Raw genomic sequence first — 139,851 nt, 5'->3', positions numbered from 1 at the left:
AAATAAATAAAAGCCTGGTTAAGCTAGGTGGTGGTGGCACATGCCTGTAATCCCAGTACTCAGGAGGCAGAAACAGGCAAATCTGTGAGATCAAGGCCAGCCTGGTCTACAAAGTGAGTTCCAGGACAGGCTTCAAAAAGCTACAAGAGAAACCCTGTTTCGAAAAATCAAAAGGAAAAAAAAAAAAAGCCTGGCTAATGGGGCTGGGGCTGGAGAGATGGCTCAGAGGTTAAGAGCACTGTCTGCAGCCGGGCGGTGGCGGCGCACACCTTTAATCCCAGCACTCGGGAGGCAGAGGCAGGCGGATCTCTGAGTTCAAGGCCAACCTGATCAACAAGAGCTAGTTCCAGGACAGGCTTTAGAAACTACAGGGAAACCCTGTCTCGGAAAAACCAAAAAAAAAAAAAAAAAAAAAAAAAAAAAAAAAAAAAAAAAAGAGCAGAGCACTGTCTGCTCTTCCAGAGGTCCTGAGTTCAATTCCCAGCAACCACATGGTGGCTCACAACCATCTGTAACGAGATCTGGTGACTTCTTCTGGCATGCAGGCATACACACAGGCAGAACACTGTATACATAATAAATAAATAAATAAATAAATAAATAAATCTTAAATAAAAAATCCTGGCTACAAGTTCGAGGCTTGCCAAGGCTACTTACTGAGAGGCTGTCCCAAACAACAGCAACTACCAAAGTTCCAAGAGGGCTAGTGTGAACTGATGTTCCCAGTAAAAAGCCACACCTATACTGACAATTCTACAGGGCTGGATTGGTTGATTGATTAGGTCTCCATGAGTGTGGAGAGTTAAAATGTTGAAGCTCCAGAGCCAAAATTATCTTGGACTTTTCTTTTTTTTTTTTTTTTTCAGTATAGGGTCTCACAGTGTAACACTGGCCACCTGGCTAGCTTGGAACTCACTGGCCTCGAACTCACAGATCTGCCTGCCTCTGCCTCCTGAGTGCTGGGATTAAAGATGTGTGCCACCACCACCTGGCTCCAAATTAGTTCTCAAACTCATAGACATCCATCTACCTCTGCCTCCCATGTGCTGAGATTAAAGATGTGTACCAACACATTAGTTTTTTATTCCCCTTTCCTTTTTTTTTTTTTTTCCTTCCCTTCGGTTTTTCAAGACAGGGGTTCTTTGTGTAACTGTGGCTGTCCTGGAACTCACTTTGTAGACCAGGCTGGCTTTGAACTCACAGAGATCTGCCTGCCTCTGCCTCCTGAGTGCTGAGATTAAAGGTGTGTGCCTAGTTTGCCTAGTCTTTTTTCTTTAGTGTGTGTGTGTGTGTGTGTGTGTGTGTGTGTGTGTGTGTGAGAGAGAGAGAGAGAGAGAGAGCCCCAGCAAGCATGTCTGTGTACCATGTGCTTGCCTGCTGCCCAAGGATACCAGAAGAGGGCGTTGGATCCACTAGAACTAGAATTACAGCCTGCTTTGCACCATCATGTGGGTGCTAAGAACTGAACCCAGGTCCTTTCCAAAAGTAACAGGTGCTTCAGGGTGGTAACTGGCCCTGAGCGTTAGGTAAGTCACATGAAAGTGCACAATGACACAGAACCACAGTGGAAGAAGCTGGCACACCCCAGGCCTTTTCCATATGCCCAGAAGCACCCAAAGGGCAAACATCTCTCCCTGATGTTTCTCAGAAGTCTTTCCTACATGGGGAAACACAGTTTGGCTTCTCTAAGTGACTCTGGCAGGATTAGGTGTCCCACTGGTGGGACAAAGAATTTGCCTGGGGTTGGAGAGATGGCTTGGTGGTTAAGAGCACTGATTGCTTCTCCAGAGGACCCAAGTTCAATTCCCAGCACCCACATAACAGCTCACAACTGTTTGTAAATCCAGTTCCAGGGACTCTGATACCTTCATACCAATGCACATAAAATAAAGTTAAATAAATTATATTTTAAAAAAAAAGAACTTGCATGAATAATGGCAGGGGAATAAATGACATCACCTTACCAACCAGTTGGCCCTCTTTTCATGGAAGGGACCAACTGGCAAGACAACACTTAGGGCTTCTTAGCTGCTCCAGGGACACCTGTGCAAGGGACAGACAGTACTTAGAGGTAGCTTTGAGACAGGTACAACATAGGGCAGATTGGCCCAACCAGAGTCCAGTTGCCATGGCCCACACTCCCCTACAGGAAACCTTCATTCCTGTGCCACACCCAGCAACCCTTACTTCTCAGACTCCAGTTACTTCTCTTCTGAGCCCATGTCTCTGGGACCCCAGTCTATCAAGTCTGTTACCATGACTAAACCCCAATAGGATTACAAGAGAAAACTGACGCAAAAGCCATATTTAATGATTCAGTGAAACATTGCTGTCTTTCCCTTTTTCTTTTTGAGACAAGGAGACAAGGTCTCACTGTATAGCCCAAGAGATTCAAATGCTTCTGTCCCCTAAATGCTGGGATTAAAGGTGTATGCCACCACTCCTGGCCAAAAAAAAAGTTGCTTGTTTTTGTTGTTAGACATAGGGTTTCTCTGTGTAGCCCTGGCTGTCCCAGAACTCACTCTGTAGACCAGGCTGGCCCTGAACTCCCAGAGATTCATCTGCCTCTGCCTCCTAAATGTTGTCATTAAAGACCTGTGCCGTCCCGCTAGATTTACTTTTTTTTTAGGATTTACTTATTTATTGATTTTATGAATCTGACACTTTTATGCCAGAAGATGGTATCAGATCCCACTATAGATGGTTGTGAGCCACCATGTGGTTGCTGGGAATTGAACTCAGGTTCTCTGGAAGAGCAGCCAGTGCTCTGAACCGGTGAGGCATCTCTCCAGCCCCCACTTTTTATTTTTTTTATTTTATTTTTTTTAATATTTATTTATTATGTATACAATATTCTGTCTGCGTGTATGCCCACTGGCCAGAAGAGGGCACCAGATCCCATTACAGATGGTTGTGAGCCACCATGTGGTTGCTGGGAATTGAACTCAGGACCTTTGGAAGAGCAGGCAATGCTCTTAACCTCTGAGCCATCTCTCCAGCCCCCCCCCCCACTTTTTATTTAATGTGAGTATTTTGTCTGAATGGCCTGTGGAAGTCAGACGAGGTCATCAGAACCTCTGGAACTGGAATTGAGGATGGAGGTGAGCCACTAAGTGCATAGCTGGAACCAAACCCATGTCCTCTGCAAAAGCAACAAGTATTCTCAGTCCATCAGATTCAGATTGCCAACTGCCCCTTCGGCCGACTTTGGGTGTGTATTTCTGTAAACTATCTCTTTTCATGATAGTCCTGTATTTGCCCCGTGAACTTCTCATAAGGGTTAAACTGCTTTGTTTTGATTTTATTTTTGAGACAGTGTTTCTCTATGTAACCCTGTCTGTCCTGGAACTCACTCTGTAGATCAGGCTGGCCTTGAACTCAGAGAACTACCTGCCTCTGTCTCCCACGTGCTGGGATTAAAGGCGTGTGTCACCATACAGGCTAGGGTACACTTGGATTTTAAAGTGTCAACACACTGCAGGTCGCCTGTGAACTGGAGCTTCAGAGCCAAAGCAAAGTAGAAACCCATAAACAATTCATCTCAGCATAGACACAGAGCAGATGTGGCCTGAAAATTACACCGTCCTGATGGAGTGGCCTTCTAACATCTGTAAACAGGCATGAAAGGGCAAACAAAACAAAGTGCTTTCAGCGTGAGTGCTACAGCTATCTCTGGACAGAGCCCCACCACTGATTTATTTATTTATTTTTTTAAGATCTTCAGTACTAATAGTTTTTGGAAGAAAAAGTTAGAGCGAAAGAACTCAAATCAATCTTGTCCCAGTATTTCCGTGCGCTGTGTCCTTTCTTCAACCGATGATAAACGACAGCAATTAGCGCCCTAGTAAAATGACGAATATAAACAGGATGCTTATGGGAAGAGAAAAAGGTTAGCAAACTGGCTCTTTATTACCTATTACTATTATTAAAGGGCTGGGAACTGAACCCAGGGCCTTGTGCATGCTCGTCAAGTGTTCTGCCACTGGGCTACAACACCAACTGCTGCTGCTGCTTTTTTTCCTTTTTTGAGACAGGGTCTCAAACTGTCCCTAAACTTGCTATGTAGCTGATGACTAAACTTCGGATCCTCCTGCCTCCACCTCCTGAGTGCTAGCATTGCAGGCAGTCTGGAAATGGGATAACAGACTGATGGCTGGATTACTTTCTCATCATTGAGTAGTGAATGGCTGGACCAAGACGACTTCATACTTAAACATCTGACAGGGTTGGGTCCTAGTCAGCAGTAGACCTGGGTTCACTTCCCAGCACACATACAAATTTTGACGCCTATTGCTAAAGTATCCTTTTAAATTGTACTTTCTAGTGTGGCAGCATACTCCCTTAGCCCCAGCATGGGGGAGGCTGAGGCAGATGAATTTTTTTCTTTTTTCTTTTTTATTTCTTTTTTGGTTTTTCGAGACAGGGTTTCTCTGTAGCTTTGGAGCCTGTCCTGGAACTAGCTCTTGTAGACCAGGCTGGCCTCGAACTCAGAGATCCGCCTGCTTCTGCCTCCTGAGTGCTGGGATTAAGGGTGTGCACCACCACTGCCCAGCTAAGTCCAGTCTTCATAGTGAGTCTCAAGCTAGCCAGGGAAACCAACAAATCATGGGGAGGGGATGACATGACCTGGGGTGGCTTAGCAGATAAAGACAATTGCCACCAAACCTGACAACCTGAATTTAATCCTAGGGACTGACATGCCAGGAGAAATGACCCAAGAATACCACCTTTTTGCTTTAAGATGTGTCTTTTAATATAGTTTTTTTTTTTTAATTTTTCCTTATTTTCCTGTTTTTCTTTCACACTGGGCTTGCACCCACAGCCTCTATCACTAAGCCTTTTGTCCAGCCCTAGACAGGTTTGTGCACAGCCCTGGGCTAGGCTGAAAGCGGTATTTAACCAGTTTGTAGCTTACACACACATCCTCCAGAGCACCGAGCTCAGGAACTCAAATGACAGTCAGGCATGGCGGCACACACCTTTGGAGGTGGAGGAGTTCAGTTATCCTTAGCTACCTAGAAGTTTCAGGCCATTGAGTTACTTGAGGCCCACTCTAAAGAGATAATAAACACATCTACTTATTTAAGGCAAGTGAGGTGGCTCACGAGAATCTGGGAAATGGAGAGGTTGAGGTAGGACTGCCTCAAGTTCAAGATTAGCCTGGAACTCTGTCTCCAAAACAGAAATTCTAAGTCAGACCATGGTGGCACACACCTTTAATCCCAGCACTCTGGAGGAAGAGGTAGGCAGATCTCTGTGAGTTCCAGGACAGCCAGAGCTACATAGTTGAGACCCTGTCTCAAAACAAACAAAACAAAAAAGAAAGGAAAATGGACAAAGAAGTAAACAGTTTTCTGGAGAAGGTGCTTAAGTGGTCATGCAAAGCAACTACCCATCTTAGAGAAATAGAGATCAAAGCACAGTGAGACGCCATGTCACGGTCACAGGAAAGCAAAGGAAGGAAACAAGTGTTGGCGAGGTGTGGGTGGGTACACAGCACGGTCGCATGTACCTGTGGGAATGTAAAACAGTGCAACAGCTGTTCTCCAGAAGGCCAAACAGTTCCCATGTGACTCAGCGGTTCCACTCTGAGGATAGAATAAGCAAAAGAAACCTTGTGTGCACATTAAAAATGTGCACACCAATGTTCTTGGCAACACTGTTTGGTCAGAGCTCCAAAACAGAAACACAGATGTCCACTGGATGATGAATAAACACAATGTGATCTGCACCAAGACGGAATATTACTCAGCCATAAAAAGGAACGAACTACACACGGGTACAACACGAAGACGCTGTGCTAAGTGAAAGAAGCCAGATTCCTCTAACATGAGGAATGGGGGGCGGGGGACGGACTTAGAAACATGCTAAGGGAAAGAAGCCAGACTCAAAGGCTGGATTATCCACTACAGGTCTCTAGTATATGAAATATCTAAAGCAATCTATGAAAACAGAGAATAGGTTAGGTTAGTCCAGAACCTGGGGACAGGAAGACTTTGGAGCAAAGGAGGAAGGTCACACGTCTTTTGGGTATGATAAAAAGGTTATGGCATTTAGATATAGGTTATGGTTGTGAAACTGTACATATATACTGACAACCATTAAACTGCCCATTATTTGAAAGGCTATGATGGGGCCTGGCACAGGGGAGGACACCTACAGGAGGATTTGGGGTTTAAGGCCCATGTGGGAGGCATAGTAAGTTACGGGCCACCCTGGGACTACACAGTGAGGCTGTCTCAAAAAAGACAAACCAAATCATAAATATACCCCCCCCCACTCCCAAATATACCACCCACACCCCTTTCCATAAAAGGTACAGTGTAAGCTTTATCTCAAAAATGTTTTAATTCAATGTCTAAGATAAGCAATGACGTTTATTACATATTAAGTACCAGCCTGAAATTGCCGAAAATTCAGATCGCCCAACACCCACCCCCCAAATTCTTGATCAAGAGCTTGTCCAGCAAAGACACAATCGCTCCTCACTTCATGATCCATTATGAACAGACACAAAGAACTGTGTACACCTTTGATGTGATGCCGCCCGGGCTCCACTCACTGCCCAGGTCCCGAGAGACTCTTGTTCATGAACTGTCTCTTCACAAAGCAAGTCCACCACTGTCAAAGGCACAAGACAGAACTCAGGGTCAGGGCACGATGCAACCTCAAAGGCAGGCCAGAATTCCAGTTAACTTATGACACACAACTGTATCTAAATTAGCTTGGCATCTTACATTAAATTCAAAGGTGACCACAGCAGAAAGGGTAAATGTGTTTACTTGCCCTCCATAGGCATGAGGCTTACATTCATCTATAGATAGAAAGGGGGGAGAGGTGTGTGAGCCACACACAGTAGTGTACCCATACATTGCAGAACTAGCGAGGCTGAGGTAGGGGGAGCTCAAGGTCACCCTTGGCTGTGTAGCCAGTTCTAGCCCAGCTTGTACTATTTTCCCAAACACCACCCTCCCCAGGGGCCCCTACCATGTACTGAATACACCAACTGCTCCTTGTGACTGTTCCCTACGCAAAGCAGCAGTCATCATTTACAGGGGATTCGGAATACTATGAGTGTGGGTAACCTGCGGTGTTCAAAGCCCACAAAGGATGCACAGAGGCTACATACGAACACTATGCCATTTTACATAATACCCACAGACTGTGGATCCAATGGCTACACACCCCATACACAAACCTTGTGCATGACTGGAATCTGTTCAGTAGTGAGTGTGGGGCAGAGAACCCTGCATTGCTGAGCCATCCAGGTCAGGCAGAAGTGAGTGTTCATGTGACAGAAAGCTTCGGTGGCGTAAAAGGCAACAGGGCAAAGGGCTAAGCTTCAATTAAACAGGCAGAGGGCTCACCTTGCTGGGTTTATCATTCTGAGGGTCAAAAACTTTCTCACAGAGCCGCAATCCAGTCTCCTGCCTCAGCTGCTGTAGGTACGCCCGCATCACTTCTGAAACAGGGAAATCTGCATGTGAGGAGATATGCTGGACGCACTGCCTGTCCCGCCAGACACTGACCTTACTTAGTAAGGTATCTGTATCCATTCGAACAGCTTAGAGAAAGAATGGTCCAGATCACTGTGTGTGTGTGTGTGTGTGTTTGTGTGTGTGTGTGGCGCGCGCGCGCGCGCGCACATGTGCAAGAGATGGTTCACTCCTTCCTTTGGTGTGGGTCCCAGGAATCGAACTAGACTGTCAGGGTTGGCAGTAAGCACCTTTACCAGCTGAGCCATCTTGCTGACTCCAAATGGTCTTATAACTACATCACTGTGGCCCAGCAGCCTCTGCACGTGGCTGGCTGGCCAGCTCTGCTGTGAAAGTAAGACGACACATGAGTGCCGAGTGCCAAGTGCCGCACTGCCAACCTGAGCACCAGTCACGGGGCTGGGGGGTGGAGAGTTCAGTGGAGAAGAAGCTTGCTGTGTGAATCTTCAGCACCCACGTAAAGGTGGGATGGGCATGATGGCTGGCCTGTACTCCCTCCCCTAGGAGCAGAGTCGGGGTTCCTCGAGGAAGTTGGCCAGCTACTCTAGCTGGATCAGGGAGCTCTAGGGTCAGCAAAAGAGCCTGCCTCAATATGCAATGTGGAGAATGACCAAGAAAGACCTGACATCAATCTCTGGCCTCCACGCACACACACACACAAGTGAACATGCCCACAAGTGTATTCACACCCACACCTTGCTCGCCTCCACACCATATACAAAAAGTGAACACCAATCAAGGCAGAGGGCCATGAGTTCAAGACCATCCTGGATTAGAGAGAGACCACATCCAAGAAACAATCAAAAAACCACATATCAACACCAAAAGTAAGACAAAGGGATGGTTGTGCGCGCGTGCACACACACACACACACACACACACACCCTCACAGGCACAGTCCTGTCTCACCATCCTCCTGTTTGTTCGCAGGTTTGGCATAAATGGCATTGAGGGGAAAGCCAGGCTCTCCAGGAATGGGGAAGTTTGTGATTCCGAGCGTGTACATTTCTTTCTCGCCTTGGCTCCTGGAATTGCACTAAAATTGAAGGACACATTTGATAAGAAAAAGAGTAATTCCCAAACTCCAGCTGCTTGGTGCTAGCAGCTTCCAGGAGTGTACCAGGTTTCGTGAGAGCCCTTCTGCAGCGAGTGAACCTGCAGTCCTCTTCAGAACACTGTCGAAGAAGTAAAACCAGAGAAACTAGAGAAACAGTGGAATACAAGAGCTAAAACACTAGAAACCAAACTTACCAGACAGGAACACATTTCTCTTCCTAAATGCATACATTAATATATTTTTTTAAGTTTTCTGAAACAATCTTACTACATAGCCCTATCCTAGAACGTGTTATATAGACCAGGCTGGCCTTGAACTCACAGAGATCCACCTGCCTCTACCTCCAGAGAGCTGGGATTAAAGGCATGCGCCACCACACTTGGCCCTAATAAGATCTTACTAGTTAAATTCTGAAGTAGTGATAAATTCGAACACATTTCAAAGTCAGCTCTTTCAAATATATGAGGACCGTGAGCCTCTAAGTGGGGGAGATGCTAACATGGCTGTGTCCTGCTGCCCACTCCACGCCTGATGCAAATGCTCAACTGTTCTCAGAGGATGAAAGAGACTACTGTCTCCTGACACCTCACCACCCTCCTGCATGTCAGTTCCCCTATGGGTTCAGAGACCGCAGCAGAGAGAGCTTTGGCTTCTCCTCGGGTCTTAGCAGACCCGGGTGGTTTTGAGGGCTAGCCTGTCTCTGTCTGCTGTCCTTCTGTGAAGAGTCAAGCCTTGTTACCTTTTGAAGTTTCTTTAGACACTCAGAGATGTAGAGTGTGATGTAAATCAAGGTTCTGTCTGCTTCATTCTGCGAGGGAAAAGAAAACAACATAAGAGCCACATGAGGTGGACACTTCAGGGCATGTCTGCCTTCATTATGCACTGCAACCCACAGGGTGCACAGACTCCCCAAACCCAGCTGTGTGGCTGCCCTGCTCCACAGCTCCTTCCTCATGCTGTATAAGGTGGAGAACAAACAGTTGTGGGTGATTATAAGAGTGTTTTTTTTTAAAAAAAAAAAAAAAAAAAAAAAGAGAGAGACAGGGTTTCTCTATGTGTACCTCTGGCTGTCCTGGAACTTGCTTTATAGACCAGGCTGGCCTTGAACTCACAGAGGTCTGCCTGCCTCTGCCTCCCAAGTGCTGGGATTACAGGTGTGTGCCACCACTGCCCAGCTAAGGTAGCTTATTTTTAAAAGCCATTCTTCCCTTGAGTGTCTCAGAACAGACACCTCCTTCCCTGGCAGTGGAGAAGTCATTTCACGTGACCAGTTCTGGGAGAGCCCTATAGAGCCCTGCAGGCCCGACATCTCATCCTACCAGCAGGAGAATCGAAAGACAGTGGCTAGTGACCACATGTGGCCTGCAGCCCAGGCCCAGTTTTATAGTCATAGTCAGAAAAAAAGGTTACACACGCCCCCTACGCTCTGCTTTGTGATGAGCCAGGGTCTCTGATTCTTGGACAATTCCTCAGCCTCTGGCTCCTCACAGGCGAACACTACATCCAGCTTGTCCCTATCATACCTCTCCCAAACACAGCACAGCAGCTCAGCGCTGGATGGTGTCCATATCCTGTTGGATCCTGATATCCCAGAGTCGAGCAAGCAGAGTTTGAAGTCACACAGTTTACAACACTGTCAAGAACATTCCTTGCCCTTCTTTGTGCCTGGCTCATGGCAGTAGCTCAGGAGATGTTTTGTACGTCTGTCCCCTTTACAGCCAGACACTGTATTCTCTCCTTGACCACCCTCCTCACAGGGAGAGAAGGGGAGAAGTGGCCCAAGGAAGGGCCAGGTCATTCATGGTTCCCTCCCCTCCATCCCAGCTGGGTCCACAACACAGCAGTGCAGTAAACCGCCCCTCTGAAATGTTTGGGACCAGAAGTCTTCCAGATGCTGGCATGGTCTGCATTTGGGAATATCTGCATAGATTTCACCAGTTAAACACCCTGGGTCTGAAACACTCCAAAATCCAGTTTGTAGCTTAGGATTCTGGAGCATTCGAGGCCTGTTTTTTTTTTTTTTTTTTTTTTTTTTTTAAGAGTAAGGAAGAAGGGCATTTGTTTTTATTTTTTTTGAAACAAAATTTCAGCCTGAAACTCATAACAGTCCTTTTGCCTCAGCTTCCTAATGCTGGTACGACAGCAATTTATTCTCAGTGTCCAACCTGCACACACACAAACAGTGACGGAAGGCAGAGGCAGGAGAACCAGCGTGGCCCATATAACATAGTAAAGCCCCATTTCAAAGAAAACAAGCAACATGTGAGACTTTGACTAGTTATCCATAAACACGGGCCTGGAATTTCCTGGATGCTTAATCAATACTAAGTAAATACCGATGCATCTAGACTGGGCTTGGCTAACTCTGTCAAGACTGGATAATAAATAAGCCTTCTAGGCTTTGTGGCTGATGCAGTCTTTGCTGTGGCTGGTAAGCCACTGTTCAGTATGAAAGCAGCCCATAGCCAATACATAAACAAATGAACATGGCTGTGTTCTAACAAAGTTTATTTGCAAAAAGAGGCAGTGGGTCATTTGGCCTGCCGAATAGTGAAGATTTTGAAGGGGAAAGAATAAAAGCTAACACAGCTGGGGTGAAAGTTCAGTGGTTAAGAGCAACTGCTTTCTCAGAGGGCCTAGGTTTGCTCCCAGAACCCACATGGCAGCTTACAGTCACAAGGGACTCAACTCCAGTTCCCTCTTCCGGCCCATACGGGCACTGCACATATGTGGTGTGTATGCGTGTGCACACACAAATAAATAAACTCTCTCTTTTGAGACAGGGTTTCTTTACAGAGTCCTGGCTGTCTTGGAACTCACTATATAGATCAGGCTGGCTTCTAATTCATATAGATCTACTTGCCTCCCAAGTGCTGGGTTAAAGATGTGTACAACCATGCCTAGCCTAAAATAAATAATCTCAAAAAGGAAAAGAAAAAGATAAAGAAAAATAAAAAAAGAAGGAAAAAAAAAACAACCCAACCCATAGCCTTTCCCATGCAGCCTCACTCTCGGGCTCTGGTCTCGCCATCACTCCATTTAACTCTCACAGCAGCCCTGACGTCAAAGCAGATTGATTGATGGGTGGATTTTTGGTTTTTCTGGGTTTTCGAGACAAGGTTTCTTTGTATAGCCCTGGCTGTCCTGGAACTCACTCTGTAGACCAGGCTGGCCTTGAACTCACACAGTCCTCCCGCCCTTGCCTCCCAAGTGCTGGGTTTAAAGGTGTGCACCACCAACACCCGGCTCAAGTAGACATTTATCCCCATCTAAAAACTAAGCATCCCCATCTCTGGAAGTTACCTTAATTTCATAGTTCTTGAAGAAGACATTGGCCTTGAAGTAATAGATGGCTTCATCCACAATATCTGTGTCTTTTGCTAGGCAGGAAACAAGAAGGAAGGCAGAGATATTACCAAAGGGAAACGGTCCACCCACAGCTGTAAGGAGAGGTCTCCAAGCGTAATTATCACAAGATCTGGAGTTGGATTAAGTAAAATGAGGCTGGGGCTAGCTGGAGAGATGATTCAGGCATTCAGCAGCACTGGCTGCTCTTGCAGAGGACCTGGGGGTTAGTTCTTGGGGATCTGGCGCCCTCTTCTGGCTCAAAGGTTACCTGGCAAAAACACTCATGTATAAAATAAAATCTTAAAATAGGGCTACTGAGATACAGTCTTTAATAGTATTTCTAGAAACCAATGTGGTTTATTTTTAGTTCTATCATCTCTGAAAAAAATCTATGTGCTCATTAGAAAAATAAATTCAATCAATTAAAAAAAAAGATTACCATCTTAATTCTTACTATCCAGAGCAAATTATCACTGCTACTTAGTAACCATTTAAGACCTCAATGCACTTACAAAACAAAACAAAACCCCCCCCCCAAAAAAAACAGAAAAACCTTCTATGTGTGTCTGTGTGTATGCCACATGAGTGCAGAGGCCCATAAAGGTCAGAAGAGGGCATCAGATCCCTTGGAGCTGGAGATACAGGTGGTTGTGCGGCCAGGGTGAGTGCTGGGCCCTCACCTCTGTCCTCACCACCGAGCCATCCCTCCAGCCCCACACTCTAACAGAGTGCCCTGAAAAGGGAAAAGCATCCAATATAATTTTATTTGGACCCGTATGCTGGAGTTTCAAGGGAAATACTCAAAATTATTTAGGAACATTGGGGTTCAGATAACCTTTCTTTTTATGGAAACTGTGGTTTAAATACAGCATGAGCTGTTCTAAGTGGCCACATTGAGGAAAGCCAGAAGCACTCTGTGACAAACAGAGCTCATTAAACAATTTCTCTGGCAATCTTTTCTTCTTTTTCATTTTGAAAGGACAGACTTTCTGGGTTTGATACGCAGCAGCTGGCTGCAGCAGGCCACAGACAGACACTTCCTGTCCTTGGCTGCCGTTTTCTCTGGTGGTGTAGGCAGAGCAGCCCTAAGGCTGCAGCCCTGGGCGACCCCATTACAGCCTAGCTAGTTCCTCTGCTGAAGGATCCAGTGGAATATTTTACTCTAGCTGTGTTCTCTGCACTCTGCTCTCAAGAAAAGGAAACTTCTCCTGAGCACCTGGGAGGAAACAGCAGGAGAGGGGACCTGGAGCAGAGCATGGTTCACAAAGACATCTAGAGGTATTTGCACAACAGAAAAGAATTTTTCTGCAGCTGATCTTGAACCCCGGGCCTCAGACATGCCTCACACAAGCTTTACCACGGGGCTGCCCCAGAATTCTTCTCATCAATGCTAAGATAACTCACAACACAGACAACTACTCCAACAGTTCTAGTCCTTTGGCAAAGGAAGAAGTCACCCCTCATTTGTTTATAGTTTCTTAGGCTCTCGTTCTTCCTCGAGGAGTCAAGGAAGATGCTTAGTGTTTTCTCCATTCTAGGTTGGCTGCGCCTTCTGGTGCAATGTGTTACCTGTAACCATACAACAAACAGCTCTTCCTTGCAAACTGGGCCAGCGTTCTTTTTCTTAGGGCTGTTAACATTTTAGTATTGATGTTCTCCTCATGTCTGCCTTTTCCCATCTGCTCCTTTTTCTCAGAACCAAGTAAAAACTGGGGTGACTTAAGTTTCAACCAGTGTTAATAACAATTCACTTAAGAGAAGGTCAAGGCGAATAATCTGGCAGAGGAAGGGCAAGGGAGCGAGGACACAGATGGGAACTGTAACTGTGGTCTTGAAAGCAGTGAATGGAAGCCAGGCCAGACACTGCAGGCTCTGGGGTGCTGTATCTGACAACAGAAACGACACTGTTGGCGGAACATCTCAGAACACGTCAGAAAGCTTCAGAGTTTGAAAGAGGCTTCTGGGACAGTAAACACAAGGCCTCAGAAATCAAATGGGGGATCTGGAGGGCAGTGGGGGGCAGAGTAGGCATTCCATCTTGATGACTACAAATACCAAACAGGTAATAAGGTGCATAGCCCCAAAATCTGGGAATCACACCAGACCAGACTGGGAAACAAAGCTGATATCAAATAACAAAAAATTAAAATACAGGCTGGAAGGTGGTGGCACACGCCTTTAATCCTAGCACTCAAAGGCAGAGTCAGGCAGATTTCTGTGAGTGTGAGGCCAGCCTGTCTACAGAGCTAGTTCCAGGATAGGCTCCAAAGCTACAGAGAAATCCTGTTTTGAAAAACAAAAAAAATCAAACAAAAAACCTGGCAACAAAGGTTGGAGAGACTGTAGGACAAAGGGACAATTATGCCCATTGTGGTAATCAGGTTGGAGGTTATTCAAAAAAATATCAACTATCTCAGTCCTGGTCATAAACCCAAAAGACTCAGATTCTGGTCACGTGGTGGTGCACGCCTTTAATCCCAGCACTAGGGAGACAGAGACAGGCGGATCTCTGTGAGTTCGAGGTCAGCCTCGTCTACAAGAGCAAGTTCCAGGACAGGCTTCAAAGGTGCGGAGAAACCCTGCCTGGAGGAGGGGGGAGACTCCTATCCTGCCAGACATATTTATACATCATGTTTATTGCTACTCTATTTATGATAGCAAGGACAAGGAACCTAGCTAGTGTCCAACAATAGATGAATAGGTAATGAAAATGTGGCGTATCACTCAACTGTAAAAATAAATGAAATCATAACATGTACAGGAAAGTAGATGGACTTGCAAAGTAAATATTAATCGAGGTGATCCAAACTCACAACAAAAAGAACACATGTTCTCCGCATACAGACCAGCCACATGCTCATATAAGCAGGTGTGGGTCTGTGCACAGTATGGCATCTACAAAGCAGACCGAGAAACAGTAACAGCAGAGGACAAGCAAGGACAGAATGGAGGTAAATGGGCAAGAGGACCTAAAGCTCTTTCTCCATTTTCAGCTCTGTCCACAGTAAAGCTCTACAGCTTCAGAATGGCTGCTCTAGCCGTTCACCGTTTCCTGAGATGGGCAGATTTGGAGACTGGACAAGCATCTCAGTGGCTTCTTTAAACCACCTTTTTTGGTTTGGGCTTAAAAGCAAAGTAAAATAAATTAAAAAGAAATATGAAAAAAGAAAGAAAACAAAACAAGCCACCACCACCAAAACCAAACAAGTTAGAAAAAATAAACACAACAAAAATACCCTAGAAGCAAAGAAATAAAAGCAAAAAACAAAACAAAACAAAACAAAAAGCCAAGAACAAAAGTATTCAGAAAAACATGAGCAAGACAGAATGAATAGTGTTTCAAAGCAGATGAAGAGTTGGGACTGAAGCCTGGGGCCCATGCCTGTTACCCCAACACTTGGGAAGCAGGCAAGAGGGCCACCAGAAGAGTCACCACTAACTCAGGCTGGCTTGGTTTGACTTCCAGGCCCACCAGATTTCCACCCTCTTCTGACATACCCCCCCCACACCAAAAAAGTCTAATACTAGGTTTGGTTTGGTGAAATATAAAGACCCTGGGCTGGAGAGATGGCTCAGAGGTTAAGAGCACTGGCTGCTCTTCCAGAGGTCCTGAGTTCAATTCCCAGCAACCACATGGTGGCTCAGAACCATCTGTAATGAGATCTGGTGCCCTCTTCTGGCATGCAAACATACATGGAAGGAATGTTGTATACATAATAAATAAATAAATCTTTTTAAAAAAAGAAATATAAAGACCCCAAGAATAATAAACTGACATGAGCTGTGGAGATGGCTCAGAAGGCGGAAGTGCTCATAGAGAAAGCTCAGCCATCTAAGTTGGGATCCCCAGGACTGACGTCACAACCTGAAGTGGTCACTGTCTTTTCACCTCCACTCGTATGCTGGCGCACACGCAGGCCCTCACACACAAACATGCACAGTCAAAAACAAATGACTGTTTTAAAAAGTACAAGAGAAGAAATAGCTTTAGTGGGGAAGGGTTAATTTTTCTCGTTTTTGGAGTTAGGGCTCCCTGTGTTTCTTAGGCTGGTCTTGAACTACCAGACTCAGCCTCCTGGGTACAGCTCTATGCCAACATAATGCTTTCTGTTGCTTGTCTTTTTCCAGCATGTGACGGAAGGAGGCTGGGGACCTGGCAACCAGTTAGTCGGACGTGACTGACTGTGGCCAGAATTAACACATTTCCTCTTTTTTTTTTTTTTTTTTTTTTTTTTGAGACAAGGTAGCCCAGGTTGGCCTAGAACTTGCTGAGGATGACCTTGAACTGCTGTTCTTCCTGCCTCCACCTAGTACCCTCCTACAGGCTAGGCTCACCCCCAGCCCACATTTCCTCTTACACATCCAGAAGGAGTCAGAGGTGATAACACAGATTCCTGTAATGCCTCAAGATGTAAATTGGGACACAGCAGAGTGAACATGACCTTGCTAAGCCCTTCCCTGCTAAGCTCTTCCCCCTCTCATGTCAGCAGACTGGCTGGACGCTTTGAACCCAAATGGAAAAGAACCCTGAGACTCACTCTCGCGGGGCGCAGGTCCTTTGAACTGACTTCTGAGGGGCAGCAGCGCCATGTTGCCGACAAGCTTGGTGTCAGGGTCCATGAGAGAAGAGTGATAAGCCTGCAGTGGCAAACAGGGAACAAAGACAAGAAGCATTATAGGACAAGGCCAGTCCTCCAAAGGAAAACATCCGCTTGAGACTAACGCCGGGAGAGGGGTGGCAGCAGCTAGGGACCAGCTCCTAACTCAAGATACCAACCAGCAGATGCTGAGACATTCTGTCAGTTGGTTGTTAAGCACACAAACTAAATCAGATGTGCAAAACAGAGGCAATGAGTACCTACTTCACCACTTTAAAACATTACATTTTACTACTGTCTGTGTTCCTTTTTTGTTTTTTCATTTTTGGGGTGGTGTTTCGAGACAGGGTTTCTCAGTGTAGCTTTGGAGCCTGTCCTGGAACTGGCTCTTGTAGACCAGGCTGACCTTGAACTCAGAGAGATCCACCTGCCTCTGCTTCCCAAGCGCTGGGATCAAGGGCATGCATCACCACTCCCCGGCTTTGTTTTAAGACAGTGTTTCTACTATGTAGCCCTGGTTGTCCTGGAACTCACAGCAATCTTTTTTTGTTGTTGTTCTTCTTGAGACAGTTTCTCTGTGCAGCCTGGCTGTACTGAACTCACTATGAAGACCAGGCTGGCCTGAAACTCAGAGCGATCCACCTGCCTCCACCTGCAGAGTGCTGGGCTTAAAGACACATGCCACACACTATATCTGGCTTTACTGCCTATGTTCTTTGTTCCTTTTTTCATTTTAGTCACATGCATTGATGTTTTTGCTTGCATTCATGTCTATGTGAGTGTCAGACCCCTGGAACTAGCATTACAGACAGGATGACCTGTCATGTGGGTTCTGGGACTCAAACCCGGGCCCAGTGGAAGATCAGTCAGTGCTCTTAACCACTGAGTCATCTCTCCAGCCCCTACTGTCTATATTCTGAACATTCTTTTATCCTACTAGTATTTTGTGTGTTTGTCCTCATGGATCTGGCTGTACATGTGTGTGGGTATACATGTGTTTGTGTGCAGAGGTCAGAAGTCAGTGTCAAGTACCTTCCTCAATCGCTTCCCCACTTTTATATTTGAGACAGGGGCTCTCACTGAGCCTGAAGCTCACCTACTGGATCGATGGCCAGCCAGCAAGCCCCAGAGATCCTCCTGTCTTTCCTTCCCAGCACTAGGTTGACGGGAATGCCACCACACCTGGCTATTTTTGTGGGGTGTAGGATTGAACTCGATACTCATGCTAGAGTGGCAAGCACTTCACCACTGAACCTTCTTCCCTGCACCAGCTCTTTCTGAGCTGCTTTTTGAGCAGCCCTTCCCTGGCCTGGGACTTCATAGGTAGACCAGGCTAACCTCAAACGTAGAGATCTGCCTGCCTCTGCCTCCTGGGATTATACCCTCAGGCTAGAAATGTGGTGTGGGAGCATTCCATAATAGAAACCATACAAAACAGGTTTCTCACCCTCCAGCTAGCCAGGACCCAAGTGCCTAGTTTTGTAATCTGCTACTCCCCATCTTTAAGTCTCCAATCAAGACTGCATGATTCTTCTTTGAGCCTGTTTCCCGACCCACTCCAACCCCAACAGGGTTTCATGTGGCCCAGGCTGGCTTCTCACTATGTGGGTGAGAATGATTTTGAATGTATCCTCCTGCCTCTACCTCTCCAGTGCTGAGAGATGACAGGACTAGATAACCACAGTACTGGCTTCAGGCATGCCAGGTAGGTACTCTACCAGCTAAACTCTACGTCTCTGGTGAGCAGGTGTGAGCTACAGGAGAGGGAACATCATGCTGATCAACAACTTTGTATGCTGGTTCCTAGTTTTGCTTTTTATGTCTGCTGTGAATAAAACCATTCATTCATCCATCAAATGACTGCTAAGCACCATTTTTGTGCAAGACAGGATGAATGACTGTAATTTTTTTAAGATTAAAGAATATTTTATTGGCCATGCAGTGGTGGCACAAGCCTTAATCCAAGCACTTGGGAGGCAGAGGCAGGTGGATCTCTGTGAGTTTGAGGCCAGCCTGCTCTACAGAGTGAGTTCCAGGACAGGATCCAAAGAAAAACACACAGAAATACTGTCTCGAAAAACCAAAACAAACAAAAAACCCAAAACTTATTAATTGTGTGTGGATGTCGTGTCTGTGTATGGGAATTTCTATTTGTATACAGTGCCCACAGAGTCTACAAATGGGTGTTGGGTTCCCTGGCGTTCGCGGTTGTGAGCTGCTGGATATGGATGCTGGGAACAAAGATTCCAGTGCTCTTAAGAGCAGTGTGAGAATGGGGCTTTTTCCCTACAGACGGTGACTAGCCCTTCAAGAGTCAACCTATCTCACCTAATAAAACTTTTATGCACATTTAAAACATTTTTAATTTATTTATGTATTTTATGTTTAAGTGGACGCCAGAAGAAGACACCAGATCCCATTATAGATGATTGTGAGCTACTATTTGGGTGTTGGGGATTGAACTCGGAACTTCTGGAAGAGGAGCCAGTGCTCTTAACTGCTGAGCCACCTCTCCAGCTCTTATGCAATCTTTTAATCTCCCTACCTGGTAACACTTGTTACCCAAAGGCACTGCTACACCGCTAGAACCCGACAGCCCGAGGGGCTGACCCTTTTCCCCCTCCCTTCATTTCCTTCATGAAGATTCTTTGAAAACTAGCCAGTCATGAAAGACACAGTCACTACCTGATTGAGAATAACCCTACATGAACTACCTATCCCATTGTGCTTGCTAGCTCAGTCTGGGTCCAGGTCATGCTATACCCCTTTTTGGAAAAAAGAAACTGCTTCATGAAGTTGCTTTTGCTTTATTCGTGTGTTTCTTTGTGAGACACTGAGTATATGTGTTTCCAACAGCAGCAAGCACTCTTAACTGTTGAGCTATTTCTCTAGGCCCTCATCTCAGATCAAATATATATATATATACACACACACACACACACACACACACACACACAGACATATGTGTGATGTTTCACACTAACAGAGAAAGCCGACATAAAATAACCACAGGTTAAGTCCAGAACTTTCTTTGTCCAACTAGAATGAGCACAGCGTAGCTTTCCTTTCTGGCTTAAAGTCTGGCTTTACTACTTGTAAGCAAACTGTGCAAGTCACTTAATTCCCTGAGCCCTAGTTCCTTCAGGAAAACCAAAACAGTAAGAACATGTCCTTCACAGTGATCCTGGGAATGAAGGGCTCATCTGGATAGTAGCTCTGGGTCTCCACATACATCTCAATGGTCAGCAACTGTGAGACTCACTAAGACTCCTAAACCTTACAAAACTAAACATGGTGATGCAGGCCTGTGATCCCAGCTACCTGGGAAGCTGAGGCAGGAGGTTCACAGGTCTAAGGCCAGCCTGGGCAACTTTAAGAGACCCTTTCTCAAAATAAAAGGCAAAACAGAGGTGGGGATATAGCTCAGTGGTAGAGGGTCTACGTAGCCTGTGATGAGGCTCTGGGTTCAATTCTCAGTGCTGCCAAACACCCACCCAAATACACACACACACACACACACGCCTACACACCCACCCACACACACACACACACACACACCCACACACACACACACAGCTGAAAGTTACACTGCTCTCCTTTCACCACCCGTCACCGGACAGTGTAGTGGTCCTTACTGTAGTGGTCTTACTTTTTGCACATATTCATGCATGCGCTCATGCACGTTTGTGTGTGTGAAGGACAGTCAATGCTGGGTTTCTTCCTCAATTACTTCTAGCATTTGTGTGTGTAGTGTTCATGTGTGCATGCAGGTGTATGAGTACACACATGGAGGCCAGAGGTCTCTTCTGCAACTGCTTTTCTCTTTATTTGTGAGACAAGGAGCCCCAGTGATCTCTATACTTTCCCAGCTCAGGAATTACAGGCAGGAGCCCCCTCCCCCGACTGCTAACTGGGTGCTAGGCAGCCAAACTCAGGTCCTTGTCCTTGTGCCCTAAACACCTAAACATTTAACCTTCTGAGCCACTTTCTCTCTCACTGAACCCAGAACTTGCTGATTTTTGGCTAGACTGGCTGGCAGGCTGATGAGAACAGAGGATCTGCCTGACTCTTGCCTCCCCAGGGCTGAAGGAATGAGCTGCCATCTCTTGCACAACAAGCACCTTCCAGAGCCTATTTTCCCCCCATATTTTGGAGACAGGTTTATAGCTATATAGCCCAAGCTGGCCTAGAACTCACAACATAGTCCACTTCAGCCTGAAATTTGCAATCCTCCTGCCTCTGTCTCCAGGTGCTGGGATGAGAGATAAGTACCACCATGGAGGCTAGTGTTGTCCTCCATCTATTTTCTTCATAGGACTTGTTAAGATCTGAAACTACCTCCTATTTACATTTACATGGTAACTGTCTACTCGTTAAAATGCGAGCTCAAGAGGGCCTTGGTCGCTGCTGTTACCAGTGCTGGCTTCATAGTGATAGTTCAGCATGTCCAATGTGGACTTCATTCAGTTATCCCTTTACTAATCTGCAAAACGGAACCCATGATGGAGACTGACATCAGATGTTAAGGACTACCAGACTATTGTCATTTTTTCCTCCCACCCGAAAGCACACGACAAAGAAAACTCCTGGAAACCAGTGCTGACTCGGTGGGGGTCTGGGAGTAGAAATGCAGCTACAACAGGGAGGACAAGGTAGGGATCCATCAGGGAAGTGAGCCTGACAGGTGATTAGCAGCAAGCCGACCAGAGGCGGAGGAGGAAGTGGAAGTGACAAGGGGTGGGGGTGGGGGCGGGGGAGAAAAAGGAGAAGCTGAACCCTAGATTTAAAAATCAATTAAAAACCGTCGCTCTTAACTTCGAGGCTCTCGGGTGGGATCTGGAAACACTGCAGGACTCGGGAGAAAACAGCGAGGAAAGAAAGGGTCCTGGGGCTGGAGGCAAAGAGCCGGGGCAGGAGAGGAGGGCGGCAGTTTCCTCTCTCCCCGGCCTTCTAGAGCGGGACTCCCGTCCCTCCTCAGGCCCCGGTCCCGCTCGGCTTCCCGACCTCGGGGCTCGAAGCCTTACCGGCATTTTGGCGGTGTCCGGATTCGATCCAAAGAAGCAGGACTCTGGTAACGCGGAACGTTTCCGGTCAGCGAGCCTGGGTGGAGTGGGCGGAAGTGAGCCGGAAGAGGCGGGCGAAGCGAAGAGATGCACTTCTGGCCTAGCTTCCGCCCCTGGTTGCTGCGGCTGCGCTAATAAGAAAGGACGCCAGAGGGTGCGCGAGCATCAGGCTCTGTGTGTGGCGCATGCGAAAAATCCCTTAGAGGTTAATAATCACCTCCCGCGTTTTCCTCATGCCCTGGCCTCAGTTCCTTGATTTACCCTTCTGTCTAGTTTTTTATTTTTACCACACAGCCCACGTGGGGAAGTCCAACTCATTTCTCACCTTTCACGATGGGGCATCTGGGGATCGAATTCAGGTCTTGGGGAACCCTTACATACTTGAGCCATCTCGACGACCCTTATTTTCCTAAGAGTCTTGGGTTTGGTTCCTGGCTGACCTCCACTGTATATATGCATATATGGATCTTGAATTCATGATCCGTCTGCCTCCACTTGTATACTTTTATTCTGGCATCACAGGTGTGATCCCCATCACTCCCTGGTTTGCTTTTGCTTAGTTTTAAGATGTCTACTTGTGGTGGTTTTTTTGTTTGTTTGGTTGGTTGGTTTGTGTTTTTTGGTCTTTCCAGATAGGATTTAAATGTGAAACAGCCCTGGCTGTCCTGGAACTCACTCTGTAACCAGGCTGGCCTCGAACTCAGAGATCCGCCTGCCTCTGCCTCCCAAGTGCTGGAATAAAAGGCGTGTGCCACCACTGCCCGACATACTTGTGGTATCTCTATTTTCCTTGTCACGTTGAGACAGTCAGGGACCACCACGGGGATAAAGGGCAGAAAACTCCTGGGCCTACACCTTGACCTGCCATTCACTAAATGTGTGTCCTGTATCATTCCCACGGGTATGGTGTATGTCTTCCATAGCAAGGATTAAGTGGCCATGAAAATCAATTGCATCATAAGGGTCAGAGTGATGCCACATGTCTGCAAAGATGAAGACAAACGCCATTGACATCAACCTCATATAATTTCTTTTTCAGAGTCTCACTGTGTAGCACTGGCTGTCCTGAAACTAGCTAGCTCTGTAGACCAAGCTGGTTTTGAACTCACAGAAATCTTCCTGCCTCTGTCTCCTGAGTGCTGGGATTAAAAGCATGCGCCACCAATGGCAGGCCCTAAATTACATTTCTATGAGGGCTTAATTAGCATAGCAGGAAGACTGGTCACCAATAACCAGAGAAGCCTTGGACCTTGTTGTGAGGACTTAAAAGAAATGATGTAAAATGCTCTGTAACGTAAAGTCTAACAGGACTTAATGAGGTTCAGCCTCACTGCCAGAGTTTGACCTTTGAGGGATACTAGAGCAAAACCTTCCAGCTGGCTGCTCCCCATGACCTTCATCACACCTGCTGCCAAAGGGTTCTGAAAAGCTGAACACAATTCAATGTGGCAGTAAAAGAAAAAATTATTTCGTTTGATTTAGGGTATGCACTATGCAAGGCATATTGTAGCACGATTAATAAAAACCCAGAGATAGATATTGGGGTTCAACCTGAAGGTCAGAAAAACAAAACAGCCAGCCACTGGCTCTTACCTCTACCTCAGTCCAAAATGGCGATCCTGCCTCCAGAAATCTCAGAATGAGACTGTGTGTGAGAGCTGTCTCCTTGAGTCTTCTTACATTTCTCTCTAGGGCTGGGATAAAGGCGTGCACCACTACCGCCCAGCCTCTACGGCTAACTAGTGTGGCTACTGGAATTAAAGGTTGTGTGTCACCGCTGTCTGGACTGTAAGGCTGATCAGTGCAGCTGTTTTACTTTACTTATTAAAATACAAGTGAAGAGGCTGGAGAGATGGCTCAGAGGTTAAGAGCACCACCTGCTCTTCCAAAGGTCCTGAGTTCAATTCCCAGCAACCACATGGTGGCTCACAACCATCTGTAATGAGGTCTGGTGCCCTCTTCTGGCCTGCAGTCATATACACAGACAGAATATTGTATACAGAATAAATAAATAAATATTTTAAAAAAATAAAAATAAAATACAAGTGAACTCGAACTCGGAAGGCAGAGGCAGGCGGATCATTGAGTTCGAGGTCAGCCTCATCTACAGAGCAAGTTCCAGGACAGCCAGGGCTACATAGAGAAACCCTATCTCAAAAAAACCAAAAAGGGAGGACCCGTTTCTTTCCAACACATACATTCATACATACATATTCAAAACACAGTTTTAATTTTTAATTATATAAATAATACATGTTTGATTTGGGAAAATAAGATTTATGTATACCTTTTCAGTTTTTTTATTTGGATGGAGATATATGGTTTTGTTACAATAATTGTATCTCTCCAGAAACAAATTAATCAAAACCCCTCAAAAAAAAATCCAACCGTAAAAATAAGGTTAGACTCTCTCTCTCTCTCTCTCTCACACACACACACACACACGAGATATCGATTGATTTATATTATATACAAGTCTTTGTGCATCAGTTGCTACTTTGATTTTGTTTTTAAATCCAAAATGATGCTGTCAGAATAGAATCTCTTAAAAGAGTAGTGGTTTCCCTGGGCAGTGATGGTGATGCATGCCTTTAGTCCCAGCACTTGGGAGGCAGAGGCAGGTGGATCTCTATGAGTTTGAAGCCAGCCTGGTCTACAAGAGCTAGTTCCAGGGCAGGTTCCAAAGCTACAGAGAAACCCTGTCTCAAAAAAAAAGAAAGGAAGGAAGGAAGGAAGGAAGGAAGGAAGGAAGGAAGGAAGGAAGGAAGGAAGGAAGAAAGAAAGAAAGAAAGGAAATGGTTTCAAAGCTCAAAGCACAATCCAGGGTCACTGTGGGGAGGGTCCAGTGTTGTTTACATTAAAACAAGCAGCGGCTTCCAGTCACCTCCTCCAGAATAGCATTCCTAGAGCCACAATCAGATGGTCACTGTGCAGTCAACCTCACTCGTTCTGCCGTTCCTGAAAATACTCATCAAACATGGAGGAAGACTCTTCTTCCTGTTCCTGACACAAAAAACAAACAGAACAGAAAATGAATACCTTCCTCTAGGACACACACACCTCAAGAGAGTTCACATCCCGAATCCCGAGATACCTTTGGCTCCTTAAACTCCAAGTCCTCCCCATACTGAATGGCAAAGTCGATGTGCTGGAGCACGATGTTCATGCTCTCCTCGTCTGACTGATCGTATGGCAGAAACCGAACCATGCTGTAATCATCGATCTAGGGTGTGAGAGTCACTTTCAGGGGTGCAGCATACAACTGCCATCTTGGATCTGTGGTGGTTTTTATTTTGTTTTTCAGAGGGTTTCTCTGTGTAGCTCTAGTTGTCCTGGAACTTGCTCTGTAGATCAGGCTGGCCTTGAACTCAGAGAAATAAATGCCTGCTTCTGTTCCCCAATTAAAGGTGTGCGCTACCACCTCCCAGCTCTAGATCTGTGTTTTATAATCATTTATACTTCTCATTAAAAACACAAGTGCTGGCTGGGTGGTGGTGGCCACTCCTTTAATCCCAGCACTTGGAAGGCAGCAACCTCAGTGAGTTCAAAGTCATACCCAGCAAATTCCAAGACAGCTAGGACTGTAACAGAGAAACACTGTCTCGACAAACAGAAACAAAGTGCTTTGGCAGCAGGGCTCAGCTCAGTGGGTAAGGGTGCTTGCTGCCAAGCTTGACAACCTGAGTTCATCCTTAGAATCCACGTGAGAAAAGGGGAGAATCAACTCCCAAAGCTTGTCTTCCTGGCATACATGCATGTATGCACACACAAATAAATAAATGTAAGAAACAAGTAAATAAGCAAATACACATATGCACTGAACTAGGAAAGGGAGAGCCAGAGACAGAGCAGCACCAGACAGGACTGACCTACAAGCCATAGGACCATTCAGTGATTAGTTAGCAGAGACAGAGCAGCACCAGACAGGACTGACCTACAAGCCATAGGACCATTCAGTGATTAGTCAGCAGCATCGTCTCACAAGGTCAGTCCATCAGAGCCAAGAGCTCTGTTTGGAGGAATTAGACGCAAGGCATGTTGGAATTATTGCCTTGTGAATAAAGTGGCTGTTTCTTGCTGTAGATTTCTCTGTAGCTTATCCCCATCTGTTAGAAATTTGGGATTTATCTCCCACAGTTCAACACTATTTGATCATTTACTGGGCACAATTTCCCCTATGCATTTGGGGTTTACTGATTACATCCCCTAGTTATGTGTGAAAACAGTTACAAAGCCAAGAAACCTGCTTCCCACTACCAGGTTTCTGTTCCTTTCTTCAGTGTAAATGAGATCTGCCTTCTTGCAATTTCTTTACTGATACATATCTGGTCAGTATTTAGGGTCCAGTTAAATGTATTCCATTTAAGACATTCCCAGATATCCAAGGACATAGAATTACTACATACCCAAAGCTGTTGATTCAGAGCTGCTCAGATAGAAAAAAAAATAAGCGTGCCCTGGTTTTACCTCACTTATCAATAAGAAAAGCAATGACCCAAAACTAATCTTGAAATAAAGGCAAGGGCCCTGCTTTCTGCGGGGAACAAAATTGAAGTGTGTTGCCCACACAGCTGGACACTAGCTGGCCCTGGACAGACACCTGAGGAGCCAGTAGAGAAGACCTAAAGAAGCCACCGCCAAAGCTTACCAAGCCACACACAGCTTTTGTCAGTTTCTTGAATTTTTGGCTTCTTAAATCACCTGTTGAATCGTCTAGCAGAGAGTACATGTCTGGATCTAGAAACCTATAAAGGTGAGAAGAGAGACAAGGAAGGGAGGACTACATGAGAGAAGAGACTGGCACCCTGGGACCTGTTTCGGTGGGCAAAAGGCTCATCCCACACAGAGAGCCCTGGGGACAGACTGCCCTGAACTCACTTCTCAATTTCCTTCTTGGCTTTCTTACTCAGCAGGTCCATCTTCGTCATGATGTTAACTTGTGGGATTTCTAGAGAAATCATGGCACTCAGAGCAGCCAGGATGCCAGAAATAAACTGCAGAAGAGCGAGCAGAAGCTATGAATTAGTGCCGACAAGGGCATACTGGAAGGATATTGGCACACGATGAAGGATACTAATCTTGCTTGCTAAAAAGGTGGTGGAGCCTTGGCCCCAAAGGAGTCAGGGAAGATGTGACTTCATCTACTTGACCAGAGGGGTGTGGCAGACCTTTAATCCCAGCTGAGCAGGAGAGCGAATTCTGGGCCAGTCTTTGCTACACAGAAAAACTGTATCCCAAATCTATCAAGGAATCAATCTACACCAATGACATTTCTTCTTTTAAATTTATTTTTTTTTAAATTTTATGCGTATTGGTATTTTGCCTGAAGGTGGTGTTAGGCCTCCTGAAATTGGAGTTACAGACAGCTATGAGCCACTATGTGGGTACTGGAATTGAACCCAGGTCCTCTGGAAGAGCAGTCAATGCTCTTAACTACTGAGCTATCTTTCCAACCCCTGACCACATTTCTTGACTTTGATCATGACATTAGCCTTTTTTACCCCCACAAACACCCCTCAGGACTACTGAGAAAGTCTATAACTCCTAAACTGGACAAAAGATTCTCAGAAAATTAAAAACAGATTTTTCTGTTTATTTTAATCTTTATATTTGAGATACTGTCTTACTATGTAGACAAGACTGGTCCTGAACTTGCAGCAACCCTCTAGCCTCAGCCTCCTGAATACTGGGATTGCAGGCATGAACCACATAACCACCTCAGCGTGTGTGTGTGTGTGTGTGTGTGTGTGTGTGTGTAATGTTCTTTCAAGACAAGATTTTCTTTTTTTTTAATATCATTTATTATGTATATAGTTTTCTGCCTGCATATATGCCTGCATGCCAGAAAAGGGCATCAGATCTTACTATGGATGGTTGTGAGCAACCATGTGGCTGCCCAGTCCTATCTTCCCCCCAGCTTAATATTTTAAAATACACTATCTAATACAGTGCCCATTTGCCTTAATTTTTATTTCATAAGCAGTTCTTTCAAATGCTATATATATATTTGAGACAGAGTTCTGGCTGGCCTGGAACTCAAGAGATCCTCCTGCCTCTGTCTCCTACGTGCTGGGATTAAAGTCATGCACCACCAAATCCAGTTCAAATTTATTTTCTAATTAAGTATATATTCACATAATAATCTGACCATTGGAGATACTAAATAAATGGAATAGCCTATGAAATGAACAGACTCACAAAGAATGGGCAGAGACTGACACTTGCTCTCTACCCAGAACTTAAAAGTCTACAAGAGATTCATCCTCAGACCTTGAAAGATTCCACCATAAACTGAGAATCAACAAGGAATACTCCGCACACTCGAAATTCCCACTGTTCAAGCTGCTGGACCAGCTGCTTCATCACAGGCAGATGTGTGTACAGCTCGATCTGACCTGCAGGGAGAGCACCAGAATGTAGTAACTGGTTATTGCAGCACGTGCTCACATGGGATGCTCCCAATTACTGCAGCTCATGGACATACGAGATGCTCCCAGTTACTACAGCACGTGCACACATGGGATGCTCCTGGTTACCGCAGTACATGTCCACACAGGATGCTGCAGAGATGGTGTAAAAGGGAAGGGGCGCACAGTGCTCTGATGCATGCCTACTGTGTGTGAAGCCCTTGGTTCAATCCCCGGTACTGAAGAGAGAAGGAAGTCAGATCCTACTGCGACATCCAGCTGTTTTTTTCTGTCTTGTCTGTGTGCTGGCGACTGAACTGCAGCCTCAAATAGGCTAGACAAGTACTCTGCAACCGCACGGTCCCCGCAGACTCTGCATTAAGTTTTGTTTTCTCTGCATCTTTTTCCCTGAAAGAGTTTTATTATTCTGATTTATGTATGTCTGCATGTCAGGTCTTTGAGGTGAATGTGGAGGCCAACAGGGTGTCAGAGTGGAAGAAATACAAGTTGTAAGCCACTCAACACAGGTGTTGGGAACCAAACACGGGTCCTCTGGTTGAGTAAATGCCCTTAACCTCTGAGCCCCTCTCCATGCCCTCCACTCAGCTGGTAAGGGGCCTTACAGACTCCCAGGATAACCATAAAACCTAAGGTATGGTCACCAAGAAAACATCAAGCAGAGTACTAATTTTAACACCTCACTTTTTGCCAGTGCTGGGATCAGGGATGTGAACCCGTGGCAGACTGCCTCCCTGACGTGAGCCAGCCTTGGTTAAACCTAGCACAGAAAGATAAAAATACAAGTACAAAGGGACATGTAGCTTGTGAATATTCACACCCGTAACGCACACACTTTTCTTTTTGTTGTTGTTGTTTTGGTTTTTTGAGGCAGGGTTTCTCTGTAGCTTTGGAGCCTGTCCTGGAACTAGCTCTTGTAGACCAGGCTGGCCTTGAACTCAGAGATCCGCCTGCCTCTGCCTCCCAAGTGCTGGGATTAAAGGCGTGCGCCACCACTGCCTGGCTTCACACACACTTTTCTGTGGGAGTCCATGTGTTTGATTAAAAGCAAGAAAAAGAAAGCAAGTGAAAGCCACAGGTGAGCAAGGTAAGTTCACACTGACCCTTGAAGCTGTGGCATTCCCTACCCCTCACCAGTTTCACCTCACAACACTTCTGCCCACTGTGCCCCAGCCACCCGACCTCCAATCTGCCTATTGCTTCTTGTCTTTAGCCTTCTGCCTGCACAGCTGTCTCAGTAGCCTCCTGAACACTTCTGCAGAACAGCCTGTGTTCCTTTTGTGAGTGCCTACCACAAATATTAACCATGGCGTGTCTTTATCTTGCTTGCTTGCCATGGGACCCTAAGCTCCATGGCACTGGCCCAGGCTCCCTCAGTGCAGTCCCGACGAGGACACACCATCACAGCTTCAGGACAGACAGCATATTCAAGTGGCTGACATACCTGGACAGTCAAAAAGGATATAATCATCTTCAACGTGTCCCAGACAGTTTTCCAGCCAGTCAAAGTTGTTGGCAAAGTACTCCATGCAGAATACCAATCCTCCATTGGGACCAAACCGCAGAGAATCATCCTCCATCACATCGTCCACCTCGATTAGTTCCCGGATGTCTAGAGAGTCAGGCAGGGACCAGAATGAGTATCCACTTGGAAAACTATCTTCTCTAGAAGTGACTAACAGGTATATAAGAACTCACGTGTGGGGCTGAGAAGACGCTCCGTGACTAAGAGTGCTTGGTGCACAAGCATGAGGACCTGAGTGTGAATCTTTAGCACCCGTGAAAAAAGCTGGGCATAGCCACATGTCTGTAACTCCAGTGCTGTGGGGCGGAGGAGGGAGAGCTGCCAGGGCTTGTCTCCAGGTTCAGCTGGAGACCCTACTCCTCAAAGGTGTAGGTGGAGAGCAAGACATCTGATTGAGCAAATAAATTACTGCACAGATGTTACACAGCAGAACACTATGCAGACAGAGAAAGGGGAGGGGAAGCTCTTTTTCGTGTGTTTAGGTTTTTTTTTTAAATTAATTTATTTATTTATTTTTATTTATTTATTATGTATACAATATTCTCTCTGCATGTATGCCTGAAGGCCAGAAGAGGGCACCAGACCTCATTACAGATGGTTGTGAGCCACCATGTGGTTGCTGGGGATTGAACTCAGGACCTTTGGAAGAGCAGGCAGCGCTCTTAACCTCTGAGCCATCTCTCCAGCCCCCGTGTGTTTAGGTTTTTGAGACTGGGTCTCACTATGTAGCTCTGGCTATCCTGGAACTCACTCTGTACACCAGACTGGCCTTGAACTCCCAGATTCACCTGTCTCTGCCTCCTGAGTGCTGGGATTAATGTTGTGCACCACCATGCCCTGCTTTAAGGGGAAGCTCTTTAGGCATTGCTATAACATATTCTCCCGGCTGTATCATTAAGTAAAATATTCAAGGCATAGAGCTTCCTGTAAAAAATGGGTGTGCTGGAAGAGAAAAGCTGATTGTGATGGTCCACAATAATCTTTGCTCTTGGGAGAGTGAGGTAAGAGGATCCATACAGTTAGGTCCTTTTTCAAGGCAAATAACAAAACAAAACACAGAAGTTCACTGCAAACACATTATATACTGTCCACTCAGGCTGGATTTTAGATGCACAGTTGCTTATGGAGAAACACATCAGAAACCAGTAACACTGGCTGCCCAAAAGATCAGATTTGATTGGTGGGCCATGATTTAGCTGATTTTTCTGCATACTTTCTCCTCTGTGTCCTTCAAATGTTGACCATTCAGCTATGTATTAACTATGTCAAGAAGGAAACTAAAATGAAGCCAAGTGCTATCTCTTAACTCCAGCGTGCATTCATCCTGAGTGGAAGGAGGGGAACTGTGTGACTTACCTACAGAAAGATATTAAATACCTCAGCATACAAACAGTTCTCACTCATTTTGAGATCAAAGTAAAACAGCCAGGAAGCTGGCCTCTCCTCTCAGTTTCCCTCCGGGGCTCTTGAGGCCCCAGGTCCTTCTGACTTAACTTTCACTTAGTGCAGCCTCAGTGCTTCCACTCACGGGATCCTGAAGCAAGTCTGTCTCTCTCCCCCCCTCTCTAGAGAGATGACAAGGTGGTTCCCACCCCCTCTTCAGCCTGTTCCTCCACCTACTAGAGTCCACACTGTCCTCATGACCACACCCTCAGCTCCTCAGCTCAAGCCTGTAACCCCAGCAATCCATAGGTAAAGGCAGGAAGTTCAGAAGGACAACATCATCCTTGACTATATAAGGAGTTTGAGGGCAGTTCCAGCTACATGAGACTCTATTTCAAAACTCAAGCAAAAACAAAACTTCTGTGGCATTGTCCACAGTGTGGCCCCTCAACTTCACTCTCCAGTCCACTCCCACCTGCCTGCAGCCCCACTGCTGACTCTCTCAGAGCTGCCGCTGTCACCATGTCTCCACATCTAACAGGTGTCACTGTGTTACCAACTGCTCAGACCTAACGTGAACCACACCTCTGTCTTGAGAACTTCCCTCTTGTCCTTTCAGAAGCTCCCCTGCACCTTCCTCACATCTCACTGAGGCCAACTCCTCTAATAGCCTCCAAAGAACATAGACCCTCAGGGCTCAGCTCACTTCCTCTTCTCTAAGAAACGCCTCCCAAGATGAGGTCACCCATCCTGGGGCTCAAGGTGCCCAGATTGCTGCTAGCCCAAATATTTGCATCTTTCATCTAAATGAGCAGTTTCTACTTGATTGAGGTTTATTATTGGTTTGTCATGTCCTCCCCCACCCAGGGTTTCTCTGTGTAATATCAGTTTTGATGTTCTGAAACTCTGTAGACCAGGTCTCCTTTTGAACTCAGAGACTGCCTGCCTTTGCCTCCTGAATGCTGAGATTAAAGGCATGCACCACCACCACCTGCCTAAAGTTACTGCTTTTTTTTGTTTTGTTTTGTCTGTTTGTTTTTTTCAAGACAGGGTTTCTCTATGTAACAGTCCTGGCTGTCCTGGAACTCACTTTGTAGACCAAGCTGGCCTAGAACTCACTAAGATCTACCTACTTCTGCCTCCCAAGTGCTAAAATTAAAGGCGTGTGCCACCACCGCCCAGCCCAGTTATTTATTTATTTATTAATAAATTTTTTTTGTTTGTTTTACTGAGCACTGAGGTTGCAAACATGCACCACCTCATTTAGTTTTATGAGGTGCTCAAACCCAAGGCTACATTACCCCAGGCAAGCATTCTACCACCAAGCCACACCCCCAGCCCTGAGCCTCACCTTTTCATTTAAGCCAGCATTGGTGCTCTTTGCTGCATACAAACCTTATTACCCTAGTCTTTTTTTTTTTTTTTTTTTTTTTGTTTTTCGAGACAGGGTTTCCCTGTAGTTTCTAGAGCCTGTCCTGGAACTGGTCTTGTAGACCAGGCTGGCCTCGAACTCAGAGATCCGCCTGCCTCTGCCTCCCAAGTGCTGGGATTAAAGGCGTGCACCACTAACGCCCGGCCTTTATTACCCTGGTCTTACCCTGGTCTTACCAGCATAAGTAACAAAGGGACAACAGGGAAAAGCAGGCGGGCAGGAGCCCACTCACCTTTTAAGTCTCACAGCAAAGAGTAAGAAAGGACGTCATCACACCTACACTCACGGATACCCATCACCAAATGACCCTCGGCTTCACCATGAAACCAGGGGTGAGCCCTAGAGTAACTGACCTCCAGCTTTCAGCGCCAGGGCCATTTCACTGCAGGCGGCTCTGCCAGGACTTACCAGCCATCACAGGGTAGCTGAAGTGCTCTGCTGCTGGGTCCAGGTTGACGACCTGGACAGAGCGGTTGAGGGCTTCACAGTGCTGAACCATGGTGGAACAATAGGTGCTCTGTAACGTGACAAGGGGGGGAGGGTTAGCACAGAGGGCAGTATGGTGCCACCTCCACACCCCAGGGACTTCTCCATTCCTTGGGGCAGTGTCCACACAGGACAAAGCTGCACCTTTGGGGAAAGCCATGGGAAGGCAGTGAAAGAAGAGCTATAGATCAAGGTGTGGCTCAGGCTTAGGGAGCTTTAACACAGCCCAAAAATTAACTCAGGTTATACAAATGATCTCCACCATGCTTCCCTCTTGACATAGTTCTCTGATTGATACAAAACCCTTCACGCATCAAAATGTACTGTAATTGACAGGTCAGCTATCTACCTCCTAGATTACAGGCTCTGTGAAGTACTATGTACGTCTCCGGTACTCAGAACCATGGGTTTAATTAAATACTTAAGTGACACAACACCTCCACGGACACTGGGAACTCCCCAAACTTGGTATGTGATCATTATCTGTGCCTTTTCTACTGTGATTATTCCCTTAATAAATCTTCCCAAGGAAACATTGTCCAGCACTGGGGAGGCGGAGGCAGATGGATCTCTGAGTTCGAGGCCAGCCTGTCTACAAAGCAAATTCTAGGATAATCAGGGCTACACAGAGAAACCCTATTTCAAAAGAAAACAAAACAAAAAAACACTGTATCACAATTAAAAATAAAAAACAATTATGAGTATATTCCTCATAATATAAAGGTAACTATAAAATTCTAAGTAACTTTTTCCAGACATGGGGGTGCCTACCTATAATCCCAGAACAAAGGAAGTTGAGGCAAGAGGACCATGAGTTTAAGGCCAGGGTGGACTACAGAGGGAGACTTTGTCTCCAAAAACAATTAAACTCAACTTAATTTTTTAAACTTGTTGTTGTTGTTTACAGTGCTGGGGACTGAACTCAGTCCATAACAGGCAAGCACCTACCACCAAGCTAGATCCCAGCCTATGTTACCTACAATTTTCCTCCTGATCCAGCATCCCCAGTGCTGAGATAACAGGCATGTGCTACTCAGCCCCATTTGTGGAAGGTGTTGTTTTTGTTTTTGAGACAGGTGTTCACTGTGTTGTTCTGCCTCACTCTGTAGACCAGGCTGGCCTCGAACTTACAGAGATCCACTTGCCTCTGCCTCCCGAGTGCTGAGACTTGAGGTGTACACCACCACATTCTGCACTTATGGAATCTACATGGGAAGCCTACTCAGGGCAGGAAGCATGTTGTGTTCATCAACCCCCTGACTCCACCCTTGGAGGCCTCAGCATCTGCTGTTCATTTTCCTATTCTAATAACCCACCCTAATCACTGGTCAGCCAATCAGAAAACTAGATTTTGTTTTTTTCTTGGAGACAAGGTCTTTCAACACAGTCTGAGCTGTGTTGCTCAGACTGGCCTCAAACTCAAGATTCTCCTGACTTCTGTTTCCCAAGTGTTGGGGTCAAAAGTATACCACTGCTACAGCCTTACTAATGCTGTTGCCTATAAAAACCGAGTCTAGGGGCTGGGAATAGTTGTGCACAACTTTAATCCCAGGCAGATCTCTGAGCTGGAGACTAGATAGATAGCATGGGCTACACAATAAATTCCAGGCCAGTTAAAAGCTAGTGAGACTGTTTCAGAAACAAACAATAAAATACCTAACACACACACACACACACACACACACACACACGAAGAAAGAAAACCTTCAATACAGGTGGGGGGTGGTGGTGGCGCACCCCTTTAATTCCAGCCTTTAATTCCACCACTCGGGAGGCAGAGGCAGTTCGAAGCCAGCCTAGTCTACAGAGCGAGTTCCAGGACAGGCCCCAAAAGCTACAGAGAAACCCTGTCTTGAAAAACCAAAAAAAAAAAAAAAAAAAACAAAAAGAAAAGAAGAAAAGAGAACCTGCAATAAACATTCTTTGTGAACTGGAGAGATCGCTGAGTGCTTAAGATCACTTGCTGCTCTGGCTGAAGATCTGGGATTTCTGCAACAGACACCCTCTTCCGGTCTCTTTGGGCAGTGCACACAAGTGAGACATACCTCAGAAATCCATAACCCAACTTTCCCCTCCCACCTCCCAGTGCTGCGATGGAACCCAACGCTCAAACTTCTGACTAACAGTGACGAACAAGACCCTATTCTGGATGTGTGGCAGAGGACCTGATCTGAAATTAGACAATAATGGACTCAAATTCTGGCCAGAACTAACCGTATCTCATTTTCTTTAATCTGTAGAATGAATATAGGCCCAAACTCACGGAGTGCTAAGAGAACACTTGGGAAGGCCAGAGCAGTTCCTGGAGCAAAAATATCCTAATACTGTTATTTTCTTTTTTAAAGTCTGTGTTGTGTGTGGTCACGTGCACATGGATGCACCGTTCGCAGAGGCGTGGGGCTGGAGTGACAACTGTGTGTGGGTGCAGGGACCCGAACTCGAGTCCTCTGGAACAGCAGAACAAGCTCTCACGCGTTCAGCCATCTCTCCTGCCCCCACTAACTTCTAACGCTTGCCTTTACTCCCCCAACAAAAACAAAGTACAGCAGAGAGCGGAAGCGAATTACCCAGGGTGCCCCGGGGCCCCAGCGCCCACGAACCGCAGTTCCTCGAGCCTCACCTTCCCGCTTCCCGCGGGCCCCATAACTAGCTGCGCGTACCGAGGCATTCCGGCCAGCCGGGTTCTCTGCCGTCTGCCACACTCCCTTCAGCCTTCGCGCGAGGATCCTTGAGTTCCGGGGGCGTTGGGTACAAGCCAATCACGACCCAGATCGTCTGTGGTATGTACAACACCTCCGACTACGGAGCGTCCCAAGAGCCAAAACTCCTGAAAACGCGTCCTGAGGAAAACGAGGTTTCACGCGTGCGCAGAGAGAGCTGCGGGCAGTTGTCGGTTGGTCCACGGACGAAGCTGGTTGCCTGGGTGATAGCGAATCGCGAATAACGCTCAGCACCCGAGGGCCGGCGCACTGTTCTTGGGTTTGACTCCTAGGGTGACAACCCAAGACTTGCAGATCCGCTGAGGGTCTGGAATACTGAGGAGGAAGACACCTTTTGCTTTAAGGGAGCGTGTGTGTGACCTTGTCCAGACGCGTCCCTGTCACGGAGAGATGCCAAGGCGCAGAAGCCTGGTCACCTGAGTCCTCCTCCAACCCGGGTCTAGCTCCAGGGGCTCGGGTCGCCTTCGGCACCGTCCCGAAGCCGTTCGGGCAGGGTCGGAGGGTAGAGCCCGAGGACGCGGCCTCACAGCGGGCGTGGCGCACGCGTACCGACGGGATGCCGAGCCGTTATCCCGGGGCCGCCGAGCTGCCCGCGTTGGCCAGGACTGAAGACGGCGACGGGTGAGGCCCGGGAACCCCTGCTGAGGATGGGGCCCCTAGTGAGGCCGGGACTCGGCTGACGAGGGGAAGGGCTTGCGAGGCGTCCTCGGAGCAGGACAGCAACTGTCACCCGCTCGGGCTTTCAGCAACGGCGAGGGCCTTGCGAACCCAGCGGGAGCCGAGGACCCAACCCCAGTCCTCCAGCCCCGCCACCAATCCACTCCCTGCGACGTTGGCAGCCTCTTTGTCGGATGGGGCTGTGTGCTAGCAAGTTGATCTTGACTTGGCGGATTGGTTTATTGATGGATGCACAGTCACGTAGCTCAGGCTGGTCTTGAACTACTCGTTCTCCTGCTCCACTTCGGACTGTTGGGATGGTGGGTGTAGACTATCACTCCTGGCCTGGGTTTTAACTGTTTCCTGGATAGCGACCGTAGACTTATGATGTCAAGGCTAGGAGCCGCTAACCATGCTTCCCTGTCCCCGTCCCCGTCCCCTTCCCCGTCCCCCACTTTGCTTCCTTAAAATCAAGGGCAACAGGATGACCGAGATTCAGACAGGTCCACAACCATGGCGCTTGCTGAATCCATGGTTGTGAAATACATATTTATGTTTATTAAATATATATTCATATTAAATGTACATTTTATTGTACGTATGTATATATTTGCTGCTAAGACTTCTTAAAGATGAAATGTCGGATTCTTTCATGTTCTTCACAATTCTTGGAGGTGTGCTGGTTCAATGAATTCACAGTTATTGAGAAACTGCAGGAAGCAATTTATTTATTTATTTATTTATTTATTTTGAGAAAAGTAAAAAGACCAGTTCTGGTTCAATTACTAGTTAGTTCCAGCACAAAATAGCTATTCTTTTCAGTACTGAAATTATCAAAGAACAAGACAGATATCCTGTGTATAGTACAGGAACCAAACTACTCACTTGGTATCGCTGTAAGAATTAGACTAGGGAGCTATGAAAGTGGGACTGGGGATAAGGCTCAGTGGTAGAGCACTTGCCTAGCATTTGTGAGCCCTGGGTGCTATCCCCTAGTAATGCACTCACTCTCGTCCTATTGTGCAGGACTCACCTAGAGAAAGCTTAGAGTCAGTCTTCTCGAAGCCAAATTAGAGAAAATTTGCAAGACATTGATGGAAACAGGAAAAGTAAAAAGCGCGTGGACTTTCTGTCTTCACTGGCTATCAAGCTGCCAGATTATATATTATGTGTGTTCTTTTCTCACAGGTCAGCTGGACGCTTTTATCTCCAGAATTCTAAAGGCACTGGTGAGCAGCATAAAGCAGGTAATGCATGTAGATTACAGACTTGAGAGAAGCCAGTTTTCTTGACACAAATTACACAATGGAGTTTTAACAATAGGCTCAAAGGACTGGCAAGATGGACGAGCTGATTTCAGTTCCCCCAGAACCCACCAATTCTTTTAAGTTGTTCTCGGACTTCATACTGCTTGCCCATTTTTTCCCCGCCTCACACATCCGCAAATGTAAAACAGACTTCACTAGACTGAATGTGGGGCTCTGTGCATGCGGGACAGCTACTGAGCTGTAGCCCTAAAGAATGGACTTTAACATCCTCAGGAAACGTGAAACGCTTTAAGAGTTTCGAAGATCACATCTTTCTCTTATGTTAATCTATAATATTTTTGAGACAGGGTTTCTGTGTGTAACCCTGACTCTATAAGATTTTTTTAAGTACCAATGAATTCAAAAGAACTGTGTTGAGAACTAGCATTGGTTGGAAAGCAGAGGGCATACCTGTTGTTTACACCTGGACTGAAGGGAAAATCCTACACAAACAGCTTCAAAAACAATCAGCTAGCCGGGCGGTGGTGGCGCACGCCTTTAATCCCAGCACTCGGGAGGCAGAGGCAGGTGGATCTTTGTGAGTTGGAGACCAGCCTGGTCTACAAGAGCTAGTTCCAGGACAGGCTCCAAAGCTACAGAGAAACCCTGTCTCAAAAAGTAAAAAAAAAAAAATAAAATAAATAAAAAAAAACCATCAGCTATTTCACAAGGAGCACTTATAAAATACCTCTTTTTTGATGAAGTTAAGAGAAAAACATCATCTCCTCAAGGCCTCTTACTAATTTTCCAGGGGAAGGGGAGGTGGTTTACTGGTCTTGGTAGCACAGGTGTGTGTAGGGAATGCCAGAGAACAGCTCTGTGGAATAACGTCCCTTCTCCCATTTTACATTCCAGGGATTGAACTCAGGTTGCCATCTTGCCGGCCTGCATCTTATTTTTCTATGCACTAAACTGCTGATGAGTGATTCTGAACATTTTTTTATATTTATTTATTCATTATGTATACAGTATTCTATCTGTGTGTATGCCTGCAGGCCAGAAGAGGGCACCAGACCTCACTACAGATGGTTGTGAGCCACCATGTGGTTGCTGGGAATTGAACTCAGGACCTCTGGAAGAGCAGGCAGTGCTCTTAACCACTGAACCATCTCTCCAGCCCCTCTGAACATTTTTTGAGACAGGATTTCTCTAACAGTTCTACGTAGACCAGGCTGGCCTCGAACTCACAGGGATCCGCCTGCCTCTGCCTCACAAGTGCTGGGATTAAAGGCATGGGCCACCCCACCCAGTGTTTGAGCATCTTTTTTTTTTTAAGTTTTCCTTTTTTAAAATTTGTTTGTTTGTTTATTATGTATACAATATTCTGTCTGTTTGTATGTATGCAGGCCAGAAGAGGGCACCAGACCCCATTACAGATGGCTGTGAGCCACCATGTGGTTGCTGGGAATTGAATTCAGGACCTTTGGAAGAACAGGCAATGCTCTTAACCTCTGAGCCGTCTCTCCAGCCCTTGAGCATCTTTTAAAGTGTTTATTGGCTATGTATTAACATTTTTGGAGACATGTCCATTCCTGATGTTTGTGTGCTCTAAAAATAAAGGGCATACATATTATACATTCCCTCAAATTTTAACTATCTGACTTAAAATACTTGTATAACTGCTTCAGGATATTCACAAGTATAAATATAGGTATATATTTATAATTATTAATGATCTTTGTCTACAGATAGAATCAAAGAGGGGCACAGAGTGTACTCACATATTGCCAAGCTGCAGGAGTTATGGAAAACCACTCAAATCCAAACAATTCATATCCCTAAATCAGTGACAGATTCATCTTTACTAAAGGTAAGACCAGAATTTAAAGTAAAAATTTACCTATAGTTGTCTTTGTGAAGGTCAGAGGACAACTTGTGGGAACCAGTACTCTCCTTCACCTAGGGAGCAGACTCAGGCTGTCAGGCTTGGCAGCAAGCACTACTACCTGCTAAGCCATATTGCCAGCCTCTGAAATGTTTCTAAAGGAAGCTGAATATTAAACCCAGGGCCCCGTGCATACTAACCAAGTAATCTACACCAAGCTATAGATCCAGAACTTGTGACTGAAGATAAACTACTCAGATGGAAGTTTAGGCCCGGCAGACTACATGGTGTATCCAGAACACTGTCAAGGAGTCTGTGTGTTAAGGCAGCCTCCTGCAGAGCAGTGGTCACGCAACACTGTGAAGCCTGTCTGCTTCCATTTTTCTTGTAGCTCTTCCTTTTGGATACTGGCCAAAGCCTAGGCATGCTGTCCCTGGCACTCTAGGCTTTCTCCCTGGTTCTCTGACTTTCATACCTAGCTTGAAAGGCCTGACTTTCTTTTCATCCCCCTCCTCCTGGCAGTTGCCAGAATTTTCAGCTTACCTGGCCTATTGTATTTTCCCTGAAACTTAAAAAACATGTCCTCAAAAAGAATTGACGTGATAGCACAGGCCTTATTCCAGCACTGGGAAAGCAGAGGAAGGTAAATTTCTTGGAGTTTGAGGCCAGCCTGGTCTATGTAGAAAGTCAGAAGCCAGCCAGGGCTACATAGTAAAACCTTGTTTCAACAACAAATAAAAATAAAACTCAACCCACCCCCAAAGCAGAGTCAGTCAGTAAGTATATTGAATAAATTCATGAATGACTACAAAGATTATAGATTCCCTGTCACTTTGGACCCTGTCCTGGAACTCACTCTGTAGTCCAGGCTGGCCTTGAACTCAGAGATCCACCTGTCTCTGCTTCCGCCTCTCGAGTGCTGGGATTAAAGGCATGCGCCACCACCGCCCAGCAGAACTATTGATTTTTATTCTTCATTAATGATCAAACCTGTGAGAACTAAGTATGGTGGCATGTGCCTGTAGTCCTAGCTACTGGGGAGGTTGAGGCAGGAAGGTGCCTTGAGCTCAGGAGTTTGAGACAACTTAGCGTACCATAGTTGAATCCTGTTCAAACAAGCAATAAACTCTAAGGACTCATGCTGTAATCCTAGCACTTGGGAGGGACAGACAGGAAGATCAGGAATTGTGCCCAGCCTTAGGCTTCATGGTTGAGACCAGCCTAGGCTACAAGAGACCTTGTCTCAAACAACAACTAACCAACAAAACTTCCCATAGCTGCTCAAAGTATCATTTCTAGAGTAATGTAGATTGTGTGAATTCAAGCTAATAAAGCTTTTCTGTGGACTGGTGGGTTCTTCTGGCCAACTTTCCTACTCTTTGGATTAATGACTTATTCAATAATGTAAATTCTAGGTGTATGTATACATACATCAATAACTGAGTTTTGCATCTTTGAGGGGGCAAGACAGGGTTTCTCTGTGTAGCCTTGGCTGTCTTGGAACTCTCTTTAAATTCAGAGACCTGCCTACCTCTGCCTCCTGAGTGCTGGGATTAGAGGGATGTGCCACCACCACTTGGCTGAATTGTGCATGTTAAGGAAGGATATGTTTCTTTTAAAAAGGAAGTATACTCAGTCAAATTAGATTAAATGATAAAACCTGGCATGGTGGCACACACCTGTAATCCCAGTCTTCAGGAGATGGAGGCAGGTGGACCAGAAATTGAGGGTCATTCTGTTACATTTCAAGGTCAGGGCCAGCATGGCATGTATGAAGAAGCCCTGTTTCAAAAAAAATTAGGGACTGAGGAGATGGTTGAGGGATTAAGAGGACCAGAGTTCAGCCCTAGCACCCATGTCTAGGCTCACAACCACCTGTAACTCCAACTCCAGGGGACTGGACACCCTTTTCTGCATTCTGTGGGCACCTGCACACATGCACATGTGTGCACATACCCCCATATAGACACAAAAATTTTTTAAAACTTAGGTTGGAAACTAACTTACAGTATGATCCACAGAGGCAGCAGATACTCTTCTGCTCCTGGAAAAGATGTATCTTTAGTTGAGACCAAGCAAACAAAGCTGCTTTCAGGTACCATCTGTCCCTCAAAAAACCATAGTAAGACAGCAAGGGTGGAGAGAAGGTTCAGCTGGGAGAGGTGCTTGACACAAGCCTGGACCTGGGTTGTATTCCTGGGATCTGCACAGTGGAAGAAGACAACCCAAAGCTGCAAGTTGTCCCCCGACTCCACTTCCAGTCCCTCCCCAACACATGCACAATAAATTAAATAGGTAAATGAATAAGTAGATTAAAAAGGGCAAGATATCCAACTTGAGAAGGTAGGTGGAGTTCTAAAGCTTGCAGACAGAGAGCAGAGCCCCCTCCTTTCAAGATCTGTGTTATTGTGGAATGGCAGCCAGAACCATTTGTATGTTTAAATAAGTGGTCATTTTCTTCTCCTTTGGCAAAGTTGAGTCAGCTAAATTTGCTTGTGAAAACCATACAGATGAAGCGGGACAACCGTCAACATCTATCCTTTCAGTAAAAAGACTGCTAACCTGTGTTTTACAGTGAGGGGGTCTTGGAAACCAGCAAGGCCAGCAGAGTCTCAGTCTGTGAGAGATAAGGCAGTTCAGTTCAACACAACTCAGAAGCTGGTGTTGGTTCAAGCTTCAAAAGTTTGACCTCAGGTAGTTTATTGTAAGCACAGCACAATTTGGGGAAAAGCTTCCTGGTGATAATTAACTCAATGATGTGTACACAGCAAAGCTTAATGCATGACTACATTAAAACTCTGCAAAGCACGAGATAGTACTATACATTGAGGAAAGAGGCTCAAGGGTCTTTCCTTGATAAGGGTCTTGGGGAGGATTTCATGTTGCCTGGCCACACAGATAATGCAAAGGTCACTAGGCTATATTAATCACAGATTATACAACTGTCCCTTAAGAGAGATGACCCTGTGTGTTTAATATTCCTGGTTCTAGGCTTACCTGTGAGCCTTCTACAATACAGCAGTCAATAGACCCCTCATTCTGTCTTTCAGCATCCAGAACTCACCTCAGGCCAGAAGCGCTACCTGTGCAGCATTGCTAAGATCTGTAACTCCAGCTATCTGAGGACCTTAATGAAGCGGCAGTACATGCATATGGTTCGTCATGGTTCCCAAAAGCCAGGCAGGTGCACCTCCTCTTGGTTTCTTGTCAGTTCTTATGGGAAATGAAAGGGTCTCGTAACAGGTGGTTTGTGTGACAGGTGTCCTCACGCATCACAGGAGCCATACCAGCTCCCGCTACTCACAGAAACAGCATCCCCCCTGCACTCCGTGGCGACACCACCTGGAGAGAGAGGACTCTTGGAACATTGCAGCTGCAGCACCTGAAATGATCATCCATTCCCTCTGGAGGCCACTGAGACACAAAGAAGGGTCTGTTTCTTGAGGTTAAGAAGGGAAAACGATACCCAGTTCTGTCTGAAGGGGATCCTCCTGAGTGATATTAAAGCTCCTGTTTCCTATATGTTCACTCTGCTAAACTCAGACGAAGGGGCCACTTCTTCTTTATTGAGATGAGTGGGATGTGACACTTCAGGGAGCTGGAGTTTCTATGCCATGACAAATAGTCCAGGTATGCCTCAAACTCAGGGAAATCCTCTTGCCTCTGCTTCCCACATGCTGGAAGTACAGGTGTGCCACCACACCCAGCTATATCAGTCTTTTTCACAATATAATTAGTAGATTTGAAAACATTTTTAAATCAGGGCAAGATGGTTCAGCAGGTAAAAGCATTTGCTGTGCAAGCCCAACAACCTGTGTTTGATCCCTAGAACCCAGGGGAGGGGGAGGGAACAGAGTCCCCAAAGCTGTCCTCTGACCTCCACACTTGCACCCATATTCAGACACACCGTAAACAATAAACAAAAAAGTTCTGGATCAGCTAGAGATAGTCTACTCTTCTCATTCAGGTTCCAAATGATGCATCACCTCCAGAAGCAGCACATAATGATCCCGCAAAGGGGAGGACTATAAAGCCAGGAGGAGGGAGGAGAAAAGCTGCTGTCAGCAGGCATAGTGGCATAAGCCTGTGCTCTTTCTTGGTACTTGGGAGGATCAGGAGTTTAAGGGCATCTTGGTCTACTGAGTGAATCTGAGGCAAGCCTGGACTATATGAGACTTGTGTCTCAAAATAACAAATCTACAGTTTACAACAACAGAAGCTTTAGTATTCAAACTGTGTGATAACAGTGCTGCAGTCCAGGAGACTGGAGAATGAAGGGCCTTTGGTAAAGCCATCAGCTGTGAAAAGACTCTTTTGAGTTCCTCAGCAGTGGTCACTTTGATGTCTCCAATTAAAATATTTCCCTTTGTCACAGGGTAAAAATTGGATATGCATTGAACACAAGATGCAAGTCACTGAGGAGTTTTAGAAGACCAAGCAGACTGCTCTTGCTACCAGGTAAATGTGGAATTAAGCAGGCATACACACATATAAATGGAGTTAAAGGATTTTTGTTTTTGAAACAAGGTCTCATGTAGCACAGGTGGACCTAGAACTTCTGATTCTTCTGCCTCCACCTCCCAAGTACTAGTGGGTAGAATTACCATGCCTGCCTTGCACTTTTGAACACTTTAAAATATACTAAATCAGATAATCATTTTAATTATGTCTTGATTAAAAATTTCAAGTGTGATGAGATCTGTCATTTCAAGTAAAAACTAACTATGGCAGCATTATGACATAAGTCCCAGCACAGGCACAGGGAATCTCTGAATTTCAGGGCAGCCTGGTCTACATAGACTCATCAGAGATACACAGTAATACCTTATCTCAAAAACCAAACCAACTAAACATCAAATAGTTTATGCTTCTATTTAAAAGAATTAACTACTTGCTAGGCAGTGGTAGCACACACCTTTAATCCCAGCACTTGGGAGGCAGAGGCAGGCGGATCTCTGAGTCTGGGGACAGCCTGGTCTACAGAGTGAGTTCCAGAACAATGAGAGCTACACACAGAGAAACCCTATATTGAAAACTAGGGAAAAAAGAATACACCACTCAAAGAGTGAGATTCAGGTTTGTTGTTTTTCTGTGCTAGGTATGTGCTCTTCACACAGACCTGTATCCCTAGTTCTCCAAGATTTGTCACTATTGTCATTGTTGGTTTTGTTTTAGACAGTCTCTCTCTAGCACAGACTAACCCTGAATTTGTGATCTTTATTGCTCAGCCTTTCAAGTGCTGGGATTATAGGCTTGTGTCATTATATCCAGCTTTAGAAGTATTTTTTCGATGTCTGCCTACCATGTGCAAAGCCCTATCACAAGACATAAGGGCAAAGACAGGGAGGTTAAGTCTGGTCTAAAAGGCTAGGGAGACCCCAGTAGAGGAAACACTGTCGAGGTCCTCAAGCCATGAGAAAGAACTAAAGGAATATGGAGACTCTGAAGACATTACTGACTATTTAACTCCTAACTCCCTCAACTAGAAGGCTTTTAATACAGTGTTTACTGCAGTAGCTGCTATAGTACAATGCTGTGACTACTATAAGAAAGGCTGAGGCAAGTAGGAGGGTACCTAAGTTAAAAACCGTAGGGAATTTGTCTTTCTAAAAGCTCAATAGGCTGGGTCATTTTGAAGGTGCTTAAAATTTTATATCCAGTCATATATGTTGGCACATGCCTTTAATTCCAGCACTCGGGTTGCAAAGGCAGGTGGATCACTGTGAATTGGAGGCCAGTTTGGTATCAAGTTACAGGCTAGCCAAAGCTACAAAAATCCTGTCTCAAAAAATAAGTAAATGAGGCTGGAGATAAGGCTCGATGGTTAAAAGCATTGGCTGCTCTTTCAGAGAACCTGCAATCCCCAGCACCCACCACTCTTGTTCCAAATCTGATGCCCTCTTCTGCCCTCTGTGGACACCAGGTGCATGTACACACAGAGTAAGTACATAGACACACATGCAGACAAAACACTCATACACATATAATAAAAATTTTATTTCCAAAACTGACTATAAACTCCTCCCTTCCCTTCAGTTTCTTCAGATGGTTCTCAGCCATGCACGAGTGAAGGAACAAAGGAAGAAGATCTACTGAATGAATGCATGCAGACCATGTCTATTCAAGAACCGGACACCCCGTCTTAGCCCAAGTCTCCTTACCAAGGTCAGCCATCAGCCAACATCCAGATGCTGAGCCAGAGGTGGACAGGGAAGAGTTGTGAGCCATGTCTGGATAGTGCTAGTCACCAGTATGTCATTTGAGTTGTTGAGAAATTGACAACAGCCTTCTTCATCCTATATGCTGTGTACCAATGATATCTGTGTAATGTATGCTTGTTTCTAGCTAGGAACAATTAAAATTTTACTTGCCACATACACTAAATTTTTAAAAATTTATTTTATGTGCATTAGTGTTTTGCCTGCAGGTATGTCTGTGCAAAGGTATTGACACTCCTGGAATTATACTGGTGAGCTGCCATGTGGGTACTAGGAATTGAACCCAGGTCCACTGGAAGAGCACCAGCACCTCTGTTGTTGTTGTTTTGTTTTTGTTTTTTGAGACAGGGTTTCTCTATGTAGCCCTGGCCGTCCTAGAACTCATTCCTCAGACCAGGCTGGCCTTGAACGGAGATCCACCTGCCCTCTGCCTCCTGAGTGCCACCGTGCCTGATATGATTTTTCTTTCAATCTGGCAAATATATTATTTGTTCTTTCAGCTTATAATCAGTTCCAAAATAGTAATAGTTGAATATTATGTAAGATTTTTCTTGGTTAAAGTAGGAAAACCAATAAATATTTACACAGACTAGCACGTGTAGGTCGTAACTTGTAAAGCAGGTACTCAATATTTGCTATTAAATATAAATTATAAACCTATGGATAAGACAAGCATGTTGGCATATATATTTAATCCTAGCACTTGAGAAGAAAGACGGGTTTCTTTGAGTTCCAAGCTAACCTGGTCTACACTTTGAATTCCACGCAAGCCAGGGCTACATAGTGAAACCTCCTCAAAAAGAAGAAATTATTGTTATAAACAGATAAACACATTAGCAGCAGGAGGACTTAAGAATCACTATGGCCAGGCAGTGGTGGCGCACGCCTTTAATCCCAGCACTCGGAGGCAGAGGCAGAGGCAGAGGCAGAGGCAGGCGGATATTTGTGAGTTCAAGGACAGCCTGGTCTACAAGAGCTAGTTCCAGGACAGGCTCCAAAGCTACAGAGAAACCCTGTCTTGAAAAAAAAAAAAAAAAAAGAATCACTGCTGATTTATTGTCAGCATGGTGTAGTGTTCATAAGCTATGAAGCAGGTCTCATGTTTTGACACCATCCTGCCTAGTCCTCCTGAAGAGAACTATAGGCATGTGCCACCACATACCTTTACTCTAACACAGTGGTTCTCAACCTTTCTAATGCTGAGACCCCTTCATACAGTTCTTCATGCTGTGAGAACCCCAACCATAACATTATTTTCATTGCTACCTCATAACTCAAAATAGAATTTTGCTACTGTTATGAAGTGTAAATATCTATTTGCTGATGGTATCTCTCAGGTGTCCCCTGTGAAAGAGTCATTTGACCCCCAAAAGGAAAAACCTACAAGTTGAGAACTACTACTCTTAAGATACCTGTAGCTGTGCACCCCTGCACTCTAACACATCTGTGGCTGTGCACCCCTGCACTCTAACACATCTGTAGCTGTGCACCCCTTCTCTCTAACACATCTATAGCTGTGCTCTCCTTCTAACCCATCTGTAGCTGTGCACCCCTGCACTCTAACAATTCTGTAGCTGGGCTCGCCTTCTCTCTAACACATCTGTAGCTGTGCACCCCTGCACTCTAACACATCTGTAGTGTGCACACTGCACTCTAACACACCTTTAGCTGTGCACCCCTTCACTCTAAAACATCTGTAGCTGTGCACCCCTTCACTCTAACACATCTGTAGCTGTGCACCCCTTCACTCTCTAATACATCTGTAGCTGTGCACCCCTTCACTCTCTAATACATCTGTAGCTGTGCACCCCTTCACTCTCTAACACATCTGTAGCTGTGCACCCCTTCACTCTAACACATCTGTAGCTGTGCACCCCTTCACTCTAACACATCTGTAGCTGTGCACCCCTTCTAACACATCTGTAGCTGTGCACCCCTTCACTCTCTAATACATCTGTAGCTGTGCACCCCTTCACTCTCTAACACACCTGTAGCTGTGCACCCCTTTCACTCTAACACACCTGCGGTTGCATTTGATATCTCATTTTTTACATTGTGTTTGTTTTGTTTTAGAGACAGTGTTTCCCTATGTAGCTCTGGCTGTCCTGGAACTCACTTTATAAACTGGGCTAGCCCTGAACTCAGAGATCCTCCTGCTTCTGCCTTTCAAGTTCAGGGATTAAAGGTGTAAGCCGCCTTTACTGTGTGGTATCAAGTCTTAAGAGCCTCTGTCTCTTGATTACTGGGATTTTAAGTCTGTAGTTTTTAAATTAAAAACAGGTTTCCAAGAAAGTCTAAATGGAAGGTAAACATTTATTACTAAAGAAGAGAAAACATACACAGAAATTCTGGATTCTTTCTCTTCATGCACTAGTTTTGTAATGAAGTCCAAATACCAACTAGGAAGATATTTACAAAGATAAATTTTTCTTAAATGGCCATGTACTGTATGGTGACTTCTTTTCATAGAAACCATATACTGCAAGCTAAGAATATTCTTATAGTTTACAAGAATCTTAGAGGAACTGTGTTCTAAACAGGGGATGCCTTTCAGTGCAAAATATTATAGAAGTGACACAACTGCGTGCCTCTGAAGTGTTTAATTAACTCATGTGAACAAGAGAATGGGAAAAACAGAAAATGATCAAGACAAGCCTAGCTTTAAGATTTTTTGTATTCAATTCGTTCTACTTTCACATCATCTCCAATAAGCTGATAGACGTAAGTGACCACTGTAGAAGCCTGGATATCCATCAGGACAAATGACGGGATAATATTTCTGGAAAAGAAATAAACTGTGTTAGTGTTTTGTACTAAAGCAATAGCACTGTAAATTTCAATTCAAGGTATTGAACTCCAGGAAAAATCTGATTGTTACCTTCACACTGAAAGGAACACCGGTAACAGAATGGGGGTGGTGCACTCAGGGAGGCAGAGGCAGGTGGATCTCTGTATGTTTGAAGCCAGCCTGGTCTACAAAGTGAGTTCCAGGGCAGCCAAGGCTACACAGAGAAACTCTGTCTCAAAAAAGAAAGAAAAATAATAATAAAAAGGGGTTGCTGACATTTACCTGTTTGCTGGGTCATGGTGGCACACGCCTTTAATCCAAGCACTCAGGAGGTAGAGGCAAGAGGATCTCTGTGAGTTCAAGGCCAGCCTGATCTACAGAGCAAGTTCCAGGACAGGCTCTAAAGCTACATAGGGAAAAACCCTGTCACGAAAAACAAAAGCAAAACAAAATTTTTTTTTACCTGTTTATTGTGTGTTTTTTACATAGGGTCTCACTATGTAGCCCTGGCTGGCCTTGAACTCAAAGAGATCTACCTGCTTCTGCCTCCAGAGTGTTGGAATTAAAAGAACCACACAGGCTCTTATTTAAATGTTGTATTTCTCTTTATGAACGTCATGCAATTACTACTTTTTCTAAAGCACTAAATGCTAAGTTGTGGTACTTACGTTTCCAAGGCATTATATGCCCCAGTGGCGGAACCTGGGTTAATGTAGAATTTATTTTCATGCTCAAATGCTTCAAATTTGTGTGTGTGTCCTGAGATAAGAATGTCCACATCAAACTGCCTCTGCAGCAGGGCCAAGCTAGCCATGTCTCCCCATGGAATAACTTGGTGTCCATGGATCAGACCGATCTTGAACTGCCCCACAGTCACAACCTTCTGTTCTGGGTAATTCAGATTCTAATATAAAAAAAGACACAAGGAAAATACACATTTCTGATAGGATGAAACTTATTCAATTTGTTTAAATATTCAACCATATAGATATCTTCAGACCTACAACAAATACATTTATAAAAAGTTTCTCCTCAGCCTGTAATACTGCAATGTGTATAAAACCCAATTCAGCCAATGTCAATTGGAAGCTTCCAAGCAACTGCTTTATTGAGTTAATTTTTATAGAATATGGGTTCTTTAGGGTGTGCTGTAAAGAATAACTATTCCTGGGCTGGTGAAATGTCTCAGCAAGTAAAGATGCTTCCCCCCCAGCCTGGATTCTATCCTTGGATCCCACATGGTAGAAAGAGGGAACTGACTTCACAAGTTGTTGTCCTTTGACTGTCACACAAGTACTACTTACATGCATGTACAAATATTGTAATAAAAAATTTAGAGAGTAATTATCCCCAAACTTGTAATTTTCACAACTTAAGGCATATAACTTATAAACTGGGATTTATTTAAATTATATCCAGGCTTTAATACTTACAATACCCAATTTTTTAAAAAAGATTTATTTATTATGTATGCAGTGTTCTGTCTGCATGTATTCCTGCAGACCAGAAGAGTCCACCAGATCTCATTATGGATGGTTGCGAGTCACCAGGTGGTTGCTGGGAATTGAACTCAGGACCCTATGTTTGTTTTTTTGTTTTGTTTGTTTGTTTGTTTGAGACGGGATTTCTCTGTCGCTTTTTGAAGCCTTTCCTGGAACTAGCTCTTGTAGACCAGGCTGGCCTCGAACTCACAGAGATCCGCCTGCCTCTGCCTCCCGAGTGCTGCATAACAACTCTTTAATTTTATTCCCCTTCCAAACAGGGTCTTTTAGAGCCCCACATGACCAGAAATTTATTTGTATCTTTAGGCTATGCGTATATAGTATGTAGCAATGTAGCCAGGCAGTGGTAATGCATGCCTTTAATCCCAGCACTCCAAAAAGGCAGAGACAGGCGGATCTCTTTGAGTTCGAGGACAACCTGGTCTACCAAGTGAGTTCCAGGACAGGCTCCAAAGCCAGAGAAATCATGTCTTGAAAAACAAATTAAAAAATAAGAAACAAAAATGAATTTGCTGTTTACACCTGGTTCTCACCACTAGTATCTCATTATATATGTACAAATGTCCCCAAATCTGAGAATGCCTAAATTCAGAACACTGGCTGCAAACTAATGGATAGTTCACCTCTAATTTTTATTTGGGTGACAAAAAATTGTGCTGTTGAGGATTGAACCCAGGCATCGTGTATGCTTAGAGAGGTGTTCAACCACCAAACATGTCTAGGCCCAAGGGTAACTTTTCAAAGTGGTGGTGGTGGGGCAACCACAGAAAAACTCAAGCCTAAATAATAAAGTTTATACAAAACAGCAAGAAAGGGGTACAGATGGGAGAGAAAGGAAAATGGCACCTCATCGAAGTCTCCTCTGACGATGTGGACGTCACCAGCCAGAGTCTTGAGATAGTCATAGCTCTCCTTGGTGCAAAGGTTCCCAGTGCAGAGAATGTGCTGGATTTTTCCTGGCACCAGGAGTTTTTTGAATTTAGCCGGCAGGCTGTTGCACCGGTGTGGAATGTGCAGATCTCCTAACACCAACACCAACTTTCAGGTGTCGGAGTGGAACAAACACAGCGTTAGATGTGATGCAGACAACACGATCCTCCCATGACTACCCCTTTAGACTTGGCAGAGAGTCCAAGAACCCAGCAGAGCGAGCGTTACTGATGCGGTTCCTAGCCTGTGGTACCATATCTGTTCTAAGCTAATCTTATCTTGGCTATCCAAAGTTGTGTTATTTTATTTAACCAATAAAAAATATAATAAAATCAAGTTTTCTAAAATGATCCACTAGCCAGATGTGAGACACCTGTAACCCAACACTGGGGAGGGGAGCAAAGGCAAGAGACCACTGCAAGTTCAAGACCTGCATAGTCTACATAGTGAGTTCTAGGTCAGCCACAGCCACGCACAGAGATACTGTCTCAGAAAAAGTAAAAAAGATTGATTTAGAAACCTATAAATTACATTGAATAAGATAGACACTGCAAACTGAACTGCTAGAATCTACAGCATTTGATAGTTTTGAAGAATGACACAGTAATCCTATCTGCAACTATAATATAAACCTATTTAATTGCAAAATCACTATTAAAGGTAATTATCAGAAATGAAATATGACCCTAGAGAGATGGCTTAGATGTTAAGAGCACTGATTGTTCTTGCTGAGGTCCCAGGTTCAATTCCCAGCACCCACAAGACAGCTGAACCATTTAATTCCAGCTCTAGTGGATCCGACACTCTCTTCTGAGCTTTTCAAGTATTGCACTAGCTGGTGTGATTAGATACATGCAGACAAAACAGTTTTGGTAATATGGCTGGGCAGGAGTGGCACATGCCCTTTAATCTTAACCCTCAGGAGGCAGAGGCAAGCGGATGTCTGTGAGTTTGAGGACAACCTGGTCTACAAAGTAAGCTCCAGGGCAGCCTAAAATAATACAGTGAGACCTTGTCTCAAAAGGAGAAAGAAGGGAGGGAGAAGGAAAGGAAAGAGAGTGGGAGGGAGGGAGGAGAGAGAGAGAGAGAGAGAGAGAGAGAGAGAGAGAGAGAGAGAGAGAGAGAGAGAGAGAGAGAGAGGAATGAATACAGAGTATGGAGGTTTATGCTTCTAAATCCAGCATTCAGGAGGCTAAGACAGGAGGACTGCTAGTTCAAGACTAATCTGGGCTACATGGCATGCAAATTCCAGTTCTAAGCCAGCCAATACTGCAAAGGAAACTATCACACACACAAAATACATACATACATATACATACATATATATGTATGTATGTATATAAATATAAAAAATTAGGGAAAAAGTTAATTTTATAGTTTGTGCTAAGAACTCTTTGGAGGGGTTGGGAATTTCGTTCAGTGGTAGAATGTTTGCCTAGCAAGTGCAAAGCCCTGGGTTTGGTTCTCAGCTCAAAAAAAAGAACTCTTTGGAGAACATTAGCCAAAATTAACTGATTTTGCTATTTCAAATTCTTAGCAGTATGTTACAGGGCACAAAGGCCTAATACTTTAGAGTCTCAATAGATGCATATGTGCTTCTTATTTATGTTTTGCTATCTTCACTTTCTTTCCCTAGAAATCCCCACTGTCATATTTCTATTACCTGGATAAAACTGCTTCTTCCACTCCCTCAGTATAGTTTGTAAACTTAAAAAAAAAAACACTTTACAATCATTATGTGCATTAGAGAGTAAGACAAGAAGGCAGATACTGAGTAGTGAGATCAGCAGGGAGTACCTTAGAGTGCCACAGTCTCAGATGACAAAAATAAAATTTGCTCTGAAATGTCAAAGAATTAAAAAGCCAAGCCTAGCCGGGCTGTGGTGGCGCACGCCTTTAATCCCAGCACTCGGGAGGCAGAGGCAGGCGGATCTCTGTGAGTTTGAGGCCAGCCTGGTCTACAAGAGCAAGTTCCAGGACAGGCTCCAAAGCCACAGAGAAACCCTGTCTCGAAAAAACAAAAAAAAAAAAAAAACAAACAAACAAAAAAAAAAAAAGCCAAGCCTTAAAACAGGCATGGTGGCACGCTCCTTTAATCCCAGCACCAAGGAAGAATAAGCAGGCAGATTTCTGTGAATTCAGGGCCAGCCTGGTCTACATAGCAAGCTCCAGACCAGCCAAAGATACATAGTGAAATCCTGTCCAAAAAAGGGGGAGGGACAATCCCATGAAATTTTAGATTAAAAATTTCAAGAGTGAACAAAATAAACTGACATTATTGTTTAAAAGTCCATTTAAAGCTGTGCGGTGGTGGTGCTCGCCTTTAATCCCAGCACTCAGGAGGCCCGCAGAGGTAGGCGGATCTCTGGGTTCGAGGCCAGCTTGATCTACAAAGTGAGCTCAAGGACAGCAAGAGCTTTTACACAGAGAAATCCTGTGTCAACCTCCCCACCACTCCAAAAGAAAAGCAAAGGAAAAAAAAGTTCATTTAAAGATAACGCATGCCCCCTTGAGAGTAACAGAAAGATTTCCCGTGCTGGTTAGTATAAGCACACTTACAGGATCTTCCCTGTACCATGTTCCACTCACCAGTGCTCATACTCTGCTTTTCAAGGCATGCTTATCCCTCAACAGTTTCAAAGAAAGCATTACATGTTTAATAAGATAAAACTTTTACCACCATAATTGTTTTGTTGTTTTTGTTTTTTGCCAAGTGCTAGGATTAATGGCGACTGTCACCACCACCTGGCCTGGCCACCATAATTTTAAAATTGACTTAAAATAATTAATTTGGCAGCTGAAGAGATGGTTCAGTGGTTAAGAGCACTGACAGCTCTTCCAGATGATCTAGGTCTGATTCCCAGCACACAGCAGCTCACAACTGTAACTCCAGTTCCAGGGGATCTGATTCCCTCTTCTAGCCTTGGAGGGTACCAGGCACACAGGTAGTGCAGAAAGACATACAGATAAAGCACACACATAAAATAACCAAATTTTAAGAAATTAATTAAAATTTAAGATCAATCAAAACCCAGAATATGTCCAGTAAGAATGATTACAATTATTAGAGCACGCTTGATTATCTGGCAACAAAGTCAAAAGGACTATAAATAAGAGGAACTGTTCCCAACACAGGGAGCTGCAGCAGCCAGTGGTCACAGAACAATCACACACTGGGGAAAATGTTTGAAACTAAACTGACTACAAAGGATCTACCTTCAATCAGTAACAAGCACCTTGACATAGAACACTGTAGAGGGGTCCCTTCATATTTGGATTAATGAACAGTTACTGTGACATGCTGGAAAACATTTTCTATACTAAAAGAAAAAAACTTGGAACTCATAAGAGAGTGTTTATCTCTGGGACTAAAAAAATGAACTGAATACCAGAAAGAGCATTAGTGAGACACAGTATTGTATTATGACTGAAGACACCAATTCTATGAGGTGCCATCCATCTCCTTGACTATTAATATGTGAAAACTGTCATTGGATAAATGGCCACACAGGAACTGTCAAAGATCCACAGTAGGACAGAGTCCTATGGTTTCTACTGATGACCAAGTTAGGAGAAATACATGACACATGTCACAAGTGCCCCTGCCTAAACTCCACGGTGATAGATAAAGTTAGACAAACATGAGAGGTAGCCAAGGGTCTGGAAATGGCTGTCTTGTTACATTCATATAAAGAAACAACCTAAAGGAAGCATGGGGATTGGGTCACTTCCTACTTGAGAGATCAGTTATCAGCTACCCAACCACCATTGTTAGTAGGAGCATAGAAAAGAAACTTACTCTGTGCCCAGCCTTAGTGGGATGAAGAAGTTGATTGCAGACGGGAATGAAAAAAAAAGGGTGAAACACGACCAATGTTAAAAGAAAAAAACATACCAAATATGCAAAATTTGTTAATGATTTCTGAATGTTATGAAAGGAAATGTTAAAAATCATCTGTGCTGAAAACAATTCCAAAAGTACTCACTTCATCTCTCAGGAGAGGACAAGCACAGCAAACCTGCCCTGCCAATGTCGTTCTACATTTTCTAACCTTGCTTTCCACGTCGACTCCTGTCCCTTAATTTTCATTCAGTTTACTCTTTGTAAGATTAGATATTTATAATTTGAAGACTTCATTGGGAATAGGTTAAGGCTATCCTTTTCTGGTTCCTGGGGTCTTGCTGTCTCTGGAATACATTGGTTTTATCTATTTATTTTATTTTATCTTTTTTTTAATGTTTGAGGTTTTAGTAGTAAAAACCCATTCTCCAGGGGAAGTTTTTGCTATAGAGGACATTATTAACGTGAATACATATGATGAAAATGCCAAGAAAGATCACGACAATAAAAACCAACACACACTCAGTGTGGTGGAACACTCATTTGGTTCCAGCACTTGGAAGACAGAGGCAGGCAGATCTCTGTGAATTCCAGGCCAGCTTGGGTGCCATATCGTAATAACCTGACTTAGGCGTCAAGAGATGGCCCAGCAGTTAAAAGCACTTGCTGATCTTGCAGAGGTCCCGGATTTGGTTACCAGCACCCACATGGCATCTCACAATTGTATCTTCAGTTCTGGGATCCCAAGCCCTCTGGCTTCCAATGGTACCTGTACTTGGGTGGTGCACATAAACTCACGGAGACACACACACATACACAAAAATTAAAAAGAAATAAATTTTTAAAAGAAACGTGATGAATAGTAGTGACCCTTAAACCTAAGTGTTCACCTCTCAAAAAGACTTCAGAAACATGGATCATGGCAGCTAATTCTTATCCCTGGAAGTATCTCAAAACTGCCATAAATTAACTACTCTGCCTTAAACTGGAGTCTGTTTAGAAGCGAAAATCGGGTGAATTTAAGCACACCTCTTTGGAACACTTATAAACCACCTTTTCAAAGGTCGTTTGAAGAATAATCTCTAAAAACGCAACGTGTGCCCATCAGTCAGAGAGGTACCTTCACTTTAACGTTCCTCAGCACAAACAGCAAAGCTCAACCGCCCTCTACAAACTTTGGAGAGCACAGGGTGTCTTTTAAAAGTCTGATTACATGGACGTGTCTGCTCCCCAGGTTTCATAGAGCAAGGTCGCAGGGGCAGCAATCTATCGGGAGCAAAGGCTTGATGCAGACTGGGGAAGCTAAAGCTCTGCAAATAACACGCACATCTCAGACTTCAAACGATCCCCATGCGTTCGCTCTAAGGGGTCGCAGCAGCCACAGCTGACAAGCAGTCCCTTTCCGGGTCCCCGCCCGGAGTGGCAAATGCAGCTGCTACTTCTCGTTCTGCACCGGGGCCGGCTGTCCCCAGCAAGCCCCGAAGAAGCAGGAAGACGTCCGGCCAAACGGACGGCCCGAGGCCTCTCCCGGCCACAGAGAGCCGATCTCGTGACAGGACGAGAGACTGGGTCTTCCACGCACGCCCTCTGGCCGCAGGGGCGAGGGGCGAGCCAGGCCGGGCCGCACCCTTGCCAGTCGCGATCTTCCCCCTCCCTCCTCCGCGGTTTCCCCAAGCTCGCGCCTTGGCCGCGCCCGCCCGAGCCTCCCAGAGCGTCTTCGTCCCCGACGCCGGAGTATCCTCGCCCAACCCGGGTCGCCGACGCCACAGTGCTCACCATCCTGTCACCAGGCTTCGTTCAGTCACCACGAACGCCGCCGCCCTCTTCCTCGGGTTTCTTAGTAGACCCGCCCATTTCTTCCGCCACCAATAAGACGCTGAGTTTGCGAGGGACTGTCCTACGGGGCCTCGTAAGGGTCTGTCCCAGTAAGAAAGCGAAACGCGTGGGTAGGGCCAAGGTAGAGGCGGAGACAGTGGACAGTGCGGATAACATCCGGGTACCTGCGGCGGGTACGCTTGTGCCCGCCATGCCCGCCTTCCCGGTAGCCATGCTGAAGTGCGGGATGACGGGCGGTCAGGTGAAAGGTGGAGCGGCCATCCTTGTTTTGCTACTTAGAAGAGGGAGAGCCTAGTCTCTGAAGTATCTCCATCGTCTCCTTAACGATTGCTCTGCCATGCTTCGCCAGGACTGAGGACGCAAAGCCTGGCCTCAGCGCCCTCACGAGGGCCCTGCTGTGCTTCGAATAGCGTGACAGCCCCATTTTCTTTCATTATGCCTAGTAATTTGGTGACCATGAAGTGAATTGTAGCATTGGGCATTAAGCTCGGATTGACGAGGGCTGATGTGGGGAGAAGTTGAGAGGAAAATAACACTTTACCAACAAAAGAATTTTGAGTCCGGGGAAAACCCGATCTCCATTCGAGATTCTACCAGAGAATTTTTGTTTTGTTTTTGTTTTTCAAGACAGGGTTTCTCTGTAGCTTTTGGAGCCTGTCCTGGAACTAGCTCTTGTAGACCAGGCTGGTTTGTTGTTGTTGTTGTTTTTATAATATACTAGAACAAGCTACTGTGTCACTTTGAAGCTCAGTTTCCTCAATTGGAAGATGAGACTAATAATAACACCTTCTTTGATAAGAGTTTGTCATGTCATAAGCATGAAGTAGATGAATTGAGCCCAGTAATTAGAAGGACAATGTGGGGAACTATATTGTACATAGCCTTACAAAAGGGAATGACTGGGCTTGGAACAGGGTTCGTGGGCACAGACAGCTTGCTTGACATGTACAAGGCCCTAGGTTAAATCTGCCTGCAGAGTGTGGCAGAACCCAAAAAGAAAATGAACGAAAGCATTACCATAGAAATTGACTTGCAGGAGACATAATTTTGTATCACTGCAGATTTAATGAATTTTTTTGTTTCTTTTTTTCTCTGATTTTGAATTCTTTCTATGGATGTAAATGGTATTATATGGTATTTCCTAATGTAAATCTATAAAATGCTATGCGGATCAGCTGAATAATTTAACTCTCAGGTGCATCCTGAGCTTTATTCCACCCTAAACCTAAAAGTCAAATGTAATCACTTAATGGGAAATTGTTGAGACATATAAAGGAAAAGGAGATTTCAGGCCACTTTTTCCAGCTCAATGGCATAACATACATACATTTGGTCACTTTGTGGTGAATTCCTCTCGTGGTAATTCCTCTCATGGTGATTCTTCTCACGGTGATGCACCTTGCTGGGATTTGACAGAGCATCGAAGTTGAGATCATTATGATCTAACCTGGACATACTGGAGGCCAAGATGCCGAATGTTGTTAAAGTCGAGACAGCCAGTGACTTAACAGTCTCTTGCCCAAGATCAAGCTCAGAGTGAATGGTCTGAGAGCCAGGCTGAAGAAACAGTGGTACAGAATAGGCCTTGGGTAGGATGGTTGCCAACAATTTCCAGATAACTAGTGCTTTGGTTAAGTAGTCTCTGCACTACCAAAAGACCCTATTTCCATCTCTGGGAATCTTACCCACAGGGCAGTAGTAATAAAGAGCTCAGCTGAAGAATTTAACTGGCATGATTAAGTTGTTCAGTTGATCCTGCTGTCCTTTTGGTTTTCGTTTGAGTATTGTGCATGCAGAAGCAGTCCTGCGATTTCTCTTTATTGCTAGAAAGAATCTAAACAGCACCTTTCTTTTCCTTCACAGTATTTGGAAAAGCAATACAGACTCTATCACGAGTGAGTGATGACCTGTGGCTAGACCCATCTGAGAAAGGTGTAAGTCCAGTTAAAAAGTCCGCGTGATCCAGGTGATGGCGCACGCCTTTAATCCCAGCGCTCGGGAGGCAGAGGCAGGTGGATCTCTGTGAGTTTGAGGCCAGCCTGGTCTACAGAGTTCCAGGACAGGCTCCAAAGCTACAGCAAAACCTTGTCTCGGGGAGAAAAAAAAAAAGCCCTATGTGATGGCATAGGCCATTAATCCCAGCACCAGGAAGGCAGAGCTCAACCAGCTACACAGCGAGTTTGAGACTGATTTTCTCTATAAGAACCTGTCTTAAAAGCCAAAATAAATTTAAGAGTGTTAAGTGATTGATCATATGGTAAAGCAAGAGATGTTTAGGCTGGGTGCTGGTAGCACATGCCTTTAATCCCAGCACTTGGGAGGCAGAAGCAGGTGGATCTCTGTGAGTTCAAGGCAGTTCCAGAACAGGCTCCAAAGCTACATACAGCAAAATCCTTGAAAACAACAACAACATAAATAAATAAATGAATGAATGAATAAATAAATAAATAGAGAAAAAAGATGGTTAAAAGAGCCAAGTCGAAGGACCGGGTGGCAGGTATAATCTCAAGCACTTAATTTAGAGCCTGACAGTTCTAGGCATTCCCAGGATGGCTGACTGAGTGGTAGCTTCTCCCCATGGACAAGAGATGAAATGATCAGTTGCTCAGGGCTCTTTTCTAGCCCTTTTCCATCCTTTTATGTATTAACACTATGGTCACTGTAGACATTTATGCTTTTACAGTGCCAGAGTTTAGGATTATAGATTTTGTAAACATATGTTCAATATAGATTCATATATGTAGGTGTCCATGTGTAAATTCAATGCGCTTGGTTTCATTTGAATATACTTGTGGCATTATATTCATAATAGGATCAATTCAGGATAGAAGTTGATTTTCTCTGAAATAACTAACTTATTTTTTTCCAGCTTGCTCTGAGATCTGTGAATTCCAGTCATTCAACATATGGCTATATTCTGTTCTCGTCTTTGTTTTTTCAACAATATCAGTGGTCACCCTCAGCCACGATGAGTGATAATGACATACCCGTGAATTTAAATTGCAAATTGGCAATAAAGGTAAAAAAGTTGATTTCCTCTTATAAGGGAGAAATACGCCTTTTGTAAGCTATAACAGCTGTACTATATATACTTAATCATTCCAATGCCAATTATGAATACACAAACTTTTTAACAGTTGAGTTTTAAAAATTTAATGGGACAGCAATACTAAGTGTGTGTTTAATGTTACAATGTATTTATGTTGCAGTCAATTCTACCAATCTTTAGATGTCTGAATTATCTTGAAAAAAGTGTAGAGAAATGCAAAATAGTCACCAGATCAGATAAATGCAGACTCGTCATTCAGTTCTTCTGCAGGCATGGTAGGTGCCACTGAAAGCAGTGTTTCTTTTTCTTTTTAAGATTTATTTATTTATTATGTATACAGTGTTCTGACTGCATGTGTGCCTGCAGGTCAGAAGAGGGCACCAGATCTCATTACAGATGGTTGTGAGCCACCATGTGGTTGCTGGGAATTGAACTCGGGACCATTGAAAGAGCAGCCAGTGCTCTTAACCACTAATCCATTTCTCCAGCCCTAAGCAGTGTGTTTCTTAGCATTTTTATGCGTACAGTATGCAGACCTACTGTGATGTGAGGTATGTACAGATATGGAGCATGACAGGTGTGTCACCTGTCTTTGCTGTACTGTAAGGTGGCTGCTGTTTCCTCATAAGCTGGTCTGCATGCAAAACAAAGCAGACTTTAAAATGTCCAACTGGGGAGATGGGTCAGTCAGCCTTGCAAGCATATGGATCTTCATTTGACTCCCAGAACCCATGTTAACTTTAAAAAAAATCTAGCTGGGTTGTGGTGGTGCACTCAGGAGGCAGAGGCAGGTGGATCTCTGTGAGTTTGAGATCAGCCTGGTCTACAGAGTGAGTTCCAGGACAGCCATGATACAGAGGGAAACTCTTGTCTCAAAAAAACAAAACGAAATAAACAACAAAATTCTAGGTGTAATGACACATGCTTGTAGTTGCAGCGCTGCAGAGGCAGAAACAGGTAGGCTTCTGGAGCTGGTGAGCCTCAGACCAGTAAGAGGCGCCGTCTAGGGAAACGGGTAAATAGGCCCTGAGGAATGACACTCTGGTCTTACACTACACACCATGCAATGCAGTCACACTCACATGTGCACACATGACACAGGACCCCTACACAAATGTCCAGTTGAATCAAAATTGATTTTTCTAGCTGGATGTGATGGCTCTCAATTATAGTGAAATCTTGTCTCGGAAAGATGAATTCACAGCTGTCCTACTGTCAAATTCTTTATTTTATTTTACATGCATTCGTGGTTTGCCTGTGTGTATGTCTGTATGAGGATGTTGGGTCCCCTGGAACTGGAGTTACAGACGGTTGTGAGCTGCCATGTGGGTGCTGGGAATTGAACCCAGGTCCTCTGGAAGAGCAGTCAGTGCACTTAACCACTAAGGCATCTCTTCAGTCTTAAAGTCAAGTGTTTTTTGCCAAGGGATGTACAAGGCAAAGTTTTAGGCAGCGCCTAGTATAGAAGAGCATCTAGTCACTGCTGCTGGAGGAGGTCACTGTTAGAAGTTTTGTTGTGATGGTACTGATACTGTGTGCTGTGAGTCGAACCCTGTGGAGGAAAAGAAAGATGAAGAGGCGAAGGAAGGAAGGAAGATGAGGAAGAAGATAAGGTGAGGAGGAAGGAGGAGGGAGGGAGCAAAGGAAGGAAAAAAGAAGGAGAAGGGAAGAGGAAGAAGGAAAAGAAGAGGGGAGAGAATGGAGGAAGAGGAGGACAAGAAACAGAAGCAGCAGCAGTTGGGGAAGCCTGGACTGAGCCATGCCTGCAACACAACTTCAAACTCTCACCTGAGCCAATGTTATTGAGCTGAATTGTCTGACTTCCTCCACGTCTGTTCTTTGTATCTTAAAGCATCCTATATAATAGAACCACCCTATAAAATCTTAAGAATCAATCACAAATATTCTTGTTTTAATTTTTGCTTCTGTTTTAAGATGGAGGCTCAAGTATTCCAGGCTGGCCTGGAACTTGCTATGTAGCTGAGAATCACCTTGAACTTCTGATCCCCTGCCTCTAACCTCCTCAAGTACTGAGATCATAGGCATACACCACTAAACCCAGTATACAAATATTCACTGGGAATAGCTCTAACAGAGCCATGTTTGAGACACTTCTGAGGGTCACCTGGAAGGGAAGGAGGAGAGTGCACTAACAGTCATGGCTGATGAGCACTCGCTCTGCACCAGGCTCTGTGCCTGTCCCTATGGGACCCCACTGTCTCCTCTCAGCAGCCTGTGGCATGAGGGCAAAGCCAACCCCAGTATACGCAGCAGAAGGGAGGCTCTTGGAGCTTGCCTCTTCCACAAAGCTAACGATTTGTGACATTCAGCATGCTGTCCTCTCAAATACTCCCTATACTCGGTTTGCTATTACATGGATCCAGATCCAAAGAAGGGAGAAATAATGTTACACCATTCGTATTTATAGAGAAAACTTAGGGATTATAAATACACACTGAAATAGAAATGTATTATTAAGATAAATTTAAGCCGGGCGGTGGTGGTGCACGCCTTTAATCCCAACACTCGGGAGGCAGAGGCAGGCAGATCTCCGAGTTCGAGGCCAGCCTGGTCTACAAGAGCTAGTTCCAGGACAGGCTCTAGAAACTACAGGGAAACCCTGTCTCGAAAAACCAAAAAAAAAAGAGACAAATTTAAGTCAAAATTAAGAAGTGGGAGCCTGCTGGGCAGTGGTGGTGCACGCCTTTAATCACAGCACTCAGGAGGCAGAGGCAGGTGGATCTCTGTGAGTTCAAAGCCAGCCTGGTCTACAAGAGCTAGTTCCAGGACAGGCTCCAAAGCTACAGAGAAACCCTGTCTCAAAAAACAAACAAAACAAAACAAAACAAAAACAGAAGAAGAAGAAGAAGAGGAGGAGGAGGAGGAGGAGGGGGTGGGAGAGGGGAAAAGAAGGAGGAGGAGGAGGAGAAGAAGAAAGAAGAAGTAGGAGCCTAACGGTTTTATAGAAGTTAATGGAAAGCTCTCATTTTCTGTAAGACTGTTCCCAAAGAGGGTTCAGACAGTAGGACAGCTGTGAATTCATCTTTCCGAGACAAGATTTCACTATAATTGAGAGCCATCACATCCAGCTAGAAAAATCAATTTTGATTCAACTGGACATTTGTGTAGGGGTCCTGTGTCATGTGTGCACATGTGAGTGTGACTGCATTGCATGGTGTGTAGTGTAAGACAAATTCCTCCTCCTCCTCCTCCTCCTCCTCCTCCTCCTCCTCCTCCTCCTCCTCCTCCTCCTCCTCCTTCTTCTTCTGTTTTTTTTTTCTTTCTCAAGACTGGGTTTCTCTGTGTAGTTCTGGTTGCCCTGGAACTCACTCTGTAGATCAGGTTGGCCTCAAATTCACAGAGGTCCTCCTGCTTCTGCCTCCCTTGTGCTGGGATTAAAGGTGTGCGCCACCATACCAGCTCCACAGGTGATGGTGATTTCTAAAGCACACCTCCCAACAGCTGCAGCAGCTGCTTCCAAGGATGTTCCTGTTCCCACCATGTGCACCTCAGCATAAGTAACACGGAAATATTACAGCAGGGGAGATTGTCAGCTTTTGAGCTTAGTGTTTTCCCAAAACAGTAGCCCTAGAGCTTTCTTTAAAATGGCTCAGATGAGGCTGGGCTTGGTGGTCTGTCTTTAATGCCCGCTTGGAGCTCTGTGAGTCAAAAATCTCCAGGCAGTGAGCCCTGGAGGTCAGCCTAGTCTACATAATGAGTTCCATTTCCAGGCCAGTTGGGGCGCTTCCTGTTGAGTGTCCTCATTCTAGGTAAACAGAGAAACACACACCAGTAAGCCTAGTCCTCAAGAGACTAAAACGTAAAAATCTTCAGGCCGAAGTTAGCTTGGCTTTTAGAATGAGGACTAGGAAAGCCAAGGCTACATATCAAAACCCCATCACACACACAAAAAGAGCCAGATGATGATTATATCATTCCAGAGTTCAAAACTCTGAAATATCTTCTCATTTTACTCAGAGAAAAGCCAATGACCTTCAAATGCACTATACTGTTGTCCGGGGACCAAGAGAATGTCTCCTAAGATGTATGTGCAGCTCCACACAGTCTGTTGTTTTACAATTAAAACAAACAAGCAATCCCTGTCAGTTTCTTAAGGTCTGAGGGGTCAGCAAGATGGCATAGCCAATAAAGGCTCCTGCTGCCAAGTCTGATGACCTGAGTTCAGTCCCTGGAACTTACATGGTGGAAGGAGTGAACTGACTCTAAATGTTGTCATTTGACCTCCACACATGCCATGGCACCCTCCCCCCAAAACAAAACAAATATTGAAAAAATTAGGTAAGAGTGCTTAGTGGCATTTGCTATTATTTTAGTAGACTGAAGTTCATTTCCCTGTGCCCACATGGGGCAGCACAAGCAGCTGTAACTCCAGCTCCAGGGCATCTGGTGATCTCTTCTAGCCTCCTTGGGCACTACATGGACATGCATATACACACATATAAATAAAAAAAGATCCAAGAACACAGATTTTATCTGGTTTGTTCTCTGCTTGTGTTATAGACTTAACCTGCCTTCCCAGAGATCTACTAAGAGATTAGTAGAGGAAAAACTTAATAACAGGTGACTGCTTCTGGCTAATGCACAAAAGGGAACCAGCCCTAAACAAAAGTCCCATCAGCTTACATAGTTTCATGGCCTCAAGTTACACTTTGCACAGTAAAGCACGTTTTACACAGACATCACAAGATTTAGCTGCTTGGGCAAACGGAGAGATACACTGGGGCTGCTTTTCCAGGGCACTTGTTCAAGGTCATCCTTCCTGGCTGAGAAGAATTACACTATTTCTGCTAGGAGAACCTGGACTTACTGGCAACTCTGACCCAGTGCTGCCCACTTTGAACTGCACTATAGAGGCATACTCTTTGATATGGGAATGGGCCTAGTGGCCAGCTGTGCTCTTTGTTATGGGACTAGGGCCTAAGTGGAGGCTATCTTAGTGAACACGGCTTTTTTGTTTTGTTTTGTTGAGACAGGGTTTCTCTGTGTATCCCTGGTTGTCCTGGAACTGAAACTCACTCTGTAGACCACGCTGGCCTTGAACTCACAGAAATCCACCTGCCTCAGCCTCCCAAGCGCTGGGATTAAAGGTGTGCCCCAGCTAGTGAACATATACAGAACATGCACTCAGCAAGCCTACACTTCAGTTATGTTCAAGTATAGTGTTTTTTTGTTTTGTTTGTTTGTTTGTTTTTTTGACAGCATTTCTCTGTAGCTTTGGAGTCTGTTCTGGAACTAGTTCTTATAGACCAGGCCGGCCTCGAACTCACAGAGATCCGCCTACCTCTGACTCCCAAGTGCACCACCACCGCCCGGCAGTGTTTTCTTTCTGCAGTTTCTGCAGAGCATAGTCAGTACTGCTCATTCTTGAGTGCTCCTTTAGTTAAATTCTTCTTTGTGTAACTTAGTATTTCCTAAGCAAGCTTAGTACATCCTTTCTAACCTCAGTTTACCATCCCAGCTTCTGTATTGCTAGTTCAAGCTCCTAAAGTCATCCCTCAGTTGTTGCCTACAAAAGTTGCCAAGTTATCTACAGCCCCTCACTTCAAAAGTTGGAATTTGTTTCCTCATTTTGAATCTTAGTCTCTCTCTCTCTCTCTCTCTCTCTCTATATATATATATATATATATATATATATATATATATATGTGTGTGTGTGTGTGTGTGTGTGTGTGTATGTATATATATATATATGGGTGTTTTGCCTGCATAGATATGTCTGTACTTGTACCATATGTATGCAATGCCTGAACAGACCAGAAGAGGGTGTCAGGCCATCTGAAACTAGAGTTATGTTTGGGTTACCGCCATATGGGTGTTGGCACTTCAACCCAGGTCCTCAACCCAGCGAGAGCAGCCAGTGTGCTAAACCACAGAGCTGTCTCTCCAGCTCCTGCTTGTCATGGTCTTATTTTAATACCAGCAGTGGTTTACACAGCTTCCCAGCCCAGGCCTGTCAGCTTCAAAGCTACTTCACAACTTTCCTGCCCACAGAACAAGTCAGGGATAGACTTCTGGAATAGGCCATGTGGCTTCAGCCACCCTCGTTGCTCCCACTGAGGCCCCAGACAGACAGTGAGCCACCCCAGATGATCATTCATAGAAAGATAAGCCTAGGTTAGACCTCAAGAATCACTTAGTAAAACCATGAGGAATAACAAGTGTTTACTCCTACAAGGAACTCAATTTCAGAGTGGATAGTTATGCAGCCAAACTAACAAGACTGGATATTACACAGGTGTGCATACTTATTAAATTAATAATCGCTTCATGCAGCAGTGCACACTCAGCACTGGAAGGCAAAGGCAGGGTTACTAATGTTTGAGGCCAGCCTGGTCTACATAGTGAGTTTCCAGTCAGCCAAGGCTATTGTTAAAACCATCTCATTCCATCAGTCAGTCAGACAGTCAGCTAATCTTTCTTGTTATTCAGTAAAACAAACAAAAACAGCAAAGAATCTTACCAAACACATAAGCTGAGATATGTGTCCAGTTTTATTTATTTTTTTGGGATGAGGCCTGACAAGATCTGACTTGTCTGGAACTCACTGTGTAGACCAGGCTGGCCTTGAACTCACAGTGATCTGCCTGCCTCAGCCTCCTGAGTGCTGGGTTTAAAAGTGTATGCCACCAAGCCTGACAGTTTTTAAAGAAATCTTAAACTTTTGTTAAAAATGTGTGTGTGGCCGGGCGGCGGTGGCGCACGCCTTTAATCCCAGCACTCGGGAGGCAGAGGCAGGTGGATCTCTGTGAGTTCGAGACCAGCCTGGTCTACAAGAGTTAGTTCCAGGACAGGCTCTAAAGCTACAGAGAAACCCTGTCTCGAAAAACCAAAAAAAAGAAAAAAAAAAAAAAATGTGTGTGTGTCTGTATACATTTAGTGCGGTTCAAACTAAAGCCATCAGATTTGGTGGCAAGCACTTTTGCCAGCTGGCTGAGCCATCTCTCTGGTCCTGGTTAGATCTTTTGATTTGTACTGCGGTATCATGCCACCCGCAGACTAACTTGTAGAAAGCCAACTAAAAGCCTTTATCATCGTGGGTTCTGTACTTGTTAGAACACTGCAACCTTGAAAGGCCACTTAGCCTTACCAATGTGCCGTTTCCTCTACTGAGCTTGAGTCCCTCCCTCCCCAGAAGTGCTGCAGTAAAGACGAGAGAGAATGCACGTAAAATGTGGACCAGTGTCTGTCTGGCACATAGAGCACCCTAATCTGAAAGTTTGAATCTAAAAGCCCCCAAAATTTGATTTTCAGATTAGGGATATTCAACTTTTAAACTCTATAGAAATATTCCCCAAAAAAATCCTTCCAAATCAGAAACACTTTTTAAAAATATTTTTATTTTACTTGTATGACTGTATTGCTTGCATGTATGTGCACTGCATGTGTGCTACACATATGCCTGGTGCTCTCAGAGATCAGGAGAGTGTGCTAGGTACCCTAGAACCAGAGTCACAAATAGTCACAAGCTATACGAGGGTAATGGGAGCTGAAGCCTGGCCCTCAGCAAGAACAAGTACTCTTAACCATTGAGCCATCTCTCCAGCCTCTCAAACACTAAGCATTTAGAACAGGAACACTTGGCCTGTATTGCAATTGCTCCTAAAGTGAAAAGAAATCAACCAGATGGTGGTGGCACACGCCTTTAATTCCAGCTCTCGGGAGGCAGAGACAGGCAGATCTCTGTGAGTTCGAGGTCAGCCTGATCTACAGGGTAGTTCCAGGACTGGCTCCATAGCTACTGGGAAACCCTGCCTCAACCCCACCCCCAGAAAAAAAAAAGAAAAAGAATTCACAGACCAGATTTAGAGGTTTAACTGCCAATGTTCCTATAAAGACTGGTCTCCTGAATAAAATATTTAAAAGGAAAATTGTAACTCTGTGACCTGTAGTACCAGTTACTGTGTCACGCACATTTAAGGAGTTTCTTTTCAGGGGCTGGAGATGTGGCAAAGTTTGCAGAATGCTTAATTTCCAGTGTGTGAGCAGGATGGTGCAGGCCTGTAATCCCAGCACTAGAGAGTTCAAGGTTATCCTCCACTACCCGTGGTGTTAGCACCTTGGGATGCACAAGACTTGGTCTAGTTTGCTCAGAGGATGTGAATGTTGCTCCTTGTCCACTAGGAGGCAACAACACATTTCATTAAGGCCGTGTTCCACGGCAGGTTGTATGCACCTGCCGCACAGGGAACAATAATTTTATTGCTTTAATTTAGCCATGAAAGGCAGGCTTTTAAAGCCTGTTCATTTTGCACTTACAGTTATTAAGAGGTTGCTTTGTTCTCTTTAAGGTATTAAAAGAACTCACAATGTATATTTCCAAGACAGCCAGCCCTTGAAAATTCTCTTTGAAAAGAGTATGTGTGCCAATATCCTGATGATTAAACCAAGGTAATGGGTCTCCTGACACCCCCTTCTCTCCTGAACACAGCGTCCTCAGGCAGTGAACAGTTCACCCCAGAGCTTTTCTTTCCCTTTTAAGTCAGCACACAAGATGCTGGTTTCTGTAGGACACCTCATGCCGTGCACATTGTACTGTGGTCACACCCAAACACCAGATGATGATGAGAAAGAGCTCCAGGGCAGGGGTCTCAGGCCTTTTACACTCGCATCAGAGCTGCTACCTCAGAGCTCCTGCGATTTTCTCTCTGAAACGAGTCTCCACCCAGCTTACATGGGAGGGGCTTAAGGGCCATGGTATAGGCTGCCCAACAGTGTCCAAAAATGGAGTTAGTGGGTCATACTGAGTCCAATTTGAATTCCGTGTATTCTGAACTCAGTTGTCTTCTGAATAGTTTGTCACTTCACATTCTCACCAGAATAGAGGACACAATAAATCTTTATAAATTTTGACAGCCTCATGGGTAAAATTGTTGCCTTTTCATTGTTAATAGTGAGTATGAGAATTATTTGTTTATTAACAGTTTGGGGTTTTTTTTTTTGACTTTTGAGACGAGGTCTCATACCTGAAGTGAGCCTGTGCTTTCTTGTGCTAGGACTATAGGCATGCACTATCGTGCCCGCATTTTTCCTCCCTTTGACACGCACATTCATGTTGTCACTATTTATATATCAAGTTATTTGGTATCTTGTGGTCTGGGGTATAATACAGGGATAGAACTCTTGCCTAACACATACAAATCTCTGGGTTTTACTCCCATAAACACAAAAGAAAAAATTATTTGGAGTCCCAACCAGGGGAAGCTGAGGCAGAAGAATGTTCGGGCTTAGACAAATTTACGTGGCATTTGTATAACACCTCCCTTTAAACAAGGGAGAAATCCCCCAAATGAGCATGATAGCTGTTCCTGGCATTCCGACATCAAGATGCACTGCTAACTATGTCTAGCATCCGGCTAACAGCTAAGCCTGTATCAATTTTAAGAATGTCATTTCTAGGGCTGGAGAGATGGCTCAGAGGTTAAGAGCACTGGTTGCTCTTCCAGAGGTCCTGAGTTCAATTCCCAGCAACCACATGGTGGCTCACAACCATCTGTACTGAGATCTGGCGCCCTCCTCTGGTGCGCGGGCATATATCAAGGCAGAATGTCGTATACATAATAAATAAATAAATCTTTAAAAAAAAAAAAAAAGAATGTCATTTCTATCTAACAGCACCTTAAGTTCTAAAGGATGGCAGAACTGGCAATTTCTCTTTGTTTTATTATAATGCAATTTTATTTTAAAGCATTGCATTTTTTTAAAATGAGTATTTTTTTAAGATTTATTATGTATACAACATTCCTTCCATGTATGCTTGCATGCCAGAAGAGGACACCAGATCTCATAGATGGCTGTGAGCCACCATGTGGTTGCTGGGAATTGAACTCAGGACCTCTGGAAGAGCAGTCAGTGCTCTTAACCTCTGAGCCATCTCTCCAGCCCTGCATTTTTTTTATATATGGGAGTTTCTGTCTGCATGTGTCTGTGTACTATGTGCATGCCTGGTCCCCTTAGAGGGCAGAAGAGGGTGTTGATCCCCTGGAGCTGGAGTTACAGATGGTTGTGAGTAGTGTTGGGACTGGAACTTGGGTCCTCTGCAAGATCAGGTAGTGCTCTTAACTGCTAAGCTAGCTCTCAAGCACTTACTATACTTTTTTTTAAAAATATTTATTTATTTATTTATTTATTTTGTATACAATATTCTGTCTGTGTGTATGCCTGCAGGCCAGAAGAGGGCACCAGACCCCATTACAGATGGTTGTGAGCCACCATGTGGTTGCTGGGAATTGAACTCAGGACCTTTGGAAGAGCAGGCAATGCTCTTAACCTCTGAGCCATCTCTCCAGCCCTATACTTTTTTTTTGAGACAGGGTTTTAGCCCTGGCTGTCCTGGAACTTGCTCTGTAGGACAGGCTGCTGTTTAACTCAGAGATCTGCCTGCCACTGCCTCCTGAGTGCTGGGATTAAAGGTGTGTGCCACCACCTGGCTCTATTACACAGTTTTAAAAAGGCAATCTAGTTAGAACTGGGCAAAGAAGACCTCGGTGTGCACAGAGAGCACATGAAGATGTTCAGTATGGTGATCACTGGGAGAGCAAAAAGCAATCTTCAGGCCTGTTGAGGTCACCTCAAGTGAGTTTTCTGTGGATGCATCTCTTTTTAAAGGGGCGCATAATTAAACCAGACATGGTGGCTCTCCCCTGTGAGCCCAGCACTTAGGAGGCTGAGGCAAGAGCTCCAGGCCAGCCTAGGCTACAGAGAAAGAGAGACCATGTCTCAGAAAAAAAGAAGAAAACAGCCCAAAGGGGATTCAGAATAAAAAGGTAGCTGGATGTCAGAGAACCTTGATGTAGCAAGTGTTAATTAGATAGTCTAGGATATGTACAGAAAATCCAGGTGGCACACAGGGTGGGACCTTCTGCCTGCTATGTTGTGGGGCAAATTAGATACTTCTCAATTGCTGTGGCAAAACACCATAACCAGAGCAGCTGTCAAAGAAAGCTCAGCTGGGCACAGTGGTACTTGGAGGCAGAGGCAGGAGGATCTCTGTGAATTTGAAGCTAGGGTGGCCTACATAACAAGTTGAATTCTGGGATAGCCAGGACTCCATAGAGATACCCAGTCTCAAATTAATTAATTAAATACATAAAAATGAAAGTTTAATTGGGCTTACAGTTTTACAGTTTCTGAGGGTTAGAGTCCATGATAGCAGCAGGAACAGCTAAGATCTCATATATCAGTAGGAGGAAAAGAGAGAACTAATTTTAAATGGCACCTGTCTTTTTGTTTGTTTGTTTTTTGAGACAGGGATTCTCTGTATAGTGGTGGCTGTCCTGGAATTCACAGAGGTCGGCCTGCCTCTGCCTCCTGAGTGCTGGGATTAAAGACCTGCACCACCCCACCCAGTTTGGCCTTGGCCGACCTCTTCTGACAAGGCCACGCCTCCTAATCATTCCCAAAACAGTTCCACCAAACAGGACCAACTGTTCAGACCTTAGACCTATGGGGCCATGTTAGTTCAAACCACCTCAGGTGTTTGTGAGTAGCTCCATCTTCTGTCACCCTTTATAGCATGGAAGCAGAATCAAAGAACTGTCCCCGTGTCCTGCTCACCCTGTGGTTCCTGCATCTTTTCCTAAGGCAGTACAACCATCTCACATGCCCTTAATTTCTAAGTTCTTGTGAGCCTTCTAAGGAAAGTAGAATTTAAAGATCACAGTAAGAAAGAAGGCAGACTTTGGAGGAAGCTTCCTAAACCCAGACCTGTTTGTTTCCAGAATCAAGATTTGAATACCAGTAAGGTTATAGCTGACTTCCAAATAAATGTCAATACATTTCATCACTTTTACAGGTTGCTGGCTGAGGCCATTGTTCTTCTAACGTCAAATCAAGAGGAAGTCACCTTTTCTGTTACTCCAGGGAGTTTCTGCCTCAAGAGTTCGAGTGGAGAATCCCTGGGTAAGGGTGATATCTGCCTTGTGCTGGGATGGGATGGAATGTGTTTCCTGCTTCTTCAAAACTCGACACAGAGTGCCTGTCAGTGGTGATACCTGATGCTGTCTGAGAAGCACCAAAATGTAGAAAAATGGTAAAAATGATGACCAGGTCTGGGAAATTTATACAATTCACAATCGAAGTATATGGCTTTGAATTTTTAGGTTGCTTTAAAATGAAAAGTAGTTATTGAGAAAATATATTTTCATGTAAGGACTGAGCTCCTGTTGTTCTCCTTCCCTCTTCCTTTTCTTTCCTTCCATCCTAACCCCCCCTTTTCTAAAGACAGGGTCTCATTATGTAACTCAGATTGGCTGAGAACTTGCAATTCCCCTGGCTCAGCCTCCAGCCTCCCAGGTGGCTGGAATTATGGGCTTTCTCTAACATGTCCAGCTTCAGTCAGGCTTTCAAGGTCTGGGTCTCATCCTTGACTATCCTAAGAGGCCAGCAATCCGACTGAGACGAACTCTGACTACACATGAAGAAAAGGTGCCTCTGGGTCAGAACTTTGCAGTACCCCAGATGGCAAGTGCACAGGCAACCGTGGGAACACCCCTAAGTCAGTTCTCCCTAGACAAAATTCCTAGAAGGGAATTTTGGTGATGAGATCTCGAAAGGGGGCCCCTTTGGGTTCACCTTGCTCTCTGCAGTGAGTGGACAGGAAGGAACTGTGTTGTCATCTTGCTGTATTGCAGACTATGGTGGGGCTCACACACATGCCCACTGGATGAGCATTCTGCTGCTGCGCCATGTGCTAGGTCAGGAGCTATGGTGTTTAAAGTGAAGAGCCAGTAGGTGGAGGGCTTACACTGGGCCTAGTGACTGTTGTGTTTCCTTAGAATACCTAGGAATCACTTAGTATTTGGAGACCAGGCTGTTGTGTAGATGCTGCCACTGACATGAAGACTCCAAGCACAGGAGCCATGTGGCCTGCCTGTGTCACACTTCATAGTCATCTGTGGTCCTAATCTGTGTAGATATTTGGGCTTCAGGTTATAGCTTCTTACTAATTTACTTTTTAAACGACTTCCCTTGGGTTTGCTCCAACTTAATTTCTGCAACTCAGGAGAGCATGGCCTAGAAAAGACACACATAGCTGGTGAAAGGGTCTGCTTGATGAAGGTAGCTGTTTAGTAGCCCATAAGCACTGCCCAAGAGGAACTTTCTAATGAGTGGCTACCACTTGGCTGACTAGCCACTATCTAATCTTGTTCTTGGACTTCCTCTGCTCCAGCACTAGCAGTGGCATGAGCCTTCTAGTTGAGGTGAAGCATCTCTTATACTTAAGACTGCACATCCCAGGAGCCTGGCTAAGGCATTGCAGCAATAAGAAATAGTAAAATATGGGAATGCAAGCTGGTACAACTCCTTTGGATGTCAATGTGGTGATTTCTCAGAAAATTAGGAAACAACCTTCCTCAAGACCCAATAATACCACTTTTGGGTATATATCCAAAGGATGATCAATCATGCCACAAAGACATGTGCTCAACTATGTTCATAGCAGCTTTTTTTGTCATAGTCAGAACCTGGAAACAAGCTAAATGTCCCTCGATCGAAGAATGGATAAGAAAAATGTGGTACATTTACACAATGGAGTACTACACAGCAGAAAAAATAATGACATCTTGAATTTTGCAGGAAAATGGATGGAACTAGAAAACATTATTTTGAGTGAGGTAACTCAGACACAGAAAGACAACTATCACATATACTCACTCATAGGTGGTTTTTAAACATAAAGCAAAGAAAGCCAGCCTACAAACCACAATCCCAGAGAACTTAGACAACAATGCGGACACTAAGAGAGACTTACATAGATCTAGTCTACATGGGAAGTAGAAAGTATAAAAAGACAAGATCTCCTGAGTAAATTGGGAGCATGGGGACCTTGGGGTCGGGTTGAAGAGGGGAGGGGAGAGACAGGGAGGGGAGCAGAGAAAAATGTAGAGCTCAATAAATATCAATAAAAAATTTAAAAAGAAATAGTAAAGGAATCTTCTGTGTGTAAATATGCTTCTCTCCCACCCTCCCTGTGTTATGGATGTTTCCCAAAGCAGTCTTTTTGATTATTTGTTTTGAAACATGGTCTCAGTATGTGCCTAGAACTTTCTGTATAGACAAGGCTAGCCTTGAACTCAGAGCAATCCACTGGCTTCCACCTCCCTAGTGCTGGGGATGAGCCACCACATCTAGCCAACCAAAGCAGTTTTGTAATGAGAAGTTAAAAACACCAACATATAGCTGGGCAGTGGTGGCGCATGCCTTTAATCCCAGCACTCAGGAGGCAGAGGCAGGCGGATCTCTGTGAGTTCGAGGCCAGCCTGGTCTACAAGAGCTAGTTCTAGGACAGACTCCAAAGCCACAAAGAAACCCTGTCTTGAAAAACAAAAAACAAACAAACAAACAAAACAAACAAACAAAAAACCCACCAACATATATACAAAAAAACTATAAAAATAAATTTGTTGCTGGGTGGTGGCAGTGGTGGCTGCAGCACACGTCTTTAATCCCAGCACTTGGGAGGCAGAGGCAGACAAATCTCTTGTGAGTTTGAGGCCAACCTGGTCTACAAAGCAAGTTCTAGGATAGCCAGGGCTGTTACACAGAGAAACCTTGTCTCGAAGAAACAAACTAATGAAGAAACAAAAATTAAAGATAGTATTACCATAACCCAGCTATTCCATTCCTGGGCTATGCCCAGTGGACTCCATACTCTTTCACAGATAATTACACCTCAGTGCTTTTTCATTAGCACAAAGATGTAAACAGAGACCGCGCTTTAGCTTCCTGGCCACACAGATCGAATAATCACACAAAAACTGTATTAATTACAATATTGTTTGGCCAACAGCTCAGGCATATTGCTAGTTAGCTCTTACATCTTAAATTAACACATTTCTATTATTTTATATTTTACCATGAGTTTTGTGGTTTGTTTACCTCTTGCTTCTTGGCAGCTACAGGGTGTCTACCTAACTCTGCCTTCTTTCTCCCTGTATTCAGTTTAGTTTTCCTGCCTACCTATATTTTGCCCTGCCATAGGCCAAAGCAGCTTTTATTTTTTATTAACCAATGGTAATAAAACATATTCACAGCATACAGAGGGGAATATTACATCCATCACAAGGAAATGGAACAAGCTTAGTTATTTATCAGTAATGAACAGATAATGAAAATCTGGTATATATGTAAAATGGAAGCCAGGTGGTAGTACACACTTTTAATCCTGTCACTGGAGAGGCACAAACAGGCAGATCTCTGTGATTTTTTTTTTTTTTTTTGGTTTTTGGTTTTTGGAGACAGGGTTTCTCTGTAGCTTTTTGGAGCCTGTTCTGGAACAAGCTCTTGTAGACCAGGCTGGCCTCGAACTCACAGAGATCTGCCTGCCTCTGCCGCCGAGTGCTGTGATTAAAGGCGTGTGCCACCACCGCCGGGCCTCTGTGATTTTTGAGGTCAGCCTACTCTAGAAACTGAGTTCCAGGACAACCAGAGCTGTTACACAGAGGCAACCTGTCTTGGAAAATTTTTTTAAGAAAAGATAAAATGGAATATTATTTAGCTCTAGAGAAAAATAAAATCACAAAATCTGGAGGAAAATGGATGGACTTAGACTATTATATGCAGAGGTCACCCAATCACAGAGGGGAAAAAACACATGTTCTCTCCCTCATATGTGGATTCTACAATATAACATATACATTTATATATATATATATATATATATATATATATATATACACACAAATGGATGTGTGAATGCAGTATAACATGCAGAAAAGAGGACAAGAAAGGTGACATTAGGTGATGCGGAAGGATAGAACGCAGGACAAGCACGTCATGAAAGGGGATATAGTGCTGTCTTTAGGATAATGTGGCTTGTCACTGATGCCTCACTTCTTTCTGCTGTCTTTTCTTCCTTTGCCTCTTTTTCCTGTGCTGGGTATTGAACCCATGCCTTATGCATAGTAGGCAAGCACTCTACCACTGGGTCTCCAGGTCTTCCCATCCCTCTCTTTATTGAGACAGGGTCTCACACTAGCTCAGCCTGGCCTAGAACTCACTGAGTGGCTTAGCTCACTGGCCTTGAACTGGTGGTAGTCCTTCTGCCTCAGCTTTCTAAATGCTAGATTATAAGTATGAGTTATCATGCCTGGCTTCTAGCCGTCTTTTTACCTGTTATTTTGAGACAGGGGATGACTAAATTGCCTAAGCTGGCCTTGAACCCTAAATTCATTTTTTAAACCATGTTTTTATAATTTAGTTTGATTGCCTTTAATCTTTTTATTCATTTTGTAAAAAAATTTTTGAGAGGTTTTAAATTTTTAACTAAAACAATATGGGATATAGTTCGCTAATAAACTGTAACTTGATTTTACATGTAAACTATATTTATGGTAATCCCTTTAAGAATGCGTTAGCTTCACCATGTATGATGGCCCAGGCCTGTAATTTCAGCACTTGGGAGATGGAGGGAGGAAGGATTGGGAGTTCAAGGTCACCTTAGGTCACGTAATGATTTTGAAGCCAACCTAGGCTACATGTGATGCTGCCTCACTAAAAACTTTTTTAAAAAAGTTTGTTTTTATGGTGTTCTGGTTATTTATTGGTGACAGAAAGTCATCCCAAAATACAGTAGCTGGGACAGCCCTTTCTTACCCCTCAGGACTCTGCAGGCTAATGGGACTCAGCTGGGCAGTTACCACTCAGGGCCTCATGCAGCTGTGGTTAGACAATTCGGGCTGGAAGCATCCAAATACCCAAAGACAACACACAGGGCAGGCCCCTGGGACTGGTCTGCTATAGGCGTGGCTTCCTCTGCCTTCCCCTGTGGATTAGACCAGTCACAGGCTACGGAGATTCATGGGGCAGGGTGCTTTAAACCCCACCTTTAAGGAAAAACAAAAACACCTTGACTATGTTTAACTCAGGGTTACATGTTTGTGCCAAACGTTAACACATGCCTCTAGTTCAGTTTTAACCTTTATTTCCCTACATCAAACAGATTTAAGCAGTTCTGTGTATAGTGAGATGTCTTTTGGCCCTGAAGAGTTTGACTTCTTTCAAGTTGGACTCGATACTGAAGTAACATTTTGCTTTAGAGAACTAAAGGTAAGAAGACACTTCGCTGAAGTCAAACTCAGGTTTTCATTGGTGCTTCTAAAGGAGTGATTCCTCTTTCTTCTCCTCTCCCTGCAGGGGATCCTCGCCTTTTCAGAAGTGATGCATGCTCCTATATCCATCTACTTTGACTTTCCTGGGAAGTAGGTCCCCAAGAACCCTGTGTCTTCCCTTTTGTTCCCATAACAAAAGCCTTTGGAGCATGGTGAAGCTGATGTTACACCCCAGTACTCTTTGAACTTTACTAGCAACATTTGTCAAACTAAGAGTTTGAAAGATGCTATAACTCGGTGCTTTGAAATTGGTAATGCAGCTAGATGTGGTAGTGTACGTCTGCAGTCCTGGCATGTAGGAGGTGGAGGCAGTGGGATCAGGAGTTCAAGGTCAGCTTTGGTCACACAGTGAGTCTGAGGCCAGCAAGTGCTATGGGACCTTGTCTCAAGAAAGCAAAAGTTAAGAAATTTAGTACTTTGACTGAGAAAGATAATTGTTCTACAACATTAAACATTTGACTGGCTCCTGACAAAATTGTCTAAGTAGGAAATTATGCATGGCTCAAGCACATGGATTCTGTGTGTAAGCCTTTAGTGTAGTTCAGAAGTAAAGCAGAATCAGATCATCTCCCTGGGGGTGCTGAGGGCTTCCTTAGGAAGCTGACCTGTGAAGATATGGAAGCAGCACCTGCTGTCTCTCTCCCTAAGCTGGTGGTACTTGCTGATGTATGCCTGACAGCATCAGAAATGAGCATGCTTTGTGCCGACTGTCCTTCTAGACCGGTGGTTTTGAGTATTGACGACATGCTCTTGGAGGCGAACTTTATCCTGGCCACGTTAGCGGATCAGCCAAGCAGAGTGTCTTCACCACAGTCACTGTGTCTTTCCCAGGCACACAGAAGGTGAGGCTGCAGGCTTTTTCTCTGATGGAATGTCTGGGGGGTGGCACAGGTGCCACCACACATCTGGGACGTCCCTGACATAAGACATTGGGATTACAGATGCATACTACTGAGTCCAGCTTTAAATAGATTCTGAGGATCCAAACGCAGGGCCTCACACTTGCATAGTGAGGGCTTTACCCTTTATGTTGGAACAAGTGAACGAAAAAGACCAAAATTGTCTTTTGAGACAGAGTCTCTACATAGTGCTGCTGTCCTGGAACTCACTGTGTTGACTAGTTGGCCTTGAACTCTCAAAGATCTACCTGCCTGTGCCTCCCCAGTGTTGGGATTAAAGGTGTGTGTTAACACGACTGTCTCACAATTATCTTTTTATTTATTTACTGGTTTTTTGAGACAGGGTTTCTCTGTGTAGCCCTGACTGTCCTGGAACTTGCTTTGTATACCAGGCTGGCCTTGAACTCACAGTGACCTGCCTGTCTCTGTTTCCCAAGTGCTGGGATTTAAAGGCATATGCCATCACCTCCCAGCCTGTACAGGGCATTTCTAAATGACTGTACACATTAATCTTAATTTCCAACAAGTATTTCCGTTACTTAATTCACAGTTCTCATCTAACATGCTCTCTTAGTTACATAAAAATGTATTTCCCATTAAACAACTCCATCTAATCCCTCTTAATACTCCAGGTCAGACCCCACACAGTCAAATGCCCAGGTGGGTAAAAGCCGAGCTAGCCAGACCCCAGAGAGCATCTCTCGAGCAGCCCCCAAAAGGTTGTTTCCCAAGGAGCCTCTGGACAGCAGCTCTGCAACAGAGACCAAGAGAGCCAGCAGCAACCAGGACAGCATCTCCCAAGTGCCTGAAAGTGTGGTCAGCGACATGGAGGAGGAGCCAGGCCCGTCACACCTCAGGAAGGTAGGGAGCAGTGCTGAGGCAGCTGTCAGCCCAGTTCTCAGCATCCGTCTGATGTCGCCCTAGTCAGGACACCTGTTTCATGAAGACCTCCACCCTCCCCTCTCGCCCTTCTGCTAGTCTCCCTTCATCTAGCCTCCCTTTTGCTTTTACATCTGTGTCATATATGATTGTATATATGGTATAATGTATTTGTTCATGTATGATCCACAAGTGAAAACATGCAATACTTATGTTTCTGAGTCCAGCTTTTTTACTTGCTATGATGACCTCCATTTGCATCTATTGTCCAGCAGATTATGTCATTCCATTCTTCTTTATGGCTGAATAAAATCCATTGCATAGGGCTGGAGAGATGGCTCAGAGGTTAAGAGAACTGACTGCTGTTCTGGAGGTCCTGAGTTCAATTCCCAGCAACCACATGGTGGCTCACACCCATCTATGAGATCTGGTGCCCAGAACACTATATACATACATACATACATACATACATACATACATATATATATATATATATATATATATATATATATTAAAAATCCATTGCATAGATAGACCACAGTTTCTTTATCTACTTATCTGATGATGCAGTCAGGCTGATTATATCAGGTGGTTATTACAAAATAGTGCAATAAAATGGATGTGCAGGTGTCTCTTGGGACATGTTAAAGCTCCTATGGTTATACACTCACAAGTACCCAGAAGTCATATGGCTGGGGCATCATATGTGACAGAATTTCTAGGGCTTTTGTTTTGGAGAGAATCTCAAGTAACCCATGCTGGCCTTGAGCTACTTATATAGCCAAGGATGGCCTTAAACTTGTGATAGTTTTGTTTCTCCCTTGAAAGTGCTAGGATTACAGGCATATGCCACCTCATCTGGCTCTTTTTGGTGTTCAGACAGTGTAGCACGAATTCTAATTGATCTTAATAATAAAAACCCGGAGCCATATATTAGGGGGTGAAAGCTGAGAGATCAGAGAAGCAGTGTAGCAAGCCACTAGAGCGTTCTTACCTCTACCAAACAATGCTCAGACCAAAAGTCTCAGACTACCTCCTCAGACTGCATCCACAGACTGCCCTGAGCTCCTCTCTCCTCCCATCTTATATTCCTCCCTCTGCCCAGCCGTACCACTCCTGTCTCTACCTCCCTAGTGCTAGATTAAAGGTGTGGAATCCCAAATGCTGGGATCACCTTTATGTGAGCTCTGTTTCTCTTTTAAACAGATTCAATCTTGTGTAACCCAGGGTGGCCTTGAACTAACAGAAATCCCTCTGCCTCTGTCTCCTGGGATTAAAGGTGTGAGCCACTGTCCTCTAGTGGTTTAGCTCTGCGCTCTGATCTTCAGACAAGCTTTATTTGTTAAAACACAAAACAGAGCTGGGTGGTGGCGCATGCTTTTAATCCCAGCACTCAGGAGGCAGAGGCAGGTAGATCTCTGTGAGTTCGAGGCCAGCCTGGTATACAACAGCTAGTTCTAGGACAGGCTCCAAAGCTACAGTGAAACCCTGTCTCAAAAAAACAACAACAATAAAAACAACACAAAACACCCCCCCAACCCCACAACAACAAACATACAAACAAACAAACAAACAAACAAACAAGAAAACCCAGAATATCACTACAAGACAAGATCTCACTGGGCTTGAACTGTGTACTCAAGGATAGCCTTGAAGTCCTGATCCTCCTGTACTAGTCACAGCTGTGCCACCATGCTCAGCATACTATATTCGTATTTCTGAGGAATATCTATACTGATTTCCATGAGGCGAGGATAACTTTACATTTCTACCAGCAGTGTATAATAATTCCTATTTGGCATTTATTTGTGAGCTTTGTGTTTTAGATTTCTGTGTATGTGTGTGCCTCCATGTACGTATGTGCACCAATGTGTCAGCATCCATGGAGGCCAGAAGAGAGCATCAGATCACGTGGAGCAGGAGGAACAGGTTCTGGGAACTGAATCTGTGTTCTCTGTGAAAGCAACAATGCTCTGTTTTCACATATGTGTATGTGTGTGTTGTGCACACATGTATGCATGTACATGTAGCGGTCAGAGGACAGCTCGCAGGAGTCAGTTCTCTCCTTCTACCATGTGGGTTCTGGGGACTGAACCTGGTTCATCAGGCTTGGCAGTCAATTGCCTTTACCTGCTGAACCATCTTGCCAGTCCCTTGTTTGATTTCACATCTCCTCTTCTCTCCCTCCCTCCCTCTTTTTGAGTTCTTTATACATTGTAGATACTGATATTGTCAGATGGGTAGCTAGCAAAGATTTTACCCAGTCTGCAGGGTGTTCACTCATTGTTCCTTCTGCTGTGCAGGAGCTTCTTAACTTCATGCAATGCCAGCAGTCAGTTATTAGTATATTTATTTGTTTGTTTGTTTGTTTGTTTATTATGTATACAATATTCTGTCTGTGTGTATGCCCACGCGCCAGAAGATGGCACCAGACCTCATTACAGATGGTTGTGAGCCATCATGTGGTTGCTGGGAATTGAACTCAGGACCTTTGGAAAATCAGGCAATACTCTTAGCCACTGAGCCATCTCTCCAGCCCCAGTTCTTAGTATTCTTACCTGAGCTATTGGCGTCCTTTCCACAAAACCCTTGGCTGTTCTTGTAACTGCTTTGTCTGTGTTATCTTCTAATTTGTCTCCATTTACATTAAGGTCTTTGATCATCTTATTTCCAATGGAAATTTGTGTATACGTGAATGTGTGCCACACACACATGCCACAGCACATGAGTGGTGGTCTGAGAATAACTTTCTGGTCAGTTCTCTCCTACTACTCTGTGGGTCCCTGGGCTCAAATCACAGTCATTAGCTTGACAGCAAATGCCCTTACTAACTGTATAGTGCTGGACTTACCAATTTAAAAAATGGTATTGTGTATGTATAGTATTGTGTCTGTTGTGTTGTGTGCACACCTGTGTATGAAACTACACATGGAGGCACATGGAGGCCCAAAGTCGATGCTGGGTGACTTTTTTAAATTAAAAATATACTCGTGGGGGCTGGAGAGATGGTTAAGTGATTAAATATGCTTGATGATCTTGCAAAGAGTTTCTAAGCACCCAAGTTGGGTAGCTCACAATTGCCTGTAACTCCAGCTCCAGGGAATTCTACACCTTCTAGCGTCCGTAGGCGCTTGTATGCATGAGCACACACACACACACACACACACACACACACACACACACACACAGAGAGAGAGAGAGAGAGAGAGAGAGAGAGAGAGAGAGAGAGAGAGAGAGAGAGAGAGGTTACATTTGTGTGTGTGCAAGCCTAAGCGGCATCTTCACAGTGTGGCCTGTGATCCAGGCTTTGCCCACTGAGCCATTTTGCTGCAATCCTTCTTTATGTTTTGAATCAGGTATCTCAGTGAACCTGTAGTTCATCCCTTCAGCTGGGCTGGCTGACCATGTGGCCTGTGCTCACCCCCAGCCCTGGACAGGTGATATTACCCAGATTTTGACGTTGGTGCTGGGATCCATATTCAGGTTCTCATGCTTGTGCACCCAGCACTTTGTTTTCTTTCTTGAACAAATGAGCAGCTGCACATATTTTCATACACAAATACTGCTTCCAGCTGCTTCCTGCACTTAACACAACTGGAAAACACTGCTTTCTGCACAGCAGCTGGGACATCTTCCCTGTGGGTTAGCTTGACCATTCTACATGGACATGTATAGTCCCCCAGGATTCTGTAATTACAAAAGCTGTCACAAGCACAAGGAGGCAGGAGCAGGAGGATTTTCAGTTTCTTATACAAATAACTGAATAGTTCTGAGTGGTTTGCACTACAGTGTTTCTATAGGGGAATTGTCTATCTGCTGACTCACTCACAATCTGCACAGAATATGGCTTCTTCCATTTAGTGCATCAGTGACACAGTCATCATAGTAAAGAGTATTGGTGAGTGTGCAGAAGCTCTGTTATGTGCAAAGGAATCTGTAAGATCTCTGAGTTCAAGGCCAGTCTGGGCTACAAAGTGAGTTCCGGGCCAACAAGGGTGATTTTCAAGACCTTGTCTTTGAAGCCAGCCTGGTCTATAGAGCAAGTTCCAGGATAGCCAGAGTTGTTACACAGAGGAACTGTCTCAAAACATCAAATAGAAAAGCAAATAAACAAATAAATTAAAAAGCTTTAAGGACAAACTGGGTCACCCATGCATTTCCTGTCACAAATTCGACCTTGCCAGGTGGTAATGAGGTGCTGGTGGCACACACCTTTTATCCCAGCACTTGGGTGGCAGAGGCAGGCAGATCTCTGAGTTCAAGGTCAGCGTGGTCTACCAAGCGAGTCCAGGACAGGTAGGGCTACACAGAGAAACCCTGTCTTGAAATCTGCTCCCCAGCCCCCACATAAAAAATAAAAAAGTGGGACCTAGGTAAATTCTTTCTAAGTATGATAACTGACCCAAGTATGTTTTCCAAGACAGGGTTTCTAGGCTGTCCTCGAACTCAGATATCTGCCCGCCTCTGCCTCCCAAGCGCTGGGATTAAAGAAGTGAAACACCACCACCCAACCATGTGCAGATAGTGTTTGAGGTCTGCTTGCCCTAGCAGTGAAGGGGAGTGAGTGTTTTCTCAACTCTGCAAACATCTCGTGATGCCAAACTTGGGGAAAAATTATTGCCAAATTTATAGTTCAAAAACTTTGGGTTTTTTTGACCGGGCGGTGGTGGCGCACGCCTTTAATCCCAGCACTCGGGAGGCAGAGACAGGCGAATCTCTGAGTTCGAGGCCAGCCTGGTCTACAAGAGCTAGTTCCAAGACAGGCTCTAGAAACTACAGGGAAACCCTGTCTCGAAAAACCAAAAAAAAAAAAAAAAAAAAAAAAAAAAACTGGGTTTTTTTGATATTTATTGAGCTCTACATTTTTCTCTGCTCCCTTCTCTGCCTCTCCCCTCCCCCTCAACCCTCCCTCAAGGTCCCCATGCTCCAATTTACACAGGAGATCTTGTCTTTTCCACTTTCTACTTCCCATGTAGATTAGATCCATGTACATCTCTCTTAGTGTCTTCATTGTTGTCTAAATTCTCTGGGATTGTGGTTTGAAGGCTGGCTTTCTTTGCTTTATGTTTAAAAACCACCTATGAGTGAGTACATGTGATAACTGTCTTTCTGTGTCTGAGTTACCTCACTCAAAATAATGTTTTCTAGCTCCATCCATTTTCCTGCAAAATTCAAGATGTCATTTATTTCTGCTGTGTAGTACTCCATTGTATAAATGTACATTTTCCTTATCCATTCTCCGGTCGAGGGGCATTTAGTTTGTTTCCAGGTTCTGACTATGACAAACAAAGCTGCTATGAACATGGTTGAGCACATGTCCTTGTGGCACGATTGAGCCACCCTTTTGGATATATACCTAAAAGTGGTATTATTGGGTCTTGAGGAAGGTTGTTTCCTGATTTTCTGAGAAATCACCACACTGACATCCAAAGGGGTTGTACCAGCTTGCATTCCCACCAGCAATGCAGAAGTGTTCCCTTTTCCCCACAACTTCTCCAGCATAAGTTGTCATCAGTGTTTTTGATCTTGGCCATTCTTACAGGTGTAAGATGGAATCTCAGAGTTGTTTTGATTTGCATTTCTCTGATGACTAAGGATGTTGAAGATTTCCTTAAGTGTCTTTTAGCCATTTTAGATTCCTCTGTTGAGAGTTTTCTGTTTAGGTCTATACTCCATTTTTTTTATTGGATTATGTGATCTTTTGGTGACCAATTTCTTGAGTTCTTTGTATATTTTGGAGATTAGACCTCTGTCTGATGTGGGGTTAGTGAAGATCTTTTCCCATTCTGTAGGCTGTCATTTTGTCTTGTTGAACATGTCCTTTGCTTTACAGAAGCTTTTCAGTTTCAGGAGGTCCCATTTATTAATTGTTTCTCTCAGTGTCTGTGCTGCTGGGGTTATATTTAGGAAGTAGTTCCCTGTACAAATGCATTCATGTGTACTTCCCACTTTCTCTTCTATAATAGGATCAGTGTGGCTGGCTTTATGTTGAGGTTTTTGATCCATTTGGACTTGAGTTTTGTGCATGGTGATAGATACAGGTCTATTTTCATTCTTCTACATGTTGATATTCAGTTATGCCAGCACCACTTGTTAAATATGCTTTGTTTTTTTTTTCCATTTGATATTTTTTGCTTCTTTATCAAAATTCAGGTGATTGTAGGTGTGTGGATTAATATTTGGGTCTTCGATTTGGTTCCATTGGTCCTCCTGTCTGTTTTTATGCCAATACCATAAAACTGTAACTCTGTAGTAGAGTTTGAAGTCAGGGATTATGATGCCTCCAGAAGTTCTTTTATTGTATAGGATTGTTTTGGCTCTCCTCATTTTTGCTTTTCCATATGAAATTGAATACCGTTCTTTAGAGGTCTTTGAAGAATTTTTCAGGGATTTGATGGGCATTGTTTTACTTTTAAAAGGTTTTATGTATGAGTGTTTGCCTGTGTGTGTGTGTTGCATGTGTGCCTGGCGCCCAGAGAGGTGGAGCTGAGTCTCTTGGGACTGGAGTTACTGATGGTTGTGAGCCATATGTAGGTGCTGGGAACTCAATCTGGATTCTCTACAAGAGTAGCTGGTGTTCTTAACTACAGATTCCTCTCTCTAGCTCCAGTTTATTTATTTGTTTGTTTGTTTATTTATTTATTTATGAAGCAGGGTCTCTCTACATATTTCTGGCTTCTTGGAACTTAATATATAGACAAGGCTATCCTCAAACTCACAAATACACTTGCTCCTTAGTTCAGAGACTAAAAACCTTTTGTTTTTATGTGTATGTGTGTCTGCCACATGTGTGTGGTACCCAAGAATCGGAGTTACAGACAGTTGTGAGCCACCCAGCTTAGGTTATAGGAGCAGAAATCAGGTTGCAAGTGCCCATAACTGCTAAGCCATGTCTCCTCCCTCTCTCTCCACATGGTTTCAATGTGCACTTCTCTGATTGTGAATTAAGCTTAATAGCTTCTGGGTACCAAACTTGGGTCTTTAAAAGAACAGAAGTGCTCTTACCAGCTGCAGTCTACAGCCCTGTCCCCTCTGTGTGCCCACTGGATACACAGGCTTATTAAGTCACTATCTGTAGTGTTTGGTGTACCCACCTACACATCTTATTTTGGTTTTTGTTATTTTTGCCATGCAAAGCATTTTTCCTTTACATAGTTAAAAAAACTTTTTTTTAAATTTCAAATAATTTTGAGTCAGTTGGAAAGCTTCTCCTACACAGGTTAAGAAATCCACTCCTTTCCTCTCATGTTTACTCAATGAGCCATCTGGAGTCTTTCTTCATGCACGCTGTAAATTATCGCTCTGTCTTTCCAGAATGGCTCTGCAGCTACCCCTTTAAACTTTTACAATTATAGCCTGCCTTTGCCCAGGGTTCTGGTGTCTCCTTGCCATGTTAGAAACTTGGCCTATTTGTGTCAGTGTCTGGACTTGCTGTGGCTGACTCTTGTCTCATACTCACTGCCACTTCCTCAGTGGCTTCTAGTTTGGTGGCCTAATGGCTTTTTGCAGGCTTACCTTATTGTACTTTTGAACATTTACTTGTAATTTAAATTTTAGTAACAACTCACACATCTCCATAAAAAACACCTGCTGGTATCTGAGCTATTTTATACTTCTCTTAGGCAAAGCGCTGTTATGCTGTTCACTTATCCACTGTAACCAAGCGATGGTTGTTTTTTCAAAACAGGGTTTCTCTGTAGCTTTGGAGTCTATCCTGGAACTCTGTCTGTAGACCAGGCTGGCCTCAAACTCAGAGATCCATCTGCCTCTGCCTCTCAAGTGCTGGGATTAAAGGTGTGCACCACCACTGCCTGGCCCAAGTGATGTTTTTCTCTTTAAGCTCACTTGTGTCTTTGAGATCATTTTAGAATTCACACTTTAAAGCTATTTTTAATTTTTCTTGAGACAGGGTCTCATGTTGCCCAGATTTGTTTCAAATTTCCTTTGTAGTTGATGGACCTCTTGTCTCTATTTCCCAAGGGCTGGAATGCACTACCACACCCAGTTTGTTTCCGTGGAAGGTGGTGTAGTGAAGACAAGGTCTCACTGTGTAGCTCAGACGAAAACTCCCAACCCTCATGCCTCAGCCTTCTGAGCTAGGACAGTGGGTAGCACGTCCAGCTTCTCACAGGGTTCTGAGTATCTACTGTTAAGTGTTTTCCTGGCTGGAAATGGAGCACATGCTTGGAATTCCACACTTGTGAGGGTGAGGCAGGAAGATCATGAGTTCCAGGGATTCTGTCTCTAAATAGAGGGTAAAAAGGGGGGAGTAGGTAATAGCTTAGTTGATAGAGTGCTTGCTTAGGATGCCCTGGGTTCTGTGTTTGATCCCCAGCACTGTATGGGCCAGGTGTGGTGGTGCACATACTGCTCTGAAGCCAGCTTGGGTTACATGACTGTTGCTGGGATTATTTTTCTTTTTCTTATTTTTGGTTTTTCAAGGCAGGGTTTCTCTGTAGCCTTGGAGCCTGTCCTAGAACTCTGTATACGAGGCTGGGCCTCAAACTCACAGAGACCCACCTGCCTCTGTCTCCCGAGTGCTGGGATTAAAAGCGTGTGCCACCACTGCCCAGCAATGTTTTTTCTATTAATGTGCACTGACTGCAAACATTTGTGTGCACAGCTGTTTGTATGTTGACTTTGTCTACTTTGCTGAGTTGTCTTTTTTAAAAAATATTTTTAAAGACTTATTTATTATGCATACAATGTTCTGCTAACATGTACAAGCCAGAAGAGGGCACCAGATCTTATTACAGATCATGGTGGTTGTGAGCCACCATGTGATTGCTGGGAATTGAACTCAAGACCTCTGGAAGAGCAGCCAGTGCTCTTAACCTCTGAGCCATCTCTCCAGCCCCTGAGTTGTCTTCTTGCTCTTGTTATGTTCCCCCAGCATAATCACATCAGACAGAAATGGCCTGATTGCCCTGTGCTCCTGAGTTGTAGCCAGAGGCAGGCATCCTGTTTCCTCCCTATCCCAGATGTGGTCAAGTACTGCTTTCTTTATGTGTGTGTAGTGTCCATGGAGGACACAAGATGTTGGCTACCCAGTAGCTAGAGTTACAGGGAGTTTGTGAGACTGTCCAGCATGGGTTCTGGGAACTGAACTCAGGTCCTAAGAAGCAAACCTTTCTAACTGCTTAGCCATCTCTCTAGTCCCTATACTGTTTCTGCTCATGCCTCTGAGCCTCACACCCATACTTGTGACCCAGATCCAGGAGTCTCACCCAGGTCTCCGGCACATGAGCAGACTGTTCTACCAGAGCCCAGTCGGCCTTCTCTCCTCTGTGTGTGCATGGTTCTTGCCTGATGTAGGGAGGATGGTTAGCTAGCTATAGTTTCTGGTTTTTTGTGGTTTTTTTAGACAGGGTCTCTGTAGCTCTTTACTGTCCCAGAAATTACTCTGTAGACCAGGTTGGCATTGAACTCGAGGTCCACCTGCCTCTGCCTCCTGAGTGCTGGGATTAAAAGTGTTCAGCACTACTCCCTGGAAACCAGCCAAAGATTTTAAGTCCAGGTAGACATCAAGAACAAGGACAGGTGGCAGACAGCACTCAGCTCAAGCCTGAAGCAATGTCAGGCAATGCTCAAACACCAAGATAAGCCTGAATTTTGCAGCCTCGGAGGGTACAGTGAACATTACCGAGAGCTACTGCATGGGCCAAACACACAACAGAGAGGCTTCTTGGGTCACCTCTAGTCTTAGAACCTTGACCTTAGTCAATCAATAGAGATTGCTTCCAGTTGAGTTCAAAGCAATTGCTGCTTTTTAACAGGTGACCAGATTTCACTGCAGGAACACAGATGCACTCTAGTTCCAAAGGCCATGGTGTGAAATGGTTCTCACAGGGCTAAGCATCAGGGTGTCACTTAGCCTTCTCCTTTCAGGAGCTTTCTGCCATGGCCAGAGTCTGGCACCTTCGTCCATTCTTAGGCTCGTCATCTCCTTCCATCGCCCAAGCCAGGCAGTCAAGATTTTAGCTCACCTGGCTGCTAATACCAGCTGTGCAGCCTGATTTCATCGCTACCTACCTGTGTGCTGGGGTTCTAGGGTTTAGTCCATGGTAGGGCTACTGTTCTGCTCACCACAGCTAAGCTGGGGCTAACTAGAATGAGGGGTCAGAAGCTGCTGTCACCCCTGCAGAAGGCACCTCCTCTCCAGCCTGTCTTATGTTTTCTGCTACGGTGGCTGCTTCAAGCATGGGGCTCATTTCTGGGAGGTACTGAGGTCCAAAGCTTAAGATAGGGTGGGAATGAGCATGAGGAGAGTCCTTAAGTACAAACAGGTCTGTGACAGAGAAGAGGATAAGCCATCTAAGCATCAGCAACACTAAGGCTCTTTCAACAGAGCAGCAGGGCCTGGGTGGGGGCAGGGTAGGTATGGAGTCAGGAGGGGAGAGCTAGTCTCCTCCTTTGCCTGCAGAGACTCCTTGCCTTTCCCAGTCCTAGTGGACAGTTTTGTAGCTCCAGGGAAGATCACAGTGGACCACCATCCCTAAAGGTCCTGTCCTGGGATAATGATGTCAGAAGAGGCTCTCAGTCTAGATGAGTTCAGTTGATAATGCGTCCATGATCCATCACCATCAAAGACAGTGGCAACACCTGACCTCATTCTCAAAGGCTGGCCTGGAGCCGTCAGTGAGCAGGCTTTGTCTTCAGATAAACTGTAAGCTTTTGTTTTTCCTTCCAGTTTTCCTGCATGTTCTTTGGAGCAGTTTCTTCTGAGCAGCAAGAACACGCCGGCCACCCCTTGGACAGCTTAGCAATAGCAAGTGACAGTGGAGAGGATGTGAGTGGATGAATCCACAGCTCAGCGATAGCTGCACTGGGTGCTGGGCCCTGGCTCCTTGAAGGCCAAGGGAGAATGGAGCAGACATTGGCCCTGGCTTTTTTAGAGATGGTGTCTTTGCTCTTCCCAATATCAGGGTGCACTACAAATCTATTGTGCCACTTGGGTACAGAGCCAGCGGCACAGGAATGAACCTATCAGGGTTCTGAGACACCACTGCAGCCCTGACATGTCCTCTGCCGGTTCCTAAAAGGGCTTTCCTCAACATTGGGGTGGGTGTGGGGCTCTCGGGAGCCCCTAGGACTCTTCTGTCCATGTCTGCAGACAACAGTCATGCAGTCCCTTCTTATGCAATGACCTGGCAGTTTCTGTTCATTGTTCTTTTTTTTCCAGACTAAAAAAAGTTGTGAATAAAGATATATACAGTTAGCCTTTCACTTTGCGGTCATTTTATATATTACACAATTTCATTTCCCAACCTCCATTTGCTCTGGTTCCTGCACAGTATGCAGCGGGATACAGAAAGCATGTAGCGAAGCCAAGTATGTCTGAGTCATCACCACATGCAGCAGCCCGAGCTCAGGCTGCAGTGGAGTGAGGGAGCTGGAAAACAAATGCCTGTCCATTGCTCCTCTCAGGTAATCAGGCTGTGTACCTGCACAGTGTTATGCAACATCTTACAGTGTGTGACTCTCTTTCCCCAGACCTGTTAGGTGAATTATAAGCCCACAAAGGAGTCTTTGGTAACACTGCTAAATCTTGGGAAAGCCATCAAGCCATAAGGAAACATCAACCAGCAGGCCACTATACTTTAGACTCTGGGAAACTGGAAGTGCCGCCTAAGTGGATTAGCGTGCTTTAAAAATGTGAGCAGATTCTAACTGAAACCAGAGTGATTTGGCTCTTGTAGCTTAGCAATGAGTCACAGCTGCCCACAGTAACCTAATAAAAACCCAACTTTATCCCAAAGTGTTCCTCTGTGAATGAAAATGGGCTTTCACTGAGCTTTTTGTGGAAACTGGCAATGCCCACCTATCACAGTTCTGTCCTCTGTTGTAGGCTGAGGGTTTATGAATCTCATGTTTACCCTGATGACATTCCTACCTGACGCAGGTGGCTGCAGAGCAGCTCTGTAGTCTCCCTGCTGGACGAGGCCTGGGTTCATCCAAAGCACCTTGGTCAGCACAGCCTGAGTGCAGCACTGGTCTGTACAAGACAGTGACACTGTCACGTGTCACACTCGAAGCACTTAGGGCTTTGAGATTCTAGCAGGGCACCAGCAAGGCGCGTGTGTGTGTCTGTGTTGTGTGGTTCTGGGATAGAATCCATGGCCTTGCACACAGTAGGTCAGTGCTCTGCCACCAAGCCCCAGCCCTCACAGCAGCATGCTTTGATAGCTTCACTCAGTACTGTTTGGAAGGCACAACGCCCCAGCTGAAAAAAAGCTTCTAATTTACACTCAATTGGTAAAGCACAAAAGACACAGCTCTGACGTGCTGGCTCACTGTTAGGTAGACCAAGAGGCTGGGGGTTGAGAGCGTGACAGAGATGACGACAATGCCACGGGCTGGCGTCTTATTTCCTGACCATTCAAATCAAAGAGTGGCAATTAGTATAAATACTATATTTATTAAATATCTTTACAGTTTATTTAAATGTATTTACAGAACTATTCCTGCATAAGTTATATTTCAGACATCAATTCAGGTCATTGCCTCTTGTAGGACAAACAATGATAGTCTCAACAGAAAACACAGCTCATTAGAATACATGGATTCAGATTTGCTTCATCACTTAGTTGCTTTTGCCACAAACTACCTGCTAACAGTTACATTTTCACATGGACACCGCTTTAGTTGAGAAATTCAATTTTGTGATAAATTTACTTTTTGAAAGACATAGAATCCAAATGTCTTCTGGTTCATATTTTGCTTTATAAGCAGTTTTTTTTTCTTAGTATCGCAAAACTTTTTAAACACAAAACTGTGACAGTCTCCAGAGAAACTGTTCTAACTCTGCCGAAGAGAGTTGGTGGACAGTGACAAGGAGCCATGAACCTACCCGAAAGTATAAACATGTACAGACAGCCCTGCCCAATCCTGCTGGCCCCACAACACTCGCCAGGAGGGCAGCCCTGTGAGGTCTCGCTGCCTCCTCTATCCAGAACAAGGACAGCAGCAGAAAAGGGCACTCTCCTGCCTCAGAAAGCTCATATTCAGTCTCTACTCCAGACACAGCCCAACCCAGACACACACACCTGGAATGGATTCTCTGTGAGTTAGTAACCTACCAACCAAGTCAAGCTTATACAGTAACTCAGGACAAATAACTTGTTCTCGCCCTCATTTCTTTCAATTTTTAAGAGCCTAGGGACTCTAGCTATTTCACCTCCATTTGGTAATCTTATTTATTTCTTGTGCGCAGGCAGCTTAAGTTCATAGGAAGAAATAAGGTTCTGATATGTTTAGAGTGCACATTTTTAAAACAGAACAAAATAAAAATTTCAAGCATGTGATAAAAATAGTGATTTTTTTATAATACAGTATTGCTTTATAAATATAGATGGAAAAGCTATAAACTTTACTGGTCTTTGGTGCATCCAGAGAGGGATAAATAATTTGCCATTTGTAAATTAAAACCCAAATTTCTCTTTTGTTATAAAAGTTCACTCCGTGAGACAAATATGAGTGCTTACATTGCTTGATTTAAAATACAATGCACGCACACACCAGGTTCCACAGAGGACCTGGTGAGGGGTGTGTGGCAGAACCCCTGGCCATGGGGAGTGTGAGGCAGCACTCCTCCACCTGGCGTCTGACAACCATAAAATTAAGTGTGTAAGAAAAGGAACAGGGGCGGAGCAGATGGAATATGTAATGACACTAGTCCATGCGCCAGGCCCAAAGTAATTTTCAGTCTGAATCTCAATGCTGCCCCCATGGTTTCCAGTGCACTACAACAGCTGCACTGTCCACTTCTAACAACCACTGCTCAGAAAAGTGAGTTGACTAGGTAAGTTGTAGAAAATACACCAATCTACCTTTAGAAAGACTGCTTGATGAGCTAAGAGCAGAAAAAAGCCAGTGACTTGACCAGCTCTGCTCCTAGCAGGAATTAAATGTTGGCATTGGAAAATTAATGCAAAAATATATCCAGATTGTAAGGCTACAATACATCTGACCAGAAACTAATTATAAACCACAGAAAAGAGTTGAAGTAGTCAGTCCTAGGGCCACACACCCCGTCTGGATACAACCTTACTGTTCTAAACACAGACACTCAGACCCTGCCAAGAGTTTGTGCAAAATAAATACCCACCAGTGCCCCTTATGCTCCGTCATCAACAGAGCATGACATATCTTTATCCCAGTCTCCCTCCATACCCGGCCCCTGTGTCTCCTCACCAAAGAACTCAGTGTTGTCAGGTTAGGGTAGTTAAGGCATTCTGACATGTAATTAAAGGTGATTCAAAATAGGAATCTAACATTATGCCAATTTAGGAATAGTAGATAAATTACTGAACAGCTTACAAATGAGTAACTCATTCTTATAAACGAAATGCCTGTTACAAGCATGATGCACTGAGATACAGCAATGACATGTACATGGTACATGGTAAACAATTTAAATAAAACAAGAGACAGCTACTCAAATATACAAACTCACAGACAAAATCTTTTAAAAACAAGTTGAGGTAACCTCAAACACAAGTTCAATGCAGTAACCAGGGAGCCAGTGTCTCCTGCAGAGGAAGGGCTGTGCGGCTGCTCACGTGCTCTTCACACCAACGTCACCTGACTTACACAGAAAACACGGCTTTAATTTAAGGGCTTCTAAGTATATATGGTTTTCTACCACCAAGTTAAAGAAGGAAAAGAACGGACCCAAAAAATATATATCTTTACAGCAGTCAATTGTACATAAACCTTAAAAGTAAGTTTGCGCTCGCAGGTAATAGGGAAGTCTGAGAAGGAACGTCACCTACTGCAAATGGCTATTGGAACTGTAAACATTAAGCTGGACTCAGAACCCCACACTCAGCTGGGGTCACTGCGAACATCAGGTCATCACTAGCTTTCCTGTGGACTCTGTGTGCTGCAGCCACCATGCTGTCACCTTGAGGACACAGCACAGTTGGGGCATGCTCTAAGGGTGTGAGGCTCCTGAGGGACGGAAGGAGCGAGGCTGTCCACAGCCAACCCCATTCCAAGCTGCAGCTGCATACTTTTGCCTGGCCAGGAAGGCCCGTGGCATTCTCACAGGCAGCACAGAAGACTTCAGCTGCAGCGTTTGATTCTCAGGCTTTGATGAGTTTTGCAATTTTGCGTTCCATTTCTGGGAATAGATTTTGGTAGCGTCTCCTTCCTCTGTCCCTCCTGTGGGTCAGGCCTCGAGCCTGTGCCCTGGAAAATCAGTAACTGCCATAGCTTCAATCACAGGAGCACAATTAAGCATCTTTTTAAAAAGCACAAAATATCTGCATCCAAAGAATGAAAATTTTCTTCCAATTTGTCACCAAAACTGTAAGCTGCTAGGGTTGAGATGTCAGAACCCAGCACAAGTTTGGAGCAGGATGTGAACTCCTGAGAAACAGGAGTTTATACAGAAAACACAAAGCCATGGCAGGTCTAGCAGACTGCATCTGTGGGCACGGGCTCCTCCTGGGAGGGTTGTGTGTTTTCCAGTATGACGTCACTATTTACTGTCTGTTGGATGTTAGCATCCCTTTAACACACTGAAATTCTGAATTCACTTTACCAACATTACTTATTTTCAAAACTTCAACTGCTTTTGAAAGGTAAAAGGCTTTGAACACCTCCAGGAGAAGGGAGCAGTCACCTAGCTTCTCTTGGTGGTCACCAGCAGGTCCTGGGCTAGTGGATGACAATAGTGGTTCTCAACAAGGATCTCAATGGGTCTCAAACAAGGGCCAGGCATCCGGCATTGGCCACTGAGATCAGTGGCAAAGAAATGTGGTCCTGCCAGCAGGATCAGCACACGTGGCAGGGAAAAATGGGGTGACAAGGGAAAGGCAGGAGTTGCCAGCATGGCCAATCAGTCCGTGTACTCAGCCACTATTGAGAGGAGGACAGTGATATCATCTGGTTTTCCACCTAAAACACAAATGGAACTTATCAGTATATGTGTAGGAAGAGTCAACCAAAGTTGTGGCCCAGGTAGTGCTGTAGAGACAAGTGCTCATCTTTCAGTGGATCTGGTTTGTCAGTGCACAAGGGTGGAGAAACAGTTAAAAGCTTTAAGCTCTGGGTTTGGGAGATTGGGAGTTCAAGGTTGTTTTTACCTACAGAGAGTTTAAGCCCAGACTATGTTACAGGAAACCATCCCCCAACACTAAAATAAAAAACAAATAAGGTAGTTAAACACCACCAAGAAGCCAGGGCATGGTTCTGCATACCTATAATTTCAGAACTTGGTAGGTTGAGGCAGGTGGATCATCACTTATTTGAGGTCAGTTTGAGCTATCTAAGATCTTGTTTCAAAGAAACTAAATAAAAAAAGTGGCTTGGGGCTGGAGAGATGGCTCAGAGGTTAAGAGCACTGCCTGCTCTTCCAAAGGTCCTGAGTTCAATTCCCAGCAACCACATGGTGGCTCACAACCATCTGTAATGGGGTCTGGTGCCCTCTTCTGGCCTGCAGGTATGCACACAGAATATTGTATACATAATAAATAAATATTTAAAAAAAAAAAATAATAATAAAAAAAGTGGCTTAATTGAAGTTTAAAACCACTGCCCCAAACCCACCTGCTGCTTCCCCACGATGGCTGTGCAGATGGCCACGCATAGCATCGACTACAGTGATAGTCTGTAGGGCAGCTCCAGCCAGCACTCACAGGAGCACTGTCATATCTGGACAAACATGCCCACTGTGTGGAAACTAGGAATAGCCTATGTTCTAACGTGCCAAGCAGCTATGGCATGCGCTTTTCTCTTCTAACATTTCCTGAGCTCAGATGTGCTCTGCATGTCATAATAATATTACACTAGCAACAGCTGGGCAGCCCCACACTTCTGAAGCCAACATCCTCAGAATCAGCTGGGGCTGGCCTAATTCCCCGGTCACATCATGAAGTGGATTGGAAAACATTAGAGTCGAGGGCAATGTCATATAATTTCCCTTTGCAGGTTGCTGTGGTAGTTTGGATCAGTCACTCGAGGGGCAGAACATTAAGCTGCTGGGAATATGGCCCAGGGTGATCAGATCAGTGGTGGAGTAAAGGCTTCAGGTTCTACCTGTCTCTCATTCAGTCAAGGTCAGTTCTGAAGGGCACCTCAGAGAAGCAAGCTACATCTTGGCTGCTATCCTCCTGACCTTGCTGTGAGAGGAAGGACACTTAAACTCTCACCCAGAGCTCAGAACCTTCCAGAGAATGCTTACCTCTCACATTCAATCCATTGTCACATGCAAACTGTGCAAAAGGTGACATATAATTTGGGTCATAGGCCAGCTCATGTGCCTGCTCAGCAATGCTTCTTGCAGTCCGCTGTATACTCTCGTAATTTGAATTCTAAAACAAAAGGACAGAGTTATTTTTACCACAATGCCTCATGTGAGTTCTGCAGGAGAACACTTCATGCAGACAGCACTGTAAGGCGGAACATCTACCTGAACATTTCCCTCTTTGTGCTTAAGTTTTATTCTAGTTAGAGAAGACATGGAGAGAACCAGGAACAAGTCCATTATAGCCCTGATCCATGAGCAACAATGGTTCCAGAGCTTCAATTTAGATTTTTCATTTCTGGTTTTCCACTCAAGAATTTTTAGGTATTCTTGCTAAAAGAGGATGATCTAAAAAGGTGGGTTCTGGCCACATTTTCAAGATGCTGCAGAAGTCCCCATGTTTGGCAACACAGCCTAGCCAGCTATATTTGCTTTCCAAGTAAGGGCAGCTTGGTGTGGGCTGTGCTGGGAAAGCCTTTCAGGCTGTGCATCACCATGAAGAGGCTTGCTTTGCTGTGTGTTCTTTGGCCATGCCCTATTCTAGCTGCTTCCATTCACCTACAAAACAGACACAGGAGGGTAAGGACCCCGCTCAGACCTGACTTCAAAGGTTCTCAATCTTTCCGTCTAAACATCAACCACCAGAGGGCCAGGGCAGCTGGAGACATGGCTCCAGAGGTTAAGAATACTGGCTGCTCTTGCAGGGGACCAAGGTTTAGTTTCTAGCACCCATATGACCAATCAGTTCTAGGGAGCCCAGCACTCTCTTCTTGCCTCCCCAGGGACCAGGTAAACAGTCATACACATAAGATAAAAACAGTAATTGTATAGAGGAACTAAAATGAAAGCCAAACAGGTCCATGCTTCTATACCACCTTACAGAGGCTCCTGATCGTATATTCCTCTTTCCCAGAGGCTCACCTCTAGACTGTAAACCTGGGGCGGAGATGGAGATGGGGGTGAGGACAGGGCCTGCATACTTTCTACTTACCAGGTCAGGCACGGCATTAGGACTCTTCTTGTGGTTTGGTGACTCTTCCCTTCTTCCCTGTCACCCTGAAGGATAAGATCTTTCCTACTTCCCATTTTACAGGCAAGGGAACTACTTACTGCTTGGGCAGTAGAAGAGACACCCCAAGCCAGAACGGTGAGGGACTGCCTTAGAAGGGCTAGGTTCTGCCAGTCAGTACTTGCACTAGCCCAAGAGTCTCTGGGAGCCTAGCCTCTGGCATCCCCACTTTCTGTGGAAGATGCCAAACTTCCCTCAGCTGCAGCTCGGGTCATACCCAGGCACCTGCCTCCTGGACTGCCTTCTGGTTAACTGCTTCCTAACCTTGCAGCCTCAGCAGTTTCTGGTAATATGGTAAGAATAAAAGGAGAGCCGGGTGGTGGTGGCACACGCCTTTAATTCCAGCACTCGGGAGGCAGAGGCAGGCGGATCTCTGAGTTCGAGGCCAGCCTGGTCTACAAGAGCTAGTTCCAGGACAGGCTCTAGAAACTACAGGGAAACCCTGTCTCGAAAAACAAACAAACAAAAAAACCCAAAAAAACAAAAACAAACAAAACAAAAACAAACAAACAAAAGAATAAAAGGAGAGAAGGACAAGCAAGTGCTAAAACACCAAGGAAAATGCTAGTGAGGATACCTTCTCATTCTGCCTGAGCCCCCTATGCAGGAGGGGTTTAGGGGTTTTCCCCCAGTTCTCTTCCGAATGTTCCCATTTATAAACTGCCTGGAATATCACATCCATTATTTCCCTGAAGGACTATTCAAAAAATCCTTCTTTCCAAACCAAGAGACAATTCAAGGAACTCAATAAAACTTGGCAGTGCAGAGACCACAGCTCCCAGGGTCTACACACTCACCAGGCTCCAAGTTCATTACCTTCAGTTTCTTCAGCTCCTGAAGGATCATATAATCAGGCATGTTGTCAAAGAGCCCATCTGTTGCTGTAAGGATGATGTCTCCTAACTGGACGTCAAAAGACGTGCTATCAGCAGCGTCTGGGCTGTGGCAAGGACAGAAGAGGTGAAGGTAGCCCTGTAGATATGGGTCAATGGTCCTACTACCAGAATTTTACAGTGTAATGAAGCTTTTAAAATGGCATCCACTAAAGCAAAGTTGGGCCAGTGATATGGCTCAGCAGGCAAGGGTGACCACCATCAAGCCTACTGATGAGTTCTCCATCCAAAGGACCTACATGTCAAAGCAACAGAACCGACTCCTGCAGGTGTCCTGTGACCTCCACACTCATGCCATGGCATGACCCCACCCCACAACACAGTCATAGTAAGAAAGATGAGCTGAAAGTCCATTTCAATGTCTCGAGACTTATCAGCAGAAGCCGTCAGTAAAGCTGAGTCTGGGCAGTCAGACCAGTTGTGTCACAGGCTCAAGGGGATCACGCTCTGACTTCTTTCCAGCCTGCAGCCTCAGAGCAAGGCTTTCCTTCTCACCATTGCACCCTTCTATCTTTTAGGAGGCTGGGTCCCCACGGAGAACAGGAGCCCCCTGGAGGAATGATTACTCAGGGACACCTAGAGAGGCTTTGGCACAGTTAAGGACTGTTTGAGTATGCCTGGCATGTAGGGCTTCAGTAAACATGTTAAATGACTCACTGCAAAAACAAAATAACCCTCTCAATTGAGAGGAAACCTTTAATATTAATATGTTGTTAAACAGCAAAGGCAGGAATATGTGGTAGATACAGCTCCTTTTGTGAGAAGGGAAAAGACATGCGTGGAACCATCTAGGCTCAGAGCACCAATATAAGGAGAACCTAACCCCAAAGCCTGCCAAAGGATGTGAAGCCGCAGCAGGGGCAGAGGGAGACGGGTTTTTTTTTATAAAATAATTTATCTTATTTCATATACATTGGTGTTTTGCCTGCAGTTATGTCTGTATGGGGGAACCAGATCCCCTGGAACTGGAGTTTCAGACAGTTGTAAACTGTCATGTGGTTGCTGGGAATTGAACCCGGGTCCTCTGAAGAGCAGTCAGCGCTCTTAACCACTGACCCATCTCGCCAGTCCCCGACTGCTTGTTTTTTGTTTTTTGTTTTTGTTTTGTTTTGTTTTTTTTAAGTAACTTTTTTTGTTTGTTTTGTTTTGGAGAGAAGGTCTCAACATGCAGCCCAGGTTGGCCTTCAACTCATAATTCTCCTGCCTCACCCTCCTGGGTGCTGGGATGTGCCACTGGGTACAACTTTTAAAGGAAGAGATAGGAGATTTTTTTCTAACAAAGCCTGAAGGAAACAGATCTAACAACAGAGGAGATGCAGGCAGGAGTTCACAACCCCATGAGGCTGGCTCTCAGTCATTCCTGAGGCCACCTTCTTCACTGTTTCCCAGGGTGAAAGGGCAAGCAGAGGCATCTAATCGTCTCCTTAACCTTGCGGTAAAAAGAGAAAGAAGACCTTAGACACTAACCGACAAGGCCAAAGCCAAAGCACTGAGGCTTAACAGGTACCCCATATTTGGCTAAGTGGTAAGAGAGAAACACAAAGTCAGTCCTGTCATTCCTAAGGATCTGCACTGTGCCCTGAGCAAACTCCTGGCTCAACTTCGCATGGCCGAGGGAAGGAGGCAGCACACATTTATAGATAAGAGTGGCAACTGAGGAAATATAGCAGAAGAGAAAGCCACCATCATGTTGGTGGAAACTGGGTTAGTTCCTTCTGTAAAAATCAAGACAAACACGCAAGACTCTGGCCTGCTGTCTTTGCAAGCATGTCAGGTTATAAAAGTGCAGATTAATGACCAGGTTGGCACGGGGGCTCTGTTTTATGCTGAGGTTTTTCTTTCCCCACGATGGCCTTTGCCATTCTGCCTATGAGAGCCTCACTCTCATTGGACAGCCCGTGTTCTGCTAATACTCCCACCCACGAGCTTGGTGTTCTGCCAGCTGCAGCTCTGCCCATTCTGACTGAACACACTGTGCTGCTGGAAACTCTCAACTGCACTGAAACACGAGCTACAGTCACATGCTGGTGAGTTGGGCTCCACGGGCAGCCACCTCCACCTCACATCAGGCCAGCAGAATGTGCCGCTAGCCGGCCTGTCCCCAATCTTGCTTGCGGATCTGGTACTCAGATGCCAAAACAGGCAGCAGCCAATCCGGAAAATGAAGTATCACAATCCGGAAGCTGTCAGTTGATCTTGGTATCCACTGAGGCCTTCATTCCAAATGGCTCCAGCTATTGTGCATTACAGTCCACTTGCTAAAACAAGAGAGCTGATTCAGCAAGATGGTTCAGGGATGGCACCTGCTGCCAACTGATACCCAAGATTGATCCCAGGAACCCACATGCTGGAAGAAGAGAACTAACCTGCACACCCGTGCCATGACACACACACCACCTCCAAACACACAAAATAAATATATTTTAAAAATACAATAAAATGTCTTATCAAATGCTCTTCTAACTTAGGGAACCAGTCTGACCTGAAAGCTCAAAGTATTTCCTTCTCCAGAGTCAGCATTGACATTTGCAGGTTTTTGTTTTTGTTTTTGAGACAGGGTTTCATTGTAGCTTTGGGGCTTGTCCCAGAAGTAGCTCTTGTAGATCAGGCTGGTCTCAAATTCACAGAGATCCACCTGCCTCTGCCTCCCAAGTGCTGGGATTAAAGGTGTGCGCCACCACTACCTAGCCAATACTCGCATGTTTTTTTAAAATATTTATTTATTTACTTATTATGTACATGTATACAATATTCTGTCTGAAGAACAGAGAGGGCATCAGACCTCATTACAGATGGTTATGAGCCACCATGTGGTTGCTGGGAATTGAACTCAAGACCTTTGGAAGAGCAGGCAATGCTCTTAACCACTGAGCCATCTCTCCAGCAATACTCGCATGTTTTAAGGCAGAGTCTTGCTATATATAGCCCAGGCTGGCGTCAAACTGGTAATGCCTTACCCTCCTGCATGCCAGGATTACAAGTGCAAGTCTACCCAGCAAACAGACTATTTAAATAGACAACACCAAATACTAATAATATGATACCCTCACTCCAAAATCAAAGATGGCAGAAACGCTTGTTTTATTTTAGCTGGGCTTTAAGATCTGGCTCACTAAGAGATAATAGGTAGAAAAGGAAAAGAGCATTTGCTAGGAGTTTCTTCACAAAAAACCCACTGGGAGTTACCGGTGAGCATTCCATAGCCTGTAAGGTGGCCAAGCCTTAGCCTTACTCTATTCTACAAAAAGAGCAACTAAAACTTAATTTTAAAGAGTTCCAGTCATTTTGAAAGTTCCTAGAAGTATAAAAATAAACTAAGAGTCATTAACAATCAGCAAGAAAGAGAACACCTAGTGACCCCTTAGGGACGGAAGCAGGCCTGGACACTTCACTTCTGTTGGGTGTGTGTATGAAGAGCACCTTTGAGAGGGGAAGTTATTCTGACAGATAAGACAGACACCTGCCTGTGCTCCCCTAGCAATGTATGAAAATCTGCACAGGCAGAGGAGGCCTCTGAGCAACTCAATTCCTAGTGCAGTTAACATATCCTGCACTCAGTGTGCTGCTGGCATGAAAATACAACAGACACAAAGCTGAGTGCCTCTGTACAACCCTGTCATGTGATGATATGTTTAGAACAACTTGGCTCAGCTGTGATACTCAGTTTAATCTAACCCCCTTGCAAAGGCTCCACTAGCTGATCCTGTGGACGGGCGGTTTCTCCCAGGAAAAGTGCCTATCCTCAAGAGGACAGGAGTGGACTGTGGGGAAGCTACATCTTGCTCCAGGGAAGGGCTGCAAGATTACCTGTCACTCAGGACAACCCCTTCAGCCTCAGGGGGAGCGATGGAGAGCTGGAATGGAGTGTTGAAGTAATGCTGCTGTTCATCAGATCGGTGCACGACTTCGCCGCCCCGGACCACCAGGAAGCCCGAGTCACCCAGGTTCGCTGTATGCAAGCGGTGGCTACTTCTGTCCAGTACCACAATGCAGGCTGTGCTGCTACCTACAAACAAAATGGGCATCTGCTCACTGTCTCCCCTGGGCTGCTGCCAATCATCACTCAACTCCAGGGAGCAGCTGTAGTCTGAATCTCTTGTTTACATAGGACCACCCTCTTTTGCCCCACTCCCAAGAACTATGGCAATAACCTAAGCAGGGCTTATGTGCTGAAGACAAGGGGGGGTGGCAAGTGGGCCACTGAGGCACACATTCTTCCTCCTTCCTTCCTTCCACCTTCAAAGGCTCCACCCAAAGCAGGGTACTGTGTTTTAATACTTAATTCTTGGAACAAGGGCACCACACCCAACACTATTCTTTATTTAGTCAGGGTAGCAAGGCTTCACTAAACTTACTAACATTTAACCATAAACATAAGCAGTCTTCTAAACCAGACTGCCGTCTGCTGAAGCCATAAAGCACTTTCTGGAGACTGATGATTCACAGTGAGGACACAAGTGGCTTGCAGACCAACCTGCTCATTTTCCAGAGACTGCACAAGGCCCACAGTCTCTGGCCAGGCTGACTGCAGCAAAAACTGCACCTGCCTCCACCAGAAGAATATGCGGCACACCAAGGAACAAATGGAACATGCCTGTGTATGTGGAACAACACTGACAGTTGGTTCTCTCAGCACCATACAAACCAGATATGGGGCACACAACTGTGGTCCCAGCACTCACTTAAGAGGCAAAGGCATGAAGTTCAGAAAACATCATCCTCAGCCACATACTGAGTCTGAGGCTAGCCTGGGCTGCATAAAACCCTATCTTTTTAGGAGAAAAAATAAACAAAAAACAAACCTAAAGCAAGTGAATGGCCTGTGGAGACAGCTAATCCCAGGGTGCTGCTTTTCAGTGTACACCACAGGCAAGCCACTCAGTCTGAGTTTCTTCTCAGCCAGATGTGGAGAGAATTCCTATGTGCCTGCCTCACCAGGTGTGAAAACAGAGCACACTCAAAACGGCGTGCCACTATCCTGTGCAGACACATGAGGGGAAAATAGAAACACAGAGACTAGTATTCAGTTTTCTGACTACTTTTATTTTGTCTCAATTAAAATGTATAATTTCACTGGGCGGTGATGGAACAAGCACACCTTTAATCCCAGCACTCAGAAGGCAGATATAGGTGGATCTCTGTGAGTTTGAGGTCAGCATGGTCTATAAGAGCTAGTTCCAGGACAGGCTCCAAAGCTACAGAGAAACCCTGTCTCCAAAAACAACAAACAAAAAAAGTGTAATTTAATGTAAATAATTAATATAGACTCTGTCATCATTGATGGTCGGCAATTCAGCTTCCTTGTTATCTGAAGCAGACTGATTAGTAGTGACCTTGACAGCCCTGCAGTGCCTACGAGAATGAAAATGTGGGTGCTTCGACCTGCCGGAGGGTTGTCAGAACCTGCTCCGTGGCCTTCAGTTTAGCCAGCTTCCTTCCTAAAAGCCTCCAACTACTCATCATTACAACATGGTCACACAAAAGATCTTCTGGACACTGACAGAATTAAATCTTGAGAGTGAGAAACGACACAGCCCTGGAGCTGTTCCTTGGGAAACACTCCTAATGACTCACAGTGACAACCTCAGGCCACCATTTATTTCATGCCCCTATGGAATCAGCATGGCCCTTGTGAGTGATGGGGCTTTCACAGCCAGAGCAGGAACAATGACTGAGGGCATGTGCAATCTGGCAGCTTACATTCCTCCCCTCTTCAAGTGACTGCCAAGTGCACAGGGCTCAGACCCCATACATGTGGGAGAGCAGGTGTTGAAGATGAGGGTCGGATGTACAGGAGACTGACCTACATCAGCAGGTACCTGGGCAACTCTCTCAGGTTAAATCTCTTAGCCAACTATAACCTTACTAGGCCTGACCACTCAGCTTCATTTCTTTTGTGGTGCTGGGGACTAAATAGCTTTGTGCATGCTAGACCTATGCTGTACCACTGTGACTGTGTTAGAACCCCAACTCAAGACACTCCCCTATTTTTTTTTAAGCTAGGACTCACAGTATAATCCTGGCTGGCCTGAAACCTGCCCTGTAAATCAGGCTGGTCTCAAACTCAGAGATCCATCTATTTCTACCACCCTAGAATAAAAGGCATGAGCTGCTATGGGCAGCAACCCTTCAGATTCTTAAGAACGTACTGTTGTATTTAAGGGTTTCTGAGGACCATTACATCAAAAATAAAGGCTTGACCTTTAGAGTAGATTTACTTTGTACATTTTTTTAAAACAATTGTTGGATAAGAAAGCAAAAAAAAAAAAAAAAAAAAAGACAGGCTGAGTAGATGGCTCAGTAGTTAAGAACACCCAGCTCTTCCAGAGAGCCTAAATTCCATTCCCAGAACCCATAGAGAGTGGCTTACAACACCTGTGTAACTCCTGGCCTCCACAAGCACCAACACCGGACACATTCACAGAGACATACACATAAAAGCAACAAAATAACTTAAAAAATCAAAGCACATCTACGACTGCACTTAATCAAGGTTCAGTCAATTCAGCAGTCAGCCAGATCTGTTCCAGTTTAGTTGCAAATGCCTTGGAGGTGTGTGGGTTAGGTCAGGGAGGTTTGTACACACAAACATGGCAACAAAGGATTATTCCAGTGAATTTTAGAAGAAACAGTAATCCCAACATTATAAATAAACCTCAAATAAATTTATTTATTACTATCTCCAAGTTACATAGGGTGAGAAGGAAATAAAACGTACAAGAAAAAATTACCCCCCCCCAAAAAAAAAACCCTCAAACCTTTTAGGCAACAAAAAAGCAGGACGTTCTGTGTTGTAACTGGCTGCCCTATGTCCAAGTAAACAGCAGGGCTGGAGAGATGGACGGTGTCCACTCCCAGGGATATACTGGAAACTGCCTAGGAGACTGCTTTCCACTCACAGGTTAAATGATTTCTCCACAGCCCTACAGCTCTGACAGAGGTACTAGGATGGAATCTAGAATGTCCCATGGACCCAAACACAGCCTCTGAGCACATCAAGAGGAGCAAGGGGCCAGCCCAGTAAAGACCCTGTCAGCCTGCATCCCAGCTCCAGGACCTGAATGCTGGAGAGAAGCTACCCCAGGAGGTTATCCTCTGACCTCCACACATGCGCTGTGAACACGTGACCCCACACACAAAAGAAATAAAATGTAGTAATAAAAAGGGGGCAGGGGACTGCTGAGATGGCTCGGCAGGTAAAGTGTCTGCTGCCGAGGCTGATCACCTGAGTTTGATCCACATGGAAGAAGGAAAAGATGGACTCCCTTGGGTAGCCTTCTGACTCCACCACACATACTTCTACTAATAAAATAAAAATTTTAAGAGGAAGTCAGAAAAGGAGCACCATGCTGAAACAAGGAGAATTTACAGCAGGAGGAAGACAAAACAGAAGAGGGTGGGGCAGAGAGAAAAGAGCCTCTGTGAAAAGGGTTCAAACCCAAGGCAAGGGACAGCTTACACCACTACTCCCTTTAAATATAGGTGTGAGCAAGGGAGAGGTTCTGGCAACTAAGAATGCCAGGCATGGTGGTGCACACCTTTAATCCCAGCAGTGGTAGCAAAGCTCTTTGAGTTAGAGGCCAACCTGGATTACTGGTAAAATATTGTTTGTTTAGCCATTAGTGGTTGCTGTAAGAAGGCACAATCATCTACTTACCCAGCAAAGGTACTTTGTTTTGCAGCAATTCACAGTAGCTCGTGGTGAGAATCCCAACAGGATTGCTAGGAATGAAGCGTCCTTCTTTTACTAACCGCTCACATGTTCGCATTAAAGTCCCTGAGAACTGAGATGGGTCCACGCCATAGTCTCTCCATCCTCCAACACCATCTGCAACTCCTGAGGAAGGAAAAAGTGCTCTTAAAACCATTGCCATTGACTGAGAACGTAGCATGGTGGCAGAGCTCCTACCTTGGATGCACAAGGCCCTAAACTCAGTCCCTAGTACTGCCAAAAACAGCCAGAAACCACTGCTACCAACTTTCCAGCAACCTTTACTCCACCTCTCTCTCTCTCTCTCTCTCTCTCTCTCTCTCTCTCTCTCTCTCTCTCTCTCTCTCTCTCTCTCTCTCTCTCTCTCTCTCAGCTGCAGCCTTCCCCAGGAGCACCACTGCACAAACTAACACCTCTGTTCAACACCCTCTATCATCTTCTTATCATTTGGTCTTTCATATATTCATGAACAGCTGGATATGGGGGTACACACCTTTAAACCCAGCAAAGGCAGGTGGATCTCTGTGAGTGTGAGGCCATCCTGATCTACATAGTGAGTTTCAGGGCAGCCAGGGCTACAAAACAGAGACCCTGTTTCAAAAAACAAAACCAACAGCAAGTAAGAAATCAAATATTCATGAATAAACTTAAACTACCAAACAGCACATTGTCTACTGGCTAAGACATAAAGTTTACCAAAATTATTACCTTTATACAGAAGTAATGGGGTTATTAATATCGTTAATTGTGTAAGAAAGAGTGAAAATTAATTTTAAAAAAGATTTATGTGAGTGTTTTGCCAGCACCACATGCATGCTGCCTATAGAGGGCAGAAGAGGTCATCAGGTCTTCTGTTGAGCTATGTGGGCACTGGGAACAAAACCCAGGTCATATGCAAGAGAGGCTACTGTTCTCAACTACTGAGCCATCTCTCAAGTCTCTGGTTTCTACTTTTGGTTTTTCGAGACAAGGTTTCTCTGTGTAACAGTCCTAGTTTCTTGGAACAGCTCTGTAGACTAGGCTGGCCTTGGTCACAGAGATCTGCTGTCTCTGCCTCTGGATGCTGGGATTAAAGGTGTGTGCCACTACCACCCAGCTTGGCTTTTTCTTTGAGTAGCAATGTTAATGATAACATTGGGCCAGAGCTGGCAATCAGACAAGGAGCAAAAGCAGAGCCAGAACAAGCATTCATGCACACATAACCAAACCCCAGAAGCAAGAAATACACACATAAATAATGCTACATCAAAAATAAAGAAAATGGAAACCATATTCCAGCCTTTTCCTCTTCCTGCAGGAAAACAAACAAACAAACAAACAAACAAACAAAAAACCAAACCCTGTACAGGGCTAGCTGGCCACTCAGGGAACTCTGGAGACAAGCTGATCCACACTGAGTTGTGCTATGAGTGGACTCTGAAAACTTAGTATGAACAAGGGAGAATGTTCTCATTATTTTATACTGACTAGATCCTCCAATAGTATTTTGGGAGCCAGGCCTGGTAGTACAAGCCTATAATTCCAGTACTCAGGAAGACTGTAAGTGCAGGTCAGGCTGGGCAATGTAGTGATTCTGTTTCAAAATAAGAAGTCAGAAGTGGGCTGGGCTATAGCTCACTCACAAGACCCTGAACTCAACACCCAGTACTTTGTACAAATAACAATCTGGGTAGAATTCACTAAAGAGAATGCACTATTGAAAATGATTTCACTTTCTCTTAGGACATTTAAAATCACATATGTGGCTCACATATTTATTTCTACTGGATGATACTAGTGTGGACTTCCACAGGTGCAGAGGGCTGCCAGTGAGCACAGTCTTCTCAGTACTCCTGTCAGCAACAGGAGACTAATGTTCAGTCAATAGAACCTGAACATCAATACTGTACCATCGCTCATCTCGCCCCTTGCAAAACAACACACTTCTTGCTCTTTCCAAAGTTAAAATCAATTCCTGCCTACTGGCATTAAAGAAACAGAAAAATATCAGACAAATACACATTATTAAGGCTTTATATGGCTCTTTTGGAAGGAGTTATAAAAAATACTAACAATAGTTGTTTCAGAAATAAGGAACTGATAGCAATTAATTAAGGAATGTCTGGGGGTGCTGAGGTTACAGTTCAATGGGAAGAGCACCTGCTTAGCATGTGTGAAACATTGGGTTCAAATCCCAGAACCACAAAAATAAACATTATATCATTTGATATTATTTGAATTTTATCTTTGCCAAAGCATGTGCCATGGCTTTATCTTATGTGCTCATGTGTGTGTGCATATGTCTGTGAAGACCAGAGGTCAACAACTTTCCACCTTATCATCATCGTATCGATGTATTAGTGTAGAAAGGTGTGCCTTAGTACCCATGTAGAAGTCAAGGAACAAACTCATTAGGCTGGTTTTCTCCATCCACCTTATTGGCTGCTGGGACTCAAACACGGGTCACCAGGCTTGCACAGAAAGCACCTTTCTTGACCTGCTGAATCACCTTGCAGGCCCTTCACCTTATTGAGATAGTATGTCTCACTGAATCTTGAGCTCACTGACTCAGCTGAAGCGTCTGGCCTGAAAGGCCCAAAGAATCCTTCTAGCACCTGCTCCCAGCACTGGAGCACTGGATTATAGTGCACACTACATTAGATTTTATGTGGGTGCTGCCAATCAAATGCAGGTCTTCATGCTTACACAGTGGGTATTTTATCAACAATCAACAGAGTCATCTCCCTAGTTCCCAAGATTTTACTTTTAAATTTAAGGAGGAGGGGCAAACAAGATGGCTGAGCTGATAATGGCTGGGCAGAATTTGAACCCAGGGACTGACAGGTAAGGAGAGAAAACTGTTGTAAGTTATCCTTTGACCTCCACATGTTACATGCTGTGGCATACACATTTCCAAAAATACACACACAAATAAATAAATGAACTAACAGACAAACATTTTTAAAAAGTCAAGCATGATAGCAATAGCACATACCCATAAACCTAGCATTTGAGAAGTGAGAAATCAAGAGTTCAAGGCCAACTTTGCTTGGATAGTGAGCTTGAGGTCTGTCTGTGCTAGACACACACATACACATGAAGAAATGGGTAGGCTTTTTTATTTCTTTCATATTTAATTATTTATTTATATTGTAAGGCTCAAGTACTCTACCATCTAGCTACATCCCTGGCCCAAATCCAACACCTTTTGAGTATGAAACACAGTCCCCCACTTCCCAATACAACATTGACATTTTTGTACATTTAACTTTCACAGGCATCCTTAAAAAACATACTTGGACAAAACTGATAGATACAGGAAACTCTCTGGTAGCAGTGGTGGTCAACAGAAACAAAACACATCCAAGAAAGTAAAAGGAGGCAGAAGGAAGACCATAGCAGCAGCTCCTCCACATGTATGACCACCAGCAAGCCACACCTCCAAACCAGCTGATAGTATGCTAGAAGCCTGGCATCTGTTTCAAAATAACTGAGGTTGGAGGTACAGGCAATGGAGGAGAGAGAAGTCAAGCCTGGTCATGAATTGTTGTTGAAGTTGAATGAGAACTGCACTCACCTCTACCTTGATATACTGGAAGATTTCCACATCGTCAAGATTAAGTAAAATAATGGCAACAGTAACAAAGCTAAAGAAAAGCCGCCCTTGTGCCTGCTGCATGGAAGTCTGGTTCAGCATGAGCTGCCGCCCAGTGAGAATCCATGAACTTAGCATCTGGAGCCACAAAAGACACTCCTCATAGGAGCCAATGGCACATTTTACCTTGATCTTCAGGCAGGCATGCATTTAGAAGGACAGAGAAAAGAATGCTTACTGGAATACTTCTGAGGAATTCTTGCTTCACAGGGTTCAAATGTAACCATTTTTTTAATATTTATTTATTTATTATGTATACAATATTCTGTCTGTGTGTGTGCCTGCAGGCCAGAAGAGGGCACCAGACCTCACTATAGATGGTTGTGAGCCTCCATGTGGTTGCTGGGAATTGAACTCAGGACCTTTGGAAGAGCAGGCAATGCTCTTAACCACTGAGCCATCTCTCCAGCCCCTCAAATGTAACAATTTATGATAAAACACAGAATCCGAGATTACAGTCCCAGGCGCACCATCTGATGATGAATCATACATTCTCTCCTGCCTGCTCAGGGAAAGAATTTTTCTTAGCCAGTCTCTGGTCCAACAAAAACAATTAGCTGAAAATACAAACCAGAGGCTGAGTGACTGGACAGCCCTTCCACAGCAGGCAGCCTCTCCTGGAGCAGCACAATCTCCTAGGCACCTACCTGTTCACCTTTCACAGACAAGTGTCCCAGACAAAATGTCACAGGCTCAATCTCTTGAGGGAAAAAAAGAAACCAAACAGCGCTTCCAATTTCCAATAAAACACGGGGTGGAGTGAGGGAGAGACTTAGTTTACACCTGAAATTCACTCAGATCTAGAAGGGGAAGAGGTGGGTGCAGGGCCAGAATGACCTGTACCACATGTGTATTTGAAACTTCAGACCACAAAGAGAAGGTGAACCACACCTGAGATAAAGTCGCTACTTAGAAATGCATATATAATAGGCAAAACCCCAAAACTGCTGAAACTGTGACCTGGAATAATTCCTGAAGACCACTAGAGATTTCAGCACAGTATTACAAAAAGCAGCAGCCACGGTCAGTGTGTGACAGCCCAGTGAACCTGCACTAGAAATCATGACTGGGGTCCTAGAATGAATGGGGAATGTTTGGAGACCTTCGTTAAAAGTGGCATCCAGCTGCCTCTAGAGGATCCTCTAATTTTCACAGGCAGAGAAGGACATGGGAAGGAACCTGTCTCACATGGAGTTGATCCTCCATGTGACTACCAAGTGTGTAGACATCTACTTGCTAAGAAATATAACAGTCTGGATTATAAGAATCACTGTATAAGCCTGGAGAGATGGCTCAGAGGTTAAGAGCACTGGCTGCTCTTCCAGAGGTCCTGAGTTCAATTCCCAGCAATCACATGGTGACTCACAACCATCTATGAGACCTGGTGCCCTCTTCTGGTGGGCAGGCATACATGCAGACAGAACATTGTATACATAATAAATAATTAAAAAAAAAAGAAATGTTGAAAATTAAAGATATTGCTTAAAAATATCAAAAAAGAAACACTGTACAGCAGCCTTAGGGATTTGCTACAAAGCACACAGAAATTTTTAAGTCTAATGTGTTAATTAAACATTAAATAAAATTAACTATTATATTGGTCTAAATTTTATTAATTTTGAATGGGGGGAAGACATGGGCTTGCCAAAGTATATGTATGTCGGTCAAACAATAAGATGTGGGAGTCTGAATTTTCCTTCCCCAACATGTGTCCCAGGAACCATGCCATTATTCATGGTGGTAGGTACCTTTGCCTTCTGAGCCATCTTGATGGCACTCTATCTCCACCTTTTCCCCCAAAGGCCTGATCATTTACTTGTGACTCAAAGACTTATTCTGGACAGGACCTTCAGAAGCTCTCAGGAAGGATAGCCTCCATCTCTTGGTAATCTGTTCTTGGTGTTTTCTTTGGCTTCCTTCATTCTCTTGATCAAAAGTTTAGCATCTTCTGCAGCCTCCTTATTTTTCTATGTGTGTTGTTTCTTCAGAGCAGTATGTTAGCATCTGTGTTACAGGACACGTGGAGGAACAACACAGTAGAGCTTGGTGCACTGGTCGTGGGCCTCTTACCTTCTTTGTTTAAGGGCTTCTGACAAGATATTGGTGGACATCGTCTCCTTTAGAGAGATGGAAAAGCTTTCAGATTCTGCTGCCTCTTTGGGACCACAACCACCAAGGCACAGTAGCATGTGTCAGTTCAGGAATAATCTATCTCCCCGCCCCCCCCCCCTTTTTTAACAGTAATAAGATGAGAACACTTAGAATGGCATCCATAATGCATCCTGAACAGACTTGCGCTTCTGCCCTCCAGTTCTCCTCAGTACTTAACAGGAATGCCTCTAATTTGACAGAACACTCTACCCTGGGCCAAGACTTCACGGGAAAACCTTGTATCAAGAGGTTTCTGGGTTTTGTTTGTTTGAGACAGGGTCTCTCTATGTAGTCCCGGTTGTCCTAGAACTTGCTATGTAGGCCAGTGCACAGCTAGAAGAATGTGGAGATGCCAGTGTAAGATTCTCATTTCACCTGGGATGTGTGCTAAGCCCCACATCAGCAGGCATCCGTGTGGATGTGTCTGCATAAAGTTAGGCACTGAGGTGGATGAGCTCTGACACCACAGTGGTAGGTCAGAGTAAAGAGTAAGGGGTTGCAGAGGTGTGTGCTCAAAGTACTTCTGTCTTAAGAATCCTGAGAATCCTGACCAAACAGCTCACCTGAGGGCTGTATCTTACTTTAGGTAACAAATGACAATCATGATTGACTGAGTTCAAGGGACTATTATGTATCCAGTCTGTACTTAATATCTATCAGCAAAGAAAGGCTGAGAAGGTAGGCTGAGTTATAGCAAAAATGGTCTTTAATGCCACCTGAAGAGTTGCCATGGAATTATAAGCTGCCTTTAATTCACTGTAATCATCTTATGTCTCCAGTAGTAATGTTCTCTGAGCACACAGCTAGCTCAAGTGTTTCCTTTGACCCCAAATCCAATTACAACTATTATTAGATTAAGATAATGTCTACATATCAGAACAGCTGAGCAAAAGTCTGAGAAGAGACTACAGAGCACAGAAAGTCCTCTAGTTACATCCCTATGTCCTGAGTTGAAATGACCAACTACAAACTACTTATGGCTTTAAACTTGTGTTTGGTTTGAGACAGGGTCTCTCTGTACCTGAGGCTGGCCTTGAAAGTGAAGCAACCCTCCTCTTTCTGGTCAGACCTCTTGAGTGCCAGAAACTATAGGCAAGAGCCACTTATAAGACCTAGACCTGGGCTGGAGAGATGGCTCAGAGATTAAGAGCATTGCCTGCTCTTCCAAAGGTCCTGAGTTCAATTCCCAGCAACTACATGGTGGCTCACAACCATCTGTAATGAGGTCTGGTGCCCTCTTCTGGCCTGCAGGCACACACACAAACAGAATATTGCATACATAATAAACAAACAAACAAACAAACAAACAAATAAATAAATAAATATTTTTTGAGAAAGACCTAGACCTTGGGGCTGGAGAGAAGGTCCAGCTGTTAAGAGCACTGGCTGCTCTTCCAGAGGACCCAGGTTCAATCCCCAGCAACTACATGGTGGCTCACAACCATCTCTAATGAGATCTGGTGCCTCCTTCTTGCTTGACAGACAGAACACTGTATACATAATAAATAAATAGATAAACAAACAAATAAATAAATAAATAAATCTAAGGTGGGGGGAGGACCCAGATCTTAGAAGTGATTTAAAAAGCATAGTGTTGGGGCTGGAAAGATGGCTCAGTGGTTTAAAACACTGACTGCTCTTGCAGAGGACCCGGGTTCAACTTCTGGCACCCACATGGCAGTTCACAACTATGTGATTCCAGTTCCAGGGAATCTAATACCCTCATAAGAACATACATTCAGGTAAAAATACCAATGCACATAAAATAAAAATAAAGTCTTCCATACACTGGTTTCCTAAAGTGGAGAAATAAAAACTAAGCACACAGCAAAGCCAATTCTGCCGACCTCTCATTATCTAAAGGTGTCCACTGTGAGCACTCCTTTCTTGTGGCCCCTCCCACTCTCAAGAGTTCTTTCTCCCCTTTCCTTATCAAATCGTTCTTTGTTCTGCTCTAATTAATTGCTTTTATAAGTAGAATTCTAAGTAATAATTTTCATTTTTTTAAAATTACCATGCTTCTATCTTTGCCACAGTAACAACCAGATAAAGAATGAGCTGGAGGGCTGGGATGGAGTTCAGCTGCACAATGTAAGTTCCACATGCCTGTGCCCTGGGCTCAATCCTCAGCACCACAGAGAGTCAAAGCTTTTCTTTATTGTAAAATAATCACTCAATTTTTCATCTTTAATTTCATATAACAGTTTTATTCTGAGCAAAAGTCCAAGGAAGATAGGCTTGGTAAATAAACTCAAATTGTGGAACTTTAAAATCCTATCTCTCAGCTACCTAACTGAAGCTGCAGAAGGCAGACAGACCCTGGGTAGGCTCCTAAGCTAAGCTGCCATTAGTGAAGTTTCTCCAACAGTGCCCCGCACTCCCAGCCATGGCAGGTGCATGTTGTGTCCAGAAGATGCTATCAGAATCCCTTGGAGTTATAGTTGGTAGTGAGCCACTCAACACTGGGGCAGGTAACCAAACTTGGGCCCTCTGAAAGAGTGAAACACTTGCCAGGCAGTGGTGGCACACACCTTTAATCCCAGCACTAGGAAGGCAGAGGCAGGCGGATCTCTGTAAACTCAAGACAAGCCTGGTCTACACAGAGAAACCCTGTCTTGGAAAAACAAAAAGAGTGCTACACTCTCTTAAGCACGGAGCTTCTGACATTCCCTCTCACATACAACTCTAGACTGACCTGCGATTATTTATAAGGTCATTCTGGACAACACCTAGAGAATACTAAATCCCAGTTCTGATATAAACACCAGTGAAGGAAACATGGCCATTCTCCTTCATCACAACACATTTAATACAGGAGATGACAAAACTGGAAAAATTATGTAGCATCACCCTTCAGAGGGTGGCTCACTGACATGGGCTCCTCAAACTCCATAGAAGCAAGTTGCCTCTCGGGGATTGGTTTTCTCATGTGACTTGGACGTGAGTGTTGCTAATGAAGGGGAACTCCTGCATGATGAACTAAGCCCCTAGCTGAGGAGCTTTCAGCAGGAGCTGCTCACAGGCAGGGTGCCATCTATTGAGACAGCACTTAGCATTGTTTCTTCAAGTGCTACAGCACCTGTGTAGAGACCAAGGCTCTCATCCGAGCCACTGCTCTCCTGCAACCCTGACAGGACACCACAACACAAAGACTACGGTCAAAAGGAAATGAGATAGAAAGAAACACATAGTTGATTCTGTGTCAACAGGAACAAACAGGTCATATTCACAGCAACATTTCTGTAGCTTCAACTATTAGGGCATTGGGGAATACTCCCCTGTGACTCAGGACTGGGAAATGTGTCTGCAAATGGTTATCCCAAAGGGAATGAAAAAGAGCAAGATTACTTAAAAATACACACACACACACACACACACACACACACACACACACACACACACACACACAGTCAACCATCAAGCTGCTCACAATGTGATTGCTTTGACAAACAGTCCTCAGTTCTCTAGAGGAGAAATCACAGAGATTACAATGTTCTGCCTGCTTCAACAAGCCAGGAATTCCCTCTGCACTGAGATTCCCCAAAGCAATCACTCTGCGTTAATCACAACGAAACCTGTGTCTTTTGACTCCAGAGACTGGGTCTCCATCAAGCTCTTTAGATCTCTAAGCAGACAGGTAAGATCAAGCTGAAAGATAGAAAGAAAGGGTCGATCCTGTGAGAAAATAGGCTGCCCAGGGAAATGGGCAACAAGCAAAAAGATCCGGGCAAGAACAACTACTTCAGGTTTCAGAATTTGGGAAAACAAAAACAAAAAAAAAAAAAACAAACAAAATAGCTCAGTAAACATAAGACTACTTGGTAATCACACACACACACACACACACACACACACGACACCTACCTTCCTTCCTTCTTTTGGTCAGTTACTTTGTCTTTAAAAGCAGTTAAAAGTGCTGAAAAGACGGTTAGGAAGCAAGAGTGTGAAGACAAACTAGACATAACTTCTGCGCGTGTGTGTACGTGTGTACATGTGTGTGTGTGTACATGCAAGAGGCTAACATAGTACACCATGTCTCAAGAAATAAGTTGGAGAGTAATAGTTCCTCTTATTTCTTGAGACATGGTCTCAACTTTAGCTCATTACAACCTATAACTCAAGCTCTAAGGGGCTCTTACTTCTCTGGTCTCAGAGGGCACCCTTACTATATCATGCACATCCTCATTCTCTCTCTCTCTCTCTCTCTCTCTCTCTCTCTCCTCTCTCTCTCTCTCTCTCTCTCTCTCTCTCTCTCTCTCACACACACACACACACACACACACAAATAATAAAATAAAACTAAAAAAGAAGAAAAATGAAAGAAAGAAAGCAAAGCAAAGCAGCTGGGTGTGGTGGCACATGCCTTTAATCCTGGTTTTTGGGAGGCAGAGACAGTTGGGATCTCTGTGAGGCCAGACCTGAAGGCTAGCTGGTCTACATAGAAAGTTTCAGGATAACCAGGGACACATAGTGAGGCCCTGTCTCAAAAAAAAAAAAAAAAAAGGCAAAGATTTACTGGGAAATGATCTACTCTGGCTCAAGTGCCAACTACAGCTTGGGGAACTGGTAACCTCCAGACTTGGTAAAAAAATCACTGGTCAGATTTCCTCCACAAGCTATAGAGCTGAAGGCTCTCTCTCCAAAGCCACTTCATTCTTTTCTGGCCTGCACCACAAACTTCCCCAATGCGGAGTGCTGTAAGCAACACTCTCGGGACTAGAAGAAGCAACCAACAGATCACCTGGAGGACAGGTGTCCTGGATCAAGCCAATGATCAGTGCTGGCACTAAATATGTTCAGAGTGGAGGGCCTCTGGAAGAGCTATCCATTGGTTACTTTTCTGAGTGGCATGTATCTACCTGCACTAGCCCCTTAGGCTGAGAGAAGGGCTTTCCTTCTCTTTTTTATTGGTAAGATTAGATCTAGACCACCGACCCTTACGTTAACCTAATATTTATAGCAATTAAGTGAACTCTTACCTCCACCCTACCCTGTACATCTAAGTCTGGCAGGCTGGCCCTAATGCTCAATCAATCCTCCTGCCTCACCTGTCCAACTCAGCAACAGGAAACAGAACGCCTCACAAACCATGTATGTTTAACCTGATTCCAGTATCTACTGTAAAATAAAGAGGAGGGCTTGACCAGAACAACGTCCCTTGGGCGAGGCTGAACACCCAGGCAGGCAGCCCTTGTAGAGCTACCCCCAAAGCATCCTCCTCCAAAGGCTGGCCATGTGCAGGGCGGCCCAACTCCAACATGCATCCATTTCATTGCTGCAGTAAGTGAGAACCTCAGAGCAGCCAGGAAGTGAGTCAGCTCTTCTTTTTTTGTATGGTTTTCTTTTTAAGATCTTCATTTTATTTATCTGTATATATGTCTCTATGTATACTACATGTACACAGGTACCTTCAGATGCCAAAACAGGGAGTAAGATCTTCTAGAGCTGGAGTTACAAGCAGCTGTGAGCTGATGTGGGCGCTAAAAACAAAACACAGAACCCAGATCCTCTACAAAAGCAGTGAAGTGCTCTTAAACACCGAATTGTCTGGGCTGGATAGTTTGATGTCAACTTGACACAAGCCAAAACCATCTGAGAAGAGGGGCTGTCAATTAAGAAAATGTCTCCACAGAAGCCTGACATGGGGTGGGTGAAGATACACTTTTCTTTTTTCTTTTCTTTCTTTTCTTTGTCTTCCTTCCTTCCTTCCTTCCTTCCTTCCTTCCTTCCTTTCATGATGGTTTTTCAAGACAGGGTTTCTCTGTGTGTACCAGACTGGCCTCAAACTTACAGAGATCTGCCTTCCTCTGCTTCCTGCGTGCTAGGATTAGAGGTGAGGTTAACCTGGGCTACACGATCCTGCCTCAAAAAGCAAAACTAAAACAAAATCCTTAACAGATTATGATCTAATGGAAGGTATGGGAAAGCGTCTAAAATGAACCTGAAGGATGGAACCCTGAGTTAGAAAGATGCTGAGGAGTTCCCTGCCATTTTCACCCAGAGGGATAAACTAAAGCACAAGTCAGAAAGGCTCAGGGAGAGAATCCCATGTGCAGAAACTTGGCCTCTAGGTAAATGCCTACTGCACCCATGCCAAGAACCTCTCGCTATTAGTCAGCCCAACAATGCAGCACAGGAGTCAGGCACTCAGGAGATTCCCCTGGAGGGAAGGCAGATCTGCCGCCACCAAAGCCAACACAAGGCTCTTATTTGTCTCAATCAAGAGCTTTGTCCTAGTAGCTTAGGCAGAGCTGACACCTGCACAGTACTGAGACTTAGCAAAAACCAACTCCATAAAAGAAGTTACCATCGGTCTCCTGTAAGTGACAGTGGGGCCAAGGTAGGCTCTGAGAAACTCCAGCTAAAATTTAGACTAGGACAAGTGTCCAGAACCAGCCTCACCCATCACCCACTTCATTCACAGGGGAGGTCTCTTACCCTGGCTGTCCGAAGTCAGCAGGGAAATCCACTGGCTTGCTTGTCAGAATGCAGGCTCACAGTGTGTACTGCTCACAACTAGCTCTGTGAGAAAAGCCAGCTGCTCGGTATTAGGGTGCACACCTGTAATCTCAGCACTTGGGAAGGAAGAAGGCAGAAGAATCTTGCATTCAAGGTCATTCTTGGTTTCATAAAGAGTTCAAAGTCAGGGGGCTGGAGAGATGGCTCAGAGGTTAAGAATGGCCTGCAGACATGCACACAGACAGAATTTTGTATACATTATAAATAAAGAAATTCAAAAAAAAAAAAAAAACCAAACCAAACCAAAAAAAAAAAAAAAAAAAAAAAAAAAAAGAGTTCAAGGTCAGCCTGAGATATGTCAGATCTTGTCTCAAACAAATACATCAACACAAGTGGGGATGACTGTAGCGCAGAGGCAGAGCACTATGAAGCACAGAAAGGATTGGGGCCCTAGAACAGCCAAAAGGGAAGATGATTTTTTTTTTTTTTTTTTTTTTGGTTTTTCGAGACAGGGTTTCTCTGTAGTTTTTTTTTTAGAGCCTGTCCTGGAACTAGCTCTTGTAGACCAGGCTGGCCTCGAACTCACAGAGATCCGCCTGCCTCTGGGGAAGATGATTTTAAAAAGAACAACTGGGGCTAGAAGTGACTGCTCAGTGGTTAAGAGCACTTGGCTATTCTTCCTGAGGACCAGGTCTGATCCCCAGCATCCACATGGTGGCTCACAACCATCTATTACTCCAGACCCAGAAGATCCAATACCTTTTTCTGGCCTATGTGGGCACCAGGTACAGACATACACACAGGCAAAATACCCTTGCACATAAAGTAGTAATAAAGATTTAAAAAAGAAGAAGAAGAAGAACCAGAGATGAGCAGCACAGAGGCCAGCACAGTCTACAGCAACCAGAGGAGTGTTTGGACTTTGTTGAGCTTTTCTGACTTTTGTAAGCCACCAGCTCTCCAGACACTGGGCTGTGGTCACAACCAAAAGACAATGTCCACTTACAGATAATGTATAAAAGATGAGTGAGCAGATCATTTGGTTCTCCAGTCAACTCCCCAAGCTTGTCATTCAATAGCTCATTAAATATTCAACAGTGACATTTACAAGTACTAAGGAAGAAGCATTTATTTGTCTGCAAAGAGCGCAAAAGAACAAAACGGTGCACCTACACTTTGAAGAAATGGATTGGCTTTTCTCCAGAAGCAACTTCATTTAACAAGTGTTTCTGGCACATGCTGTCTACTGTGTAGGGCATGCTTTAATGGGAATTTTAGACAGTGAGCACTGTACAAAGGGCTAACCATTTCCTTCAGTCTCTTTCATAACTCCAGTGAATGCCGACATCATCTCACAGACCCCCCCCCCTGTGTCTGGCCAACACCTGGCCCAGCGGTTCCTAAGCCTTAATGCAGACTGAGTGTCCCTCACAGCCCTGACCCCTCTCTATGTCTGCACAGCATAGGTGACTCTCACAAGTGTCGCTGTTCCAGGACTCAGCATTCCACAAGCCCAGAGATCCTGCCTCCAAAGGTCACTAAGCAATCCCACCTTTCATTCCCAAACTTGGCCATTCCCCTTGCACATCCCAGCCTGTCACAAGCAGCCTTCAGCCTGCACTTCCAGAGTAGAAACCTTGAGAATCTTCTGGGTGCCAACCCAGCTCCCTTCTCTCCCTCCCTCCTCGGTGTCCTGTGTCACTAACTTCTGCTGATTCTGTCTGCACTGCCTGGAGCCCACCCAGCTCCTTCCAACTGTCCTGGATACAGCCCTGTTCTATTCCAAAACATCCATCTGTTGTTACCACACTGCCATACCCATGTAGCCCTGTAAACAAAATCCATGTATAGGCCATCCTTATTCGCTTGGACATGTAAAAGCATTATTTTTTCTTTGCATTGGTGTTTTGCCTACATGTACATCTGTGTACGGGTGTTGGATCCCCTGGAACTGGAATCAGAGAGAGTTGTGAGCTGCCATGTGGGTGCTGGGAATTGGACCTGGGTCCTCTGGAAGACCAGCCAGTGCTCTTAACTGCTGAGACATCTTCCCAGCCCAGTAAAAGCATTCTTTTCAACATAATGCTGCTTGCCTCTGGAGTGAGGAGCTTCACAACCAGGAGAAAAGGGGAGGAGCTGATTCCAAGCTTCCAAAACATACTGGCACAGTACGAAACTGTTTAGAAACTCCTGAGAAGGCAAGAGGTGAACAAACCTAGTCATCCTGTTTCACATACAGCTTTATATTTATTTACTGAGGAACTACTTTGGAGGCAAAGGCTTTGTTTTTAGCTCCCAACAAGTATCCCTTGCGTTTGTCACATGGCCATGTGTGTATTTTCAGAGAAGTGTCAACAACAACTCAGAAGAGTAAAAAATGATTTGACGACTTAGCTAAGATGCTCAACAGCTTTTCTCCACTAAGAGAACACTGGATCAATCAGTTTTGAATTTGAAATCATACATCACCAAAAAAGACACAGTACCCTGTGAGAGGTGCATCCCTGGTGAGACCTCATTTCAAAGGGAAACTCTGAGACCTATTACCCAGTAGTGGCCAAAGCTCAAGTCCAGGTTTTAGGGAACAGCTCAAGCCTGACCCGGAGCTGCTGTCCAAACACTGAAGTGAAAACACAAGCGCCTTTCTGTTTGCCTCAGTCAGAGCAGCCAACCTGCAGCAGCCACCTCAAATGACAATGTGCAGAAATGATTCTGAGAAGCCAGAAAACAAAAACATGCTAGGCGATGGTAGCCTTGAAAGGTCAAAACAAGCAGTCAACAAAACAGTCTGTACATTCCTCGACCCACCACAACCTATTCTGTAGGAAGCCACTTTTGTGGACCCTGGCAAAGCTGCAGTCTTTTGGCAGTCCTTGGGATTCACACCAAGAATAGATAGAAATTGTGGAGAGCCTGGTATAAACATACATGTTAAGTGTAACACCTTCCAGACTGACATGAAGCTTACTGGAGAAAGTGATCCTCAGCACCTGGATGAGCATCAAGCATGCAATCTTTCTAGAGGGTTCCCAGGTTCTATGTGCATAGACCCTTGCACTCCTAGCCTGCTGCAGAGTTCCTCAAGGAGTAAGCTCTTAGGAGCTATTCCAATGCAAAGAGAGGCTCACCTATTTACAACCTAATAACTGAAAGTTGAGAGCCAATGCAGTTAAGTTCTAGCGCATAATGCAGGAAATGTGATGAACTTTGCTCGTCAGTATAGAAACATCCACATTAAATCACAGCTAACAACGCTGCTCAAAAGGGTATACACACTTATATGTGCAAAGGCCAGAGGACGTCACACTGATTACAGTCAAGGTATATGCTACAGGTTTTACGCAGGAGTCTTCTGAGCAGGTGTTACTTTACAAGCACAAAACAGAAGCACTCATTTCAAAGCACTTGTCAGTGCAACTGAGCCCTAGGTTCAGTCTTTAACACCAACTGTACTGAACCTCCATGATTTGTCAGCTTTACAGACGAACCACAGGAGGAGACGGGTTAGTGCAGGTGTCTGGAGCTGTGCAGACTTCAAAAGAGCAAGGGAAGTGATCTGCCATCTCCAGTGCTGCTTTCAGGAGAGGTGGCAGACTCCAAGTCAGGTGTGAAAAAGACACAAGTAACAAAGTGAGGTCTTCACTCCTCACACAAAAGGACCTGTTTCCTCCTCCAGTGCACCACCAAATCCTGCTTGGGATCTTATGGAAGTACTCAGCACCTCTTTTCTTCAGTAAGGATTTTAAAGTAAATCAAAAGGCCAGCTCAAGTCCAAGTGACTAGTGTCTTGCCTGTCATCAGTGCTGTGACCTCTGCAGCCTTTGCGAAGGCTCTGGACTTATGATTGACTTTATAACTTTAGCAACAGTGAGGACATGAAGCTCACACTCATAAATGCTCCTAACAGCAGCAGTGCCCTACAGGCCACACATCACTTCTCAAAAAGATGGGACATTAACACAGATTTTAAAAGATAAACTCACCCCAACTTCTTCAGAAATAAAATACCATGAACTTACCTTCCCAAAACATTTCCTGAGAAGTCAGTCTAATCTTATGGCCTAGGTACAGCCTGAGAAAAGACCTTTAGAAAAGACATTGGAGAAACTACATGAAAGGAACTTGGCATTTAGCCTGAAGTTGACAAGTGTTTGATCTGCCAGAGGACATGGTTGTAGGTCACATTCTGACCTGGTGTAGTGTTCCCGAAGCCACACACCAGCACCAAGTCCATTTGGACACCGCTACAGACATTCAGATTACATGCTGCCTAGTTTCATGATACCACACTGAAGTTCAGGGACAGCCTCCTCCCATCCCAAACCCCTCCCCAGCAGGAACCCATCTGCACCCTACTTTTTCTTGGGATTTAACAACTCTCTGAAACATCTATCTAAAAAGTATAAGCATTTATACTTCTAAAATCCAGTGGCTTACTCTGCAGAAAGACCCATCCAGAGCCCTCTAGAGATTACTAACGCCTTGAGGGAAAAGTGAAAGTCAGGACAAAGTCAACGCCTTGAGGGAAAAGTGAAAGTCAGGACAAAGTCAAATTGGGCCTAAATTTTCCAGATTACAAACTGGTGAACAGGAAAAATAGCTGAAGGCAATGGTTGAAAGTGAAGGCACCTCATAAGCCCCTTACACAAAGTATAACTCATCTACACAGCAGGGCGGGGAGGCACAGGGCACAGCAAACAGTCTCTACATCAAACCTGTCATCTTCCAACAGTATCTGCAAAGTCAGCCCTCACCAGCCCTTCTTCTAAGGACACACTTCTCACACTTCCTCAATAGTTCACGCTCTTTTCTTTTTCTTTGAGACAGGGTCTCACTACATAGCCCTGGCTGGCCTCAAATTCAGATCCTCCAGCCTCTGCCTCTTGTGCTGAGATTTAAGGTGTGTATTACTAAGCCCAGCTGACATTTTTCTCTTGAAAATATATAAATTATAATATCAGGTATACTTAAAGTATTGATTAATCTCAGACCTTATATATTTAATTACTGTAATTTAAAGATAATTTTCTTTATATAAAATAATTATATATTCAAACTACACCAATTTATCATCTATCCAAGGCATATACCTGAAAAGATTAAAAACACATGGGCATAGCCAAGTGTGGTGACAAGCCTACAATCCCAGCACTTAAGAGGCTGAGGCAGAAGAACTACTGAGAATTCAAGACTTGCCTGAACTATACATACAGTAAATGGTCACACACACTCCAAAATAATGTAACACCTACTCACACAAAAGCTTATATACAAAAATGCCAAACATAATTTACTATAGCTAGTATGTAAAAATACCCACAGATACCAACAAATAGGGTTGTTGATCCCTGAAATACAATTTTATGCAGCCATGATAAAAGATGAAGTACTAACACATTCTCCAACTTGAACTTTGAAAATAAGCTAAGTGAGCCAGGCAGTGGTGACCCATGCCTTTAATCCCAGCACTTAGGAGGCTGAAGCAGGTGGATGTCTGTAAATTCAAGGCCAGCCTGGTCTACATAGTGAGTTCCAGTTCAAAAAACAAACAAACAAAAAGGAGGAGAAAAAAGAAAAGCTAAGTGAAGGGAAACGGCACAAACTACATACTCTAGGAATCCACTTACACACAACACCCAGAAAAGGCAAATCCAGAGAGTCTACAAGCTACTACCAGGGCTGAGAAACATTCACAAGCTGGGAGCAACTGCAAATAGCAGGTGTTTTTTGGGAGGAGCAGAGGATGGGTTCTGGACTCAAGACAATAGGTGAGGCTGTACAACCTTCTGGATTTAAAAACTGAGTATACATGTTTAAAGGGTGAATGTCATACTGTGACTTTGCAACTCAATTTTGGCTTTTTTGGACATGTATTATGGGGCTAGAGTGTCGAGGTCATAGGATAGCTTGAGGAATCAGTTGTCTCCTTTTGCCATGTAGGTCCTGGGGCCCAAACTCAGGTCATTAGGCTTGGTGACAAGCACCTTTACCAACTGAGCCATCTTCCCAGTCCCGCAGCTCAGCTTAAAATAACAAAAAAGGTCATCATCAACAGGTAGATTTGACTTTTAGAAACTGACACAGACTTCCTGGCCGGACTTGAGATTCCAGAGAAGCCTCCCCGAGGCGCTGGAATCAGTGCACTATCCCAGCGACCACTTATACAAAGTGCAGCTCAGATTCAGACACATCAAACCCACTCCAGCTCTACATGTAGCTCACCTCATCTTCATACCTTAAAATTCAAAAGCCAGGCATGGTAGTGCACACCTTTAATCCCAGCACTCGGGAAGCAGAGGCAGGTAGTCTGCATAGTGAGTTCTAGGTCAGTCATGGCTACATATAGTGAGACCCTGTCTCAAAAACAGAAGCAGGGGTAAAGAGATGGCTGAGCAGTCAAGAGCACAGGCTGCCCTTCCAGAAGACCCAGGTTTGACTACCGGCACTCATGTGGCAGCTCATTAATTCCAGTCCAGGGAACCTAATCCCCTCCAAGGGCACTAGACATGCATGTGGTACATACATGCAGGCAAAACACACAAACACACAACATAAATCTTTTTAAAAATTAAAACATACACAAACAAAAACAAAAAACCTACAAACACCACCACCTCAAAGAATGTTTTTAAGATTGGCAAGACTCAGAAACACTTCAGAATCCTGGCCCAGTAAAAACTTGAAACCAAAGGCTGGAATAGAAAACTGTTTTATTTTCATGTTTATGTTCCAAGTTAAATTGAGCTTAAACAAACATCCCTCGGCTTTTTAGGAGCACTTTCACAGCTCAATCTTTAGAGGTCAGAACTTATATGGTACAGACCATGCTGATCATTTTCAAATCAATGGTTTCTGCAAGATGTGTTTAGCATGCAGGGAAGTTTTTGTTGCTTTCCAGTTATGAGTCAGAGAGAATAAAGCAATTACAAACACATTCACATTCTCTCTCTCCGTCTTTTCTCCTCTCCAGCCCTCCCAAGCGTGGCAGAAAGGCCCGTCTTTACCGATAACTAGTGGTTCTTTGAAGTCACCTAACCATCTGAAGGCCTCTATTTGCTCATCACCAAAACATGAAAGAAATGAACTCCAAGGTTTTGAAGTCTTAAGTTCTCAACAGCCTTTCAATGATGCTGCTGTGGCTTAGGGAACTCAGAGATGGTATCAGGTAGTTTTCATGATTCTGTGTACCTAGGAAGACACAGCATGCATAGTAACAAAGCTACAGGGAGGAAGGAACAAGAAAAGTCCCTACAGCTTGTGCCCATGTGGGCTACTCCTGCTATCCCAATAGAGAGAATAAGCCTTTGCCAATTTTCCACGGGATGGGAGTGGTGCCTGGTCTCACCACACCCACGACAGCCAATTTTTCCTAAAAGAAGTCCAATGGGGACAATAACAGTGTGAGGCATCAAGTACTCTTCATCATGACTAACAGGGCAGATCAGTTTCCATTTTTACTATTTTTTTGACAGTTTCTCTGTGTAGCTCTGGCTGACCTACAACTCACTTTGTAGCCCAGGCTAACCTCAAACTCAGTGATCTGCTTGCCTCTACCTCCCCAGTGCTAGGATTAAAAGCATGTGCCACTACTCCTGGAAAATTTCAATTTCTAAAAAAAAAAATCAAAATAATATTTTCTTTCTTGTACAAAAGAAACTAACTTTTATTACTAACAGTTAAAGAGAAGCCCACAGTGAGTGACCAAACTGCAAAAAAGAGTCTCGGAGACAAGGTCTCACTATGTTGACTAGGCTAGCCTCAAACTCACAGAGATTTGCCTTCTTTTAATACAGCAGTGCGTAACTCCCATCAGTCCGGCCTGTGATGGGATAGTGTCAATAGAGTAGAGGCCACCAGCTGGCGAACTGGTTATGGCTGCCAAAGATCAAGTGCGACCAGCTTAGGAAGTTGTTTCAGGTGACTCTCAGGATAACCTTTTGGAAGAGCTCCTCCACAACAGGACAGTTCTAGAAAACATGACTCTCAATGTTCCCATACACTCCACCATTTGGAGGTGTGTGTGTGTGCATGATTTGTTAACTATGACTGATCTCTTCTTGGTCACATAGCAGTTGTGTGTGTGTGGCTGTCCTATGGCACTAGTTGCAATACAAGAAGCTGGGGATCTCCATCAGATCCCGAAGCCTGTGCCTTCAGAGCCACATGCAGGTCTACCTGCAGGACTGAAGACCAGAGTCTGTGCAAGCCTGTCTCTATGCCCTCTTCTCTAGAGAGGTTCCTTCCACAGACAAGGGACCAAGGTAACTTAAGAATTTAGTGCTCTTTGCTACATACAAGCAAATCTACTGAAGGTGTCTGTGGTGATGGCATAGGAATGCATGCTGTTAGAGGGACAACAGGAAAATGTGACTGGCTTGCCAAAGCCAGGCCTCAAGGTCTCACGGCCCACTCCTTTCATTTTCTACAGGTAAGAAATGGCAAACTCTTAGTCCACCAAAGATCACAAATCAACTACTAAATTGCAAAGCTTAACCTCAAACCAGGTATGGTTCCTGCCAGAGAGCCAGAGCATGAAATATGAAATGTTTGTGCTTTTTTAGAAAGGGTCTGACTATCTTCTGTATCCTTGTAAATATGCCACAATACCAAAATAGTAGCACCTTAAAATTCAGCATAAGAATTTAACACGTCCAGATACAGTAGCCCCTTTTCTCCTTGAGGGATACATTCAAGGCCCATAGTGTCTGAACCCTTTAAGTTCTTTTTAAAATACATATCTATAATAAGGTATAATTAATTATAAATTAGGTACAGTAAGATAGTAACAACATTTGCTAAAATTAAAACATACTATAATAAGAATTATACAAATTAGTACCCTACATCTTCATTTGATCTGATAACCAAGATGGCTTCTCAGTGACTTACTGGTGGTTAATTTAGAGCAAATACAACCAACAACGAGACGACCTGACCGGGCATGGCATGCTCACCTGAAGTCCTAGTACCACAAGACTACTTAGGAGGGTTGCTTGAGGCCAGGAATACATGGCCACCCTGGGCAATACAGTAAGATCCTGTCTCAAAACAAACAGTAACAAAAGGACCCCTGGGTAAATATTCAAGATTCTGGCTCAATACTCAGGACTGCATGCAATTTAAAAATTAGGAAAGGTTTACTACTGGGATCTTACAAAATTCTCAGATCTCAGGTACTAGAAACTACTATACTCCCAAATTATCAATCAAATCACAGGTTTTCAAGCACAAAAAAACTCAACTATCTTCTCAGCTTTATCAAGTGAAACTTCCCGGCTCCCTATCTCCCAATCTGTTGGCTGACTGCAACTCCTGACACTGTTTTTTGGTGGTGCTGGGTCTTGAAGCAGAACCTCAAGCATGGTCCAAGGAAGCAGTCTACAATGAACCACCCACAGCTGACTGTAATTTTAATATGTGACAGCACAGATCCTCGGGTCACTGAAAGTGCTACCTAGGTGACTCGCAATGACAGCTAATGGCAGCCTCTTAAGAAGGATCCTGAGTCTAGACAGACTTCACAGTGAGTTTGTGTAATTCCAAAACCTAATCTCGAGGAAGGCTCTGAGATCTGATTAAAAAATAATGGGAGTTAGGGCACACACACACCTGTATCCTCAACACTTCGGAGGTGTGGGCAGGAGGCTCAGTAGTTCAAGGTCAGCCTCCAGTATACAGCAAGTGGGTAACAAAAAACGCTGTTCTTTAAAAAAAAAAAGCAGCAAGCAATTAGTGTCGCAAAAACAATTATTTGCTCCAATGTCAAATTTTGTCTTAGCATATGAAACTTTAAGTAACTAAAAACTCAATGTCACCGGAGAAGTGAAACCAAAGTGACATTTGAACCTAGAGCCAATGACAGCATGTCCTTCAATTTCAAAGGAAGAGCTTCATGAACTGAAAGAGCTTTAATGGCATACATGAAATCTCCAAGGGCATATACACTAGATAAAGTTTCTGATTGCTTGTGGATTGTTTAGCCTTTTGGACAGCTCTCTCCTGTCTCCTGCACCCAAGGTGTAACTGGTTTAGGTCTTAGGAAGCACCTGTGGCCTAAAAAGCTGTGACGAGTCTCATCTTGGCTGCAGCCTACAAGCAGGTCTGGCCATTCTATTTTGGGTCAAGGAGACCTTCTGCCACCCCAAGTGACCTCAAGTAGACAAGTTCGGTTTGGGAGAGAGCACTGCTAGAATTTCTAACCAGGCTAGCTGTCGACCCCCAACCCCAAGGCCCTTCCCGAAAAAGAAGGAAATCGGGGGACGGTCGAGGCAGAGGGGTTGGGGGGAAACGAAGCGGGCCTGAGGGCTCCCGCCGTCTGTCTTTGGTATGCTCCGGAACCCGCAGCTGGGGCCCGGCCGTGGCATCAGGAGCTCGCCAAGAAGCAGGGATTCCCGGGGCGCGCAGAGGGAGGAGGGAACGAAGCAAAGCGAGGTTAGCAGCCTGCAGGTGTCGCCGAGCGAGGAGGACGAGGTCGCGTGGGGGCTGTGACTAATAAGAGTGTGGCTCTGCACCGGGACAGACTGGACACATTCCCAAGGCAGTGACCTTGGGCACGTGGCTCCACCGCTCTGCCCCTCGGGTTTCCTCGCCACTAAAGTGGGGGGATCGTGAAGCAGAAAACGATTCTTGGGGTGCTTGGCGGGGCGCTGCGCTCCGCGGAGAAGACAGGGAAGCCTCGCACTCCGGAGTCCCCAGGAGGCGGACCCGGGGCCGAGGGACTCACCCAACACGTCGGCCGTGCGGTGGCGGGCCACGAAGCACGCGTCGTCCCCGTAGCAAGCGCCCTTCTTAAGCAGGCCCTTACGGAAGTCCTTGCCGAAGCCGCAGCCCGCCGTCACCAGCCCGTAGTCGCCGCTGCCACCGCTGCCGCCGCCGCCCGCCCTGGGATCGGTCTGCGACAGGCCGCCGAGGACGGCGCGGGCCACCAGCCGCCCGTACGACAGGACCGAGAACATCGCCGCCGCCGCCCCCCCGAGGAGGCGCGGGGCCCGGGGCACCGGAGGACGCCGAGGCCCGGAGCCGGCTCTCTCCTCAGCCGCAGCAGCGCCGCCGGGGCGTTCCTCAGGGCGGCGCGCACCGACCACCACCGCCCCTGCCCGCCGCACGGGGCCTCGCACACGCTCCGCCACACGCACTGGAGCCAGAGCGAGGTCAGAGCCGGCGGCTTCTCCGCCTCAGCCAAACTGGGGTCCCGGCTGCATCCGCCGCAACCGCCGCCATCTTCCGCTCCACTAGCGTGTTCCGGGCCCCGCCGGCAGCGCCACCCTCTCTTCGGCCCCGTCCCCGCCCCGTCCCCGCCCCCTAATCGCGGCTCGAGTCCAAGCCCCGCCCCTTCTGGTTCGCAGCCCAATGTAGTCATTGGAATTGAGCTTGCGCAAAGGGTGTGGACGCGGAGTCTCCTGGGAGTTGTAGTTCAGCCAGTTATAGTAGCTTTAGTCTTGGCTACCTGCAATCCAGGTTTTTGATTTCCCAGAGGATCTTAAACTACTAAGAATGAAGAGTAGACTGGTTTTGGTTTTTTTGTTTTTTGTGGGGGAGATAAGAGCAGAGTCCTTTTTTTCTCTTTTCCCTATCTCTTTTGGCCCTCTTTTCGGATTTTTAAGAGTCTCATGGAGCCCAGGCTGACCTCAAACTCACTGTCATCAAGGTTGGCCTTGAACTCCTGATCTCCTTGCCTACAACTTTCCAAGCACTGCGATTACAAATTGTGCACCACCATACCCGGTTTAACAATTTCTTTCACACCCACACACCATTCATTCCTTTACATAACTGTGTAAGAAACCAAGATTGAGGTTCTATACGTTACAATATGCTGTAAAAAACAGCAGTATACAAACCTAACATTTCCACAATTAAGATACCTTGAAAGCCCATGTCTAAAACGTCTGTGTCCTAAGCTTGACAGTCTCCCTACCTCTTATTTAGACACTGTGGAGGGCTGAGAACTGACAGTAATGAGGCCCCTGTCTCTCTCCTGCCACAGCTGCTGCCTCTTAAGAGGCCCATCTCTTGGCAGAAAGAAAGGACCAGGCATGACTGCACATATCTTTAATCCCTGGCAGTTAGGAGGCAAAGGTAAGAAGATCTCCCAGTTTGAGGTCAGCCTGATTTACATAGCAAGTTACAGAGAAGTCAAGGTTACATAGACCCGTCTCAAACACACACACACACACAAAAGAAAAAAAAAAAAAAAAAAACAGACAGAGGAGGAAGGAAAGAGGGGCCACTTATTTTTATTTTCTTCTAAAGCTCTCAGCCTAGCTCTAACAAAAATATTAAGCAGCCTTCCTCAAATTCTGACTACTGTAAGTTATTTCCCTCAGAAATTATTTCGGTTGAATAACATTTAGCTAGGATTCTTTTTCTTCTTTCTTCTTTTTTTTTTTGGGGGGGGGGAGGTTTTCAAGAAAGGGTTTCTCTGTAGCTTTGGAGCTTGTTCTGGAACTAGTTCTTGTAGACCAGGCTGGCCTCAAACTCACATAGATCCACCTGCCTCTGCCTCCCGAGTGCTGGGATTAAAGGGGTGCCACCCTGCCCAGCCTCTTTCTTCTTATTTTTAAGGGAATTTTTAAAGATTTATTTTTTTATTTTATGTGTCATATGTGTGCAGTTGCCCATGGGAGCCAGAAGAGAGCATTAGGTCCCTTAGAACTAGAGTTACAGACAGTTATGAGCTGCCTTGTGGGTGGTGGGAATCAAACCCAGGTCTCTAGAAGAGCAGCCCATGTTCTTAACTACTGAATCATCTTTCCAGCCCATAATTACTTTATTTTTATAAAAGGGTCTCCTGTAACTTTGGCTAACCTTGAACTTTCTATCTAGTCAAGGTTGATCTTGAACTCACACCTGATTCTCCTGCCTCCACATGCTAATTGCTGGGCATTATAGGTCATGCCCAGTTTAGCTCATATATATATAATACTGTTATGCGTATTTGGACAGGTTTCACACCCTAGCCAGTAGGTGTGGTATATAATCTAGGTCCCAAATACCTTTTCTACCAATTTGGTGTTTTGTTGCTGACCGGCCTCCTGTTGAGCACACAGCTGCCTCCATGCCTCTGTCCTTAGTCTCCTACCAATTAGGATGGAATTCCACAGCTGAGGGTCCTGTGTTTTCTGTTGTGTTCCCAGACCATTTGGGCAAACAATCAATGAGTATTTCACTACAGTTCAGGTTCCTCAAGGGTAGAGATAAATTGACATTATATCGTCAGGGTTTAATGTAATGCCTGACATACAAGAGAGGAGTTTGTAAATGTCTGGTCTGTTGGGTAAAAGAAAGAACAATGGGCTTGGAATCACACATAATAAAAGGATGGAAGGGCCGGGCGGTGGTGGCACACGCCTTTAATCTCAGCACTCGGTAGGCAGAGGCAGGCGGATCTCTGTGAGTTCAAGACCAGCCTGGTCTACAAGAGCTAGCTCCAGGACAGGCTCCAAAGCTGCAGAGAAACCCTGTCTCGAAAAAACCAAAAAAAAAAATAAAATAAAATAAAATAAATAAATAAATAAAAAATAAAAAAATAAAAGGATGGAAGGAAATGGTTGGATAGATGGAATTCACAAATGGAACTGGCCTTTAGTAACTCAGGACTGAATAATTTTAGTTTAACTTATTGCGTACAAGCCTCTGTGTGTGTGCGTGTGCATGCATGTGCGCATGCATCTCCACATCATGCATGCTTGCATACGCATGATTTGGAGAGTTGGGGCATGCCATGGTGCAAGTGTAATGTCAAAGGACAGCTATCAGGAGCTGACTCTCCTGCTGCCTTTATGTATGTTAAGGGCCAAACTCAGGTTTCCAGAATTGCACAGTAAGTGTCTGTACTTGCTGAGCCAACTCTCAAGCCCCATAATTTAATAGTAGCATAAAAATATCTCATTCAGGAATATTTGCCTTTTCCCAAATTCACTTCAAACAGGATGACAGCTACTTTGGAGATTCCTATGTAAAGTTCCATTTAAAAAAATTATACTTTCTTGCTAGGCAGTGGTGGTACATGCCTTTAATCCCAGCACTCGGAAGGCAGAGGTAGGTGAATCTTTCTAAGTTCAAGGCCAGCGTGGTCTACAGAGCAAGTTCCAGGACAGCCAGGGCTACACAGAGAAACCCTGTCTTATAAACTAATATCTTATATATATATATATATATATATACACACACACACACACACACACACACACATATAGTTTTTTAATAACACATACAGTCCTGCCAATTACCCACTCAACACACATTACTGTGTCACCCTAATTCCTCTCATCCTTAAACATTTATGCAGTTCACAGTGTGCCAAGTCCAAGCTTCTGAAACTCAACAGTTTCCATCCGAATTAAGCCTGATAAATCACTTTCCATAGTGAGTGGCACATAGTTGGATATACGGATAAAATAGTTCACTTTTGGAATAAAAAGGAAAGCATTCACCCTTGCTATATATACATGTATATATGCTACAAGAATTGGTGCGTGTCCAGAAGAAAGGGCAGTGCCTCTCTGGAATCCTCTGGCATTTCTGTCTCTGCCAACTGAGCTAAAGGTTGCTCTTTAAACCACGCACACCACTAGCCAGTCCCAGCCAGTCAGGTAATCCTACCCCAAGGACAAGCTTTTTTAAGGTGCCTTGTCAACCCCTGTTCCTTGCCTTGTCCGACTCCCGCAGACCAGTCAAACTTATTTTCAAGGCGTGTATAATTACTCAATTTCCGTGTCAGTCACGAGAACCGGTTGGATTGGGCCAGTGGGAACACAGGTGGCTCACTTGCCTGGCATTTGCCATAACCTCAGTCCCAAGAAAGCTTGTAACCTCTGCCATGATGGGGCTGCTGGTCTCAGTGTGGTGACTTTGGGGATCATATGCCTAGAATTTGAAGCCACTGAGATTCCTGCTGGCTTCTTGCTCTGTGAGGCATGTAGCTAACAGTCCTTTCTCAGAGCTCCTGTGTGCTTTTGTGTTTGGGGGGTTGGGGGGCTAAACAAGAGGTTCCCTGGAATCACCAGTTCCAGCACCAGCTCTGAAGTTTCACCAGAGAAGCCAGGGGAGAGGACTTTGCAAACACCTCTCTCTGCCCTCCCCTCAGGCTACAATTCAGATTTGACATTTTGCCGGACTTGAGAAACCCTGAGCTGAGTTACATTCCTAGCACTTCAAGGATTCCTGGGAGGTCAGTTGCTGCTCTCAGGGGCCAAGAAGTGGTGAAAATATCTTCTGGGCTCTCGGGGCACCTCTGTGACATTACGAAAAAGCTTTGCACAGGGATTGCCATAGCCTGGTCTCCTAAGAAAAGAAAAAAAGAGGCATGTATTTTCTAATGAGAGCTTCCTGCCAGGCTAGGCCAAAGGTCTCTTCTGCTCTCCTTTTGCTAGCCTAACCAAAAGGAACACTCGCCATTAATTGGTGGTAAGATTTCTCAACACTGATATTACTGACATTTGGGACAGGATATGTCTTTGATGGAGAGGCTGCCTTGGACACCAGAGGTGACAGGCAGCAGCATCCCTGGATCTATAACCACAAGATGCCGGTAACTCTCTGCCCCTCCCAGAGGGATAACTGAAAATGTCTGAGCTGTTGGCAGTACCCCTGGGGATACAAACACTGCTGGTTTAGCACCAGTGAGTTATGGCAATACCAGGCAAGTGAACAGATACTTGCTAAGCACTCATTAGGTTAAAAGCAGCCGCTGAGGCAAGGATGGGAGGAGGTTGACCCTGAGAGAGTGGAGAGAAAATGCAACCGCCACCAGTCAAGTAAAGGAGGCGGGATCAGGAAGAAGTTGTCCCAAAGGGTGGAGAACATCAGGACACATGAAGAAGTAGCCTTCTAGGAGGTGGCACTCAGCAGGTAGGGTGCTCACAGCAAGCAGGAGGTCTCAGGTTTATCCCTAGCACACATAAACCAAGTATACTGGTACTCTCTTCACTCAGGAGGTGGTGGAAGCAGGGGAGTTCAAGGTCATCCCCTGTCACGTAGTGAGTTTCAGGCCAGCAAAGGCTGCTTAAGACCCTTTCTTTCTTCCTTTTTTCTCTTTCTTTTTCTTTTCTTTTTTTTTCAAGACAGGGTTTCTCTGTGTCACCCTGGCTATGCTGGAACTTGCTTTGTACACCATGCTGGCCTCGAGCTAACAGAGATCTGCCTGCCTCTGCCTCCCAGGTGCTGAAATCAAAGGTTTGCACCACCATGACTGGACTTTTAGGACCCTTTCTGAAAGAAAAAACAAAAAGCAGGAGGAAGAGGGATTGCTGTCCCAAAGGCAAGTGAGTGTGACTGAGGAAGAATGAACTTTCTAGCGTGGCTTAAAATCAAGCCCAGGATTTAAAAGAGATCCAGTAATAGTGAGCAAGGAAAGTCAGAATACACATCTTCCTCGCATAAAGGAATTCAGGGGGCTGGAGAGATGGCTCAGTGGTTAAGAGCACTTCCAGAGGTCCTGAGTTCAATTCCCAGCAACCACATGATGGCTCACAACCATCTATAATGAGGTCTGGCGCCTTCTTCTGGCCTGCAGGCATCCACACAAACAGAACATTGTGTACATAATAAAATAAATATTTTTTTAAAAAAGGAATTCAGTATTTGTACACATGACAACAACTTGAAAACCCTTTTAGTGAAAGAAGCTGAGGTTGTCAAGATGGCTCAGTGGGCAAAGGTGCTTGCTGCTAGACCTGACCATCTGTTTCAATCCCTGGGACCCAAATGGTAGAGGGAGGAAATACACTCCTGAAGGTGGTCTTCCACTGTCTCCATGTGTGCCAAGACATACTCTCATTCTGACATACAATAGATAATAAAAAAAATTTAAAAAAAGACATGAGGTCTGGAGAGATGGCTCAGCGATTAAGAGCATTGGTTGCTCTTCTAGAGGTCCTGAGTTTAATTCCCCGCAACCACATGGTGACTCACAGCCATCTGTAATGAGATCTGGTGCCCTCTTCTGGCCTGGAGGCATACATGCAGGCAAAACATTGATACATAATAAATAAATAAATCTACAAAAAAAAAAAAGATGGATGCCAAGTAGAGTGAAAGACACTTTCAATCCCGAGGTAAAGACAGAGAGATCTCTGAATTCCAGGACAGCCAGGGCTACATAGAAAAACCTTGTCTAAAAAAAAAAAAAAAAAAAAAAAAGAGAGAGAGGAAGAAGGAGAAAGAAGGAGAAAGAAGAAAAAAAAAAGAAAAGAGAAGAGAAAAAAGAAAGAAGCCAGAAACCAAGCTTCCACTTCTATAAATGTACAGAATAGGCCAGTCCATTTAGTGAGAAAGCAGATTAGTGTCGCCAGGCCTGATGGGAGAGGAAGCTGGAGAGTGAGTGACGATGTGGCACGAGGTTGCTCTGGGGGACTTCAGATTCTGGAGTCACATAGTGACAATGGTGGCACAGTCCTATAAAGTCCGTAATAGCCATTGAATAGTAGACTGTAAAGAGAACTTTGTGAAGCGTGAATTATATGTCAATTAAAAAGAAAGGGTCACTCATGCTAGCTTGGGGGTACACAATACCAACCCAAGTACCCCGCGCTTCATTTATTTACTTAGTATTTATTTAGTGGTTCTTGGGAATGAACCTAACACCTCAAGCAAACTAGGTGTAGTGCTTAAATTGAGTGCCAACTTGTAGGGATCTAGACTCGCATACAAGACAAAGCTCTGAGCATAAGGGGTTTTTAGACTGGGCTAATTAGGTGGGAAGCTCCACCCTAATGTAATACCGTTCCATTGCGCTGGGCTCCCACATTGGGTAAAACGAAGGTGACCAGCTAAGCACCGGCAATTATCTCCCTCTGCTTCCTGACTTTGGATATCAGGATTCTCAGCTCCTACCAAGTTCCAGGGGTAAACTCAGAGTCTCAGGTTTTACCTGCTAAACCATCTCTCTGGCCCCATCCCACAGATGCCACATGATCATCTGCCTCAAGCTCCTTCCGCCAGACTTCCCCATCATGGTGGACTGTACCTTCAAACTGTGAACCCAAACAAGTCCTTCCTCCCTTAAATTGCTTGTGTCCAGTATTTTATTACAGCATCGAGAAAAGCAACTAGTACACCAAACAAGTGTTGTCCTGTTGGGCTACGTCCCCAGCCCCGAACCCCTTTTAACTATTTTGAAACAGGATTTTCCTGGGTTTCCCAGGCTCCCTTAAGCCCACAGTCCTCCTGCCTCAGCCTCCTGAGTAATGGGATTGTAGGTCTGCATCACTACACCTGGCTACCAACCGTTTGTACTCTCCCAGTTAATAGGAATGATAATGGTGGTAAATCAGGGCTGGATGGTGTCATATACTGAGCTTGCTCAGTGCACTTTGCTTACAGCACCTCTGACATTGAAACCATCCAATGCTTCATGGCCCCTTACTCACCCACTCACTCTTGAGAATGCTTTACTACCTCCTATTGCAAACTCTGGACTCTGTGAGATACACACACACACACACACACACACACACACACACACACACCAATCCTGTCCCATCTTCACTTGGTCATAATATTTATTTTCTTTAGTGTCTGGGTAAAAGTGAGGTTTCCCAAGAGCAAGGAATCGTATCCGCTGCCTCTGCTTCTTGCAGCACTTTATCTCAAGGGTGGAATGCCTGCTATTTAACAGGCACTAAGTAAACATCGAATGACAGACCAGCCTGTGGAAACCTTTGAGGTCACAAAGAACAAGCAACCTGCTTTACAGCTGAGGAAAGGGGGTGAATAAAAAAGTTATCCCACAGCAACTTGGAGGCACATTTGTAATCCCAAGACTCAGGAGTCAGAGGCAGGTGGCTCTCTATGAATCTGACTACAGAGAGCATACCAGGCAAGCCAGGGCTAAATAGTGAGACTTTTTTTTTGTTAAGCATGGTGGCACACACCTTTAATCCCAGCGAGCAGAAGACAGAGGCAGGCGGATCTCTGTGAGTTCGAGGCCAACCTGGCCTACACAGTGAGTTTCAGGACAACCAGAGCTACACAGAGAAACCCTGTCTTGAAAGCAAAACAAACAAACAAAACAAAACAGAAAACAAGCAAACATATCCTCCAATGTAACATGAAAGAGCCAGGCCTGCTTGTTTGGGTTTCTGTCCTGCCCAGCACCCCACAGCTGGCAAGCCCCAAAGAAATAACACAGAGATCTCTATAAGTTATAAAGCTGATTGGCCCATTAGCTCTAGCCTCTCACTGGCTAACTCTCACATCTTGATTAACCCATTTTTCTGATCTATGTTAGCCATGTGGCTCAGTACCTTTCTCAGTGGTTGCAGATCACATCCTGCTGCTTCAGTGGTCTGGGCAGGAGTGGGAGAAATCAACTTCCTCCCAGAATTTTCCTGTTCTCATTACATTTCTACTTCCTGTCTGGTTTTCCCACCTATAATTTCTGCCTGGCCAATCAACGTTTTATTTAAAACATGATTGACAGATTACAGACAATTCTCCCGCACCACTCCAAAACTTCCCCTAAGAAGCCAATGGATGGTTGGGTGTTACTGGTTTAAACTGGAGAGCTGGGGAGGTGTCTAAGCTCCTCCTAGAGGCTATGACTAGGATGGAACTCGGCTCCACCAGTTCTCTGTAGTTGGCTCATATTGCTTTGCTGGGATGGGGTGGTCATGCTTTCCCCTCCAGACGGCACCTGTAACCTCCTCTCCATTCTCTAATAACAGAAGTTTGTTCTCTGAGGAAAAATAACCCACCATCTCTGAGATTTGTGCACTTGGACCAATGTTCCAAGAGTAAGCACACTGGGACTGGAAAGACGGCTTGGGCAACAAGCATGAGGACCTACGCTAGGATCCCCGGTTCAGTGGTTGTGCATCTACAGTCCTGGTGCTGAGGAGGCAGAGACAGGATCCCTGGTGCTCACTGGTGAGTTTCAGGTTCCGTGAGAGATACTAACTCAATAAAGGAGGTGAAGAGCCATCAAAGCAAACATCTGACATCAACATCTGGCCTCTGCATGTGCACATGTACTCAGGAATACGTCCGCTCATACACAAAGTAGAGACAGGTCCCAGTTCTGGCCAATTAGCACTTCATCTTCTCTTGGTCAGAGTCATGGGTCAGAAAAGGAAGCACCTGACCAGCGTAAAACCAATGGAATGGGTTTTGAGATCGTGTAGAAAGTGAGCAGGTGAGATGCAAACCTGGGACTCTACCTCTTGGGCTTCTCGGGAAGAACCAACTGTGGCATTCATTGAAGCCCCATATGAAACCCAACCTCCCTCAAACACAAATCACCTAGGACTTAAGCCTCTGGCTTTGATTTGCAAAACGGAGACGTAACAGACACAACAGGTGACTAGCTCCCATGGCTACCCTAACAGAGTCAAGAACAAAGTTCCCACCATAAAGCGGCTGTGAGGAGGGAGCGCCTCTGCTTATTTGCATAGAGGAGAGGGAACAGGTGTCTCTCAGCCTAGAAATCACTGAAGGAAATTTCTGACTTCCGGCAAGCATTTGATTGGAGGGCTTGAACAAGATGCTGGGTGTGTAACCTGTCCTTCCTTTTTCTTTCTCGAGCTGTCCGGACCCTCAGACACACGCCTTCTACTGATACCGTAGATACCTAGTCCCTGAAGTAACCCAGGCTGGGACTAGCAAAGTTAGTTTGATCCCGAGGGAGGCTGTGTCTGACCAAGCTGGGTCTCCTGTGAAATTTGCACACAGAGTTTAGATTTCTAGTGTCCTGATTTGCACAGCAATGTTACCAGTGTCTGTCTCCCCACAAAACCCAACTTGTTCACTGATGTTGCTCTCGGAGAGCTCCAAGAGGCACACACAAGAACCAACTCTTGAGGGGGGCTAAATAACACACAAAGATCAGATTTTTGGTGCAATTGGGGTCTTAGGTTTAAAGGTAATTAAACTGTAGATTCTGGGTGGTCTGAGATAGCCGAAATTGTTCTGTTGGGTTGTAAGGCAAAGATCTAAGGACAAGGCTTCTGGGGCTGGCCTTGGAACTAACCTGCAGGAGGAAGGTGGTGGGGAGAGGGAGGGGGACACACAGCGTTTGACCTCAGCAGGTAGCTAGGGCTGAGATTAGATGATTGGGGAAAAGCCTGTCTGTCCCCAGAGGAGGCCTGCCTAAACAGCTAGGTGCCGGTGGGTGGAGATTTCACTGCCTGCAGCCTGTTCCAGACAAGCTGTATAACCCTAGCCGTGGATGTAGGAGTATTTGAGCATAGTGTATTAGTACGTTTTTATTAGTGAACACAAATGAGGCAGGCAGGGTGACCCGTGCTGTAATGTAAGTATTCAAGATGACGATGGCAGGAAGATGATGAATTTGAGGCCAGCCTGGGCAGCAGTGTGAGACCCTGTCTGAACATTTTTTTTTTACATTCATTAATTGTAATGCCATGGCCTGTGTATAGTGGTCAAAAGACAACCTGCAGCAATTACACTCTCCTTCCACTGTCTGTAGGGAAAATACCCCACCCCCCAAAACAGGGTTCTAACACAGGCTCAAGGTACAGGAAGTCTGCTGCTCATGAAATTCCTGGACCATGGCTAACCCGCCTCACATACCCAGAGGTTGCAAAAACAGGCAGTCTGACGCATCTTGGACAAGTTGTTTATCCAGCAAAACAGTTTCTGGATCAGGGAAGCCTGCCTCCCTCAGACCGCATGACAGCTCCACTGCACCAGTGGGCACTATGCTGCTGGGTCTCCGGGCACCCCTCTCAGGCCAGTAAAAGTTGGCTCTTATGGACAAAATGGCTCAGCAGGCAAAGGAGCTTGCAACCAAGTGTTAGTGATCTGAGTTCAATCCCAGAAACCCTATCGTGGAAGCCCAGAACTGACCTCTGCCCTCAAATGCCCCCAAACAAAAAGTTGGCTCTTGCGCTTAAGGCGGATTTAAGTATTTATTCTTTCATTTACCTCTGCCAGTTTAATTCTTATTATTTGGATCTCTGGGATCAAACTGGAGTTATCAGACTTGGCAGCAGGCACCATTCATTATTTGCTGAACTAACTCACCAGCCCCACCCTGTTTTCTAGGTGGTGCTGGGAATTGAACTCATGGCCTCCTGAATGCTAGGCAAGCATTGCCCCTGTACTACTCCCAGCCCTTTCTGCCTCCAAATAAATAAATTAAAATTTTGAAATTTAAAAAATGAAAAGGGTCGAGGGCGGTGGTACTGGCTTCTAATCCCAGCACTGGGGAGGCAAAGGCAGTCAGATCTTTTTGAGTTCAAGGCCATCCTGGGGGCTAGAGAGATGGCTTATGGGTTCCTGAGTTCAATTCCTAGCATCCACATGGTGGCTTACAACCATCTGTAATGG

The 139,851-nt window shown here is 44.9% G+C and overlaps 6 protein-coding genes across 8 annotated transcripts; 2 read left to right on the top strand and 4 right to left on the bottom strand.

Annotated features, from left to right (window-relative positions):
- Positions 1-6,329: 6,329 nt before the first annotated feature.
- On the bottom strand, positions 6,330-21,680 carry Arpc3 (actin related protein 2/3 complex subunit 3). The gene is made up of 7 exons (XM_038346563.2): positions 21,524-21,680; positions 16,440-16,539; positions 11,857-11,933; positions 9,293-9,361; positions 8,406-8,532; positions 7,368-7,462; positions 6,330-6,621 (listed from the first exon to the last, which is right to left on the bottom strand). Exons 1-7 carry the CDS (start codon positions 21,527-21,529, stop codon positions 6,559-6,561), a joined length of 537 nt encoding a protein of 178 aa, XP_038202491.1. The 5' UTR covers positions 21,530-21,680; the 3' UTR covers positions 6,330-6,558.
- Positions 21,681-24,254: 2,574 nt separating this feature from the next.
- On the bottom strand, positions 24,255-35,602 carry Gpn3 (GPN-loop GTPase 3). Of its 2 annotated transcripts, none has more exons than XM_038345401.1 (8): positions 35,474-35,602; positions 32,736-32,844; positions 29,432-29,599; positions 27,833-27,957; positions 26,441-26,556; positions 26,211-26,307; positions 24,657-24,785; positions 24,255-24,565 (listed from the first exon to the last, which is right to left on the bottom strand). In XM_038345401.1, the coding sequence occupies exons 2-8, from the start codon at positions 32,824-32,826 to the stop codon at positions 24,503-24,505; spliced, it is 789 nt and encodes a 262-aa protein (XP_038201329.1). In that variant the 5' UTR covers positions 32,827-32,844; positions 35,474-35,602; the 3' UTR covers positions 24,255-24,502. The 2 variants fall into 2 exon arrangements, with proteins under 2 accessions (XP_038201329.1, XP_038201328.1); XM_038345400.1 differs by having other exon boundaries at positions 35,434-35,568.
- A 94-nt stretch (positions 35,603-35,696) lies between these two features.
- Positions 35,697-45,706, top strand: Fam216a (family with sequence similarity 216 member A). The gene is made up of 7 exons (XM_038345992.1): positions 35,697-36,154; positions 37,379-37,437; positions 39,186-39,307; positions 42,373-42,502; positions 42,582-42,753; positions 43,698-43,780; positions 45,359-45,706. Exons 1-7 carry the CDS (start codon positions 36,090-36,092, stop codon positions 45,466-45,468), a joined length of 741 nt encoding a protein of 246 aa, XP_038201920.1. The 5' UTR covers positions 35,697-36,089; the 3' UTR covers positions 45,469-45,706.
- Positions 45,707-47,835: 2,129 nt separating this feature from the next.
- Vps29 (VPS29 retromer complex component) lies at positions 47,836-56,496 on the bottom strand. Of its 2 annotated transcripts, XM_038345993.2 has the most exons (5): positions 56,378-56,442; positions 54,560-54,571; positions 50,677-50,868; positions 48,997-49,232; positions 47,836-48,319 (listed from the first exon to the last, which is right to left on the bottom strand). In XM_038345993.2, the coding sequence occupies exons 1-5, from the start codon at positions 56,378-56,380 to the stop codon at positions 48,202-48,204; spliced, it is 561 nt and encodes a 186-aa protein (XP_038201921.1). In that variant the 5' UTR covers positions 56,381-56,442; the 3' UTR covers positions 47,836-48,201. The 2 variants fall into 2 exon arrangements, with proteins under 2 accessions (XP_038201921.1, XP_038201922.1); XM_038345994.2 differs by lacking the exon at positions 54,560-54,571 and having other exon boundaries at positions 56,378-56,496.
- A 131-nt stretch (positions 56,497-56,627) lies between these two features.
- On the top strand, positions 56,628-89,274 carry Rad9b (RAD9 checkpoint clamp component B). Its single transcript, XM_038345945.2, has 11 exons — positions 56,628-56,685; positions 58,301-58,371; positions 59,307-59,456; positions 59,647-59,761; positions 67,796-67,895; positions 71,299-71,405; positions 76,447-76,553; positions 76,641-76,705; positions 77,335-77,457; positions 78,147-78,375; positions 89,084-89,274. Exons 1-11 carry the CDS (start codon positions 56,628-56,630, stop codon positions 89,192-89,194), a joined length of 1,236 nt encoding a protein of 411 aa, XP_038201873.2. The 3' UTR covers positions 89,195-89,274.
- Positions 89,275-90,791: 1,517 nt separating this feature from the next.
- On the bottom strand, positions 90,792-128,780 carry Pptc7 (protein phosphatase targeting COQ7). Its single transcript, XM_038345754.1, has 6 exons — positions 128,285-128,780; positions 105,264-105,443; positions 101,414-101,612; positions 97,530-97,653; positions 95,582-95,711; positions 90,792-94,296 (listed from the first exon to the last, which is right to left on the bottom strand). The coding sequence occupies exons 1-6, from the start codon at positions 128,514-128,516 to the stop codon at positions 94,238-94,240; spliced, it is 924 nt and encodes a 307-aa protein (XP_038201682.1). The 5' UTR covers positions 128,517-128,780; the 3' UTR covers positions 90,792-94,237.
- Between the last annotated feature and the right edge of the window lie 11,071 nt (positions 128,781-139,851).

Source organism: Arvicola amphibius, chromosome 10 (assembly GCF_903992535.2).
Source record: "Arvicola amphibius chromosome 10, mArvAmp1.2, whole genome shotgun sequence".
NCBI lineage: Eukaryota > Metazoa > Chordata > Mammalia > Rodentia > Cricetidae > Arvicola > Arvicola amphibius.
This window is presented reverse-complemented; position numbering and strand designations above follow the sequence as displayed.

Bases quoted from the DNA above. Each gene is read 5' to 3' on its own strand.
- Rad9b (XM_038345945.2), top strand. From the start codon at position 56,628: ATGCCCGCCTTCCCGGTAGCCATGCTGAAGTGCGGGATGACGGGCGGT. The intron at 58,372-59,306 runs GTAAGTCCAGTT...ATTTTTTTCCAG, and splicing joins TAGACCCATCTGAGAAAGGT to CTTGCTCTGAGATCTGTGAA. The intron at 76,554-76,640 runs GTAAGAAGACAC...CTCTCCCTGCAG, and splicing joins TTTGCTTTAGAGAACTAAAG to GGGATCCTCGCCTTTTCAGA.
- Vps29 (XM_038345993.2), bottom strand. The intron at 49,233-50,676 runs GTGCCATTTTCC...TTTTTATATTAG, and splicing joins TCAGAGGAGACTTCGATGAG to AATCTGAATTACCCAGAACA. The intron at 48,320-48,996 runs GTAAGTACCACA...TTTCTTTTCCAG, and splicing joins GCATATAATGCCTTGGAAAC to AAATATTATCCCGTCATTTG.
- Pptc7 (XM_038345754.1), bottom strand. From the start codon at position 128,516: ATGTTCTCGGTCCTGTCGTACGGGCGGCTGGTGGCCCGCGCCGTCCTC. The intron at 97,654-101,413 runs GTAATCTTGCAG...TCCTTGCCACAG, and splicing joins GGGGTTGTCCTGAGTGACAG to CCCAGACGCTGCTGATAGCA. The intron at 95,712-97,529 runs GTAATGAACTTG...CTTTTGTTTTAG, and splicing joins AGGAGCTGAAGAAACTGAAG to AATTCAAATTACGAGAGTAT.
- Fam216a (XM_038345992.1), top strand. From the start codon at position 36,090: ATGCCGAGCCGTTATCCCGGGGCCGCCGAGCTGCCCGCGTTGGCCAGG. The intron at 36,155-37,378 runs GTGAGGCCCGGG...CTTTTCTCACAG, and splicing joins AGGACTGAAGACGGCGACGG to GTCAGCTGGACGCTTTTATC. The intron at 39,308-42,372 runs GTAAGACCAGAA...TCTGTCTTTCAG, and splicing joins CAGATTCATCTTTACTAAAG to CATCCAGAACTCACCTCAGG.
- Arpc3 (XM_038346563.2), bottom strand. The intron at 11,934-16,439 runs GTGAGTCTCAGG...TTTCCTGCCTAG, and splicing joins AGGACCTGCGCCCCGCGAGA to CAAAAGACACAGATATTGTG. The intron at 7,463-8,405 runs GTGAGACAGGAC...TCCCTGTTTCAG, and splicing joins TGCGAACAAACAGGAGGATG to AAGTGATGCGGGCGTACCTA.
- Gpn3 (XM_038345400.1), bottom strand. From the start codon at position 35,481: ATGCCTCGGTACGCGCAGCTAGTTATGGGGCCCGCGGGAAGCGGGAAG. The intron at 27,958-29,431 runs GTATGTCAGCCA...CTCTCCCTGCAG, and splicing joins TATCCTTTTTGACTGTCCAG to GTCAGATCGAGCTGTACACA. The intron at 24,566-24,656 runs GTATCTCGGGAT...TTTTTGTGTCAG, and splicing joins TGGAGTTTAAGGAGCCAAAG to GAACAGGAAGAAGAGTCTTC.